Source organism: Siphateles boraxobius, unplaced genomic scaffold (assembly GCF_051911475.1).
Source record: "Siphateles boraxobius isolate OS27281-9 unplaced genomic scaffold, OSU_SipBor_1 7, whole genome shotgun sequence".
Classification (NCBI taxonomy): Eukaryota; Metazoa; Chordata; class Actinopteri; order Cypriniformes; family Leuciscidae; genus Siphateles; species Siphateles boraxobius.
The window spans coordinates 12,071,066-12,215,244 of NW_027509197.1; the positions used below are offsets into that span (position 1 = coordinate 12,071,066).

Below are 144,179 nucleotides of genomic sequence, written 5' to 3' on the forward strand. Positions count from 1 at the left end.
AATTGTCACCACAGATTGAAATTGCATGGTGTTAATGGCATATGGTTTTCACAAAATAACCATATTTTAAATATCGCACATCTATGTAGTAGCTATTTTGGTTTCAGCCTGTGTGATGTTGTTGAACTCATGAAAAGATGAAATGTTGAAAGGATTTTCGAGATAGAGATTTAATATTTCCTGATTATCATTATTATTTTACAAATATCTCATGGTGTTGACAAAATGTCATTCATAAATAAATGTATTTTTCCTTGTGTCGGGACATAGTGTTTCTTTAAGATAAAAAGACAAAAGTGATGCATGTAAATTATATATATTATATATACATAAGTTATGGTCTGACGTCAGGTAGTTAATGATAATGTCATAATTTTGATAAAATAAAGAGAAAATCCAAATAAATCACACATTTATGTTAAGAATATTCCAATTGAATATCAAGCCTTATTTTCAAAAAGATTTGTGGGACTTGTTTTGTCTAGACTTTAACCATTGTTTCTCTTTCTTGATGCACATTTCTCCTCCTCTGGAATTAGACCCTAGAAGTCCTGGAGATATGGAGAACACACAGTCACGCCGCTGGCCCGACAGCGAGCCGATGCCTGCGCTGTAAGGCTCACAGGAGTGTAAACCAGTGCTGACGACAGTATCACTGATACCACAGCCCTGAAAATGTATTCTCCATGAAGGTCATAGGCAGAGTATTAAGATGCCTGGCTCAGCCTTAATAAAGCACAGTTGCATCTGGCCGGTATAAATTCCATTTCCTGTCCTCGTATCAGTCTGATGGTGTTTGCGAACACCGGAGCAGCTGTTTCCCTTCTGGCTGAGGTTCCTTGCCGTACCCACTCTTGACCTAGACATATTGTGCAGGGTGCAGAGGAATGGCCAGCGAGCAAGAACGAATTAGAGCTTGGGAAAGAGAGCGAGATTTCTGGCATAGTTTCATTTCCCTCTCCATTAGGCCTTTTAGGAATACAATATTCTCTTTGTCTCTTGAGGTTGGCCTAAATTCCTAGAGTAGCTGAAGGCTGTTGTGCTTTTTACTTCCTGTGGTCAGGCTAGCTGCCAAGGGTCTTATGATACAGGTTCGCCCAAAGAGTCCCGAGGGTCATGGCCGGCATTGAGCAAAATCTAAGACAGTATTTGGCCAACAACAAGCTGATTTAGATAGTGAGTGAGTAGACAGTAATTTGAAATGGTCTTTAACGCAGAAGAAGAAATAGTAGTATGACTATGAATGTGGCGTCTTATTTTGGAGTGCATGACTTTCAGCATCTAAACCGAGCAAGCTTTCATCACGTCTCGCACTTTCATCAAGGCTGATGTTATTTGTGAGGGAATTTGCGAGCTGATTGCAAAAGAGTCAAGAGGCAAGTTGCCTCATTCACTTAAAATGCAAAGAAACAGGAACAAATTGACCTGTATTCAGAAATCAAGTCTGATCTCATCTAGTTTGTTCTCGGCCGACTCATTCACTCAATCACTTAGTTCACATTTTTTTTCACCTCTCTTTCCTTGATTATTAGAATGGTAATCCCTCCTTTTTCCTGTTTTTGTGTTTTAAGAGGTGTTCCTGTTCTTTGCTCTTCATAAAATGACTAAGATAAGCCCACAATCTCCTTTGTACATTTTAAATGTTGAAGTGATGGCTTCCTCAATTAATTAAGGACGCAATGTGCTGGAAACAGTCAGTGTAACCTCGGCCAATTAATTTAATTAATTTGATTACCAGTTTGATGTATTTCCCCATTGGAAATCTTCGCTGCGTTGGCTCAAGAATAGTCTCTGGAGAAACTAATGTTTTGGCCAAATCACATAATTTTCTTTCCACCAAAGATTTGGAGACTATTTTGCATGCTTTTTTTTCTACACAATTGGACTATTGTAATGCCTTATATTTAGGCATAAGTGAATCCTTGGTCACATGCCTTCAGTATGTGCAAAATGATGCAGCTAGACTTTTAACTAATACCAGGAAATGGGAACTTGTGCCACCTGTATTGGTATCTCTTTATTTGCTCCCTGTAAAATATAGAATCCAATATAAGGTGTTATTTTTTGTTTTAAAACAATGCATAATCAGGCTCCAAGGCATATAAAAGATTTGTTAAATCCCTATAATCTCATGACAGACTATTTGATTGTTGTTGTGGTGTATGATGTTATTTTATGTCTTTAATTATTGCTACAGTTTTATGCTATTTGTACAGAACTTTGGTCCTTTTTATGGTTTTGAAACTTTATAAATACAGTTAAGTTGAATTGAATCAGCAGGGACTAAAGGCCCGTTCACACCAAGGATAATAACTATTACAAAAACTATAAAGTTTTAATAATCGTTCTAATTCCACAGCTATAATGATAATGACACAGAAAAATCGCCATTAGATGGCGATGAAACACTATAGGCTGAAAGCGTAATACGCATGTGCATGACAGCCATCGTCTTCAGAGATTCGTATTTTAGTTGTACACAGAGACAGTTTTCAAAAACTTGCATTTTGAAACCCGTTTTCAAAACTTTGCGTTTTCAGGCACCCAAAACGTTGTTGACGTGTAAACGAACGGTCAAAATGCATAAAATTTTTACGTTTTTAGTTGAAAACTGTGTCGTGTAAACAGCCCCTAAGAGGAGATCTATTACTTAGTTTCTGTTTCATTGTGTTTTTGGTTCTTTCATGTTTGCCCCATCGTTTGACCTAGTTTGTCTGATTATTCATTATGTTCACCTGTTGTCTGTTAATCGTCTCATTAGTTCCCTTTGTTTGTATTGTGCATAAATACCCTGAGTTCTCCCTTTTCCTCTGTTCGTCCTCGTTTAAAGTAGTGTGGTTGTGTTTATCCTGCGTTATTCTCCGAGTTTATCAATAAAGCCTGTTCCCTTTCATTCGGCTTCGTTATGTGCTTATTTATTACAACCAATTCATAACAGGAAGGAACCCTGAGGCCGTTTTCTAAAAACGGATGTCAAAAGAGGCTTCATTACACTGAATAAACCGCTTTTGTGAGAAAACAGCTTATCATTTAATGAATCGACAGCCAATCGGCTAATCTTCAACATGTTTGCTCTTAAACAGTGTTTTGGTTTGCTTTATTTGTAGAGTTTACTCCAAAAAAATGCTGTTTTATAATCGAAGTCACGGAATGCATTACATGTATGATTCAGTTTACGGCACTTCTCATTAATTGTTCATGTCGCACATCTACAGTGTGAATGAAATTTAATGACGTCAAGGCTATAATATGATCCAAGTTAGCCGTTACACTTTCTCCAATGCTAAGACCCACAGATCCTCTCATCTACCAATAATAAGACGATCTCTGATTCATTTCTATGGTATCTATCCGCAAACTGTGATTGTCTGTTGCGGAGCTATGATTGAAATTCAATGACGTCAAGACTGTAATGTGATTGGTTATCAAGGCACACGTGATCCAAGTTAGCCATTAATGGTAGAGCCACTGAGCCTCGAATCTCCCAACGATAAGACGATCTTTGGCGATAGCCTTTGGTTTAGATTTACAGTGCACAGTTTTGTGTAAGATTCAGTCCCCTGTAAGTCCAGTTTGTAAGACCTGATCTAAGGCTTGTTGTGTTATAGCTATATCTTTCTCTTGATAATCAAAGCATTTCTGGGTTTTCTTTATATTAGCACTCTTTCATTTGTTGCACTATGTTAGCAGTTAACACTAGCTTACTTCACTACAATGTAAAAAAATATATTGTTTGAGGTTGTACATTAAACAGACTGTTGTAGTAAGTTTTACAAAAAAATGCTATTTCAGATTTTCTACTTTCTACTATTTAATTCAATGGGCCCTATCACACACCCGGCGCAATGCAGCGCCAAGCACGACGCAAGTGTCTTTTACTAGTTTCAGCCAGACACATTTAGCATTTTCACGTCCTGTGCCATGTTGTTTAAATAGCAAATGCATTTACACCCATGGGCGTGCTGGTCTGAAAACAAGGTATGTTCGGTCGCATTGTTGGCGCGTTGCTATTTTTAGGCAACTGAAATAGACTGTGCCATTGACTTTAGACCAGGTTTCAGTTGGTCAATGGCGCAGTCTATTTCAGTTGGCTCAAAATAGCAACGCGATATTTTTTTTGTTATTTAAAAAACGCGTTAGTAATGTGCGCCTATATGCAGGTCCACACCGTGCGTACACTCTGCTTATTACACACACAGGGATGCGCAGCAGCACATAAACATGGTAAATATTAAAAATAAAAGGATTACAATGTAAAAGATTAATATTGTGTACATAAAGATATGGTGGAATCCGGCTTGTCCTGTCGCGGCGTGAGCGCAACTGGCTGGTAAAAGGGAATGGGAGATGAGACTCTGGTTGGTTTATTTCACGTTATGCCCAAAACACACCCATTACTCATTGAGAGAATAGGGACAACCCTTTTGGACCATGCACCGTGCGCGCCAACCATTTTTCCCCTCGTTAAACTACCAAAAGTGGATTCGGACACGCCCTAAGTGCACTTGCGCCCTGCGCTTTAGACCATGCACTTAGATCGTTAAAATAGGGCCCAATGTGTTATTTGCCGTTTCTTTGTGAATGAAAAATTTACTTGCTAATTATGTGTAAATTAAATTCTTCTACACCAATTTTATTTTCAGTGTATCATAGCAAGTAAAACAAAATAAATGTTTAAATGCATATAATATAAGTTTTATGTTATATACTTTGGTATTTTGAGCTTTACAAGCAAATGGATAGCGTCAAAATAACTTAAAATGTTGGGATCATTTAAGTATTCGCCTCTTAAAACCAGGAAATCCTGAACAGGACAAAGATTTTGATCTTTGTATTTGGGCTGATTGGACATTACTGTCATGATCACAGCATCTCCGCTCCATTCTGCATCACGCACGTCACTAGAGCAACGCTTCGCCAACTGAAGCCTATAGCTAATTGCTTTGTTTTTGCACCCAGTTACTGCTGTCTAGGGAGCATTCTGTCTGCATACTCCTGTACTTGAATCTCACAATTACTGTCAAAAAGGCATTCATTTCCAGAGAGTACATTTTATTAAAAAAAAAAAAAAAAAACGCTTGGAATTTCTTCAGCTGCCAGTGATGGTGTAAATAGTCTGCGTCGACATGTGCTAGTATTTAAATGGTTTTGCATTAGGGAAGTTGAAGTCTATTCCAAAACCACTGAAGTGTCCAAGCGGAGTGATTTTAAAAGGCAAAGCCATTTAGATCTGCTCCTCACAGATACAGAGCTCTTGAGCAACCCTCAGAGAACTTGCAATTTACGCCACTGGAAGATCGCTTACGTTCTTCACACAGCCATTTGGGTGAGAAAATGCAGAAAAGGGATTTTCCACCACATAATTTACAGCCTAGATTACCAACATGTGGTGTTTTGTGGTGCCTCATGATAACGGAATAAATACATATTTAAATAAAAAAATAGGCAAAATAAAAGGGTAAATTCCTTCCACCGGTTTGGCTCAGTTCAAACCGCAGAGAGAACAGGAGATGGAGTCGTTGTGGTAACGGATGGTGTTGACGTGTTTCCGTGCGGGAGCCAGACGGCGCAAGTCTCTGTCGTTCTCACGCACTCTCCGCATTAATCCGCTCTGTTGGAGAGTCTTATCCTGCTTGTTAACAGGGTGTAAATTCAAATCCTCTCTGGTTAAAATGTGCACAGATACACTTCCTGAGCTGGGTTTGGGGGGTTTCTAGCAGGGTGTCCTTAGAAATATAATTGATGGCAATTGCCATCTTGTTATAAACAGTTGCTATGGCAACCTCCTACACAGCATCGTGGGTCAGATCTCTCTGGTCCGATTGGTGGCTGAGAGGGCTAGGAATATTGGCCATCTCCGGTACTCTTCGCAAATACTGTGGTGAGCTCATGTTGGAACATGGTGTGGAAAACAGGAATACAAAATTGTTGGAGTATGAATGCAATTTCAGTGTGTCTGAAGTTTCGGACTAGCAAAGGACACCAAGACAGAGTGTTTGTGCAGCAAAGTATAATTCGTTCCTGCTTACATAAATGCTCAACTGGCTCAAAATCTGAAAAATGTTTATATCCTGGCATATTGAAACGCATTCCTTTCTGCAAAACCAAACAGACAGATCGTTATTGTATTCTGATAACCATTTGCAGTCCATGCCAGTGAAATAAAGCTAAAAATAGGTTGCGGACACAAATATTTTATAAATTAGTGTCACTCTGTTTCATAACAGCACTGGTGGAATTTGGTTGTAATGGGGATTCAACAGGTCTAGTCAATTTAGCTGAGTGTGTTTTAGAGCTCATCTCTCAAAAACCCCTTTCAAAGAGATTAATATACATGTTTGGAGAAGGAAAATGGCCGTTTTATACAATTAGACAGAAGAAGTTAAACACTGTGCGATGTGGGACTGCTCCATCTTCTTGTTGACTCGGAGAGATAAGTGGTGAGAACACGCAGAACCGTGTCCGAGCGAATGTAAACAACATGACACCTAGCACTGCGGCGCTTAGACTCACTGGCGTTCTTTTCTCTCTGGCTCGCTCTCTTTCATACTTACGCCATCCGTCTCTCCTGCTGTTAACGTGCATGTTTCATTTCGCAGGTCTGAGTTGGAAGCATTGCAGCACAGTTTATCCTGGATCCCTGGAGAGGGCCCATATGTTGCTGTGCTACAACTTGCAGGAAAGTTTGCTAAACTTGAGTGTACACGTTTGTGATCCTGTTTTTGTCTGAAAGGTCTTGCAGATTATTCAGAAATAAATCTGCTGTATTGAAGCTCACAGGATGGATAGGAATCCCCGTACGGAGAGTACAGTCACAAATGAAATTTCTTTCATATCTCAGTTGGTTCTCCTAGACTGGGGTGCCCAATCCTGCTCCTGGAGAACTTTCTTCCTGCAAAATTCAGCTCCAACCCCATGATCAAACACAACTGAACCAGCTAATTTAGATCTTCATGAGCAAAGCCACTGGAAGGCAAGCCTCCAACCTTTAGCCAGAAAAAGCATAATGGCTAAAGCTGACTCTCCGGCTTTGTCGATACGCAGGGAAGGAGACCAGAGGCCATTTTTGTATGGATGGAGAAAAGGCTTCACTATGCTGAATAAACTGCTTTTGTGAGGAAAATCTTATCATTTAATCAATGAATCAACAGCCTGTTCGCTAATCTTCAACATGTTTAACACTAAACAATACTTTCATTCGGAACTGTATTTAGATGTTACCTTGATAAAAAAAATTTTTTTTTTAAATGGCACCTATCCTATTATGCTATAAAATAAGTCTCTGATATCACCAGAGTGTGTTTGTGAATTTTTAGCTCAAAATTAAAAATAATAATCCCAAATGCCATAATAGAATATTGCAGGAATTTATCAGGGGTGAAATTTCAGAGGCCCTTGAGGTCAAAGGCAGCTGCCAATACCTCTTTAGGAGATCGAGCTTGGTAATGTAATGAACAGAGCCCACTCGATCAACACAGTCCTCCATAAGTGGCAGGGAGAAGGAGTCTTACCGTCGAGTCAGGTTTTTGAGCTAAAATACAGGGTGAGCTCCATGGGCTTTGACTGGGAAAGGCCAAGCCCTGCTGTAACAAATATTCTACTTATTTTTTCATTAATTCACGTTTCATTGGGTTGAGCCGATATGAATGTTGCTTAATGATAATGCTTTTTAATTAATGAAGGTCAACAAAATATAAAGATTTTAATAAATAAATGTACACTTTCTATGGCTTCCAGATTTCAACAATTAAATTACAATTACATTTTTAGTTACTAAATTCACTGCTAATATGTATGCCCAATAAAGTAGTTTTTTAATGAACAGATTCAAATTAATTTATTTTATTTATAAGTTAATTTATATAGGGACAGTACAAAAAAACATGATTACAGTCGAAAACTGGAAAATATGTATTGCACATCGAGAACATAGCATAAACTAGTTTGCGTCTCGGGTCCCTAGAAAGGCTTTTCTAAAAATTTAAAAAAAACTTCTAATCATAGAATAAAACTAATGGCACTTTTCCACTGCATGGTACGGTACGGTTCGGTTTGGTACGGCACGCTTTGGCGCTTTTCCACTGCATGGTATGGTACGGCTCAGCTCGGTACGGCTCACTTGTGGCGCTTTTCCACTGCATGGTACGGTACGGTTCGGTTTGGTACGGCACGCTTTGGCGCTTTTCCACTGCATGGTATGGTACGGCTCAGCTCGGTACGGCTCACTTGTGGCGCTTTTCCACTGCATGGTACGGTACGGTATGGCTCGCTTCGGCTCGCTTTAAATGGTACCACTCTGTTGAGGTTCCAAGCGTACCGTACCGATACTAAAATGTGACGTGAAAACACTATAGATCACTGATTGGTCAGACAGACAGAATCGTCACTACCAGCGTCATTGTATTTGTAAGACATCAAACCCGCTAGATTTAAATAGCCAGTAACAGCCACCTCTGTAGCACCTGTTTTAAAACTACTTGCTTGACTTGCTTGGAAAAAAAAGCTTCCAAAAAAGATTTGGAATTGTGGTCAGTGGACGAGAAGTGCAGACGTTCCTCTTGTTGGTTGCGGAGGAGCGGATAAACTATAACGATCAATCATAATCCCACCCACTTTGAAGCGGTACTAGCTGCAGTGGAAAAGCAACCGAGCTAAAGCGAACCGAGCCGTGCTGCACCGAGCCGAGTCGTACCACGCAGTGGAAAAGCAAAGCGAGCCGAACCGTACTGAGCCTTACCATGCCGTGGAAAAGCCTCTTAACACAGCATGTCATTCATACACATACAAATACATACCTAAATGACCTACCTATTGTAAGGATGCTTCCAACCCTGGCATGAATAACTAATTAAAAAAAAACATTTATTAAATTTAAATATGCATGCAGTTCTGGTTTATTTTAAACCACCGCTTTACCTTCAATGTAAAAGACTTTATTTCACATAGACTACTGCCTTAAGCTACGTTCACACCGCCAGCGACTTTGTCGCTGTATGTCGCTAGGCTCTGTACTGTGAAGTCGCTTGTGGGCGTTCGTAGTGCTGTCGCTCTAATGTTATTGGTAGACTGCACGTCTGGCCATATCTATACAAAATACCATCACAAGTGATATATACAACTATACAATTTAAATTTGACTAGGAATTAGGCTCAAAAGAAACAGTATATGCTGTTGGGGGAGTGTTTTTATATTACCACAGCAGTGTTCAGTGGCTTAAATAATTTACTAGATTAACGATCGATCAATCAACAAATTAAACTCACTCATACTGTCATAAATTACTAAAACGTCATTCGAATTTGACAAATAATCAATTTTCTTGTCCCTAATAGTCAACACAATGCAGGGGAAACTGTAAAATGAACTGCAGGAGTACTAAACTTGCATCATAAAATTACACCACTCGAACTATAAATGTATGAATTAAACTCACAGAGACTGTCGACAGTTTCTTTTCCATGCATCATTTTATTATATCCATATGTGGTTACAGTCAAATCATATAAAACCGTGAAATCATCCTCGAACTCTTCTGTCTTCCCTGCACTCGAGACGGTGACGTAAGCTCCACTGAAAAGGCTTCTTTCCTATTGGTTTTCGCTCGCGAAAATCGCTTCTCATTTGCATAAAGATGAAATTTCTCAACTTTTGTCGCTTGTCTCTTGTCGCTTGTCACGCCCACATTCTGTCGCCAACGGTCGATGTCGCTCGTGTCGCCGGAAGTCGCCAGCGCTCCATTGAAATGAATGGGATCCTGTCGCTTTGTCGCTGCGTGTCGCTGGCGGTGTGAACGGGGCTTTAATCTCATTTGGCAACATGTTCCAGAGTTGGGAGCCCTTTACAGAAAAGGCTCTTTGCCCTTGTTTAGTTCTATGAATATCAATCCTACAATTCCCACCTGCTGCATGCCCGGATTAACATAGTTTTGTGCCCTAGGGTGACCACAGTTTAAGTCCCCCCCTCCTCACACTTAATGTGTGAACAATTGAAATTCAGTATTTCTATGAAGACAATAGATGTACATGAACTTACAGCTAAAGTAAAGGCTCACCACAAATACTGCAGGGAATTCAATAAATCCGTGACAAGAATAGCGCGCGTAGACGTCTGTGGGATGGAGACGGAGACAAATCACAACCTGCTATGTGCGTCTGAGCAATGAGCGATCTATCGACTATCGTTAGTCGTTACCTAGCAGCGAATGCAAACAAAATGAAAGTGAAACGAAAATACGCAACTCATATTGGCCTATGATTAGGACCGTGGAGCAGCAACAGCGCCCGAACCACTGACAGTAAAATAAAGCCCAGAACTTGCCAGTCGCGGGCCGATCTCGGTCACGATCCAGTTAAGAAATCAGTTGAGATCCAGTTAAGAAATCAACTGAATTCGCCTCAGAATTTTAACATCATTCATCACTACGAGATCCAGCGAGAAACATTCCGATTCCGCGCAGAGTTCTGTTATAAACCATAGATATCAGATCAAACAGCGCTGACGTGGAAACCAGGAGAAACACTTCGCTGCATATGATAGCTTCAGGGCCTGTGCTAGTTAACATTACTTCTGCTCCTGCCGCCGGTTTCTGAATAAAAAAGCTCGCGATTGCGGGTACATTATGAATAGTGGCAATGTGCCGTGATTGTTTTTCTTTTTTAAGTTTTCTCTTAGCGCAACCGCTTAACTGACGCCTGTCCGTTTTGAATTAGTCTGATTGACTAATTGGGCGGCAGTGTGTCACTGTGGAATGGACCAAGATCGGGGGAGGGGTAGGGGGGCACTTACCAAATCGCAATTATATTTCTTTATTTTTAAATGCATAAATATGTATGTATTAAATATGTATGTATCAAATATATAACTATATAATGAATACATATACATTTATAAAATATGACAAATATATTAAAGGTATAGTATTTGTTTTAATGATTTGGTGCCCCCCATTGGCTGGTGGGCACTCGCCCAGTGTCACATATGGATAATCCGGCCCTGACCTGCTGTACTCCTAGTGATTCTACTTGTATCATCCTGTCTCTTTATCAATTTACATAAAACAGATGGTGCCTTATTGTGCAAATATTTGAAAATCAATTTTATATATGACAATTTTTTTCAATTTATAAAACTAAGCATATTTAATTTTTTCAAAATATAGCAGTGATGCCATCGATTTGGCTTTTTATCTAATATTTTTAGAGCCCGATTATACAACATTTCAAGTTTTTTTAATACAGTACGAAATGCGGGACAAAATCATTGCATGCATAAAAAGATGAGCTGTCTTAATTGAGATGTGTTGTCTAAGGCCCTGTCCACACGGACACGGGTATTTTTATAACCGTGACTTTTTTTACGCGGTTCGGCCGTTCGTCCACACGAAAACGCACTGAAACCGAACATTTTTGAAAACCCCTGCCAGGGTGAGGATTTTCAGAAACGCCGGTTACAGTGTTGTCGTGTAGACAGTGAAACCGGGGTTTTTGCCTTGCGACGTCAGAGTGTGCGCCGTTATCAGCTGTGTTTGACATCAGATTTGCGCTTCTGATTGGCCAACGTGGCTTTAGGGTTAAGGTTTATATCACCGCCTGCTGGCGTGGCATGCTCTTGACCGCGCTTGATTGCGTGTTTTTACGTTTTCATGTAGACGGAGACCGAGCATGTGTGGACGGGATTTTTTTTAAAAACGCTGTAGGAAAAACTCCGGTTATAAAAATACCCGTGTCCGTGTGGACATGGCCTAATAAGTTTTAAACAATTTAGGTTAATCCTTACCATTTTTGAAAGCCTTTTTATGTTTATCAAATTTAAGTTGTGAATATAAAACAATACCTAAAAAATTTAACTGATCTACCTCCTCTATTTCTTCATTATGTACCCAAATTGTTACTTTTTCCTTTTGCTTTCTATTAGAAAAGCACATAAAAACATCTAATCTTATATGTGGTTTTATGCACATTATAGTGACCAGTAATCTCCTGCTCTTTTTACCGCTCAGTAAAACACATTCCACAAAAATTGCAGTCCTACTGTGCATTTACTAGCGATATAACACCAAATATAGAACATCGTATACACAAGACGAAAATGCTAATCCACAAGAAATTGTGTGTAACATAAACTGTAATTGACTACAGTGGATGACTGACGTCACTGCCATTACATGATAGGATGATGTGCCTCACATGATACAAGTTAGCGTTACACTTTTTCCAATGATAAGAGCCACAGACCCTCTCATCTCCCTATGATAAGACATGAGCACTTGATAATTACAGACAGGTGTGTTGGATCAGGGTTGGATCTGAACTCTGCAGGTTGGTAGATCTCCTGGAACAGGACTGGGCACCCATGTCCTGGGCCATTAGTTTTCAATCCTGTTCCTGAGGTCACACTGCTCTGCACATTTTGTATATCTCTCTTATCTTACTCGCTTCAGTTCATGGAGCTTTCACCTAACAAGCTGAATATCTGAATCAGGTGTGTTAAATAAGGGAGAAGAACCGCACAAAATGGTGGTTCCCAGGTCTAGGGCTGATAACCACGGTCTCTAATGAGATTAAATGGAGAAGAAGTGGGATTTAAGCACCCACACACTACAAGGTAGTCAGGCTGATTTTGGACCCAGTTCTCCCCTTCTGACGATCATGATTATCTTGACGGTTCTACAGATTACCTTATCAGATTTTCCTGTGTGTTGTGTTAAGAGTGATTGAACCTGCTCGGAAGAACGTCAGGGCCACACCAATCTCAAATGGTAAAATATCCAGCATATTTACATAAAACGACTTTCTAAAGTCACATTTGACTGTGAGAGATTTTGTGAGATTTCCCGTGTTCAGTCTGGATTCTGGTTGTCTGTGAATGAAATTTGTTAGTGTGTGATGTGCTGTCTTGGTTATATGGATATTTTACAAAAAAATGTTAGTGTGGGCCAGTCTTTATGCTTAATTCTTATGCTTTTCAGATGTTTCTCCTGATGAATGGACAACAATGTCAACAAGATGTTGCTGTGATTTAACAATTTAAGTTTTTAAAATGAATCTAAAGATGTCTGATTAAGACCAAATTAAATAAGTGGTTACCCAAATCTCTTACTGTATGTCATTAATATGATATGGTATTTTTTTTTTTTTTATGTAGAAAAATTTGGTGGAATCATTATGCATATAAAGTTATTTTATACCGCTATTGTCTTAACTAAGAAGTAACAAATAGGCAAACTTACCTGATATATATCACTGGTCTCTGTGACCGCATTAATCTCTGTAAATGGTAAAATTGATTTGATACAGTAAAAAAGTGATTCAGACTATTTTAGTCAATCACAAAACTTGTAAAGCACTTTGTTGCTGTCAAGTTGTAAGCATAAAGTATGACGGATGACCTTGGGTCTCGTTTAATGCATTTTGAAGGTGTATAATGTTCACGATTTCTCAGGTCAACAACAGCTTGAAGTTGGTTCCAGTGCACTTTATTTGAATTGTTTTTGTATGTAAAAATGCACTAGACGGACATATTTGGCCATTGTGCAGCCTCTTGCGCATGAGCGCCACATATTTAATACACCATGTCAAGGTAAAAATGTGTTTTGAGACTCTTGAAGACCTAGGTGTACAAGCATTCAAGATTGAATGTGTACAGCTGTTCATCACTGCAGCAAGCTTAAATGTGCTTGAAAACAGATGCCAAACTTGTTTTGCTTGCGCTCAACAGGTACAAACACCAGCGTTGAGGTTGTAGAAAGTGTCTGAATCAGTGGATAAATCCTGATTTTAGAACAGAAAATGAAAGAGAAACATCTGAGCAATACATATTTCCTTGGGCTGTTCTAGAATCTAGAGTGCTACTTGCAGATTTTCTCTGTTAGATCTTCACTCACACACACCGAGCTGTCTGTCCTCTCTCCAGTCATGAATTAAAAGTGTAATGTCTCGCTGTTCAGTATGTCTCCCTAGCAGCTCATAGTCGTGGTTTTTTGTTTCTTATGTTTCAGTATAATGCCCATGTGGCGTACCTCGTGGACTGGATCGTATGGCCCTTCTGTGATGTGAGTAATTACGCCTGAGCTGTGAGAAATGATTATCACCTGGACGCAGATTGCATTTCAGCATCTCGGGTTTCTCGTTTATGAGCAGTTTAACTCCTAATGCCGTTTTTTTCACTATTTGCTCTCTTTCACAGTCTAAAGAATGTCTGAAATCTCGCCCTCTCTTTTTATCAATGCATAGACAGTCTGCTGATCTGTTTTACTGGGTGTTTGGTTACTCTACAAGCCATCCCTAATGCCCTTGAAACATTCCAGGTTTGTAATTTTAAACAAACATTGCTTCGAGAGAGTGAGGGAGAGCAAGAGAGAGGCACAATCCTCTTAGAAAGGGGAGATATATGAGGTTTCCAACAGCAAACACACAAAGTTCTGGAGGCGCTGGGCCCTCACCTCTGCAAGTCTCATTAGGCCTGAAAAATGTCACCCTCATTAAAAATGCAATTAGACTTAATTGAGGTCTAAAGTAAAAATAAACGACAGGGTCATGTTTATTATTTTACCCTCACTTCAGACATTTTTTTTCAGTCCTCACCAATTTTCTCAATTGGATTTTCTTCTTGAGTGTGTTTTCTTTGCCTGAGTGGCCCTCTCATTTTTAGCACTTTACTGAGAGATTGAATTATTCTTTACCAGCCAAATGAGTGATAGCTTCATCATCTGTAATGTTTGAAAACACACACACACACAATTACACACCCCTGCAGTTCCGCCCATTTACAATGTCTTGCTCTAGTTCGAAGTGTGAAAGTTTTTCCAGAAGGTTTTTTCCTCTTCTGCAGGTTTACATTTGGCTTGCTGTTTCAACTTGGCATGTTTTATGCAGATGATTGAATATTGGTCTGCTAATGCGCTCAATTTTTTATGAATTACTTCAGGTTTGAGTTTTGAATTAATTAAGAATTTAAGTAGGGGAAAAATATGAATTAGCATATTTATGCCATCACAAGCTGCTTTTCTAAATAAATAAATGAAAACAATCAATTCACATTTACACTACCGATTAAAAGTTCGGGGCGAGCAAGATATTTTTCTTCTTGGAACAAAATTAATTATTTTATTCAGCAAGGATACATTAAACTGATCAAAAGTGACATTTATAGTGTTACAAAATATTTCTATTGCAAATAAATACTGTTATATTAAACTTTCAATTCACTGAAAAAAATGTCAACATTGGTAATAAGAAATGTTTCTTAAGCATTAAATCAGCATATTAAAAGGATTTCTGAAGGATTATGTGACACAGAAGATTGAAGTAATAATGCTGAAAATTCAGCTTTGACATTACAGGTATAAATTACATTTTAAAATGCATTCAAATAGAAAACACATTATTATAACAATTTTTCACTATATTACTGCTCGTATTATATTTTTTGATCAAATAAATGCAGCATTTGTGAGCATAAGAGACTTCTTTCCAAAAAATTAAAAACTCTTACCGAACTCAAAGTTTTGAACAGTATATGATATATTAAGTATTTTATTGTAAACAGAGAAAATAAGTTTGCTGGGGTTGTGCAACACAATATTATACATACATACATACATACATACATTGCCACACTAGCATTTCTAGCTTTTAGAAATATTGCCAAAACTAAGACTGTAATGAGAGTAAAGTATTTATGTGCGATTAGCGCTTTGTGTTGGTCTTGCCAGGTTGAGTTGTTTTTGTTCTGAAAATGTTGCTTAATGGACATCATAGCAGGCCTCTGGCATTATTCAGGTCATTGGTTCAAGGTTGCTGGTTTGATATTTACATGTTTCTTGTGATGAATTCCCGGTGCTGTTTTTCCATGTTAAAGTTGCCTGAACAATTTCCACCATTGAAAAATAAAGTTTTGATTGAGTCTTTCCCATTGAATAACACTCTCTGCTTCTAAACTATCTGCTTATCTGCCTTCATGCCAAAGAAATAAGTTCTGAGGCTTCTCTGTCCCAAATTCCCCAGCATAGGTTGTGTTCTGGCACAGACACATCTGCCTGCATACCCAGCCATCCCAGGCCCTGCACACAGTCAGGAAAGTACTTTATTCTGCAGTGCTATCAGCACTAGAGGAAGACAGCGGTGAAATTTGCCGTGAATCAGCACTGTGCGTGCTAATGTCTCGGATCCCCTCCCGTCCTCATTTCCTGTCCTGAGAGAACCAGGCCATACTGTGACACTTCACTCCTCTGTAGTCAGCAGACGAGTAGGTCTCTTTCTCTCGCTGTCTCTCTTATCTCTCAGCCCAGTCACAACCTCACACACACACAAATCACTTTGCCCCATTTGAGTTCCCAGGGAAAGGCTAGAAAAGACACACTTGACTTGACAAAGTTGGCTTTTCTAATAGAGACTTTCTGTGCCACCCAGCAGGGAAAATACATTGAAAGCAGTCATCATCAGTTTTTTGTCTTAGTCATAGTTGTTGTCTTCTTTAAAATATAGTGAGTCTTTTTTTTTTTAATATACATATATTTTCACCTCTTTTACTCTAATATTTAATTATAATTATTTTGTTGACAGAAATAATTTGTCATTTTATGTTTTTGAATTTAAAGAAAAAAAATCGATAAACATTTAAATGTATCGTATAAAGCATTTAAAAGATTTATATAAAATGTATAAAACATTTTTTTTAATGAGATTAGTAATAGTATCACAAACTGCTCTGAGACTTGGGTTGAAGATCCAAACGCTGCTTTTATTGGGGGCAATCCAGAATCATAATCCATAAAATAGGAAATAATAAAAAAAATAAAAAAAACAGTGCAGATAATCCAAAAACACAACACGGCAGAAAAACGGAGGAAAACAGGATAATCCAAGAAACCAGGCAGAAGATCAAAAATCATGATGCAAGAAAACCATATAGCGCTCAAAGATGCAGTATTGACCCATACAAGACTTCACAAAAAATTAATGAAAACACAGAGCTTATATTGGCAGAGCTAAACCAGATAATGAGACACAGGTGGAAGTGATCAAATAATAATGAGTCCAGGCAATAGGTTAAAGGAATTGAAGTTCCTGATGGGAAAGCAAGGGATTAGGGAGGAGTGCTGTCTGGTGGCTACCAAAGGCAATCCGGCTGGCAGGCATGACATAGTGTTAGTGTTGTTATTATGATTATTAATATAATGTACTTTAAAGACTGCTTATGACATTGCATTATGTGTAGCATGTTGTTTTGGCAATGTAGGCAAAGTTTTGGCACAAACTTTGAGAACCGTAAATTTCTATTTGTTTAATTAATTATGATGCATCCTTTCTGTATCATCTTTATCAATGAACCCTTGTTTTGTTTTCCAAAACATTTGTTGACAGTATTAACACTGGTTGAAATAGAGTCTATAATGTTACAAGGGAAGTTCCTGAGCCCTTCTGGATGGCCAAGAGCATTCAGTCACATGGAGTTCTCAAGCGTCCATATGTGGTGGACATTTCCCATACAAGCGGACTGGTTTCCTCATCTCACATAATGACCCTTGTTGGCTTTCATAGTCTTTACCCACATGGTCCTCTCAGCACATTTCAAAGCTTGCTGTGTAAACCCTCAACAGGTGATGAGTTAGAGGCAGTAAATGCACTGGGCTGTGACCAGTTTGGACCAGTATGAGTCCAACTGGGCCCATTATCAGTCCTGCTTCACTGAATCGCCAGGAATAACAGAGAAACACTGGTTCAGACTGTGTGCTGGGAAAGGTCAAAGGTCACAATGATGACTCTAAACCTAAACTGTGCTGACACCAGGGAGGTGTGGTAAGACAATCATCCTTCATACCACATACTCATACCCTGGAGAAATTATAAAAACCAATTTTCTTAATCAGAATTTTTGTCAGAATTCCAGTCAAAATATATAAGCGTTCTTAGTCCTGAAAAGTAAATACATTTACCTGAGAAAAAAAAGAAAGAAAAAAATGTCAATGAACCGCTAAACATAAACAGAGAATCTCTCTCAAAGCAATATATTATGCAAATTACGTCAAAACATTTGATAATTTGATAATATTTATGGTTCAGAACAACCATGAAACTACAATGTCATGAACTTCCAGAATCAGATTTGGCATAGCAGATATTTCTGGTCACAACCGGTCAGGGCCGGTGCGTACCTATAGGCGAACTAGGCACCCGCCCAGGGCGGCATCACAGTCAGGGCAGCAGGAGAGATACATTTTTTATTATTTTTTTAAATTTTTTTTACATTCTTTGGAATTATTGCACTTATATCAACAACAATTGTTTCACGCCATTAGTTAGCCTATTCTAAAGTTAAAAACGTACAGGATGTTGATGGGCATGAATTGTTTGGAGCTTACCATTTTGCATAAATGGCCTTAGCACATTGCCATATATGCATAGCGCGCTTTGCGCGTAAGTTTAATCCAACACGATCACATTAACGATAATTAGCTGAGCCAGGAGAAACTGTGCGTCTCTTTAGTTTCATACTGATTACATTGCAGGGCAATATTTGTTTTAAATTTGAATATTTTTTAAAAAAGTAGACATTTCAAGGTTTCTTTAGACGTAGGTGTGCTTAATGCTTGTGTGATAACTATTTGTTGAGTTTAGTTCATTTTTGAGGCATGTTTCAGAAATATTCTATCAGAGATAGAGCTGAAAGCGCACCGTTTATTGTCTTTATTTTACAAAAGCACAATGTTTTGTTGTATTTGTGTACTCTCACAATAACAAGTCGACCATTTATAGTTCATAATGACTTTTCTCCATCTGTATGGCCAAAAATGACAAAGTATTTCAAGTTGCTTCCGCTGTCATGAGGAAAAAAATCCACCAGAACGAACCGACGTGTTCATCCGCCAGAGGGAAAGTGTAGCCAATTATATATATATATATATATCATATGTATATATATATATATATATATATATATATATATATTAAATATATATATTTAAATAAATCTTTTTTTTGTTTTATTTCATCCATGTTGTTTATGAAAAGTGAACAGCATAAGATAGGCTATATCATAAGATGCGCACTATGGTGTAGGTCAGACATGATTTTCGGCCGCTTCATTAAGTTACGTTTTGCACAAAGCCTTCCTTTGAAGTGAACTTATTTTTGTAAAAAATGTATCTTAATTTTAAAGGGATGGTATTGGTATAATAATCCCTTCGGACTGGAAATAGTAGACCATCCAGGTATCTTTGGAACACTCATTTCAACATACTACGATTTGGGCGTACTAATTATATTTTCGAATACTATTTAGGACGGATAGTTTGCGAATTGGGCCTGGGCCTATAAATCGCGCTCCCGGAGGCGGTGTTTATAGATTTTTGGGTTCGTGTTGTCACGTACCCCGGAGGAAAGTCTTGTTGTCCCTTCTCAGCCATTTGTTGTAGTCCTTAAAAAACGATTTCTTTAAAAGCAAATATCTTCCTTTGCTTTGAACTTTGATCGTTGTAACAGATGTTGTTTATGCTCAAACAGCAACATTACACACTAACTAAAGTTAAAAAAGTTAAATCATAATCAACCACCCCTTTAATCAATGTGTTATTACCCAATTGTCTGGATTTAATAAATAAGAAGCAGACCAAGAATGTTGGCTGTGGAATGAATTGAAGTCAAAATTGACACTGGGTTGATGAACATCTTAAACGAATCCCGGTTTGAGCCCAGTGATTGGACAGCATTATATTATCGACAGACGGGAGATTTATCTTAACAAATATGCGCTATAGTTAAAACAATAGGCAAGGTTAAATAAAAATGAACCAGTGATTTCCGGTTATTCTTCTGGCTGTATTCACCAATCACAACAGACTAGCCCGCCTGGCCAATCAGAGCAGAGTACGCTCTCAGAAAGGAGGGGTTTTATAGAGACTGAATCTTTGAACTAACCATTTTCAGACTTTTCGAGAAACGAGGTGATGTGCGATGTATATTATGAGAAAAAGTATTTTTTAACCATGGTACATGTAAACCTATTGTAGGAGACCTCCAAAACTAAATAAGGAACCTTTAATATAGCATAATAGGGGCACTTTAAAGAGGTAAATGAGCCAGGCACCTCAGTTGCTTTGCTGATGTATCGAGAATTAGTCTCTCAACACATTTGAGGCCCTGATATTGAGTCTTGTTGGGAAAAGAATATGACCCAGATGGGTCATTCTATTATCTAATAACACAGTACCTCAGTCTCAGCTGCCCCCAACCTCATCTAAACATCTGCATGTAGCTGCACACAAAATCTGCATAAGCTAATTACAGCTAATCACATGCAGTTGGAGATGGAACTATTGAAAAGACCTTTAAAATATTGCCGCTGTTCTTCCTCCTTGATGTGGTTCATTAAAGAGAAGGTGGGGGGGCTGTGGTGTTTTTGTTGCTCGAAGTGAGAGTGTTTCAATTGTTCTCTCTCTGTGTGTGTGTGTGTGTGTGTGTGCGTGCGTGCGTGCGTGTGTGTGTGTGTGTGTGTGTGTGTGTGTGCCCGTAAATATTTTTAGTTTTAATTGCTGAAAGCAAATTCAGGTTTGAAGATCGCTCCCGGTTTGTCCAGAGTTCACCATGGCAACACCAATCAAATAATAAAAAGTGTATTAATAATCAGCCTCAGCTTCATTGCCATTTTAATAAGCCTCACTTCAATCGCTGAGGAAAGACCCCGGATTGTCTGTAGTACCTGTGACATTTCTCCAAGACATTTCATATAACCTAAGACCTGTGCATTGTTGTGTGGACTTTTTTTTAAATACTGTAACCTCTACCTAGAGACTTGAGCTTTCAAAATAAATATGTTGTTTAAAACAAACAGGTCAAACTAAACCCATAAAGTGTAATACTCCTAACCCAGACAGTACAAATACAGAATTATTCTGTTAAGTATGTTTACTACACACACTTTAAAAGTTTGATTTCAGGTGGGGAAAAAAAACATTGTCTTTTTAAAATATCATGTACATGCTTTAGTCTGACTAAACTCACACCAGTCTTTTATGTTTTTTTTATTTATTTATTATATTTATTTTGGTTAACTCTGACTTACAGACCTTGATAATGTCTATGCAAAAACTTGATTATAACTGGGCAGAGTTGTTTGGTGATATTAAAGGTGCAATGTGTAAACATTTTGAGTATCTATTAACAGAAATGCAATATGACATCCATAACTATGTTTTCAGTGGTGTATAAAGAATTTACTTAATAAACCGTAATGTTTTTATTACCTTAGAATGAGAGATTTATATCTACATAACCGCGGGCACCCCCTTTTATGAAGGTAGACATATTGTGACGTCATGTTTCTACCGTAGCCACGCGAACAAACAGCGCTACAGAGTGCTTTTCCTCACTACCTTGAAAGAGAAGCAGCAGAAAGCTAGACGCTAGCCATAAACCTGGGGTGGTGATGGTGCAGTGGATAAGACACATGCCTTTGGTGTGAGAGACCCGGGTTCGAATCCACTGTGAGACACCATTGTGTCCCTGAGCAAGACACTTAACCCCTGGTTGCTCCAGAGGCGTGCGACCTCTGACATATAGAGCAATTGTAAGTCGCTATGGATAAAAGCGTCAGCTAAATGAATAAATGTAAATAAACAACGTGAGTGGTGACTTTTCCTTTGTCAGTGGTGTAAAATATGTAGTTGGATTGTTTCCTGTAACTTAGTTCTTCTCCCTCGCTGTGTTATGGCTTTGCTATGTGGGGATAAATGTGCCGGTTACGTACGTGAGACAGCTGATTAGTACTCTAGTCATTGACCGTAAAACAGTAACGTTACAGGAATCACCAACCCATCGGTCGCGGTCGACAAGCCGATCTTGGAAGCATTTTAAGTCGATCGCGAAGAGTTTTCAAAATCAGAGAAAAAAAAGCCTATTGTGTGTAGCAAATGGTGTCTAGGGGATGCGGAGGCGCGCGCGCTGTTACAATCATGCCATTTTTGCCGCGCGCACCTTTGGGCTCATGCGGACGCGTCGAGTTTAAACAAGGGCGTTACGCTTTAACCAACTCACCCACTGTAACAGCTCATATTTAGCCAGCTAAACTTTTACTACCCTGTTAGAAAAAATATATAGTTGCATAGTTTCATGTGGTTCTTCTCCCTCGCTGTATTATGGGTTTGCTATGTGGGGGGAAATGTGCTGGTTACGTTTGTGAGACAATCAGCTGATTACTATTATTATATTATATATTAAGACCCTTGATCCTCACCTGACTATGGCTTTGTAAACTTTATCCATGATGTGGTTTATAATGGACTGTGGTACAGAAACAGTGACAATGTTACACACTCTTGGCTTACTCTGGCTTTTCTCGGCTGTCTCAGACAACGATATGTTTGTCCCGTTTTAGCCACCGTAGCTTCTTCGAAAGGGATTGGTGAGCAGTGGGCTGAGCCCTTAGTGCAACTCGCAGCCGAACCACTAGATGTCGCTAAAAATCACACACTGCACCTTTAAGACAATGGAACACACTTACCAGCTGAGACAATGGGAGAATCAGTACCTGTATGGCCAAAGAACCAAAAAAGATCAGAAGACAGAAGACTAACAAAGATTTCTCGTCGATAGATGGTAGTGCTACGTCTAACACCATTGTGGTATTGTACTTAATACGCAAACGTTTGCTAAAGAACTTTTGAATGCACTTTTAATGTTGAAATTGTTATATGAAATTATCCCTAGATTTTGTAATTGTGTGGAGACTGACCTAAATATTGATCATGATTAAAATTTTAATTTAGCACTTGCCTCTATGTTAAGGTTACAAATAGTTAGTGACAAGGTGTAAATACAGGAGGTTCTACTTCTTGGCAGCGACTCAGTGCTAATGAATGCTTAATAGATGCTTTTCCAGTTGCTGAACGGTTTTAAGTTCAGTAAATAGAGTGTTAATGCTAATCACCAGACAGAAGGGGAGGGGGAGGGGGGGGGGTAAAACAGCTCTTTTTTTATTTGGAAATTGCAGGAAAACCGAAAGACCCTGACAGGTTGATTGATCGCCGTTTGAGATTGCTGACAACGGAGAGAAGCAAAAGTTTGCCAAATGTGACCGTTCGTTTGATCCAGGCACCTATTACCATTTGTGTTTCAGGATTATGAGTTTCAAGGACTGCTTTTCAAAGATTTAGCATAGAGCAATGTCTGAGAGGTGAAAATAGATTCCATGTGCTTTCTATTAGGAGGTCATCCAGTTAGAACTACTTTGGCTTGGACAAATTGCAAAACCAAGAAAGATAAGAGATCTTTTCCAAACACTCGAGGACACAGGCGGCTCTGTTTTGTGTTCCTGTGTCCACACTGCAACAGACGAGTGACCCCTCCTTCAAACAAACAGCATCCTTGACCTGCCTGGCAAACATGGCTGAAAATTGGCCTTTTTATGCCCATCTTATCTGATTCCCCATCCCAGCCCACCCTCTGCAGGGCAGCCAAATACACAATGCACACCAATAGTAGCTGGGTACACCAAGCCCTGTAGTCAGCATGAATACAGCCATTGATAACGAAACACAAGCTGATGTTGTTCAATCTCCCCGCCGCACAGAAAAAGGCTCACGGCACACATGTTTGGCAGCCGGTCTTTCGAGTGGCGCATGAAAAACGTCTTTTATTGCTAGCTTTGGCTTTTGTCACAAAATAACGCGCAATATTTCCCCCTATGTGCCTTGGATCAAGATAAGTGTGGCATGAGTGTGCGTTTGTCTCTGCACAAGGACAACAGCCCCATTCTGACACAGTGAGAGATTTGGCTTTCGCCCTCCATGTTGTCTCAGTGGGCCAAGATGTATGTGCCACATAAAATAACACATCAGGGCTGCTATAAAAGACCTCATATCTCTCCATAGACACTAAAACGCAGTCTTGCGAGATGTTTTGGTGTGTGTTTGTGCGTGTGTGTTGGATTTAGGCAGTCGCTAAGCTTCTTAAAGGTGTGTGTTGATTCCCTGGAAGCTCCAGTCTGAGGGAGTGTGTCAACGCTTTAATATTCCAGGGTAATTCTCCTCAAATATCTCCTCTCATTCCCAGCCACTGAAATCCTCTTAACGTTGGAGTCAGAAGCATCTATTCACCACGTTTCCCGTCCTCCTCTCTTTTGTTGTCTCTCTTTCCTCTTCTCCGGAGAAGTAAGAGCTCAAGCAGTGAGTCTTTCTTGTCTAAATTATTTGTTTGTGTCTGTTTACCGAGACGCTCTTCTTTAGCCGCAGATCAATTGTACATCGGTCTGGCTATGTGTTTGAGGGTAAGCTATTTCTCTGTCGCTCTCTGTAAAATCTCAGACAGATCGGCTGAATGTCAAGTGCATATTGATGCAGTGTGGTTTTGTTTGGGTCCAGAACGAGAGCCACCCTGACATTTTCTCTCATGGGACGTTGCTGTCAGTTACGCAGGTGCTCACCTGGTGGTGTCAAATTGGCGGGTCTCCACCATCCAAACCAATTGTCTGACAGTCTGGCACGTTTTTACACACAATCTCAGCTTGATTATTGATAAAACCCACCTCACCGATAGATAGCAAAGCTGAACGGCACATCTGTTGCATATCGGTTCTCTCCAAACTGACAGGAAACAACAGAGTTCTGTCCAATCAACGCTGGAGTCATGTACAGGCGGCTGTGAATAAAATCTGTAATCCCAACAGTCTGTAGTCAGTCTGATTCCTACATACATTTGTTTAAATTTTATGAATTATTTATACATAAACGCTCTGTAAATATGTACATCAATACCCAATGCACGCGCACACATGCACAGCTTGTCAGCATGATAAAATGAGGCTATTCAAAGTGCCCATTTTGCTTGTTTATGGCGGGGTGGGTGCACTCTGCGCTCAGAATGGCACAATAATGACGGTGGCTCTTAAATTATGAAACAAAAGACGGTGTGCATCAATTAACAGCCATTTGCACACACACATAAACAGTCTTGTCAAAGAGAAGGGGTTTGTCTGTTTTTGCCGTTGACGTGTATGTGCGTTAGTTCATTCATGAGTGTTTGTGTATCTTGGCGACTACAGGTGATCTTGAGACAACAGACGACACTCTATCAATTAGTCATGGTAAAGACATCATCCCGGGCTGCTTGACATTAAAATGATCTAGTGTTACAGTACAGGGGTGTGTCTGACTAACAGTCCCCCTCAGTGTTGATGCAGTGGGAGGTGTGTGTGTTGCTTTATCTGCTCACCGTGAGAGTGTGTTTGGAGGGAGGTGGTTCTGATCAATGATAAGGGAAGGTGCTCTGTTTATTATTTTGACCCTGCACCCTGGGTGCTCAGACTAGTAGGGGGCTGTTGAAGTCCCCAAATTGCTTAAACCTGGAAACACAATTGCAGGGACCTTCTTCGCCATATATTGAAATCCATAGTAAAGGAAAGCGTTTCAAATGAGATCTTAATAATGTTTCTGGAGAATGTAAGCAAAGACATTTCAAATGTAAGCAAAAGAAATTGAGCTCATTGAAACGACTCTTATTGTGAGGCAACAACTGTCTCATTTGTTTCAAATTTAATATCAATAACACTTTACAATAACTTTTAATTTGTAACATTAAATGCCAAATATTTTTTATGTTATTTATTAATCTTAATAAGAGGGGCCCAAACTTTTTACCACGAAAGGCCAAAAATCGAGCTTGATTGAAGGTCATGGGCCAAAATTAAGTGTTGCATTATATCCAACTATAGTAGCTATATTAAAATTGACTCTTTAAAATAAAATTCACTTCTCTTCTCTAAACTGCATTTCAATACAAAAAATAAATAAATTGAAGATCTTGCTCTCTTGTGATATAGAATGGCGGCCCCAATCAAAGGTCATCACGGAGCAATTAAAAAATATATAAATATTAATATATATATACTGCATTATTTAAAATGCAATTGACAGTTTAAAATAGTATATTTATAAATGAACATTACTGGATTTATTTAAATGTATTAGTTCATGATATTTAATGCATTAACTACAGTTACCAAATTGAACCTTATTGTATAATGTTACCTTGAATTATCCTGAGGAATTTAAAGAGAAAAGTCTTAGATAAAGGTTATGCTTCAATTAAATACAACTGAGAAGTCCATTAAGTCTTCATAGCAGCCAGTCTGAGCAGTAATATTTTTCTTTCCTGGCAGTCCATTTTAAGTCAATGCTGAAACCCAAAACATCACTTTCCATGTAGACAGTACTGTCAAAACACTGTATTTGGGCATCTGCACCGTTATTTCACACTCTGATAACTCTTTTTAGAAGAGATGCCTGGAGATGCTGTTCCACTGAATTCTGTCTTGATGAGAGTAATGAAGCTCAGAGAGAGAGAAAGATGGGAAGATAGACTGATGTTTGACCCGAAAAGCTTCGGCATGCTATCCAATCAGGACTCATTAAAGCTGATGGAGTTGGAAAGCCACGTGTGTGCATGTGTGCTTTTGAAGTGAGGAGGGGGGGGGGGGGGGGGGGGGGGGGGGGGGGGCGAGCTTGGATCCGGCTGCTGTCATCTTCTTTTGGGTTTTTCCTGACAAAATAAGCCCCCTCCCTCTCCTGCTCTGTTCATAACCCCCCTCCACTTTACAGTGCCCAGTCTCAGACCGCAGTGATTTACCAATGGCCATTTGTCTTTTGTCTGCCTTTTACAGCGCTGTTATAAAACTTGTGGTGTTGCTTATGCCATAAAAGAATAGAGTTAGAGTGTGCAAAGGCGCTTCATTAAATCTATTGTGCCATTTTTAAGAAGCTTGTTCGGACGCTGGGGTAAAAGACAAAGACGGGATGGAATTACTGTCTGCTGTTGGTTTCCTGAGCTCATCAAGCTCTCATTCCCTTTTTCAAATAAATCAGACCTCTTTTCAGTTTGTGTATCAGCTACCTGTCAAGTACCTCCTTCTCTGCTGCCACCTTTCTTATGGAAAACGAGCTTTACTTTCACTTTCCTGACAAACAATACTGGAGTTCTTGCATCTGTGTCTTTGTGTGAAATGTTTCTCTATCTTTTGCTTTTTATTTGAATTTGCAGCAAACACAGCAAGGCTCAAAACCAGGGATTATATTTATTTATGGTTTGCATATTGAAGGGTTGGTGGCTTTGGTCTTATTAAAGGATTAATTCACCAAAATATATAAATATATATTCTTTTTCCTTTTACTCACCTTCATGTCATTCCAGACCTGAATGGCTGAATGACTTTCATCCTTAGAACACAAAAAAATAATGCAGTTGGTTTAAATAGTGCAATTTTTCCATACAGTTATAATGAACTGAAACTTTAAAGCTTCAAAAAGAGCACAAAGCAAAATAAAAGTATATCATAATATGACATGACATGTTCCAAGTCTTCTGAAGTCATATATATGCCGCAGTGAAAGCTAGGGCAGATGTCAAGATTTTCATAAAAAAAAAAAAAAAAAATTATATATATATATTTATATTGATACAAAAATTGAAATAAAATAAAATATTTTATATGTTATAGTCTTTACCTCACACAATCATATGGCTTCAGAAGTCTTGTAATATAATGCACAAGTTGCATGGACCACTTTGATGATGCTTTTTATTCTCATATTTTGGATCACATTTAATTTTTATTACACTGAAAAGAGGAGCACAATATCCAAAAATGTCATACAGGTTTGGATCACACCCCCACCCTCCGTATTTTTGGTTGATTGTTTTTGAAAGCCTAACTGGTTCCCATTCTATGGAAACCACTATCACCCCCAACCCCCCCCCCCCCCCCCCCCAACCAACACACACACACACACACACTTTTCTAAACTAATAGAAGGGCATCAAAGCGTGCATTGAGAACCTCCCCAGGTTCCCTGCTCACCACACTGATTGTTGCCGAATCCATTCACTGAGCCCTCCGTCCACACATCAAAGATCCTTTAGCCAATAATGTGACTATTATGCTCCCTTGCAAAAGAGCACAAAAGCAATGAGGATTTGAATGGAATTATATTGGGATCTGTGTGTGTGTGTGCATGTGTGAGCTTGATTGTGAAACTGTGTGTGTGTGTGTGTGTGTGTGTGTGTGTGTGTGTGTGTGTGTGTGTGTGTGTGTGTGTGTGTGTGTGTGCGTGCATGCGTGCGTGCGTGCGTGCGTGTAATGCGGAGGCTAAATTCTTCACTAATACTCAAATCCTCCCAGGGCTGTTTGAAGAATGACAGGCAAACACTTCTTGGTTGTGGGTAATGATGGTTTGAAGTTAGTTTGAGTATGTGTTTGTGTTCATGGGAAAGTTATTGACTGATTAAATGGGTATGTGAGCAATATTAAATGTATCAGTAAATAGGCTGCACAAAAGATACAGGTTCATTCATGTACAATATGCAATGATATTGGAGCCAGTAGGCAGTGCTCCCGCATGCAGAATGGTTGCACTCTGAGTTTGTATCCTTCCAATCTGTCTCCTCACTCTCCCTCTTGTCTATTCTCTATTCAGAAAGGCAAATAATTCCAAAAAATATAAAAAATAAATATTTTCAGCTGTCTCAGTTTCTACCAACTAACTTTAATTTTGACGGAAAATCACATGGAGCACTTAAATTTTCCATGAAACTAAAGGTTCTTTAGCAATTGTCTTTTCTTCCCTATTGTGAAGAATATAGCCTACACTGACCAACTACTTTATTAGATACACCTGTTTAACTGCTCGTTAACGCAAATATCTAATCAGCCAATCACATGGCAGCAATTGAATGCATTTGGACATGGAAACATGGTCAAGATGATCTGCTGAAGTCAAACTAAGCATCAGAATGGAGAAGAAAGGTGATTCAAGTAACTTCGAACGGCGTGGTAGTTGGTGCCAGATGGGCTGGTATTTCAGAACTGCTGATCTACTGGGATTTTCATGCACAACCATCTCTAGGATTTACTGAGAAAGGTCCAAAAAACAAAAAAATATCCAGTGAGCAGCAGTTCTGTGGGCGAAAATGCCTTTTTGATGCCAGAGGTCAGAGGAGACTGGTCAGACGATTCAAGCTGATAGAAAGGCAACAGTAACTCAAATGACCACTTGTTGCAACCAAGGTGTACAGAAGAGCATCTCTGAACACACGTCGAACCTTGAAGCAGATGGGCTAAAGCAGCAGAAGAAAACACTAGTGCCACTCCTGTCAGCTAAAGACAGGAAACTGAAGCTACCATTCACACAAGCTCACCAAAACTGAGAAATAAAGAAAGATCAGGCAAGAAAACGTTTGCCTGATCTGATGAGTCTTAATTTTTTGCTGCAACATTCAGATAGTAGGGTCAGAATTTGGTGTAAACAACACGAACGCATGGATCCATCCTGCCTTGTGTCAACGGTTCAGGCTGGTGGTGGTGGTGTAATGGTGTGGGGGATGTTTTCTTGGCACACTTTCAGCCTCTTAGTAACAATTAAGCATCGTTTAAATGCCACAGCCAATCTGAGTATTGTCGCTGACCATGTCCATTCCTTTATGACCACAGTGCACCCATCTTCTGATGGATACTTCCAGCAGGATAACGCACCATGTCACAAAGATCAAATCATCTCAAACTGGTTTCTTGAACATGACAATAAGTTCACTATACTCAAATGTCCTCCAAAGTCACCAGATCTCAATCGAATAGATCACCTTTGGGATGTGGTGGAGTATATAAAAAATATATATAAAAAAGAATCGTCAATTTTGATTTCATTGTAACTTTAAAACATCTCTTCTGTTAAAAAGTGCTTCTCTTTACTTAGGCTAGTAAATGACCCAAACTCAAAGCAGAAGCAGAGATGAAGTTTGTGTGGAGAAGCATACTGTGAACCGTGCCACTTTGATTCGCTGTAAACATCAGCCTATAATGAAACGCAGCACATATATTTATTAAATTTTGTGTCATTTGCATTTGAGGTCAGCTGGTTAAAAGTGAAAAATGGCACAGAAAAGTGAATTCAGAGAGAGTTCTAGCATCATTAGTTTGAAAATGCCACTTGGATTCAGTTTTGTGGTTTTGACATTCATGTGTTTTTAAATCTGGCTTTTTAAGTGTCCACTGTATTTCCACCATCACTTATTTTGGCATTATTTGAGCTTCAAACAGGACCCCTCAACTCCTCACTATTACCCAGTATGACTCTAATAATCTCCACAGAGTAATCCAGCACACTCTCCATGAGTCCGACACTGAATGAAGGTCATTTTGATAAATTCTGTTAGTCTAGTTGAAGTCAATAATCAATAGCTCTTCATTTCAGAGAGGCTCTGATTTACTCACTAGGTCACATTAATCACAGTCTGTTTGAATGGATCAAAACCAGAAAAAGAAACAACAATTAATCATATCTAATTAAAAATTAATGCTTGCATTCAATTTTCATCATACCTTCACTTTTTCCACATCTTTTCCTTCCCAGTGTTGTGTGTATGTGTGTGTGTTTGGTTCGTGGGTATTAGAGCAGAGAGTTTTGAGGGGGTAATGGGATAAGGTAAAGCAGGGGGGTTTCTGGGAAAGCAGCAGATGTTGACCCCCTTGTCTCCATCTTAGTTCGCCTGTGTGACGCTTCTCAATCAATTAGCTTGAGTTAATCAGTCACTCATATCAGATGCTCAGTGAACCATCTCACTGACACTCAAATGGCAAATTGAATCTGAGGGCCACGTACACACACACACACACACACATACACACACACTTACCATCACTATCCCGTTTTTTCAGCCTCAAGCCCACACTAACTTCTTTAAATCAATCCTTAAAGTCCAACATCTGAAAGCTATGACGTTTAGATCCTTGAAGTTATTTCACTTATTCGGTTTCTATAAAGATTTACTGAGTCGACCACTCCATTTATCCTAAACAGTATTTCCTGTCTTTATCCATTCGGTGTATGCTCCGGGAGCCATAGCACCCTGCTCAGTTTAAACAATGCTGTTTAGTGATTCATTACTTTTAAGTGCCCTTTTATCATGTATCTTCTGTTGTCTTATTGTCATTGGCAGTCTTTTAAACCCTCAATAGAGATCGCTGTTCCACAGAATGCAGACTGTGACTGTATAAGACTGCTTTGAATTTAATTTAATATGTTTTTTTTATCTGAAATTTTATATATTTGTATTTATAAATATTTAGCAACTTTCACAGCCAGACTTTCTCTACACGTAATGCTTACGGCATGAGTGAAATATGGGGTTTTTAATTTCCAAAAAATGTACAGCAACATTTGGTAGAATCAAAATAATTTATTAGAAAATTGTAATTATTCAATTGATTTTAATTGTGATGTGACTATCAGAATTGACAAAGTGCTTTGTAATCTATCAGATACGCAGTGATGTAAAGCCTGCAGCAACAGGGTAAAACTCCATGTGTTTCAATTACATTTCATTTTACTGCATCTCATAAGACCGGAGAAAAATGACCCAACAAGAGAGATGCAGATGTGTGAATTTTTGTGTTCATTACTCAAATTAATTACCCAAATGGTGACTCGCTTTGATGGCACGCAATGAACACACAGCAGAAATGTCCTCACGGCATCACTCCAACATTCGCTTGACATGCCATTTATTATACAATCACATGATTACTGTCTCAGTTTATACTGCATTGTTTTACGGGTTTACTTTTGATTAATCAAATGTTTACGATCACAAGGCTTCTAACTGGGAAAGTACAAATTTGCAAGCTTGCTGTGCCTTCTCTTCAAATATTAATCTCAAACAGTAACGCACAATCATCAACTCCCCTCATTTATACTCATAACTCAAAGAATATATTACAAAAGTGCTGATATCAAAGCACTCTGTGGTTCCTGCACTGATGTATGTTGTGAAATAAGACTTTGCTATCAAGGCTTTTTCTGCCCAAATAGCTTCATTCTAAATTCCTCCAGCCAATAAAGTCTTTAGAGTCTGATAGGTTCCCCTTCCTCATGAACAGGAACACTAAAGTTCACCAATCAAACAATGAGATGTCTTTGTATTATGGCTCCAGATTGTGTTCCTTGAGGTCTGCTTCTGATAAGACACAGAGAATGGGGGAAAGCCCGAAGACGTTCTTCACTGAGGACAATCCCCTATTTGTCCATCCTGCTGGCTTCTACTGGACTGTGGTATTTACAGTAAACAACTGAATGACCTCAGCACAGAAGGGAATGTTAGTTCAAAACATGTAATTTAAGAGAAACTCAATAGGGGAAAAAACTGTTGGAGGGCCAAACATCTCATTCATGCTGAGTTGTAGATAAGCAGTGGCATAGGAGACTGAGTAGAGTAAGAGGGAGGAGACCTCCGTATTTGATCAGTGTTCCTTCACATTCCCCGGCCTCCAAGCTTGCTTAGATCCCAATCAGCTCCATGGGATTCCACAGACGCCCTTATCAGTGTTAGAAACCCTGACCTCTGACCCCCAGGCTTATCAGTGACCAGTGTTTGAGGTGAAGGGAGAAACCCATCAGCGATTGCACTTACCCCAGGCGTTTCAATTACAGCGTGTGTGTGAGTGAATATGGGTTTCATGGCTCTGAGATACTGCAGTTGTGTAATTAAAGCTAAGATTAAGAGGTATACAACTATTACCTAGAGAGGCACTTTACCTGTTTTTTCTGGTTATTTGACAGCTCATTCAGTCCCTTACAAATAATTGCCTGCAGTGTCATATACGTGAGAGATGGGTATATCCAGTTATAACAAAATTAAATCCCAAATCAAAGAGGAGGAAATTATGTTTACAGATATACGCCAGGCCGCATTTAATACCGTATTCTGGAGGAGGGCATCAGCGCACTGAGGAATAAGCTATTGTGAAGATAATTAGAGACGACTGAATATCATTTGTCATCGTGATTCATCAGGTTTAGATATTATATTGTTATTTAATAAGGACATCTCTCGTTCCTCTGTGGTTTGACTGAAATTCAGCCTGCTGTTGGTTGAAACTGTACTGAAATTACACCGTCCCATCGCTTTTATGCTTTTGATTCTGCATGAACGTACACATTATCATTTAATTTGATGTGAGTGTTTTATCAATAGTCTTTAATTCTCCTGTTTGTTCCCTGATCCTGCCATGCTTTCATCAGTCTCCCTTGGCAGACACCTGCCCCCTCATGGTTCAAAGGTGAACTGCACTGAATCTGAAGACAAACTAAGTTCAAATAAAAGGACGGCTGTGAAGGTCCTCTCTTGGATTTACTGAATTCTGATCAAAATAACTGCATTAATTGCTGGGATTTCTTGAACATTAAACATTATATATACGTTGGGTCAATTACATTCTGCCCATGCTTATAGGTTACAGTATTAGCAAGGACCAACACACACCGCTCCTGCTGGTGAGTAGCTATTTGTTCAGGCTGGTTTAAATGAATGTGAGCGTATGGAGACGAAAAGGCCTTGTGGGAGTTGGGTGGCTTTGTGGATAATGAGAACTACAGTTTCCTCCACCACTATTCTTCTGTATGAACCCCAGGACACAGCTTCAACCTGCAGTGATAATCACGCTGGAGGCGGCCACAGCTGACACACAGCAGTAAATAGGGGAATAAAAGTCCGCTCCTGCAGACACGGGGACCTAAGATCTACAGCGTTCAGATTTAGGTTTACTGCACCCAGCACAACTTCTGTACACTAACAGGCAGATCAGAGAGGATAGATGTGATTAATGGATGTGAATGTTTGTGTGTGTGGGCAGCGGGTGAAACAGAAAAGCAAGATATAACACAAAGAGTCGTCTGAACATGGGGACAGGCAGATGAGCTGTGTGTTTGTCCCCAGTAAATAGGCAAAGCTACAGAGTCTCGGCCGAGCCACATTAGAGAGTTGCCAGTGTATATGTGCTGCTGATATAATAATTTACTGTTCTTCTGTGCAAAGGTGAGTTTGAGTGAGAATATCAATGTGCGTGCGCGGCTGTATTACTCACTTAGGAAGACATGAGCAATGCAAGGTTGTGATTTGTCTTGTTCACTTTGGAACAATATGAGTAAAAGTCTTTATTATACATTTTGCATAAGTGAATAGTAGTGATGCAGCAAACTATTTTTTTTTACTGAGACACTGATACCGAAAATAAAGTTTCCGGTTACACTTTATTTTAGGGTGACGTAGTTACATAGTACTTAAATGAGTACTGAGTAAGATTAATTGACAACATATACTTACTACAGACTTATGGTTAGGGTTAGGGTTTGGTTTAGGGTTAGTTTCTTGTTTATTTTAGTCACCTTAAAATAAAGTGTTACCAAGTTTTGGTTATTAAACATGGGTAGCTGGGTAAACCAATCATAGTAACGCTCTTAGGCAACAAGCTGCCTCTTTACAAATTGCTATTCTAGCATTATGTTTGGTCGAAATAGATGCTGATACAGTCAAAACATGACACCGGAGAAGCGCTAACTAAACTAAATGTCACTGTTTCAGTCAAAGATTTCAGCCCTTGTTGATATGAGTTGTGAGGGACACCACAGACACCATGTTTGCTATTCATCTTCCATGCAAGCACTGGTAGCTTATTTTTGTTGATGCTCGGTTCCATAGTAAACAGATTTGACTCTGGTTTTATCTTAGCCCTGCAGTATCTGTTGTTTACTCCACTTTGGGTGTTTCTCCTTTAGATTTGATATGGGCAGAGAGCTGGTTCCAGCTGTGGTACACTATTTAGCCCCAGGGCTTGCTTACCAAGAGTAATTGGATCTGGGTGTTAATCTATGCAATACGTCTAGAGCAGTTCACTGTCCCACTGACAGTGAGAAACTCATTGGTGCATTTGACTGCTACGTGAGTGTTTTGGCTGGCTTACCAAAGAGCTCCTTAAACTTACAAAGAGTTGAGAATGAAGCAGTAGAAATGCTGACTAATACCAAACTGAGGAACCGCGTAACTCCAGCACTTAAATCCCTTTACTAGCTATCTTATTGACTGATTTCGGGATTGTCATTTTTTAAAAATGTCTTCTTAGTGCTACCCCTACATACATTAGCGATATGATTGTGAAATATACTACAGCTAGATCCCTCAGTTCACCCAAATGATATTTGTCAAACATGGCTGAAGAGCACTTTTTGAAAGTATCTAAAAACAGGCTTGTTTACTATGACACTTAATTATTTTCTTATTTTGAATAAGAAACTGAAATAAGAAACTTAAATAAGAAACTCTTATTTTAAATAAGAAACTTATTTTAAATAAGAAATCTTGTTTTTTCTACAGCTAGATTGCTCAGTTCACCCAAATGATATTTGTCAAACACGGCTGAAGAGCACTTTTTGAAAGTATCTAAAAACAGGCTTGTTTACTATGACACTTAATTATTTTCTTATTTTAAAAATAGCACATATTGCAATGAAATTCGTGATATTCTATAAAAGAAATTTGGTACAGGTCAAATGGACCTAAAGAAAATGTCTTGATATTCGTGAGTTACTCATGTATAATCATTGTGCAAATAAATAAAGCATTTTAGTACTTTTTACTTGCTGGTTGCACCACTTGACAGTTTTGCGTTGTAGAGCATTTCCTTAACCTAATTCTCTTCTCTCTTCATTTATATATATATATATATATATATATATATATATATATATATATATATATATATATATATTGATTAAAAATACATGTTTTGTTCAAGTCAAGCAGACTAACCTTAAAAAAACTTATTTATTTATGACTTGATATTCTTATCATTATGTCATGATATAAGCTGTGTAAACGTGCATGATTAAATGTACAAGAAAAGTAGGTTGTGCTTTTTTTTTACCGCGCATCAAAGTTTTTTTTTGTTTTAGTGCATTTCCTTAATTTAATTCCATTTTTTTATGAAAATGCTTGTTTTGTTTAACCTTACAACTTACAACTTCTTGATATTCATGACTCGATTTTCTTGTAATTTCTGTATATCATGACTTGATAGATTCAAAGTGCAAAGTAGATTCAAAGTGCAAGAAAGGTGCTTTTTACTTGATGGTTACAGCACTTCACAGATTTTTACTTTACCCTTTTTGTTTGTTCCTTTATTCTTTGTTTGTGAACAATATAACGTAATGTACTTATATGTCTTCAATAACTTTCTTCTTGTACTTTCTTCCTTCCAGATGTCTAGGCAACAGTGGTACCTGTAAACAAGCAGATTTTTTGGCTCGAGCAGGACTTAAGCTCGAATGGCGTAAGAAGATGAAGTAGGACCGCAGCGGGGACTTTCCGCCCTGTATGGCCATCATGAACTCACGCACACACACACACTCAACACTTCCCCCGTGAGGCTGAGAGTGTGGATAACCCCACCACCACCACGCACAGAGGCTCCACTGTTCTCCACTGATCTCCTCATGCTCAGCCTGGCATTAGCCAATAAGATGGATGATCACAGGTCTGCTGTGGGTCGAGGTGTGTGTGGACAGCACAGGCCGGCCCTGTCAACACTTTAAAGGGAAGCTGTTATTTCGCCCTGATCCAAGACCAGCCCTCACTATACCCAAACTCTGACCTCATCCGTGATAGGTGACACCACAAGACTGTTCTGAAGACTGTGTAAAAAGAACAACCTTTATCAAGCATTACTGTTGACAGGCCCAAGCCTCCAGGTCAAATAGTGCAGTGGTCTCAAGAGCTGAGAGATGGAGTCTGTACTCTCAGAGAGATAAGAGCACTGCGACCTGATCTATGAATCATCTCGTTGAGTGGTTTGTGATAATGAAAAGAAGTCCATTGTTGTGAAAACAATCATGTTTTCCTCACTTCCTGTTTTCTCTGTGATTCTCAGAATTAACAGCTCAGACATGGCACAGCACATGACTAATCATTTGACTTCAATAAGACATGACCTGAAACTGACAAGGCATCAAATCTAAGAAAAACTTCCCCGTGCTTCCCCAGCTGCCTGCTGTCACAGCGTGTGCAGAGCGTGTGCAGGATGGTTAAAGATGGAGTAGTTTATTTCAGGATCTGCTGGGTAATGCGGTCATCAAAGCCACTATAGTTAGTTGCGAATTGGGGCCCTCACTGACCCAGTGTTGGGTGGATATGAAGAGATCTGTGCACAAGATCATATCTATGAGTTTGGGTTCCTAGCTTTGATGTGCACAGTGTGGTTGGTGAGGTTGATTCTAGCCGTTCTTTCTAAACCCCAACCTCCCGCTGTACTTTAGTGTCTTCATGTGTGTTTTTGAGTGCAGAGGGCCAAATTAAAGGACTCTGGATGGGCAGAGCCAGAGGGACATTGCTCTTCCCAAGATCTGCTTTCTCTTCTCCTTTAGTGGCCCACACATCCTACCACAAACCTCTGCTTTTAGTTCTTATTTTAACTGTGAGTTTGTGTGTGTCATTGTTTTCAACAGTGCATCAGTCACAAGGAAAGAAAAACAGATGTTTTTAGTTGCTGTCAAACATGTGTCGTCATGGAAGATACCATTGGATTGTTCAGTTTCTTATATATTTTTGCTCAGGGTTTGACCCCTATACCCTTGTTGATCTTTCCTTGGCTTGCTGTCAAAAGCATTTGCATTAATTCAATCTCAGCCAAACATTACCATGCACATTGCCTTACCTAATGCATGGCTCACCTCAGCATTTTCACTTTTCTGCTTAAAGTCAACTGGAGGGCATCAAAACTGTTAAGTTTCTAACATCAATCATGCACCAAGGAGTCGAACATAATGGCAGCTTATACATAATGATCATGATTACGACAGTTTCCTTTTGTCGTTCCCTTGCATAATTGCTATATTTGGGTCAATGATGTGACTCAATGTCTTTTTTTCTTCAGTTTTATTCTAGACCAATTTCATGTTCTGTGTTGGTTATGTCATTTTTACATTCCTGTGGGACTTTGTGGGATGATTAAAAATGTCTAGGTGGTGTAACTGTGCAGAGTAAAATAAAACAAAATGATTACTACTTATATATATATATACTTTTTAAAAAAAAAAAATATATATATATATATATATATATATATATAATTTTTTATTATTATAATAATATATATTATTTTTCCCCAAAAAATATATATATAAATAGCACTAATACAAAGATGGTATTGCTAAGAACGTGTGTTTTAAACCAGAATTTTAAAGGATTTTATTATGTTGGACATCATTATCTGTCAGTAACCAATTGTAAGCAGCATATATACATCGTATACCACCTTGAAGAACCTCTCCAAAACCAGCCTGTGGTTTCGCACAGCCACGAGCGTTTGACGAGCCCGTGTGGCTGTGGGCGCTTGTGTTTCCATCGCTCGCCTTTTTATAGCGTAACTGTGGGACTAGTGGCTGGTCTTTAATCAGAGACTGGAGAGGCGGGCCGAGGTGCTGACTGTAATGCGATAGCTGCGCCCGTCCTTAATGCTATTACATCCACATGCTGCTGCCGCGCAAGACTCAGCGCTCAAACGCAGAGACGCGCAGTGCCAAAGAGACAGCGCGTGGAGTATATCTTTCTCAAGACTTCAGTTACGGACCCGCTGCAAGGAGGACCTCATCAGAGCTGCACTTTCCTGACAGTTTTCCGCTGTGGCCAGTGTTTCCCATGCGAGATAGAGCTTTTGGTGGTGGATTCTGTGGGGACGAGACCGGGAAAAAGCTTCATGTCAGTTGGATTTGAAGGCGATTGAAAGCGCCGCTCACCTTACTCACTCACGCGCTGATGTAACGTTATAGCTCGAGGAAATCAAGCCTAATATGTTTTTGGTCTGAACTCTGGGTTTGAAAGAGAAAGTTATTTAGTTTTAAAGTCAGACGCTTTTCGTTGTTGCTGCTTTTGTTTAGGATATAACTGGAAATGTTAAACGGCCAAGTCTGGGTTGAATTTACGCATTCAGCATTTTGAAACATATCGAGAAAGCAGGCGGCAGAAATTGTTATCAGACACAAGACACAAGTGGATAGCCTACACCATCAGTGGACAAGAACATTTTCAAAGAACATCACAAGAACTTGAGCTTTTCCTCTACACGCACTGGGTGAACGTTCACCCAGAAACGATGGATTTATTCACAAAGCTCTGTGGATCTTTACTTGTTTTGTGTGCGGCATTAGTTTATGGAGAGGAGGGTAAGTTTGTGTTGTTTTGTCATTTGTTTATTTGTTTTTATCTGAATCAGTACCTGTTTCCATTTTATGTTTGTGCTATGTGAAATTGCACAAGGCGCGGGGACCATATTATTGAAATATTTCAATTTTTAAGACATTTCGGTCATATTAAATTGTATAGGTCTGTTATAGTGCCTTACAACTGACAAAAAAAGGCAATTATGCCATATTGAACACTTAGCCTATTATTAAATTATTAATATAGAATTAACTTGTTATTATTATTAAAAAGAAATACAGCATCAAATAAGAATACTAAAATTACATGATCAAAACGACGAGCTTCTCGTATGTTAGAGAAGTATGGTGAAAACTCACCGCGTGTGCTGGCAGTCTCTTGCCCGCTAGAGGCGACGCGCGCTCGGGATGAGCTCCGTCAAACGCCGTGCTTCAAACTGGACTCCACCGCACATTTTCCCAGCACTTCTTTGTGTTTTCTAATTAGCTGTGTAATACAATCTATTTGGGTTTATCAAGGATTCAGGGTATTTCGTCCCCCTCAAAAACACACAAGATAAACTCCGGAGTAGGCTAAATTACGCAGCAGATTCTCTTCACAGCACAAACGAGATCCAAAATCAAACAACCTATCAAATAAACCCTTAAACATACAATAGCCTATATGTATATTTTTTTACCTTATAAAGTCGTAATCCATCAAGTACGGTGTCTCTCTAATCATGGTGTTCCCGTGTCATGGTTACTTAGTCTTGACGACTGTATTTGTGCTACCGCGGGCACATGAGGCACCTCCAGCGACTATCATGAAAAATATTAGCGCAAATACAGAATATAATGATAATGTATATTTTAGTATGTAATATGTATGTTTGCTCATGTGTATACTCGATTAAATTTGTGGTTTTCATATTTTAATTGTCTTTATCTGAAATGTTTTTACACTCCTCGCTTGTGCTCAGGTTTTGCATGCCAACTATCTTGAGAGTTTAATTAACATTCTTGACTGATAAAACTCACTTCAATCACCGATACATTGATAAATCTTTCAAATAAACCGCTGAAATCCTGTAACGGTGACATTATTTTCGCTATTGAGCGAAAATCTGGAATAGGCTGCCAACCTCGAAATTTGGGAATTATTTGAATAAACGTGTGTAAATGATAACTTCGCTTTTACGAAGTCAACCCGGTCTCTTGTTTTTGTCTTGGGTGAAAACTAATGCCAAACGGTTTAAAGGGGATTTTTACTGTTGTAGTATTCTACACCTTTTGCTTTCAATATTAGCCTACGTATTACGCGACCATGACTCAAATATTTATATATTTCTCATGGTTTTTGTAACTCTTTTTTTACAGTCTCTATTGCAAATTCTGCATGTTTCTATAAAAATGTACTATAAATATAACAATATGCAGTGGCCAGCATCCTCACAAAATAGTTACTTTTTTCATTAGATTTACTGAGATCTTAACATGACTAAATTGTGAGTAATTTCTCTGTCGGAACACACGAGATAACGTACTTATAAGAGGATTAGTTCACCCAAAATAAATATTGTGTCATCATTTACTCACCCTCATGTTGTTTCAAACTGTCCTCCTTGGAACACAAAAGGAGATGTTAGGTAGAATATTTCTGACTGACAGTCTCAGTCACCATTCACTTCTATTGCATCTTTACTTGATACAATGAGAGTGAATGGAGACTGGCAAACATGTCCTTTTTTGTTTTATGTTAGAAAGCCTGGAGATGAATAAATTAAGACGGAAGTGTAATTTTTAGGCAAGCTGTTCCTTTGAAGTTTTTGTTTGGTAATTTGTTGCTTCCTTTTTACTCTTTTAAAACATTTTTCCTCCAGTAAAGTTTTTTTTTTTTTTGGACAACCGTTAGCTTTATTTTCCAACCAAATGCTGATGACAGTGCTGCCAGACCCAACAGATCTGCGTTAGGATCTGCACCTGATCCAAGAGAGAGCTCTCCACAGGGGTCCTTCTAAAAGACCAGCTATCTCTCCAACACAACAACAGTGCCTTAATTAGTCCTGTTAAGCTTCAGACGGTCTGAATCAGATGGATGAATGGTTTTGAGAGAGGTAGAATGGCTTAACCATCTACTGCTGGGACAGGAAGCTGAAGTGAGCTGGACTCAGCACACGCTAGACGATGGGGGGCTGAAGCCTCTTGTTCTAGTGCGGACAGAATGTAACAAGACAGAGCGACAGAGCTCTAAGTGTCTCATCACTGCGATTAAATATCAGCTATTCATCAGCAGACGTTCACTCAGTGAAAATGAGAGACCGTATTGACTTCCGCCAGTCAGCCGCTGATATTTTCCAGCTCCTCTCCCGTGGCTGCAGAGCAGATGAGCCGTGTGTGGCGGTAGCATGCGGATGCGTGTGAATCTACATGTTTGAGCCTGAAAGACAGCATGTCCGGATGCTATTCCATATTTTCCTGGTGCGCCTACTGGTACGAGCGCAATGAGCATGTTGTTGGCAAAGCCTTGGCCACCTGCGCCTGGAGGCAACGCTGCGATTGATTACATGCTTATGCAGCTGTGCAGACACACCTGACCACCTGCAGAACCTCAACACACTCCAGAGAAACTACAGCTACTGGGGCAAACTCAACGGGTAGTCGCTTTGAAATCGCGGTTTAGCACACATCAGTATCCTGATAGAGACCGCTGAGTGTCATTCTGAATTTCGGAGGGAATATGAGAGCAATTCTCTTCTGGCGCTGGTTGTTTTCCGTGGCGTACAAAGTGAATGGGATCTCTTTAAAGTTTCAATGGATCCCTGCTAAGCCCATTTGTCATGTTCATTTTTTTGCTGTTCAGTGGCCCCGAGCCGATTTCATTTTCCATGTGCACATCTTTGGTTTTATAGGCGATTGGTTCTGAGGTTCACTTTCGAGTCGTTCATCCAGCTCTTAATGTGAGTCACCTGCCTTAAGTCTGTTAGAGCTTCACTTTGTGTGTGTGTGTGTGTGTGTGTGTGTGTGTGTGTGTGTGTGTGTGTGTGTGTGTGTGTGTGTGTGTGTAGCGTTAGGTTTCGTCCAGCAGCAACTCCTCTGAGCCCTTTAGACTGTTGACACTGATGAAAGGCAGATGTGGACTTCTGGCAACCTCTTTGTGTGTGTTTAGGGTACTCAGTGTACCACAATCCTCTGTTCTCTAACATTGAGTTTGATACCAATGGCACAGAGGAGACCAAGGCGATGCATTCCATGTCTTATCTCTTCAGATTGCTTGTATTCTGATGCCCTTCGCAGAGTATGCCACCTCTGGTGAAACATACTGGTAAAGTTTCTTGATCAGCAACCCAGTGAACCACAGCGTCCAAGCAGTAACACGTGCTTCAGTTTGAGTGGGTATCACATTGGTTTTTGCAATTTATAATCAGTTTGAATTGGTAAACGCACAGGATCTCCACCAACAATGGCCATTATGTAAATCACAGTGGTTTGTTGTCATGTCTGCTCACTGCCCTGTTTTCTTCTCTTTTCCGTCTCGTGTAATGGGTAATATTAGCTCTCCCTCAGCAGAAAATGGGCTTGTAAATCAGCTAAAAGAAGGTCAGATATTTGTATTCGCTCCAGCAAATGCGGCGGCACTCGTTCACTCACTCTCGTGTGGCAGGCACTGGAAAAGTGCTGAAACAGTGCTATCGGGATGAAATTCAAAACAAGCAAGAAACCCATAAATAATGCAGCTCCATTCTCATTCCCCCACCCACCTGCTCAGCACCGTTTACAGTTACTTATGGCCCTAAAGCGAGGGGGCCGGCGGCAGGCCTACCCACCGGCAGCCTCCTCAATCCTGCAGGAAGTGAGACGGGGTGAGACGTCTCATATCTGAAGAGAGGAGAGGAGCGGGGTTGTGCGAACTGACAAAGTGCCGACACCGGAAGCCCTGACAGGATGAGATCTGTGGCTGTTGTTGTGTGTACTCAGCAGAACTCCAAGCTGACTGGGGTTGTGCCGAGTAGTGAGCATTTTGGTGCTGAGTCTTATGTTAAGTGAGGATGGAAGATACTATTGATTTGAGCAACAATCAAAGCTATTGATTGGTTCAGCCAAGATTTCATTTTGTCAATCGAAGGAGCTCTGTTAGTAGATTTAGTTTCTATTGAACAGTGGGACGTACTACTGTAGTGTGGGGCGGAATATCAAGGGCTGAGATTTTTTTGGGCGAGGCCGACACTGTGAGCCCAACTTTGGACAGTTTTTCATTTATTTATCCAACTGTTATAGTTCAAATTACAGTGCGCACAGTAATTTTTTGTTTGTTGCGCTGGCTGGTAAGGCAGCTGTCTTGGACCTATACTGACACCTGGTGGCATGGATGTAGGATTTTTTTAGTTGATGATGCATCTTAGAAATACGCTGTTCATAATTATAAGGGATGTCACACTATCAGGTTTTTACCTACATGATTATCATGGCCAAATGAATTAACGATAACGATATATCGTGAGATCTACAGAAATCTTGAAAAAATAAAAAAGAAGTAATTTGTTTTATTACTTCTCGCTTGTGCATGGATTAACAGTATGTGCCTTCTGGCATCGAGTATGAATTTAACAAATAACATGTGAGAGTTTAACACTGTGTACTTTTCATTTTCTGGTTTATGGTTATCGCCATTATATTGCAAAGAGTGAACACAATAACAATTTTTAATTTTTAAATATCATGATTATCATTAATACCGGTAAAACGCAACACTCTTAGTAGTTATAGTTAATTGTGTATTTAAAAATTATTTTAAAATGTCTCATAACCAAGGGTGACATTGGTGGTGGTGGAAGCATGGTGGTCATGTGATCTCAACATGTCTGCCCCACGAGGCGACCTGTTCCATGTAAAATTAAAAAGCTTTTATTAGCTTTTATTATAAATCTAATGCAAGCAGACATCATTTTAAACATAAGTGCTGTTCATTTCTTTATGTGTAAAGCTTTTTGATGAGCAGAGCACTTTTTAAAAGGTATGTGAAAAACCAACAAACTTTTCTATGTTTTCAGCGTAAATAATGTTTCCATTCCCCAAGACACCACCTTCATATGTATTTGTTGCACAGCAAATGTAAATCATCCACAAGAATGGCAAACATAACCAAAGTCACACACACTGGGTGTTGACTTCGGCCCAGTCGCCAGGGCTGCGTACTGCTGGGATAGCATGTGGCAGAGACTGTAGATGGATAGACTATTTTAGCAGTACAGACACTATAATTCATGAGGCCACCACACATAGCAACACAACACTACTGCAGTATTTGTCGCTTTCCCTGCTTGGAGTGGAAATGAATCTCTGCACTGTCAGACCGGTTCTGTTGAGGTCCATTGCTTAGGGAGGAAGAAACCCTTCTAATGAGGCCCGTCAGCCTGTCGACCCTCCTCTTCTTTCTGCAAAGAACACACATACACAGACGAATCGACCCGGAACATATGAGAAACTGATGATGCTGGGATTGTTCTACTGCCGCCCACAAGAAGTGTGTTTGGTGCAAAACTACATATTTCCAAATTCAACTAGTCAGTGGGTTGCCTGAACGACTAGTTGGTTTGTTTCAGATTCGGATGGGATGCATTTACATAAAGACACATTGTTGTGTTGGAAACAGCTGGACAGAGCTCAACAGAACAGGAACAGAACACAGGGTTTTGATCTATTTTTAACTTGACATGCTGACTTAAAAATGCAGTGTGTATGATGGGACACTCAGAAACAGCATGAGATCCGACACAACGACGAAGACGGCCATCTGCATGTGTGTGCATGTGGCGGTGATGCTTTTGTAGGGATTTATTTAAAGACTTCCAGAGATGTAAACTGTTTAACAGCTAAAGCACAGCATGGTAGTTACAGTTAAAAATCTAAAACTATTACAAAAAAATCGGTAAAACTATACGTTTGGGAATTCTGTTGTTAGAGAATTAGTTGAGAAGTCGACCATTGTGACCAATCTCTAATATATAACAGTATATGCAGTATATACAAGTAATATTTTTAATGTTTGGTGGTACATAACTTGATTTATTTTTGTTTCCTGAAGTCTTGTTTTCGGTTGCCAGTACAGACCTTCACACACCTTAGTTGTTGTCATAGCTTTCCAAAATGTCACCACTTAAAATTCTGTTGTGTTGCGATCACCTGATGTCATCGCCCTATTCAATATTCGACGAGGGACCATGTTAGAGCAGAGGTGAGTGGCCTGCTGAGTTTAAGAATTAGGATGCATTTAGTCAGGTTTAGTTGCAGTGTGCTTTGAATGCAGTGTAAATCTGGAAGGTATGAAGAGGTCGCATCCCACCACATCCATCTTGTTTTCCAACGGTGAGAAAGTCGGTGACTGAGTGTGAGAGATCAAGCGTGCAATACAGATGAGGTTTAATTGTTCGCAGAAAGTGCTGTGGAAACCAGCCACAGACCTCAAACTGTCAATCAGAGCTCTCACTTCCTCTGTACTCCTTCCCAGCGTCCCCACTGGGCCACTATGTGTGACGCTAGAACATCAGCTCCGTGCATGCCGGTTGCGGCGTATTTGTTGTGAATTTCAAGTAACGGCAGCAGAGTGCATGCCGTATGTTCCTCCTTGCTCGGTGACTGCTGGTGCACTGCAACCGCTGAGCAGGACCACATGAAATCGCCACCACAGATTCCCACTGAATAGAATGGTTGTTTTTTGCCTGAGTTTCGAGTGACTCACCGTGACTGGTTAAACTACTACTGATTGTCGTACCCTCTTTTGGAATCTTTATATTTAAGAGTTTTAAGACTTACCTTCTTCTGTTGAACCCAGAGAAACCATATTTTGAAGAATGTTTCAAATGCTTTTGTCCGTATAATGAAAGTCAATGGGTCCAAAACATCACTGGACCCCACTGGCTTGCATTGTGTGGACAAAAGCATTTGAAACATTTTTCAAAATATCCTGAAGCAAGTTCTTGAAGCCATCTTGAATCATTCAGTGCCTCCGCACCTTAAAACATTCATACACCGCCTCTCCTCGAACATGTGTGTTCGGTGCATGCTGACAATCGTACCACTCTAGCAGAGGTTAAACAGCTGTGCCTCAATACTACGATCAGAGCAATAATGAATGAGAGCCATATCAATTATTTGAGCTGTGGGAGCCGAGGGCTTGTTCGGGAAGAGAATGGTAAACACAGGCAGGGGAGAGAGCGAATGAGTGCACTATCTATGCGCTTTCTACACAGAAAGACGACTTTGTGGCTGATCACTACACTCCTCACAGCATTGGGTTGACCTTTAACCTTATGCAGACACACTTCCTGTCACTGAATAGTTTGTCCTGTGTGACAGACTGATTGTAATTCTGAAGATACTACTGAAGATTGTATCCTAATGTTTGCAGATTGCTTGTCAGTGATACAGTTGACAACTGGGACAGACACAACAGATTCTTTGATTTACCAGTTTGTGTTTATTCGTATTATACATCAGAATACAGAAACAAAGGCTTTTAGTTAGTAAGTCATGACTGCTTTGCTTATTGAATAGCAGAGTTCAGCCATTTCCTTTGTGTCAATTAAAATCATTAGTGTCATATTGACCCGTGTACTTAATCACTTCAATAACTTGAGAAATGACCATTGAGTAGCATCCAAATTAACTTGTTTTAAGTCCAAAATATGATTTAATAGGATTCAGTGAATATAGATACACTGAAAACGTCTCGGTTACGTATGTAACCCTGGTTCCCTGATAGGGAACGAGACGCTGCGTCAAACGCTGCGGGAACGCCCCTGCGTTGTGCGTCATGAAGCACGTATGGAATCAGCCCAATGGAGAGATGAAACGTCATAGGCGGGTGACGTCATCGACCAGGAAACTATAAAGCACCCCAAAAACACAAGCGCATTAGCTTCTGATAGGCTTGAAGGAAGCGCTAACGGGAGTGCCGGGAGTATGGCGGAGCGACGCAGCGTCTCGTTCCCTATCAGGGAACCAGGGTTACATACGTAACCGAGACGTTCCCTTTCAAGGGAACTTCGAGCTGCGTCAAACGCTGCGGGAACGCGAATACCCACGTCGCCATAGGACCAAATGACCGTCATGTGAGACTAGCGCACAGAGGACGAGAGCACCTGTGCCCCAGGGGTAGAGCTTAAGTCTAGGTCATAGAACTTAATAAAAGTATGCGGTGAAGACCATCCAGCCGCATCACAAACATCACTCAGGGAAACCCCCGACAAAAGAGCTTTAGAAGCAGCCATACTCCTGGTAGAGTGAGCTCGGACAACCAAAGGTGAAGGCTGGCCAGCCGACTCATAAGCAAGTGAGATAGCCTCAACCACCCACTTGCTCATTCTCTGTTTAGACGCCGGACACCCTTTCCTGGGTGGCCCGAAACATACAAAAAGTTGTTCTGATTTCCTCCACAGGGCAGCTCTGTGGACATAAGCGTCTAATGCCCTAACAGGGCAGAGTGAATTAAGTTTCTCCTGGTCCGATGACATAAATGGAGGAGGACAGAAAGCCTGCAGAACCGTAGGTCTAACAATATTAGTAGGAACCTTAGGAACGTAACCTGGTCTAGGATGCAGAAAAGCTTTAACCATGCCAGGTGCAAATTCCAGGCACGAGGGTGAAACCGACAGAGCCTGCAAATCTCCGATTCTTTTTAGTGAAGAGATAGCAAGCAAAAAGATAGTCTTAAAAGTGAGAAACTTCTCGGGAACTTCTTCGATAGGTTCAAAAGGAGCTAGGGAAAGACCTTCTAATACAATGGCCAGATCCCAAGTCGGCACCCTCGTACGAACTGCTGGCCTCAGCCTCAAAGTGCCACGGAGGAAACGAGTTATAAGCGGGTGTCTCCCAAGAGAAACTCCACTGAAAGGGACGTGGTAAGCAGCTAGTGCCGCCACATACACCTTTAGTGTGGAGGGGGATAACCCTGTGGAGAAGCGCTCCTGCAGGAAATCCAGCACTGCACCCACTGGGCAGTTAACTGGGTCCTGCAGGTGTTCTCCACACCAAGAAGTGAAAAGTTTCCACTTCAAGGCATAAAGCTTCCTCGTGGATGGAGCTCTGGAGTTAAGAATGGTCTCAACAACCTCGGTTGAGAGACCGGAGTCTATGAGCTGGGCCCCCTCAGAGGCCAAGCCCACAGTTTCCACAATTCTGGGCGGGGGTGAAGTATCGTGCCCCCCGCCTGGGAGAGTAGATCCCTCCTGACCGGGAGCTCCAAAGGAGAACCGTCCAGGAGAGAAATCAGGTCCGCAAACCATACTCGGGCCGGCCAGAACGGGGCTACTAGTAGTAGACTGACCCCGTCCCGGCGGACCCTCTCCAGAACTCCTGGTAACAGAGCAATCGGGGGAAAGGCGTACAGACGTGACCTCGGCCACGGCTGCACCATAGCATCCAACCCCAGGGGGGCTGGAAGAGTGATGGAGAACCACCGATGACAATGAGTGGTCTCCTTGGAAGCGAATAGGTCCACCTCGGCGCGACCGAAACTCAACCAAAGGAGCTCCACCACCTCGGGGTGGAGTCTCCATTCCCCTGGCCTCGGCCCCTGCCTCGACAGGGAGTCTGCTACCACATTCAAATACCCAGGGAGATACATTGCTCTCAGAGATAGTAGCTTCCCTTGGGACCACAGGAGGATCTGACGGGCCAACTTGTAAAGCCGGCGAGACCGCAGGCCCCCCTGATGATTTATATAAGAGACCACCGACGTGTTGTCTGATTGAACTAACACATGATGGCCTCTCAGGTCTGTTAGGAAGTGTTTCAGAGCCTGAAACACAGCCAACATCTCTAGACAATTTATGTGCCACGAAAGATGATGATCCTGCCACAGACCTTGGGCTGGGCGACCACTCATGACCGCCCCCCACCCTGTGAGGGAAGCATCCGTCGTTAGCGTTATGCGACGACAAAGAGCCCCCAGCACAGGACCTTTGGATAGGAACCAAGTTTCTCTCCACATGACCAGAGCACGAAGGCAGCGCCGCGTGACTTTGAACGTGCGGAGCGGATTTCCCCTCGGGGAGAATCCCTTGGTCCTGAGCCACCACTGTAGCGGTCTCATGTACAACAGGCCGCAAGGTATAACGTTGGACGCTGCTGCCATCAGACCCAACAGTCTCTGAAACTGCTTGACAGTGAGTAGCTGGCCTAGCTTCACTTGTTTCACAGCTGAGAGAATCGAAGCGATGCGGGTCGGAGAGAGTCGCGCCCGCATCGATACCGAATCCCAAACGACACCCAGAAAAGTGGTCTTCTGGGAAGGAGATAATACACTTTTCTTTGCGTTCAGCCTCAACCCCAACTTTCTGATATGAGCGAGGACGACATCTCGATGCCGAACCGCCATCTGCTCGGTCTGAGCTAAAATCAACCAATCGTCGATGTAATTGAGAATACGAATGCCCTGAAGCCTCAGAGGCACTAGTGCTGCATCCATGCATTTCGTGAAAGTGCGGGGAGATAAAGCTAGGCCAAACGGAAGAACCCTGTACTGGTACGCCTCGCCCCCGAAGGCGAACCTCAGGAACTTCCTGTGTTGTGGAAGGATGGACACATGGAAGTATGCGTCCTTCAGATCTATCGTGACAAACCAGTCCTCGGACCTGATTTGAGACACGATCTGCTTGATAGTGAGCATCTTGAATTTTAGCTTCCCTACCGAGCGATTCAATATGCGCAGGTCTAAAATTGGACGCAACCCCCCATCCTTCTTTGTAACGATGAAATATCGGCTGTAATAACCTGACTCCAAACTGGGAGGAGGAACCCGTTCTATAGCCTCTTTTTGAAGGAGCGTTTTCACCTCTTGTTCCAATACCAGAGCCTGCTCGGGGCCCACCACTGTGTGCAGAACCCCTCTGAATTTTGGTGGACGACACCTGAACTGGATAGCATAACCCTTTTCTACTGTCTGCAGGACCCAATGAGATATTTTTGGAAGGCTTTTCCACTCTGCCAGAAATTCTACTAAGGGTACCAGCCTCTCGAGACTGGCCTCTGGTGTAACTTGAGCAGCAGACGCAGCGCCCTGTAACGGCGCACCGGCAGGGAACAACTGGTCTGACCGCTCTGAGACCCTCCTCAGAGGGAGCGAGCGTCCCTCGGGAAAGCGCTCGCTGGGATCGTCTGTGCCCCGGCATAAAGGCGGGGTTGGCAGAACGAGCCCCTGAGGGCACCGAGGAGGAATGGGCACCGTAAAAAGAGGTGAACACCTTTCCGCCTCGGTGGGGACCACCCTCAGCATCCTGAACGGCTTGGCGTCAGGACTTCTTCTTAGCCGAAGCCTTCTTAGCCAATATAACTGTCCTCAGATCAGTTCTACTGGGAGAAGGCTTCGGCTGAGAGTGTCGCGGCTGAGCCCACTGTCCAGCAGGGGGAGCACGAGACGCGACACTCTGCCTCTGCTGCGCTCTATGTGATGAGCTCGAAGACGGCCGGGGCTGCTCCCGCCCAGCAGCCCCAGGGACATGAACTTTAAGGGGAAGAAACTTTTTAAAAGCTGCAGTTTGTTTCTTTTCTTCTTGGAATTTATCGATAACTGAATTCACAGCATCACCAAACAACCCCATGGGAGAAAGAGGAGCATCTAAAAGAAAAGCTTTTTCTCTCTCTTTAATATTAGTCTGATTTAACCACAAATGTCTTTCTGCGGCCACCAGAGCTGCCATAGAACGACCCATTAATTTGGCCGATTCTCTGGTGGCACGCAGGGATAAATCAGCAGCCTGACGCAGTTCGCGAACTACGTCAGTACTGACCTCCTCACTCTCACTCATGTCCCTTAGCAGATCAGCCTGGTATGCCTGCAAGATTGACATAGTATGCAGACATGACGCAGCCTGACCTGCTGCCGAATATGCTTTACCCACCAAAGCCGAAGTGTTTCTTAAAGGCTTGGTGGGTAATGCCGGTGCCTTAAAAGATGATGCTGCTTCGGGGGAGAGATGGCTCGCAAGCGTCTCTTCCACACGAGGCAACGCACCATAACCATGAGCCTTGGCTCCCATAATATTAGCGTATGTTGAAGTCTGGGGACTAAACACTCTATATGACACCGGTTTTCTCCATGATTTCGACACCTCGGTGTGGAGATCATGGAAAAACGGCAGGCACCGGCGTGGAGGCTGCACACGTGACGGCAAAAATCTCTCATCCAACTTTGATTTAGAAACAGACTCCTGTCTAGTCACTGGCCATTCAATATTAAGTTTTTCAACAGCTCTTGTTAACACCTCCATAAGCTCATCACTCTCAGGAGTGTGGGGTGGCGAATCCTCCACATCTCCCTCAACACTAACAACATCAAGTTCCTCAGAACTGGATAGCATTGGTGCCTCAGCCCGAGCGGAAGAAACCGCCGGGACTGAGGCACTGGATCTCACAGGTGAAGGGAGAGATAAGGCAGAGCCCGTCTCAAACCCCGCTGTGAGATCCATCTGCGATCCCCACGATAAGCGCCGCCGCTCTGCCTCGGCAGAAGCGGGACCCGAACCGCGGGGAGCGCGCACCGAACCGCTCTCCTCAAAGAGCGACCGGCGGGAGCGGAGCGTCCTTAACGGCAAACGCTCGCAATGCTCACAGTCTGCTCCCTCGAGAGCAAACTGGGCATGCTGAACTCCCAAACAAACAACACAAAGATCATGTGTATCCCCGCTCGTTAAATAACGCGAGCAGGGAGGAACACACTTTCTAAACTGCTGTTCGTCCGCCATAATCTCTCAATATATATATATATAGGGATAAATTGTTTGTGTGGTGCAGGGTATGTAAGACAGACAATATCACACAGGGACAGATTCACATGTAGCGCGACTGAAAGCACAGAAGCTAATGCGCTTGTGTTTTTGGGGTGCTTTATAGTTTCCTGGTCGATGACGTCACCCGCCTATGACGTTTCATCTCTCCATTGGGCTGATTCCATACGTGCTTCATGACGCACAACGCAGGGGCGTTCCCGCAGCGTTTGACGCAGCTCGAAGTTCCCTTGAAAGGGAACACATTTTCACTGTGCATTTGAAGCATTTGAGTGAAGCTTAATCACATTTTTCAACTTTCATCTCCTCAGAGCCATGTGGTGGGAATTTGGACGCCAGTGACGCAGGCTACATCACAACACCCGGTTACCCGCTGGAGTATCCGCCCCACCAGAACTGCCGATGGGTGATCACCGCACCCGAACCGTCCCAGCGCATCGTTTTAAACTTCAACCCACACTTTGAGCTTGAGAAACTGGACTGCAGGTGAGCTTCATGGCCTATACACAGCCGATTTTTGAATAAGATTAAGAAACTATATATTCATCATAGCCATGTGATGAGGAAAAAGCAGAAACTAAAGAGGTGACATGGCAATCTTGTTCTCTGTCTTTTATATAATGATTTTTTTTTAATTCATACTGCTGATTAATATGAGTCATAACTGTAGTGGTTTCTTTAAAATGAGTTGATTTGGAAAAGACTGCTGATGTTTCTTGCCTAGTGATTATTGGGCCTTCCTGTGATGCCCTGCTGAGTCTGGCTCTAGTCGACATTACACACACTCTCTTCACTTTAATTAAATATCCAATAAACAAAGCTTCGACACACATTTCTGGGAATCATGAAAACGTGAAGGCTTGAGCGTGTGTTTCACCGGCAGCTGTGTCGACTCCTCCCTCTATTGGACAGCAGCAGAAATGCACAGAACGTGGTCAGGATTATCACGGTACATTTGAGTTTTGGTGTATTTTCACAGTTTGGGTGGATTTGTTTTAAAGCATGCTTCGTAAAGTGGGACGAATTTCGGGGGGAATTAACAGCTGCTACTGAAGACTCTGACATTCACAAGTCATGTTTTACAAACCCTTCTCGGCAGAGCCACAAAGCCTGTCACAACCTGCCAATTTCAGCTCTCTCACTCTTCTCACTGAATATTGCCCTTTGTCCTTTTGGCATTTATTATAATTTTGGGCGTATTAATTATACATAGAAGTGTTTTTAAAGAGAGATTTATGGGATGGCTTTTGACATTCCTTTGTTGAAATTGGAGCATTAATTTTTTAGAAGCTTTTGTTGAAAGTGTCTTCACTGAGCACTTCCAGTGAGCACAGCAACAGAGAGAGAGAGAGAGAGAGAGAGAGAGAGAGAGAGAGAGAGAGAGAGAGAGATCAAAAGACAGAGACAGGAAAGTCTGATATGTGTTTCATTCCAGCACTTTGCCTACCCCTTAGTGGTTTGAGAACGGGATAGTAGCCTACTGTTGTTATTTTCGTCTCTCTTTTTCCCTCCACCCCGGCTTGATTGACAGAAGATGCAACACGTTCCATTACATCACACATCCTTTTCCGTGCTTTCCTTCCACAGGGGATTTCTTTGCGCGTCCATTAGTAAACAGAACTCCATATTGAATCAGACACATTGCTACATTTGGAAAAGAGGAAAGTGGACAGTTTCCCAGTAGTTCTCAGGTTAGCACAACCAGATCTAAGACTTAAAACAGACGTCTCTTTTTTAACCTTTCATCTTCACATCCTTCTGCTGCTGCGCTATAAATGTTCAGTCTAGAGTTTTACATCTTTTGAAGAATATGTGCGTGCTATTTGTCTTCACAAAACTAGATGATAAAGTGATGTAGCTGGTTAACAGGGCGTCACTATAGTTATTTTGGATGATTTGTAGCATGTTGCTGTACGGACATACAGTACACGATTCGGTATGGGTTAGGTACAGCAGGGGGGAGTAAACTAAACACAAAATTGCTTATTTTTTCTTTTCTTTTTTTAATTAAAGTGTTTTTTTTTTACAAATGTGTGTATGTGTTTAAATAAACTCTATTAAAATTACAATTTTCTTAAGGATGAAAAAAATCTATCTTAGCTAATGCTCTAAACTATACAGGGAGCCTTTAATTCACCATTACTATAATATTAAAGGTTACAATTAAAGTAACAACAGAGCCCAAATTATTAAATTGATTTGTTATTTATTTTTTGATATAATAATCAACACACAAATAAATAAATAAAACATGTACTGTAAATTGCACATAAGGCAGGTTTTCCATTACCTTCTAAATCTAATTGTAAAGTTAATTTTCTACTCCAATTCATTTTTGAAATATGATCATTTACATAGTGACTGTCATAACTTGTTTTCATGACAAATTTATTTAAACATATGTTAAATAGCCTAATCAAAACATTACTAACAGGTTAAGTAAATATAATGAATAGGCTCCCTAGTGAAAAAAGTATACTTGCAGCCAGACTAATTATCAGTATACTTCAAGTGTGTTGATTAGTTAACTTGAAGTGTGCTATTTTGAAACATCTTATTTTGTACTAAGAATATTTTAGTTGTAATTAAATTGCAGTAAACTTTAAGTGTATTTAGTGTACTAAATTGGACCAACTTCAAGTATACTTTACTAGTAAACTAGTATACTTTAAGTATATGCCTGTGTAGGGACTAATTACATGCTTGATTAGAGAGAGAGAGAGAGAGAGAGAGAGAGAGAGAGAGGATCAGGAAAGGTCCACGAGCTGGGACTCGAACTTGGGTATCCTAAAGCACATGTCGGTGCACTTGCCCACGAGGCTCCAGGGCATATATTTACATATAACAACAACTGAGCATCACAGGTGGACACAAAAACACTTTCGGTGTGAATGACTGTTTATTCATGTGGCACAGCGGTAGCCTATAAAAAATGAACTCTCTAAAATAGCCTTTTGTTTCAATTGTTTTAGGTGAATATCCACTTCATCCAACGCTGTTTGTTCTCTCGATACTGTCTGTTTGTTTTTTCTGATGAGAAATCGCTTCAGATGATTGAGTAAGAGAGTGGTCCGAACGAATGAAATTCCATTCATAACATTTTGCAAACATGGTTGGGCAATTCATTAAAATATTTTTGTAAATAACAAATGAATGGAATCGACAGAAATACGGGATACAACTGCTGAAATATTTGCACGCAAATGTTCTCAGTTCAGTCGGCACTCTCATAATACACAGTGGTACAGCTGTAGGCGACACTGTATGTTTATAAAATATTTAAGCTAATCACCATTCTGACCCTATTCTCAACCTTTATGTGGTACAAATGGTTACAGGGCTTAAGAGAGAAAAAGAAAGGTAAAGTATGGTTATTTAAAGCCTGTGATTCCTGTACTGTAAACAAAGATGGGGGAAGCTCTTGTTATGCCTGATCTGTAGGCCTCGTAAATGCACAAATTATATATCAGCATCTTCTGTTTAACACAAAGCCAGACTTTTCTTGGCTAAAATCATCTCCGTAGCTCTTTTGTTACTTTAAACTCCCTGACTTGTTCCCTGCTGTTTTTCTAGTGATTATTGTTTTTGTCCCTTGGCCAGGCAGATGAATCAAGGACAAAGTTGGGAGTATCAAGTTCTATTGGGGTTCGACACAATCACAATTGTAAATGCTGATTAAACACAAGCACTTCTTTAATAAACAAGTCGTAAAATGATCTATCCATTAACATGCTTAAATACAGTCACCTCTGATTCTTCCATTCGCATTGCAAGAGAAAACTGCCACGTGACGCCATACTGGAGAGGTGTTACAACAAACTCTTTGTGAAGTGGATATGTTGTTCAGTTGCGTCGTCGAGACTTACAGACGGAGGGCAGGGTGGAGTGAGACAGTTCCCCTAGACTAGACTATACAACCATTCAACCCTGCCTTCATACAGCAGGAGCTGACCCGTGAATATAGTTTTGTTCATGTAAACGAATGTATAAAGGATCATTCAGTTATGTTAAATTAGATTTTTGACTTGAATGAAATCAATTAATTTCAATATTACCACATGAGCACATTTTTCAGTCTTTTCTGATGAGAATACCATTCTATAACGGCTCTTGTTTTGGATGTGTGTGGTATGCATCGTAAGCTCTCACCCTTCACACATATTGTGGTATAGACAATGTGGGCAGACTATTTATTTGATCTATGTTGATCCCGAGGTAGTAACAGCTCAGTATCTTTCCACTGGACACAAACTGGCTCCATCAGCAGCTAAGCGCCATACTTAATTTATTTAACCTGAAGCGTTTTCCCTGTCAGATATGATTATGCAGCTCAGGGATCATATCCAGGCATGCCTCTGAGTACTAACTGACAGATGTTTATATGCACACTTGGTGAAAACTGGCTGCACTACATGATTTCTACTTTGACCTCATGAAGTTTAGTCTGCTCGTCTGCCACCACACCCTTGTGTTTCATCTTTCCATTCATTTCTCCTTTAACTCTATCATAACCACCTTTTACATCCATTCTTTCCTCCTTGGTTTATAATTCCTCCTCCTCCACCCATCTGAAAGAGCAGATCATACTTACATGAATTTCCATACTTGTCCAGGCTGGTATATTTTTGGCTTGAAGTTGGTTCACAAGTATTTTTGTTATTCTAGTAAAGCTACTGTAGTTGACTGAGGATTGATTAGCTAGTTAAATATACTGGTCCATATGAAACATAGTGATGATCACTGATGCTAGTCTCTCTCATTCCTTTTCCCCTTCTCTTGATCCCTCTTTTTTCCCATCATACATTGAGTCTGATTAAAATGACTCATCTCCCAAGGCATGGCCAATTCTCAGCATTGCTTTATTCCACATTAGCATCAACTCTCTCTCTCATTACACATAGATGCGGTAAACAGTTTGGATAGTCCAGCCACGCTGTCACTGCAAACGCTTCCTCCACAGCATTTCCAGTTCTCTGTAGAGACTGGAGGAGGAAAAAAATTGTTACAGTATTGTTACTAAAGGAAAGGATGCCACTTTGCAGGCAGCCAGTGTTTAAAGCAACATGGGCCACTCAACTCAAGTTAGCAAGTTGCTAAGCTAGCATTCCAATACAGAGCGAACACATTTTACTTTAAAAAAAAAAGATCAGTGCTTTTAAGAAAAAAATTTGGTAACACTTTATTTTAGTGATCTTACACTTGCATGTTACTGTAGTAATAACAGTGAATTATGCATAATTACATGCAACTAACCCGACCAAACCCTATTTTAACCCTTATAATTATGTTGTTGTTTAATATTACTCAGTACTTAAAATAAAGTGTAACCTTTTTTTATTATTAATTATTATTTATATTATTAATTAATTGATTGTTTTTATTTATAATTAATCATTATTTATTATTATTCATTATATTATTTTACTATTTATTATTATTATTATTATTATCATTATTATTTCTTATTAAAATATTTTTATAGCATTAAATGTATATACATTTAAGTATATTTATATATAAATATTTATATTAATTGTATTGTTTGTTTGTTTATTATTCATTTCTATTTAATGAATTTTAAGTAAATTTCAATATTTATTATTGTTGCAGGGCATTATTGGATTGTCTTTTCTGTTAAGGATACATGCAATGATACCTAGAAATTTGGCTAAAAGAAGATATTTTATAGGGCAACATAATTGTCTTTTTCCCACTCATGAACTGTACTAGTGAGCTGCCTACATAGTCAGCATCTTGAGTGAACTAATCATCCTTTCTACTTTTGAAACATACTTTATGTCTGTTGCTCATCTTTAAAAGTAGTATTGTGTTAATCTCCTGTTGCCAGAAAATGTGATGAAATCCAGAGCTCTCTGAAACATCAGCTGGATAACAAGTACCAGACACAATGCAAAAGAGTAAATTTATCCAGGTTTACATGCAGGTACTGCTCAGAGCTTATACGAAAGACACCGTCTCACTTGTCGTACCAGCTTCATCCTAATTCATCAGATCGCTCCACGCCTCCTTGGCACAGCATCAGATGTGTCCCGCTCCAAAAAAGTATAAATAGATTATTGTGGAATAAATATAATAAGCATGGGTTGATTTATCATGATATATCTGTAATAAAATCTGCAAAGCTGCTCTACTGAATGACATGGGTATTGAAACAGGGCTGAGGAGGTTGAAGTCATGGTTCTCTCTATCCTTTACACTCTCTTTTTCTATCTCTCTCTTTCATCTTTATCTGTTTTTCTTCCCCACACTTTACACTCTATTTTCCTTACTCGGCCACAGTATTCCAGTTTTTGATATCATCTATAATCACCATATTAATGCATAAGGAATGGATATTCCATTCTCCTTCATCCCAGGTATTTTGTTAATTCAGTCGAGCGAATAACATCCCTGAGGCTGTGTGTATAATATATATATATATATATATATATATATATATATATATATATATATATATATATATATATGTACATATACATAAACATATTAGCTTCACACTCTTACTACAGCGAGGTGAGCCAAGACCTTGCGTTTGGTGACGTCTCTGTATTGTCTTCTGTGATAAAGGAGATCCGAACTGACGATCGCTCGAGAGCATTTTTAGACCTCTCAACTCCAGGCACATGCAGAGCAGTGATCACAGACCCCGGGACACCCCGCCGTCTCCAGCTGGGGAACGGAGACAGCTGCCTTTGTTCCTGTAGTAACCTCACGGGGGGACAGTAGTGATACTACAGTATGCTAGCCCTGTGTGAACTCACTAGCCTCTTAATTGCTCGTGACTGACGTGAATGTCTATGAAAGGAACAATTTTACACAGCAGCTTCCCCCTCTGTCTCTCCACGTGGGTCTTTTCCATGATAGATTTGACAAATGGACGCGTCTAACCTCACAGCTAGATTTCCTCTCGAGTGAGGCCAACAGTAGCGGATGATATCATCACTCCGTGCGGCTCCCCAGGGGTCCTTCTGATCAATGCGCGTTTTCCGCTTGTAATGAAGAATCGATGGATGGTGTGAAGCCGGACAGGACTCAAGGGGGTCACACAGGTCTCCCACACATATCACATCATTCTCAGAGTAAAGGCATATCTGTTATGACCATTATAGGGTTTGCTAGGCTTACGTGCCAGAAGGTCTTAGATATGAGAGGGTTAGATTGGTGTGTTTATGCTTGCATTGTACAATATTCCATTAGAACTGTGAGTATAACAGAAGATTCAGTAGCCGTCGTCCCAGATTTCTCTCTGACATTTCAGATTGCAGCACTTCTGGTTCTTCCTTCATACCTTTCCTGGTTTTATGACCAAACAAATGGTTGAAGAGCACGGTCTGGGAATGCTCTCGGACAAGCAGTTAATATTTTAGAGGCACTTTCAGCATTTTAATTCTTCCACTGGGTGAGATTGAGGTTTTTAGACAAAGCCTGTGATTATTCACTTTCAATCAAACGGGAGAGACTTCCTTTCGCTTGGAGTGAATCTTAATCGATTCATCTAGTAAGTAACAAAAAAGTCTGAGATATTTTGATTTTTTTGGTACAAATGTAAACATATGAAATCTTTTAGTTATATTTTATTCTATAGTCGTGGGTTTTGAAAAGGTTGCTGGCCTGTAGCTGTCCAGTATCTGTGTAATACTGTATGTCCAGAATGTGGTTTTTGATGAAAAGCTATTGGATAAAAATCCAGCTAAAATCCAGTGAAGCACTGTTTAATCTAACAAGACAATTATTTAAAACATGCTCAAGCTGAACATTTATAGTTTTCCAACTGATTTTGTCAAGTCCCATCAAGTCCAATTTTGCTATCAACACGGTAGGCCTACCAAACATTGATCATTTTTAATGTAGTTTGGGTCTTAATTCAACCTTTCGTATTTTTTTTTTTTTTAAGGATTATGATACATCACACAACCTGTCCATTTTGGCATTTGTTTAATTATATTAGCTTCTACCAAGTCACAAATGAACTTATGCAAGCAAAATACCATAGAGTTTGATTGGACGCACATCTTTTGAAATCAGCAACAAAACATTTTCTTGTCTTTTGTAAGTTTTTGTTTCATTTTATTATTTATATTTAACTAGGGATATATATACATATCAATTTTAAACAGCGCATGAAAAACAATTCCAGGGAGCAAGTGTTGCATCGTAAAGGTGGGGTATGTGTGATTTCCATTAATGCCTCCAAACTGAATTGAAAAAATGATGACAAAAGAACTTTTAAACATTCATCCTATCATCTGCTGTCAGTCGAGCCAACGTCCGACCCATTTGATCCACTCAAAAAAGAAAAAGATGCACAAATTACCTTCACTTTTACTAAAAACTCGATATATGACTCTCATTTACAGTATGTTGCTGTCAACCACAAAATAGTCTCATTTTACATTGTGTAAGCAAAACTGTGGCTGGATCTGCAGCGGACGTGCTTGATAAGTAATTTCAAGGACCAGGTTGAAATTAAGTGGTGACCGAGCATTTGTAGCTCAAAAGCGCTAGAATAATCTACCTCTACATCTTAGACTGGCTCCTTCTTTAGGTTATTTTAAACGAAACCTGAAATTACATTACTTGAATTAGCGTTTAGTTCAGTAGGCTAATTGGCAAGAGGCTCTTAACAGATATTGTTAGTCATTGTTTATCTGAAAGTACATTTTATTTGTGTAATTTAATTGTGTGAGCACATTGGTCAACATTACGTTGTTTTAATTGTGCTTTATAAAAATTTAAAATAAAAAAAAGATTGGGCTGGTGAAAAAAAGTACTGGCTCATAGAAACAACATGTGAAAGGCAATTAGCATCCGTCTCTGATGGTGGAGGAGGGGTACATCTGCAGATACTTACTCTGCTGTGGTCAAGGCAAACACATTACACACACACGCACACACAAGCTCAGGGTGCCAAAGCCTGTGTTTACCCTAGTTTGCTGGTGCAAAGTAAGAGTGAAAACAAGGCGGATCAAAAGAAAAACAAGAGGAAAAGTGGACAACAGAGAAAACAGAATCAGTCTTTGACACACAAAAATGTGGAGTTTACGTGCTATGAACACCTTTTTCGGCTCAGTCAACAATGGCAGCATTCTCACCCCAAACTGATTCACCATAGTAACAACATTCAGGAATAAGATCCATGAAAATCGTATTACCTTCACATCCACTGCAAATACAAGCCAGTTTGTGTTGTTGTTTGCCGCCCATGTGACTATAATGGTCCCACACAGCATGTGTCCTCAGTGTTAGGTGAATGTTGTTTTTGTAAGAGGTGACTGTGATGAATCAGAAAAAGGGAGAGTAACGTTTAACTCTGTCCTAATTTGAAATGAAAAGCACCTGAAAGTTCACTAAAAAAGAACAGAATAGTGTTTGTGTGGTTGCGTTTTATGTGTCAAGACGTTTATTTGACGGTGATGGTGTGTGTTTAAGGCTGGTTAAAGACAGCTGCTGGCATCTGTCACATGGTTACTCTGTACTTTCATCTCTCTCTCGCTGTCATGTTTTCATCCTTTAACACAGAGTGTCCTGTCATTTTGAGAAGTGAGAGTTGAGGTGGGCACTGAGGAGGGCTGTGCAAATGTTTGATTGGAGATTGTTTGGTGCCTTCAGCTCCTGAGATATCCTCCTTTATTCTTACGTATTCTGTGAACCCCACAACCTGTCAAATAGAAGACAAACATACTTCAGGTTTGAAGGAATTAAGATGTTAGTACACTCGAGACAAACTTTGAAAGCCGAAAGTTGGAAACTTTAAAGAAGTTTATGTCTTTAAGTTTGAATGTTTTTCAGGTTTTATATGTAAATTATGGATCAGGATGGAAGAACATTCAATTTTAGAATTGAATTCAATCAGTTCCACTTTTGTTTAATTCCAAATCCAATTCCAGTTCAGCTTCCTGTAAATTGTGTCCAGTTTAATTCGAATTACAGTATAGCAATTATAGCTACATTACAATTTGAAAGTTTGGGGTCAGTAAGATATTTCGAAAGAAATTAATACTTCTTGTTCAGCAAGGATGCATTAAATTGATCAAAAGTGACAGCAAATCATTTTTAAAAAAATGCTGTTCTTTTGAACATTCTTTTATAAAAATTAAAAAAAAAAAATACCTGGGAAAAAATTCACCGTTTCCACAAAAATGTTAAGCAGCACAGCAGTTTTTAACATTGATAATAAGAAATATTTCTTGGGCTGAAACTCAAGCATATCAGAATGATTTCTGAAGGATCATGATGCTGAAAATTCAGCTTTACTGTACCATCACAGGAATAAATTACGTTCTTAAATAAAAATGATTCTTTCAAATGGTTGTAATATAGTGTTTTACTGTATTTTTATCAAATAAATGCTGCCTTGGTGAGCATAAGAGACTTCTTTACACCAAATTTTTAACGGTAGTGTAAATAAACCCATAAAAAACAAGCACTCAACAAGCAAACAGGGGTGTCTACATCTTTTTTTGACAAAATGACTGTAGTCAATAACCTGTTTGTGTATATTTGTATGCCATTTAAGGAATTTTAGCAGAAACCTGTGAGACTTGAGTAGGTACATCAATGAATCATAACTGAGAACTCCATTAAGCCTCACAAACTATAACAGAGCAATGCATTTGTCCTCTAGGAATACACCACACTGAATAAATATGTCAGAGGCGAGAAAGCATAGTTTCTCCAACTCGAGGGTCATTGATTTCTCTGTCTGTGCACTTGTCTCTTGAGTTGGATCAGTGTTTTAGACAATGACTCTCCAGCGCTGAAGGGTACAGATGTTCGGAGGGTCCAAAGGCTTGTTGAATTGGTGGTTAAATGAGGCGCAGCATGCTGTGTGGAGTCACGCTCTTCTGCTAGTACAGCTACATAAACCTCAGCCTATTAACACTACAGCGCTGTGCTAAGTAGCAGCGCATTTTACTCTCGCTGCCTGCCAGCTGGACCCAGAATCCCTTCTGTCTGTTATATTATTTTTAAAAGAAACTCTTTGATTCACCTTTCAAAAGAGAGCAGATAATACACCTTCTCTTTTGCTGAAAAGCTTTTCAGAGAAAGAATTTATTTAGTAACCAGCCAGAAAGTATAATATGTGAATAATTGACATAGTTTCATATAGTTAATTGAGATCAAACACCTTTTAACTACAATCCCATTGTAATTTTCTCTTCCAAGGCTTTCAGTTTTCAACAAAACAAAGAAAGACCAAACTCTTTATGTAGAGGTGGCAGAACAGTCAGACCTTTAACATACATTGTGTTGCGTTTCTTCTCCATCTGTTGTGTTTACAGTAATACGAAGATCTCGGAACACCTTTCTTTAAGGGACTGCTATTATGGACTGCTCTCAAATTGGGAATGCATTAAATATTGCTACCAATATTAGTGATGTTTTATTTATCGGTATCAATATGGATATTGTATGCCCATTGCATCTATTTTTCTATTTTGATTGCTGTCACTTAAAGCTAATATTGAAAAACACTTCCAATTTACAAAAGCTGATAAATGCAATCTTTTGCAAATCTCAAAGTTAATTTTTTATACTGTACATTATAATGGTGTGATATATACGTTCACTTGTAGCAGTTAAAATGACTGATTTAAGTTTTATGTTTTATTTATTTATTTATTTGGACAAAATAGTATCCATTTTTAATATAGGCCATTTACCATTAATCAGCCATAACCTGGATATAATTATCGTATCAGCCAGTGTTTCTAGCGCACAACTGTCAAACTGGTATCTATTCCCGTTCAAAGAATGACAAAACTTGGATAAACTTTCGTTTTGATGGTTAACCATGCATTCGACCTCTTGAATAAAGGTCTTTGTGTTTGGTTTTCTCCATAGGTATGACTTCATTGAGATCCGCGATGGTAACTCAGACAGCGGGGATCTGTTGGGGAGACACTGCAGCAACATCGCACCCCCTGCGATCATCTCCTCAGGCCCCGTTCTGCACATCAAATTCGTCTCAGACTACGCCCACCAGGGGGCAGGGTTTTCGCTGCGCTATGAAATCTATAAGACAGGTAAGCGTGTGCTATACCCAGCAGGATGTAGTTCATCATAAACAATCTGGTTTCAAAGCCTCCCCTGCTGTTTACGCATCTCTCATTTGTGCTTTAAGCAAGGGTTTTTTGTTTTAGCGCTTGTACTAACACAGCGTTTACAGCGTTGGGTGAGTTCATGTGGGTCCATTGAGCCTGTACAGGAAGCAGGATTTCTGTGTCAATGTAACTGTCTCTCTTAACACGTATCACAAATTCTCCCTTTCACACAGGAAACATGTACTTCACCTCTTCCTTTATCTACCCACCTCTTGCAGCATGGGCTGCTATGTGTCAAATCCCACCTGCCTGAGAAGTGTTGATTGGCTTTTGTCAATCGGAGGGAAGAGTCCCTATTGGTCAGTGTGGTGTCATTGACAGCCCACCAGTTTTATTACTTGGTGGAAAGGTGTAGATTTATTTTTGTAAACTGGAGGGAAATGCTCTGATTGGAGAGTTTAGAATCAGGAAGAAAGGATTACCATTTATGACAAGTTCCAAATGGCTTTTATGGATTGGAGGGAAAGGCTGTGATGGGTTATTGGTTAATGCAGTAGGTTACTATAATCTCCTTTCCTCTGGAATGATTTTATTGCTGGAGGTCACTACCCCTGCAGGGACGGATGGATGGAAAATTCAAAACTGTATGTTACATTTTTAAAATTCTCTAAGAAATTGTGTGTACTTTACAATTAATAAATACAATTTTGTAAACTAGGGTGAAGGTACACTTCATTTCCCAGAATGCATTAACTGTGATGATTTTTTTTAAATTTAAATTCCAATTCAACCTCCTGTGGGGTGTGGGCAATTCAAATTCCCATTCAAGAATTAAAAGGAGGCCAGTTTTTCAATTCTAAATTTTGCACAACTGTGGTAACTAGTAGGTGTTCCCACTGCTGGATGCCTTGATGTTATTAATGGTCTGCGCAATTGGCCATAACTTAACATAACTTATTCTACTGACATTATTACTTATCAAAATAAAATAATCAAATAAGTTTTTGCTGCTGCTAAAAAACAAAAACAGACACATTTTTGAAACCTTTTTGCAGGGAAATCACTTTTTTGCCACTGTATGTGTGAACGCCCTCTGAGCCACCGGGTTTACTGTAGTTGACCCCTGGTGCTTTCTGACACGGTACGATTTCTCTCTCCTTCACGGAGCCTGGTCAACATGCACCGGCACAAATTCAGATCAAGGCGGCTGCTGGCGGCCAAAATAAACAGCGCGGAGACATCCCTTGTTCCTTTTTCAACCTTCTGAAAGCATTCCGGGAATGCCTCTTTAATTGACTCCTGATCTAGCCTCCCCTGAGGCTGGGTGGGTTTGGGGGGCAGCTGGGGTTACTAACACAACATGTGTGATGGTTTCTCCTCTTAGCTCACCACAGTAGTGTACTGGGATATTCATGCAGAACAGCTGTCATGAAGCTGGAGGAAGACATTAGTCGGAAATGACCAGTTAGTAGTGTGCAGTTGGAAGGTCCAGGTCTGGGTTGGAGTGACAGTTGCTTCTGAGGGACTGAAACACAAAATCACATCCTTAATGAGGTCCACCAGGCAGATGACAAGCTAAACTCGCTCATTAGTGTGGACACCCAACGCTGAGAGATATCAGCGAGTGCTTTATCGCGAACAGAGGCCCCACACCTCCCGCTTTACGGAGGAAGTGATGACACAATCCGTTGAGTGTGATCTGATAGTGTGAGAGCTCCATAGCAACCTGGCTAACACAGCGCAGAGGTATGAACAAAGACAGTGATGAACGCTTTAACAACGGCAGGTTGCAGGTTTAATCATAAACAAGCAATAATGATGAGACCCGTTGGCGTGTGGAAGCTAGCAGTTGCCATGGCATTAACAAGATCTCATTATACTCAGAAGATGCGTGTGAAAATGTGTGGGAGTGTGTCTGTGTGGATGTGTGCGTATTCAAAGACAAAGAGATTTTTTTTGGACTGAATTTGAAAAATTAAGTGTGTTTGTATATAACTCAATGACTTGAAGATTCCCATAAACACCTTTATTTGTCATTAATACATATCCTCTGACAATTTGAGGAGTAGTGCTCATAGAGACATCTGATGTGTCTAAAATTGCATTACTGTCTGAGTAGATAGTACATTTGAATTTTAACTTACTTCCCAACCGTTCAAAAAGTACATTCTATATAGTATGAATGAAATTTGGACGTACTACAAACGTCATGTTACTACTGCCAGCGTCAGTTGCATTGTTTCACTTCCCTTCATAAATCCTCTCCCGTGGCCTCATGGGATAGTAAAGTGTTCATCAAATGAGCACTTCAGTATCTCGGCAAAAGTACTAGGTCATCCGGATTCTTTTTGCATACTGTTTTTCGAATAAAAGGGCTGCATCCGAAATCGCATACTCTATTGAGTAGGTACTTATTTTTAATAAGTAATTAATTCACAACCCCTAAAAAAGTGCGTTCTGTATATTATGAATGTGTGTAGTATGAATATAATCTGGACGTACTACATCCGCCATGTTGTCATTATCATGTGACTTACCAGCGTCAGTAACGTCAATTCACTGGCATTCACAAATCCTCTCTAGTGGCCTCATGGGATAGTAAAGTGTCCATCAAATGCACACTTCAGAATCTCACCAGAATTAGTAGGTCATCTGGGTACTTTTTGGCTACTCTTTTATGAGTACTGTGAATTCGGATATACTTATACTGGTCACATACTGTTTTTCGCCTACTAAATAGTCGAGAAGTATGCGATTTCTGGTGCAGCTTACTGTATGTATTTGGGCATACTACTCTGTTGGTATACTGTTTTTTGCATACTATATAGTAGGAGAAGTATTTGATCTTGGATGCAGCGATAATGACTTTAAATCAGTCTCGTTATTTTCTGTTCCTGTTATCCACCATTATTACTTGTATATATGGTGGATAACAGGATCAAAGAAGGAACATTTAGTAAAAGAGAGAGGGAAACATGAAGGAAAATTCAACAAAACAGAAGCAATTGGAACACATCCCAGAATCCCAGAGTGTAAGTGTTGTTTATTTATATTGGTGAAAGTACTGGACGTGTCCTGGCGTGGCCAGGGCAGTTTTCTCTAGCAGTGATAGGGATCTTGGGTATATACACAGCCTGGAGGTGTGTCTGTCGTGCGTTGCACAGCCTGCTGGGAAGAAACACTGCATCAATTCTCCACCTCCTGCTGCACACAGGAAATCAGTATCTTGTCGCCCTTGAGCCGCACAAAACCTACCTGTGCCACTACGCTCTGGCATTTCAGCCCCTGCCCTTGAGAGCAAAATGATGTGTTATTTCTTCAGCTATCTGGAACTTTGGTCTGGAATCCAATCTTGCAGAATTAATGTGCGCAGCAGGGATGGGTCAGGGGAAAACACCCCAAACCAGACACTTGTTTTTAAATGGTCAGCATCAGCCATCTTTATTATGTTAAGTGGTTGCATTCAGAGTGTTAGAAAGCCCAGTGACCTTACATACTGACTTAGATCTGAACCTTGTTCATAATAACTTAGTTTACTCAACCATGCACTTAACCACATGATTCTGTTGCCACAGTTACAATCTAAAAACTCTCAGCCAATCATCTCTTCATCAGTGGAGTTCCAGAATAGCGAATTACAGCTCACTGTACAACTGCGCTATAGCTATAGTGATGCTCGCCTAGTAGTGACTGCATCCCTTCTACTGTCAGAATTAAGAGGGTAATGGATGGAGATACTGCCCTAGAGATGATTTGATGCCCTGGAAACGCTCACCAATCAGATCACAGCAATGAAATGTTTTATTTTGTTGTGATGCAGAAGAAAGAACTTCTTTAAATATCAATCTGTCAGATAAATAAGAGACTGCTGAAAACCCTAAGGAGACCAATGAAATCAAAAAGTACAGTGCAGGATTTGTGTTTTACTTAAAGGGATAGTCATTATACCCCTCGTGCCATTCCATGTGCTTTTATGCTGTTAATGGAACACAAAATTCGAGATTTTATGCTCCACTTTTCCATACAATGGGCAAAATGGCAAAAGTAATGCATAAGATTTGTGCACTATATTTCAAGTTTTCTGAAGCCGTATGATAGATTTGTGAGGAACACATCAAAATATAAGATTACATTTTATTATAAAAGTTTTTAAAAAAATATGCTGTCATGTATGTTTGTATATAAGATTTTTTTTTTTTGGTTGGAATCATTTTTTTAATTTTTTTCAGCAAGGATGTATTAAAGGTGCAGTGTGTGATTTTTAGCGACATCTAGAGGTTCGGCTGCGAGTTGCACTTAGGGCTCAGCCCACCGCTCACCCCAACCTTTCGAAGAAGCTACGGTGTCTAACATGGGACAAACATATTGTCGTCTGAGACAGCAGAGAATAGCCTAGCCAGAGTAAGCCAAGAGTGTGTAACATTGTCACTGTTTCTGTACCACAGTCCATTATAAACCACACCATGGATAAAGTTTACAAAGCCATAGTCAGTTGAGGATCAAGGGTCTTAATATATAATATAATAATAGTAATCAGCTGATTGTCTCACAAACGTAACCAGCACATTTCCCCCCACATAGCAAACCCATAATACAGCGAGGGAGAAGAACCACATGAAACTATATGCAACTATAGATTTTTTCTAACAGGGTAGTAGAAGTTTAGCTGGCTAAATATGAGCTGTTACTGTGGCTGAGCTGGTAAAAGCGTAAAGCCTTGTTTAAACTCGACGCGTTCGGCGTCCGCATGAGCCCAAATGTGCGCGCAGCGAAAATGGCATGATTGCAACAGCGCGCGCGCCTCCACATCCCCATGACACCATTTACAGGAATCACCAACCCGTCGATCGCGATCGACTTAAAATGCTTCCGGGTCGACGGGTTGGTGATTCCTGTAACGTTACTGTTTTACGGTCAGTGACAAGAGTACTAATCAGCTGTCTCACGTACGTAACCGGCACATTTATCCCCACATAGCAAAGCCATAACACAGCGAGGGAGAAGAACTAAGTTACATGAAACAATCCAACTACATATTTTACACCACTGACAAAGGAAAAGTCACTACTCACGGTGTTTATGGCTAGCTTCTAGCTTTCTGCTGCTTCTCTTTCAAGGTAGTGACGAAACGCGCTCTGTAACGCTGTTTGTTCGCGTTCGGCTACGGTAGAAACATGACGTCACAATATGTCGACCTTCATAGAAGGGGGTGCCCGCGGTTATGTAGATATAAATGTCTCCTTCTAAGGTAACAAAAGCATTACGGTTTATTAAGTAAGTTCTTTATACACCACTGAAAACATAGTTATGGATGTCATATTGCATTTCTGTTAATAGATACTCAAAATTTTTACACATTGCACCTTTAAATTTACAGTAAAGACATTTATAATTTAAAATAAATTATGTTCTTTTGAATGTTCTATTCATCAAAGAACCCTAAAAATGTATTACAGTTTCCAGAAAAATATTAAGCAGTTTTCAACATTGATAATAATCAGATATGTTTCTTGAGCTGCAAACCAGCATATTAGAATGATTTCTGAAGGATCATGTGACACTGACACTGTGATTTGCATCATAGGAATTAGTTACATTTTAAAATATACTCAAATAGAAAATGTTTATTTTAAATTACAATATTTCACAATATTACAGTATTACTGTATTTTTGATCACATTCATGCCGCCTTGATGAGAATAAGTCTTCTTTCAAAAACATTACAAAAATCTCAAACCAAACCTTTGAATGGTAGTGTATATTCGCTGTTAAACTACCATTTTACTATAAAAGACTTGCACAAGACATATATAGATTATTTAATGTTTGTTTTTTTTCCTGGTATTTGCCCAACATTGGCATATTCCTCATGAATGTGTAAGGCATTACAGCGTAGATGAAAATCATGCCAGCACACATCATACACACTACTATAATCTCTCTTACACACAGACACACGCCATTCACTCATCCATGACAAACATTCCTATTCTACCCAGCAACGCTCCTTAATAACAGCCCCTCCATTTCCCTCCGGCCACAGACAGACCCAGCCACGCACGTCAATCCCGGCGCTGAGCCTCCAACGCACTGCCCAGACGCGTCTTTCCCCGACTGGATGAGGGGTGGGGGAGAGTTTCCCCATCCTTCTGCAGGCGGGCTGGCTGTTTTTACCATACTCACAAACATGAATTAATGAGAGCCAACAAAAAGGCTTATGGCGTCGGGGTCACTCATGCAAACTGCAGCCCAGTACAGTAGAAGCTCAGCGGGGGTCTGGCATACTGTCTGAGGTGGCGTGAGTATGAGGGGTCAGTGCATGACTGGCAGGGTCTCATATGCTCTGATATACTTACGCACGCACCCGCACACACACACACACACACACACACACACACACACACACAAACACACACACACACACACACACACGCACACGCACACACACACACACACGCACACAGCCTATCTGAGAAACAAGCTGTGGTAAAGCTTATTGCCACCGTTGAAGAGTAAAGGAAGTCTGACAGCGCATCTGACCCAGTAATGGAGCAAACGTGCCAGACTGGAGGCTTACACGCAACCGTATTTATGAGGTATTAGAGTGTCCCGGAGCGGAAGGAAACAAAATGCAATGGAAAAAGGAAAATTCACAAATGGAATATTTTCTTTAAATCTAAAAAAATAAAAAATAATAAATAAATATATATATAGATATATATGGGTATTGTTGTAGAGCTGCTCTTCACCCACACAGACATACTGTTGTAATGAGTTGATACCACTGATCACTGCAGATGAGAGAAACCATAAGGAATGAGAGCTTGTGCTGAAGAGAAATAACATTCAACTCCTGACGTGTGCAAGCAGGTGCTAGTGGAAATGCATGGCCATTTTGCAGAGGATGTGAATCTGACAGATACAGGCCTTGAACAGATGTAGTATGCTGTATTAGTGCAGAAGGGTGTAACATTAACCCTGGCCTGCTGTCTCTTTGGGACCTGTCTCTCTCTCTCAGCTGCTAGGGTGCCAGACAGGCCCTGATTTCCTGTGTGCTGCCCACACTGAGCGTTGCGTGCATGAGCATGCGTGCATGAGCATAGGTCATTCTACACCCTATTTAAGGGGGGCTTCAGGCATCCTCGTCTATCATCTTAACCTCCCTAAAACTCTAGCCTGTTTACCCCTCAGAAATAACAAAAAAGGGAATACACATTTACATTTATGCATTTGGCAGATGCTTTCATCCAAAGCAACTTATATTGCACCCAGGGTATATACAATTTTACCCCATGACCTCGATGGCTCCATGATCAACTTTTTGAGCTAATACACTTAATAAAATAGTCACATTGTGGGATATAAAGCTGAAATTATGAAAAATAAATGTTTATGTGGTATTCGGCTGTCAGGGAGAAAACTGAATGCACTGAAAAAAAGAAATGAAAAATCACACTTAATTCATTAATTAATTTTAATAAATAAATGATTTTAAAAATTAAATATCAAATAATTACTTCAATAAAAATAAATAAAACTTAAATAATTGCAATATCTCAATTTTGTGTTCTAGTAAGCAGGTTTTTTTTTTAGAACAATATATTCTCAAATACGAGAAATCACATTTTTATTTTAGTTTTTACTCTGAGGTGGCTTTAATCAATCCCTCTGTGATCACACACACACACACATATGTATATATATATATATATATATATATATATATATATATATATATATATATACAGTATATATATATATCCACACCACATTTGCTTTTTGGTTATTAAATGTACACTATGTAACTGTTGGCGCTCTAGCCGTTAAGAAATAAAACTGCATTCGTCTTGCGGAAGAACATTGTGAAGAACTTGAGCTACTTCTCTCTGTTTATGTCTATGACGAGTCACACACTGGCCTACTGGGCTACCCCGCAGTGGATGGCGTCCCTCGTGGTCTAAAATAGTCAGAATATAAACTCTTATTATAGGCCTAGCGTAGTGATTTAGAATAAGACGAAAACACGGTTTGGATGATGTACTCATCACTAAATGTTACTGGGGCAAATTTTGGGACGAAAAAAAATGTACCTATAAACTGCAGCATCCTACAGTCTCTGTAGACTCATGTGCATGAGAGCATCTTTGTGAGTGAGAATGTGTGTGAGTCTCAAGGACAGGTCCAAGCCCGTCCACATGGGGTCACTGACCTGTCATTAAGGCCTCAGACATTATACTGCTGTCTCCGGCTCTAGCACTTTAAATAGCTCTCTGTTAATTTTGCAACAGGACTGAAGGAAGATATGTGTATAGGTGATTTGAGGTTATGTGAAACACAGTTGTCACTCCCAGCCTTTGCAGTTGGGCTTCGACTCACGCAGCTGCTCTGCAAGCGCAGAAATAGTTAAAGCGTTTCAGTTATTGAAGAGTTCAGTGTCACAGATCACTGAACGTTTGTTCTCTGATCCGCTGATGTTTTACCCCCACAGCTCCTGTCAACAGATCTCTTTTAAGTACTCTCTTAAGTTCCGCACTAGTATTTTTTAAATAATACAAGTGGCACTTCACGTGCCTCAGAGAACCTTTGAGATTACAGGAAGGATATCATGGGGTTCAATGTGCTTGACTGCATGTGTGTCGAGGTGTGTGCATTAGCATGAGCTCTGAGACTCTGCATCCCTCTGAAGAGGTGACATTGAACGTGAACGTGCAGTGCATCGTGTCAAAGGCTGGTGTGTAGGACATGTGTCACTGCTGAAGGTGAAGCATGACTGTGCATGTGTTAGCATTCAAGAAGCACTGCTAACTCTTGTGATACAAAGCCAAACACTGGCAAGCACAGGCTTAAAATCAGGATGAAACTATATAGGTTTTACTAAACCTATCCCTGTCTTAAAGGGATAGTTCAACCAGAAATGAAAATACCATGATTTACATATTGTTGCAAACTATGATATTCTTTTTACTGTGAAACAAAAAAGGAGATGTTTAGCATAATGTCCAAGCTGCTCTTTTTTTATACAACTAAATAGTTTGGTGATTCATACTCTAAAGCTCCAAAAAGCTCCCCAGAAATAGCTTGGTATGAAAATCTCTGTCACAAAAGGTAAAGACACATTAGTGAAATTTTCCATTGTCCAAAAGGTCAATTTTTAACAGTATAGCGATGCATGAAGCACAGCTCACACAGAAGTCACTTTCAAATATGGCAGATTTCTATCTTTCAATGCCGTGAATCAGCTTGACCAACTTGAACCCGTTGCAAATTCTGTGTGGGAAATAATTTTGCCCTCATGCGGAATTCTCTGAAATGACAAAAAAGTTGGTGAACAACATCAAATATGGCCGCATCTTAAGTCTGACGAACAAAGTTTGGATTGCTGAATAAAAACACATCTAAACAAAAAACAAAAATTTTACCTATAGCTTTAAATAACATATGATCACAGTACATTGTATATTTATATATAAGTCGAAAATATAGTAATGGTATAAATGTTATAAAATATACTATGTTGGGGAGTGGGGAATCTATGAACCTATTTATAAGTCTGTACAAGAACCATCCAAATTAATTGATTCACTAAAATAAATCAGACTTTGAGAGATTGAGAAAGTGTTTTCTTATATAGCACAGACACAACGTTAAACTGCGATGCATATCATACAACATCGTGTCCTAAGATGACCCCTTAACATGCTCTATGCTGCCCCGAGCGCAACCACGTTACTACGTGTCTGTTTCAATGAAATCCCTCCTTTAATAGATGCAAACGTGCAGTATGAGAAACACTGAGCGCTATCTTCGACTGTAGCGGTAAATGAATATTGACAGCAGCTGCAGGGATGGGAAATCATTCTAATTTAGCACTTTTGCAGATGAAGGATTTTTCTGTACAAATTTAAAGCTCCGCTTTGAGAAATTTTCCCGTTTTCGTTCACATCAATATGTTTTTCTCAGAGAGCTAACCGAGTGTGTCTCTTTCCGGATCTGAGATTGACACAAGAAAGCAAGTAATGTGCTTCTGCTGCCTCTACAGAACAAGTCCACTGTCTGACATTTCGGTCAATACAAAACCATCACGTCTCGCACACACACGTAACAGTGTGTTTCAGCTGCTGTCTTCATGTATTTTCTGATTTCTCTTCCTCCAGGCTCCGACTGTTCCCGAAACTTCACCAGTCCGTCAGGTGTGATCGAGTCGCCAGGCTTCCCTGACAAATACCCCCACAATCTAGAGTGCACCTTCATCATCATCGTCCCTCCTCACATGGACGTCACCCTCACCTTCCTGACCTTCGACCTGGAGAACGACCCCTTGCAGGGCTCGGAGGGCGAGTGCAAGTACGACTGGCTGGAGGTGTGGGACGGCCTCCCGCAGGGTGAGTCTAGATGTTGTAATCCCGAAGAATTCTGTTTGGAATTACAGTCGGGGTTTGGATTAGACCGCGGTTTTCCAAAGTCCAGACCACCCGTGACTTTAAGAGGATTGCATTTCCCATTTCCCTCTGACCTGATTGTCTGCTTTGAGATCATTATGTTGTGTGTCTGCCGTGTATAATTTGGTCACTTAATGATTTCTAATCTACATACCGTTCACTATCACACTATATGGGCCATCTGGTTGGTTTATCCACCAGTCTATACAGCTGTTCGCTCTTGCCCTGTGACACGCAACACCCGTACGTTGGCCGCTGCGCTAGAAGCTCTGCCGGTATGAAACTCAGGAGCATTGCTGTCATGCTGTTACTGCGGCTGCCGCTGGAGCTATTTTAGTATAGAGCGTTGGCAGATGAAAGCAGAGCCCAGGGCCTTGCTTTGCCTTATCTGCACCAGGCGGGGCCAAAAAGCCACGGCACCCGTACTCTTCCGCACGGAGGGGTGGAGGAGATGGGGGACGGGGGGTAACAGCAGCCATGGTAACCTTTATCAGGAAAGTGAAAATGGGGCGTGAATAACACTGCAATATGATTTAATCCTTGTCTGGAACAGAGAGCTGTGGAATACACTCTTTTCCCCCAGCTGTCTTATTAATGCTTCAGCCCTGAGACCCCCCTACTGCCCCCACCCTCGCCCTTCTGCTTCTGGGTAAAGCTTCATATTGTAGCATTGTACATGCACATATAATCAGACGCACAATAACTGTAGACCCTAGAACACAACAGTATATGTAAGGTGGTCTATAAACTCTGAGCTGAACAAAAAAAACAGACATATTATTTAAACTGGAATGTGTTTCTATGGTATGGTAGTATTTTGTACTACATAATCCTTATGCATTACTGTTATGAAACTATGGTGGGAAATATGTTTAAGTGAGCAGCAGCATCTTCATTTGCCTTATGAAAAAATATACTTTTATAATATAGTCTGCTTAATATTATAATATTTCCAGTATGTTTCATATATTTTCGCCATGAAAAGAGAAGCCTATTTTTACATTTAATTGATTTTATTTATGAAATTGTGAAAAATATGGTGAAAAAATGCTTAATTGTTCTTAATCATTGTCATTTTCTTATATGTACTAGGCCCTTGTAATTACTGCAAATATAGTGGGAATATGCTTAAATATGCTAAAAATATGCTAATTTTTCATGCATATATATATATATATATATATATATATATATATATACACACACACACACACACACACATACACACGCACACACACACCAACACATACATACATACATTTTTACTACTAAATATTATAATATTTTGAATGTGCTTTTATATTTCCTGTTTTGAAAAAAGAAATCTATTTTTACATTTTCCTGATTTCATTTACATTTACTTTATTTATTTATGAAATATGATTTTTTGGGAGATTGTAAGCAACTTTCAACAAGCAAGATTCACATACACAGATGGAGTCTTGATCAAAGTTATGTACACTAGCCACCTGATTTGATCATCAACACCATCAAAGGCGAGAGAGAGAGTTATTTCAACCTACCGTTCGAAAGCACTTGCAGTATTAAAGCCCTTTCCTCTCCAAAAGAGAAGAAAATCAATGTACTTGATTGATACTAGGCTATTTCACCCATCCGGGACTCTGTGTGTGTGTGTGTGTCAGGGTGGTGGATGGATTCATTACTGTGAGACAGCAGCCTCTCTACAGCATTACAGCCTGACCAAACTAAATCACATACATCTGCTGACAGATAAATGTCCCAGAATTCAGAGAGGTGCTGTTGTATAGGTTGTAGGCACATATAAAGAATAACCAGTCTAGTCTAATGGGTGGCCAGCTGGGCCTAAATAAGACCCATTCACATCCCAGCACTGAGAAACCATTTTTGTGTTTTGCAGTGGGACCTCTGATTGGACGACATTGTGGTACAAAAATCCCCTCTGAAATACAGTCGTCCACTGGTATCCTCTCTTTGTCCTTTCATACGGACATGGCCGTGGCCAAAGATGGATTCTCTGCCCGCTACAACATGACCCTCAAGGAGGTCAATGACAGTATGTGATCTTTTTTTCTTTCTACTTTGAAGAGAGCTTTTGAAATTTGAAAACTTGGTTGGCTAGTAACAAAGAAACTAACTACATTGAAGCTGTTTAAGAGGGCGTCTTTATAAAACTGACTACATATGAGGACATTCTGAGAAAACTCTGTGTTTTCCTCAGATTTCCATTGCAGTAATGCTCTTGGCATGGAGACGGGCAAGATCAGCGATGACCAGATCTCTGCATCGTCCAGCTTCTATGACGGCCGATGGTCTCCAAGACAGGCTCGACTTAACTTCGAAGACAACGCATGGACGCCCAATGAGGACAGCAACAAAGAATACATCCAGGTGAGGTTTCCTGTCTTGCACTCGCTCATTTATGTCTCCTGCACATCCAGGGAGAGATGATACACAGGGCAACTTTTAGAGCAATGTTGCTGGGCAATCTTGCCGAGCGATTGTTGCTTGGGCACTTTCCCATTGAAAATGGGCAATAAATTTCCATCTGGATAATTTAGATCGGTCGTGGGTCCTGTGTCTCCTCTGGTTTCCCCTTGATGGCAACATTGCTCAAAACGTTGCCCTGTATATCATCACCTTAAGGAACAAGTTCCCGTCGCTCTTTTGCAAACTTATTTACAATCTCGAAAAGGCTTGTGAATGGACAGACGGATTTAAGATTTCTGATTCTGGCAGGATGTCGCTTGGGTAAGGTGCTACACCAGGCCTTTAGAATGAGACTGATTACTTTTGGTGTTACTTTAAGTGGTGTGTCGTATTTGTGTCAGGATGCTGCTGAATTGTGGGCTTCTGGTAGAGCTCACAGCTGTTGTGTTGTGTTAACACCTGACATCACTCCCTCGCTCTCAGGGTCCACAGCCCAGACATCCATCTTGACAAACAGCTGTCGTAAATGCCAACATGCCCGAGGAACATACTCCACCTCAGACGCCTCTGCTCTGTTGTGTGTGTGTGTGTTCAGAGTGAGAGGCGTCATTATGTTTTAGATGTGTACATGCATTTTAGATTCGAGTATGATATTCATTAAAATCACCCAGGGTAAATTAACTGATCAAGGTACATTAAAGGAATGCTCTGGGCGTAACACAAGCTATCTGTTGTTGGAAAGCATCTGAGGCATGATGTCCCCCAGTAAGGCACTTGCAAGTTGCAGCTCATTGAGAGGTGCAGGTATGGCGAAGTCTAATTCGCAGCTGGTTCCTTCGAGATTTTCCTTTGAGGTTTTTATAATGGGGTTTTTCAATTTATGTGAAAAATAAAGCCTGTGGTAAAAATATCTTGACGATACTTTAACGTTTTGTTCTACAATGTAAACCACACATTCTCACACTCCAAACTGTCTAAGCTAGTTACTTATTAAAAGCGTACATGACTGCTTGAAAATATGCGTTTTCACTATGGGTGTGTATAATTTACATTGTAGAAATAAAAACGTCAAAGTATAGTCAAGTTATGTTCCCATAGGACAATCTTAAAGGAAGAACCTAGGACTTCTGGGTTCTGATGTCATACTTGCACCACTCTATTGTTAAAAAAAGAAATATAATTGCCACAAAAGGGCCGTACTGTATTTTTTATTTTATTTTTATTTTATTTTATTTTTGTTTTTATTTGGGCACTTGCAGTTTGGGGCTAAATGTTAATGAATATTCTATTCTATTCTATTCTATTCTATTCTATTCTATTCTATTCTATTATATTCTATTATATTATATTAAAAGAGGACTATTGAGATCACTCACTGACCTTGCTTGTGAAAATTTATATTACATTTTTCAGTTCAATATTTTGACCATGTAAAGCTGGTAAAGTCGATAACTTTTGCATGACACTCTTCCAATAATACTTTTTTTTTTTTTTTACTGAGGGACGACATCATTTTATCTTCTGTGGTAATCAACATGATTCCACAGATGCTGATGAGAGAGTTCAACTTGTTTTGAATCCAGAACATCCATTTTCCCATTGTTTCTCTCCCTCTCTTTTTATTACTATTCATCACGGACTCACTTCTCAGACGTGGTAGGCTGCATCTCTCTCTCTCTCTCTCTCTCTCTCTCTCTCTCTCTCTCTCTCTCTCTCTCTCTCTCTCTCTCTCTCTCTCTCTCTCTCTCTCTCTCTCTCTCTCTCTCTCTCTCTCTCTCTCTTGCTCTGGTCTCTGGGCGAATGCAGGGGTTGATGATGCACAGCCTGCTCTGATCGTAACAGCCACTTGATTGATGAGGGTCCTTCCCTAGGAATAAATAGTTAGCAGCAGTCCTGGGTTCTATTGATTTTTTTGTCTAGGTGTGTTTCTCCGTGGCCCTAAGCAGCTTTACAGAAGGCACTATATGTGTGTGAAAGCCACACCTGTCTCACTGACAGATAACAAACGCTGCAGTTTTCCCGCTCATGTTCGGATGACATCCCGCTGAGCAGGGAGAGTCGAGGATCATGGGTAACAGCCCTCCTCTAGGACGGGAGCTGAATGCCTGATTAAAGACTTCACTGCGGTAGAGGCGGACGGGCAGAGATGCGGCTCTCGCACCGCAATCATCACCATCATCATCATCGCTGGGGGGTCCGGAGAGCAAGGGAGGGTGATAATCTGTTTGGAGAGAGGGAGAGTTGAATGAAGGTTGTTAGTATCGATCAGAGCTCAGGTGATTGATCTTAAGGCTCTGATAACACCTTCGCTGCCGCCCATGATCTGCAGGGAGGGGATGCTTCATATTCCCACAGCTCTATCTATCTTTCAGCTCTTCCCTCTATCTCATCCCTCTCTCTGCTTCCTTGCTTATCTCCCTCCCATCACTCTTTCATCATGCCGTTTTTAGCGCGGATTGCTTAGAAAACAAAAGCTGAATTAAAACATTTTGTACAATTTGTCGTTTACAGTACAAATGTACATTTTTATTTCAGATTTTATGTTAAATTATATCATTTAACACACTGACTTTTTTAAAGACACAAAATAAAACTAAATAAACTGAAATTATAAAACACTGGAAAAACTAAAACAGTCTCACAGTTAAAACTAATGACAACTTAATTAAAAGTAGAAACTGAAAAAAAATAAAAATTAAAAACTTTGGCTCATATTTAGGGTTAGGGTTTTGTTAGAGTCTCTTATTCTAAGCTTGAAACTCTTCAAGTGACAAGCGTTTCATCTGTCCACACTAGTCGTGCAACTGCTGAGTGACATGACACAATCCGAACCAATCTGAACGCATAAGAAGCAGGATTTTGGACCAATGAGATCTCACGGTGGGCGGGACTACTTTCAACCCGCAGAAATACAAACAAAATTAATTATTTAAGAGATTTGATTACATTTTCGCATTTTCCTCCTCAGGTGGACCTGCACTTTCTGAAGGTCCTGACGGGCATTGCCACCCAGGGTGCCGTCTCTAAAGAGACACACAAGACCTACTTCGTCACCAGCTTTAAGCTGGAGGTCAGCACTAATGGAGAGGACTGGATGATCTACCGCTACGGCAAGAATCACAAGGTACAATCACGTGGGAATGGCATATTTGAGAATGTGTGAAAGATAAAGCAGTCAGTTGTTCTCTCTCTTCCTGTCCTGGTTATCTATCAGAAATATGTGAAGTACTGTCTCACGCTATGTGTGTGAGACTCAGAGAATGAGAAAAGAACTAAAAAAAGACTAGATGTGATAATATTATTTTGTTTTACCTGTATTCTAACCAGTGTATGGTTGCAGTGGTGGGTTAGCTGAAATGCTGGTGTTCCCCTCAAACTTATTAACTAGCTTAACTCCCAAGACTTCCACAAGAAAGATTATGCTGGTCATGCATAAACCAGCCTGAAGCAGCATTGAAGTTCATGCCAATGTTCTTTAGACAGGACTCCATTACCCAGAAGTCGAGTGAACAGACAGATTTGAAGGCTTGAGTGAAAGGAAAATAGAGAGAGGTCAGAAATACACGAGAGTGTAAAACTAATCATCCCGTGTGGTACATGCCGGTAATCTTAATTTATTAACAACTCCCCTGGAAATCCTGTATGGAGTTCATGTGAAAGCTCTGATGTTAGTGTGATGGTTTTGGAAGAAGCTGTAAAAAACATCAGCTGCCACTGAGAATAACCTACTGGATACAACCCTGGGCACCACCAACTGGCGTTAGGGTCTTTAGTCCTGGACCCCCTGCTGAAATAGCCTCTGGCTTTAATCTTCCCGAAAATCTCTGAGCTCAGTCCTCCCTTAATGTGCTCTGTGTTTTTACGGCTTTGGTTTCAGTTGGGCTAAGCTTTAAGAAGTCTCGCTGTGTCGGAATGGGAGATCCATGCCTTATGGGAGATATGACAGATCAGTGTCCATTTAGAAATTGTACTATTAAATAATGAACTATTTATTCATATGCCTGGAAGAAATGTATTTTTATGTCAGCAGCTATCTAGCAAGATGCCTGTCATGCAGACTGAATGCACTCAGGCTTGGCTTTTTTTAATATCGGCAAATACAAAAATATAGATTAACAGGAAATAGTGTATCGGCCTTGAAATGAAAATGTAAATTTGCAATACTTAAACAGTTTTGCATGCGAGTGTCATGCAAGCGGACTCAGAGTCAGACAGGTTATTATTTTTCAGTGCTGTGTGTTGATCATTAGATTTGATAGCACCACATCAGGCTCTAATCGGTCTCAAATGATGGTGGTGTGTGTGTGTGTGTGTGTGTGTGTGTGTGTGTGTGTGTGTGTGTGTGTGTGTGTGTGTGTGTGTGTGTGTGTGTGTGTGTGTGTGTGTGTGTGTGTGTGTGTGTGTGTGTGTGTGTGTGTGTGTGTGTGTGTGTGTCCCTGGTCCAGAGGACACTGACAGATTGTGTGTGTTTACGGACAAACAGGAAGAGCTGCTGAAGAGATCACTGTAGGCTGGTGGCTGATAGTCTCATTGTAAGTGTGTGTGGTGTAAGTGTGTTATCAGCAGAGCTGGGCTTAATTTCTTCTCAAACCGCTGTGGCGGTTCTTTCTGTTCACTACTAGATTACCTGCAGCACACTCTTTCAGTCACTGCTAAATCAGATCTGATAAGATGATCACACACATACACACACGCGCGAACATAGCTCTGTTCCAAAACTTCCCTGTGTGCTACGTGTATAGGCAGGTACAGTACGAGGCAGCATCGTAACATCACAAAGGACTGATTTGAAACACACTAAACAATTTTTTTTTTTAAATCATGTTGCTAAGCTAACTAATAATACACAAATGAGCTACAGTAATACAGACCATTTTTAATTAGCTTGAACATTTTACATGTATACTTTTCAGTATTTAATTAAATATAAGTTCAGAAAACATTAAAAAGTTTTGGGTCAGTTACTTTTTTTTTTTAAGAAATGAATACTTTTATTCAGCATGGACACATTAAATTGATCAGTAAAGACATCTATAAAGACAGTAAAGAGTGTAATGTTACAAATTACAAAATGTTTCTAATTCAAGTAAACATCGAAGAAACCTAAAAGAAGAGTCAAATCACAGTTTCCACACAAATATTGATAATGAAGACTGATAATGATGAGAAATCTCTCTTAAGCAAATCAGCATATTGGATTGATTTCTGAAGAATCATGTGACCCTGAAACTCGAGTAATGATGCTGAAAATTCAGCTTTGCCATTATAGAAATAATTGACTTTTTGAAATATGTTTAAAAATCTTACCAAATTCATTTCTCTTTCATTGGAAACCTATAGCACAGCACACACAAACACAGAAACACATGCATATATAGCCAATCCCACATTTCCACACATTTCCTCCTGAGACTGTATCTGATAAAGCCATCAATGTAATTACAGAACTATTTTCTCAAACATACTGTTTCAAATTGCAAGGAGGTTGAAAGGTCTCAATCCTATTTCCCACTGGTGGGGAAAATGAGTGTGTCCCTCATGTAAGGTCCCACATATGCTCCTAAGGTCAGCATGGTCGTTTTAAGCAGCCTGGTCATTGACCGAGATCATTATGAAGGTCTAGTAAATTCCTTGCTTATTTAACAATACCATCAAGGGGTTTATATAGGGAGAGAGAGCATATGGTATGTGTGTTAACGTGTAAAATCCTGAAGTGAAGCAGCCGAGAGCGCTGTCATGGGAAATGACATCAACTCGGACTTCAAAACAGCAGACTGACAGATTTGTCCGTCTCTGTGCATTCCTCCGCTTCACATGGAGCATGTGGATAATGGAAGACCGCTGCCAGATCCCAGGAGGAATCCGCTGTTCTTTGGGAGTGTACACTGAGGTTTTAACCTTTAGTGATGTCATAGACTAGAGAATAGATGCTCTTTGAGTCGAGTCGTCTGCATAAAGCACAGGCAGAATGTGTGACGGAAGGTGTTCAGTGAACTGAGGAAACCGTTTCACACATACTCAAAGAAAAATACACAGTCACCTGTCTTTAGTGGGGTCGTGTAAATGTGATTTTCATTCACTGTGACAAATGGTGGTTTTAGAGGAAGCATTTACACCTCTGAGGGTCATAAAATATATCATCTGTTCTTCCAATTACTGTGTGTACTGATTCCAAGTTGACTTAAAGCAGCAGTGTATCATTTCTACACTGCTGGTTACACCAAAATTTAAGCAGAATTGCAAAAATGATGCACGTTTCCAAACAAGTTTCCTAAACACTCATACATTTGCTGATTCCCTTGACAAAAATTCAATTGGTTTTTCCCATTGGCTTTTGGATTACTGCAGTAAATAATCTCTGACCAAAAAAAGTTTATGATTCCTAAACGTTTTGCTCTTGTTTTGAGTTTTGAAGCTTAAATAAGACGTTTCCAAAAGCGAAAGTTAGACTATAAACGAACTTCACCATGTACCTTCCAACAACTCTTTCAGTCTTCATTTAAAGTTGGAAAGTTTGAGTTAGAATAATTGCAAGTGTTTGATTATAAACACAACTTTTGTAGTCCCGTTTAGCCACTTTTTGACAACCACATTTTCTATTTTTTTTTTTTTGTACAAGCTTACAAAATCACGACTGGGTTATTACTAATGTATTTATTTTAATAGAATAAAATATAAAAAATATCTGAAGCTTTTGTTAACCACAGACCTTATGTCAGAAATTTAACCAAAAACCCATTAAAAAAATGATTACGAAAGGATGGAACCATAAGTGCAAGAATGCTTATTTCCTGATTTTCGGACTAGATCAAGATCAGATCAAATGAAAAGGGGTTCTTTACTTACAGTTGTTTGTGTACATGAAGCCGGGATAGGAGAAAGTGTTGTAACAGAAATGCCCAGTGTTTTTTTCTGAAACACAGTTGGAAGGTAAAGTGGGGAGGGAGGGTTTCCACATTCTCTCCAACTCAATCTTACATGCATACTGGGAATTAAGAGGAAAGCAGGAACCAAATACACATTCTACACTTTTCCCCTCTGAACAGGGTTGACTCTATACATTGTAATCCACAAGATGTGCTTCCACACTAAATTTGTTTTTTGGAGGGATTTTAATGTTTTATATTTGCATGTTAAATCACACAAGTTTTTGATTCATGCTTAGTATTCGTCAAATATATCACCAGTATTTAAAATTCATAACCTATCACAAGCCTTTCTAGACAATAAACAACTCCACTCTTATGTCATATAGCAATCAGTGAATGGCACCAACACAGCAAATTTGGCCTCGGGTATCTGAGCCCCTCATTGCTGTGCCACCAAGCAGACTATCAGTCAAAACCATCTATGACAGCAGAGTATATACAGCCAAGGGCCGTCAGGGACCCTGAGCCAGCACACAGGCACACATTCTCATTTAAAGCTCTTTAAACTTTCTAATTCTTGTATAATTATTCTACATGCAGTTTTTCTCATGTTAATCTAGAGACTAGATGGAATATTTGTACTTATAAAAGAATTTGTCACAGGATTTTTTTTCTATCGGTTTCTCCTCCTCTGAGGCTGAACCTGCACTGGCCCGCAGCCAACTGGAGCCCGGCTGCTCTGTCAACATCTTCATCTCGGCCGTGGAGGTGTGGGAGAGAGCAGGAGAAGGGCAAGAGAGAGAGAGAGAGAGAGAGTAATGACTCGAGCAGATCTGTGAACGTTGACCACATTTCCCAGCGGCCACATCAGTCTGAGGGAGAAAGAAAAGTGTGGCAGCGAGCCAATGCAAAGCAGTGAGAGATGGAGAGAATGAAAGACAAAAAGACAGACATGGGGGAAAGATGGACAGGGCGGGGAACGCAGCGCCTCTTTCAGCTCCCGAGACACCAGTGCGGTCGTGTGGCTTTCTGTAACCCAGCCTGAGCAGTCAGGTATTGTGGGAGAGCGTGTCCACTTTTATGCGACCATAAATTCGCTATTATATTAACAGTGACAACATTTCACAGGAGGTGTTTGTGTGTCCTCACACTCCAACCTCTCAGAGGGTTCACTTTGGAAGGTTTTTATTATTTCAGTAGGCTGCCCTTGTGCCAGACATTTGAATAATTCAAACAATTTTTTTAGGAACTACTCAGTAGGAACCTGCCCTGTTGGACCCCACATTTCACCTCATGAATATTCCCGCGAAATATACACGTTTTCCTGCGCTGATGAATTTCTAAGGAGTTCTTTCAATATAACTACTCCTGGACTGTCAGACGTAATTTTTCAATAATTCATATAAGAGTTAATCTACATCCGCCCTCATTGATCGGTCTGTGTGTGTGTGTCTAGACAGACCAGCAGCACTACGGCATATACGCTGTCAACAAATTCCTGTTTTCCCACAGATATATGGCACAATCCTTTTGTGTAAACAGGAAAAACACATACAAGATCATGTGTTTTTGCATGACTTGCATTCAAACATTTTTTTGCATGACTTGCATTCAAACATTTTTTAATTTTTTTATGACTTAATTGTCATTGTTTTGAGGCAGACTTGGTGTTCGTCAAGAACATTGAATCATGGCCACCAGTCGCATGTGAGCTGTAAAAGTGTGAATGAAAATATTAGTATATATATTTATTTAGAGGCTTATTTTCGAAGTGTTGCACGATCATATTAGTAGTCTCTTGCATCTTCATGGTGTATAGTATTACAATAACCATTCCTCTTAGTCTCAGCCTGATTTATTTAGTTATAAGTTGTGCTCCTCATGTTTGGCTAAAGATCCGTGTAACTAACAGGACTGTGCAAAATGAACACGTTTAATTGCGTGGTATATTAATAGAGCAGGGCAGACCAGTTTTTACTGTGAATGTTTGAATATAAAAACAGCTGGTTATATCTTAAGTGAATCAGACAAGGCAAAAGAAATAGATATGTGTGAAAATTTGTAAAATAAGATAATATAAAGGTATGTATTTTCCGTAATATATTTCTTGAAAATCTCTGAATTTGTATCAATGGTTCTTAGATTGGAACAAAATCTGTCGTGTCCTGCTGACATCAGGTTAGTACTCAGGGATATAACATTTAGGAGGAAACACTTTACTCATGTCAGTCATTTTACACATGTGGACACAGAGTCAGAACATAAGAGAGACTGAGCGAGGGAGAGAATGAAATGAGTGCTCACTTTCAAACGAAAACATGGAGGAATCACCCCAACCCTCTTGTAGATGTTAGAGCTCAATATGCTTTGCTGGTTGTTCTTCTATGATCAGTTTCAGATCCATCTTCACGCTTCAAACCACAAGCGTAACACATTCTCTTTAGTTTATTCTTTACTAAAGCTGTGCTTGATCATACATGGGATATGGAGTTTTCCTCTTTTTACGAAAGACTGGCTTTTCCAAAGGAACGATTTTCTGAAACAATCAGCTAAGTACCGTTGCAAAATAACTGTTGATTTTATATTTTATCTACTATATTCACTATATTTTTAAATTAAAATTTCACAACCCCCAGAATATTTTGTTGTAGGAATATCTGAACATGCAATTTATCAACAGAAAGGCAAGACCCTCTGCTTTTAAGCAAAAAAAAATGTTTTTCCTGTTTTATTATAGCTTAATGCATTCTTAATGGGAAGCGCTGTCTCATATATTGATGGAAAATTCCGTAAATGGAGGGGAAAGAGTTCAATATTAAAAGCTCATTCAGTAGTTGTTTAGTTGTTTAGTTAGTTGTTTAGCTATATCGTACTGATACTACAATGTTGTTAGATGCGGAAAACGTGATTTCACCAAGTGCAACATGTTCCTGGATCAACGTCTTTGTTGATCCTGGTACACCATTATAATCTAATAATCATATTTGACGGACAAGTTTAGTGTCTATGTCAAGTGTAGGCTTACAATCCACGGTTAGCTGCTTCTACATCTGTGTTATTCACTTATCAGTTCCCTCTGATTTTAGGGATGAGTTATGGGTATAGGGTTAGGGGAAGGGATAGGGTTTGGATTACATTTTCGGACAGGAATGTTGTTCCAGGATCAACAAAATATGTTGATATAGGAACATGTCTTGTACTTGGCAAAATCATGTTAGATGCTAGGTCTATTGACATGGATCCGTTTGATTGTCTCAGCTTGAGTTTTGTATAAATAACACAGACACTAGTGAGTTTTAGAGAGCGTCTACGCAATAATTAATTCCCTTACCTGTCCAATAACAACAAAAATCAACATGGCCATCACTACTTATATAGGATTTTCTCTGTCATCAAAACTACTCCAACTCGGGTATCAACAGAGGCGGCAGTCGATGAGAGTGTGGATTTTCTATGACGTTTAGTTCTACACTAGATCTTTATTGTCTATGTTTTTAATATTGTGTATATAAAAATTTGGCTAGTTTGATAATGCTTTCATCTGCCAATAAGAGTACTCTCAGCTTTGTTTAACACATTTTACTATGTGTAAATACCCTCTGCCTAATAGTATAGCAGAAAAATGTGAAAAAAAAGTCTGCTTGTGTCTAGCACCAAATATACTCAGAACCGCACTTACATATAAAACATCATCACCTGAGACAGACAACACATACCTGCTACTCCCCACAGACTGCATGCTGGGAAACACTAGCTGCCATGCCGGAGGGAACGTGATATAAGGAACGTACGCAAATGCATGATTCATGAAAGTAATTTAGCATAAACCTTCCGATGACGGCAGTGTCCATTTGTTATGTCTCTGGCTACAGGCATGCCTGCACACACAGAGAGTGCATCAATCAAAGATTACGCTGCATAGTGAGAGAGAAACAACGGAAAAATGACAGTGTGAGGGGGAAAAAATAGAGGGAACGGGTGCGAGGGTGGGCTTGTATCAGGAAACGGCCCGTGACAGCAGGGTTGACAGCAGTTCTCCTATTTCGGTGTGTGGGAGTCTGTCATTACCAGCACCTGTGTGTCTGTCAACACAACACCAGTCAGAGGCCATTGTAGCTCAGGGATGCAAAGAAAACATTAGCAGGTGAGCACGTGTGTGGGGAAAAAGCGAAGGGAACAACAAACGTATAGTTTCATACCGCTAATATATGTTTGGCTAGAAGCAGTATTGGACTCCACCTCCACTATAGATTGACTCCTGCTGTCAGAATCCGAGACTTTGTCATTTCTGTCATTCCTCTCGCTTCCCCTTTTCCTCTGTCTTAGAGGACCAGTGGGAAATCACCATTCTTCAGCTTCATCCCAGCCTGCTCCCTAACATCCTCGCAATAATTGGACTGCTCAATCCTGTTATGCCTTTTAGTTTCTTCTGTGCTTTTTGATCATTTTGGCATCTTCATGGTTAAAACTCTCTTCTTAGTGCTTGGAATTTTATCCATAATGACCAGTGTTCCTTCTGTTCCAAATCCCATGTGATATACATCTGTTCATCTGTAGTCTCACAGCTCTTAGTTTTCTGATGGTTTGGATTAAACAGGTTGGCTAATCAGAAGCCAGAAAAGGGAGCCGTCCAGTCAAAGGACGACAGTAAACTAACATTTTTAAACAAGGCTATATATATATATATATTAACATTTAAGTTTCATATATTAATAAATAATATAATAGTATTTAAATAATACTAAAAAAATAAAACTGCAATGAGTACGGCTCTGGAATATTTCATATTTCACAGGCTTCTTGATCTAGCTGCGTTTGTTTTTTGTTTTTTTCAGAAGTGCTGGGTGTGTGTTAGGTTATGTCAGTGAATCGTGAGAAATAGGACTCTCCCACACACTAAAGAGGTGATATATTACACACTGCTTTCCCCCAGTCGTCACACACACACACACACACACACACACACACACACACACACACACACACACACACACACACACACACACACACACACACATACCACTTGGTACATACTGTGCTGTGTTGAAAAACTTCAGAGGCAGTGAAGCGGAAAGGTCACACACTCCATCATGAGGTCATTAAACAAAAGCAGATTTCTGCAATGCATATCTGCGTCTTCCTACTGACAGCTTTACACACTCATGTTTTCTTCTAAAGCATCTCTCTCTCTCCTCACACACACACTTTTTCCCAAGGATCTATCTATCTATCTATCTATTCCCTGACTTATTGTATTATATTTCAATATTGTGATTGAATCTTTCGCATTGTTAATATTTTATTAGTTTTATAAATATTGCCACATATAAATGTTTGGTAACACTTTATATTACGACCCGCAAACAACTGCGTAAGTAAACCGAATTACTGTGTACGTTTCTGTAATTATAGTGTACTTCCGTGTAGGTATAAGGGAACAATATGTTAAGTTTTGGGTAATAAAGGGGTAACAAGCAGATATACAACCTGCAAAGAACTTCGTAAGTAAACCGAAATTACGGTGTACGTTTCTGTAATTATAGTGTACCTCCGTCTAGGTATAAGGGAACAATATGTTAAGTTTTTGGTAATAAAGGGGTACAACCAGATATACAAGAAAATTATTTATAATGTAATTATTTTAAAACTAACAGGTACCTATTCTGTCAATATATTCCAGGCAAAAATTGTATGTCTGTTGTATATAAAAGTTTTTATCACATTTCTGGTAATATTCTGGTATATATATATATATATATATATATATATATATATATGTAGTATGGCTGTATGTAAGCACAGTATGATAAAAATTTAATTTATTGGCTTTTCTTAATAAACTAGCCAAAAAAAAAATTTTCTGCCATGATTTTAATTTAGAACGTACCATGTATTACTTAGTACTTACCTTGTCACATTGTATTGCAATGACACTTAAATGTCAGGGCAAATATACTGTGTAATTAAAACGTTTTTTTTTGTTTTGTTTAGAGTACCTTTCTCTGTACCTTTCTCTGTAATTACTGTGCAAATAGTGTTGTTTCGTATTGTTACATAGTAAGTAGTGTTTGTTACCCGTTTCCACTGTGTATTTACAGGGTAAGTGTAACTCCTGCGGGCTGTAAATTAAAGTGACGCTTGTTAGCCCCTTGTTCTGTGTAGTTACAGGGTAAGTGTAACTCCTGCGGGCTGTAAATTAAAGTGACGCTTGTTACCCCCTTGTTCTGTGTAGTTACAGGGTAAGTGTAACTACTCCTGCGGGTTGTAAATTAAAGTTGCGCTTGTTACCCCCTTGTTCTGTGTATTTACAGGGTAAGTGTAACTCCTGCGGGCTGTAAATTAAAGTTGCGCTTGTTACCCCCTTGTTCTGTGTATTTACAGGGTAAGTGTAACTCCTGCGGGCTGTAAATTAAAGTTGCACTTGTTACCCCCTTGTTCTGTGTAGTTACAGGGTAAGTGTAACTCCTGCGGGCTGTAAATTAAAGTTGCACTTGTTACCCCCTTGTTCTGTGTAGTTACAGGGTAAGTGTAACTCCTGCGGGCTGTAAATTAAAGTTGCGCTTGTTACCCCCTTGTTCTGTGTAGTTACAGGGTAAGTGTAACTCCTGCGGGCTGTAAATTAAAGTTGCGCTTGTTACCCCCTTGTTCTGTGTAGTTACAGGGTAAGTGTAACTCCTGCGGGCTGTAAATTAAAGTTGCGCTTGTTACCCCCTTGTTCTGTGTAGTTACAGGGTAAGTGTAACTCCTGCGGGCTGTAAATTAAAGTTGCGCTTGTTACCCCCTTGTTCTGTGTAGTTACAGGGTAAGTGTAACTCCTGCGGGCTGTAAATTAAAGTTGCGCTTGTTACCCCCTTGTTCTGTGTAGTTACAGGGTAAGTGTAACTCCTGCGGGTTGTAAATTAAAGTTGCGCTTGTTACCCCCTTGTTCTGTGTATTTACAGGGTAAGTGTAACTCCTGCGGGCTGTAAATTAAAGTTGCGCTTGTTACCCCCTTGTTCTGTGTAGTTACAGGGTAAGTGCAGTAAATAAACAATAAAGGATCCCGTTTAATTTCTGACTTTTTTTACAAAAAAATGTCAAAACACTTTTTCATCTTAATAAAACATTGTCTTTTCTACAGTATACTCAAACAACAAAGTAACACATTATATCCCCCCCTTTTATTTGCTTCTTGCTTTTCTTCTTCTTTCTTTTCTTGCTCTTCTTTTTCTTTTTCTTTTTGTACCCCTTTATTACCCAAAACTTAACATTGTTCCCTTATACCTATACGGAGGTACACTATAATTACAGAAACATACACTGTAATTTTTGGTTTACTTACGAAGTTCTTTGCAGGTTGTATCTGCTTGTTACCCCTTTATTACCCAAAACTTAACATATTGTTCCCTTATACCTTCATGGAAGTACACTATAAGAAACGTACACCGTAATTTCGGTTTACTTACGCAGTTGTTTGCGGGTCGTAATAATAAAAAAGTGTTACCAAATGTTTCATTTACCATAAGATGGCAGGTATATTTGTAGTAATCTGTGAGTTATGATGAAATATGTGAAAAATTTAACAATTGCCCCAGGTCTCCACTGCTTTTAACTAAACATATGCACAATGATTAATGACCGCAGGTCCTCAGTTCATAGTTTCCTACTTTTATTTTATGATATATTGAGGCGATTTACCAAAGGTCGGAAGGTTTTTTTCTTCTCATTTTTCTAACCCGCCTTTAATCTCTTCCTTCACTCTCCGCACAAGCCAGCCTAGGACGGACCTGACCCAGGCCAGCTGGCCCAGATGTCATTGGATCCTGAGATGGGTCAGGTCCTTAGGGTCCAGGCTTTGTTTTTTGTGTGTGCAGTGGAGCAGGAATCGCCCTCTTCTGGTCCTTCTACTCTTTCCTACTTCCTCTCTCTGGAGACAAATAACCTGACAGAGGCTCTCGTCTCTGAGGAAGAAAGAGAGATGGAGATTTGCTATCAGAGCTTGTCATCTTGTCCATCCTCACCATCCCAAGATACAGTGACTGAAGCATATGGCATTTTTCTGTGATACCCTGTGAACTGCCTGCTGAAATACAAATCATCCGACACACTGATGTAAACAATGATAACACCCAAAAACATGTGGTAGCATCTGGTTTTATGTCTTTATGTGACAACATAACTGATTTTTCAAACACCCTCAACATTTTCTCACCCGTGTCTGTGGTCTTTATCTCATTCTGGAGGAAACAGCATTTCAAGAACAGCTTTTTTGAATTTATGATGCTAACATTGGCGTTTGTGTGTGTAGTCATTGGTGTGTGTATTTTGACAGAGATTAAGGTCACAATCTCACTTGACCCCAGTAAAGAAGCTCTTACTGTGTGAGAGTTTGTGCTTGTTTGTTAGGTTAGTTTGTTTTGAATGAGTGGCCTCAGCCAAACCACCTCCGGAATAGTTGTAAATCTCTCTCTCTCTCTCTCTCTCTCTCTCTCTCTCTCTCTCTCTCTCTCTCTCTCTCTCTCTCTCTCTCTCTCTCTCCTCCTTAGGTTTTCCATGCAAACGCGGACCCCTCAGAGGTGGTCCTGAACCGGATCCCTCAGCCCGTCTTAGCGCGGTTTGTCCGCATCCGACCTCAGGCATGGAAGAATGGAATCGCTTTACGCTTCGAACTTTACGGCTGTCAAATCACGGGTCAGTAAAACTCACACCACACAACTTTTAAACACAAGTCTACACACAATCTAAAATGTTTCACCAGCCCTTAAGGTTTGTGGTTGTTAACTTTTAGAATTGACTAAACATTGTTTACACTTTATTAAAATACAGTATATGTTTTATATTTCTTCATTGTTTTTCATACGATTATGCTGTTCGCAATGCTTCATGAGATTGTTGTTTTTTCCCTCACAAAAAATATAGATAGATAGATAGATAGATAGATAGATAGATAGATAGATAGATAGATAGATAGATAGATAGATAGATAGATAGATAGATAGATAGATAGATAGATAGATAGATAGATAGATAGATAGATAGAGTGTCTCGTGAACTTTCATAAGCAGCAGGCCCACAGATACAGGACGTGACAAATATTGTTCCAGACGCCCACTGTGTCCCTTTCAAGTGAACTCAGATGTGTATTTATCAGAGCTCTTTAGGGTCCTGATTGAGTTTGGTTATTTATGGAGATGGGGAGATAGCAGTCACCTAATTCTGTTAGCATGTCCTGCAGCAGAAGAAGGAGGTGAGCTGCTTTTGCACTGATGTTATCAGAGACATCACACTCCATCATTACGCTATTAAACAGTGATTCGCTCCTATTTTCGTCGACACTGAGCAGGACAAATGCGCTTTTAGAGACAGGGTCTTTTTCAACACTGACACAAACGACGTACGGACACGCCACTGGCCTCCATATTAGACTTGCTGCAGTCCCGTGGGGGCCGTTGTCCCTCGGGCATCCAGCCCAGAGCAAGCTGCTCTCAGTGAAGCTTGTCCCTGCCCTTCCTGTCTTTCCCACAAAAGAGTGATGCTGGCTCGCAGGATATTCGGCACTGCCAAGCCTATAAAGATGCCTGTGAAGCCATCGATCACATTCGTGCCGCTAGCCTCGATCTGTGTTTTACTGCTCTTTCTGTCAGGAGTGTGGGTGTACCTCTGGGTGTAATTGAACTGAGATTGTTAGGATGGGCTTGAACCAGATGCCCCAGCCTGTTTTCCTGTTCTTTTGTTCTGTGTTTAAGCCATAGGCCAAAATCAATCATTTATTTCTGGTAGCTTTTGTATTTGTGGCGGTTGAGTTTGAGAATGGCTGTTTTAGGCTGAGTGGGTTAGCTTTTAACTCTGTAGAGGTGAACCTAACAAACCTGGAACACGAAATTCTTCCTGTAATAAATCCTACACACAGACAACCACTCTGTACACCCAAAAAACACACCCGCACATGCTCTGTTTATTTATTATTTACTCCTAAGGCCTCTCTCATGACATAACAACATGAAACATTGATCTTTCCAGCCTTAAAATGTGAATTCCCCTTTGCTTCACCATTACTCATCTTCTTGTCCATCCCCGTTCAGACGCTCCATGCTCCGAGATGCAGGGAATGCTCTCCGGCCTCCTGCCAGACTCTCAAATCTCAGCCTCCTCCATGAGGGACATCCACGGGGCCACAGGTGCCGCCCGGCTGGTGGCCAGCCGCTCAGGGTGGTTCCCCAGTCCTGCGCAGCCAGTGGCCGGTGAAGAATGGCTGCAGGTGGACCTGGGAGTCCCCAAAACCGTACGGGGTATCATCACGCAAGGGGCCCGCGGGGTGGACGGCAGTACCAGCGCTGAGAACCGGGCCTTTGTACGGAAGTATAAACTGTCCCACAGCTTGAATGGAAAAGACTGGAGCTACATCATCGACTCCAAGACCAATTTCCCAAAGGTGAGAACTAAACTGGATTTTTCTGTTTTTCTGGTTGATGAAACTAAGGATGGGAATTTCATTATCATGGGTCAGAAAATGAGCAAATGAGAGCAGGGTCTGATTTACAGTGTTATTTATTTAATTAGTTTTTATTCTTTTATTTTTAATCTGCTTCCAAACTATGGTCTATTAATCAGTTCAGAAAACAGATTAAAGCAGGGTTCCTCGGGGTTCCTGCCCTGCATAGTTTACTTCCAATCCTTGTTTACTGCAATACAAAAATTGCAGATGGGTGAGTTTGATCAGGGTCTGAACTAAATTTCAGGACAGTGGCCCTCCAGAGCCGGATTTGAGGAACCCTGGGTTAAAGAGTTAAAGGGATAGTTAAAGTAAAACATTGTTTTTATCTGTTCCAGTCTGGTTCAGGTTGGTCTAGATCAGGATTGCTGAGTTTAGCTCAAACTCAACCATTTGAGGAACACTGGTCTAGATGGTTGATCAGCTGGGTGAACCTGGGTTTGACCTGGTAGTCCATTTTAGTCAAGAGATGGTTAAATCAGTTAGACTTTATTAGACCCTGGTTTCCCATCTTAACCATTGTATATTCTGCTTTTTCCAGCAGTGGAGAATTTAACTGGAGTTGAATTAGGTTAATTAGTTAATCGTGCTAATTTAAATATTGTGGGTCGTTGAAAAGGCTACAGTAATGAACAGTTCACCATAATCAGATTATTAACAGACCTACTTCATTCTTCCCTGTTCATCTCAGCGACTCAGCATTTCACTTCTAGATTCCCAATCTCCCACTCTGAGAGCAGAATTCAATTAGGCTGCAAGCTTTGATAACATTCCAGTGAAATCATCCACGGTGGTGTTAATTAAAACCTGAGCTGCAGAGCTGCGTCAGAGACTTTCTCAAAAACAGAGAATATCCACTAGCTTTCCTCTCAGTCACACAGCTGTGCTAAAGTGCCTTTGTGATTCTGCTCCACCAGATTTTTGAGGGCAACACACACTACGACACCCCAGAGATCCGTCGCTTCGAGGAGATTGTGGCCCAGTTTATCCGGGTGTATCCTGAGAGGTGGTCGCCCGCCGGCATCGGAATGAGACTGGAGATACTGGGTTGTGACTTGCCAGGTAAGACCCGTGTTTTTATTTTATTGTATTTATTTTTTGTGTGTGTGTGTTGAGGGGGGGTTCTTTCTTTTTTTCGCTTTGTTTGGTCTTGGTTTTCATTCTTTATTCTATGACTTTAGACAAAAGAAAGCAGATTAATAATAATCACGATAACTCTTTAACCGCTGAGTAATAAAGTTCATTAGCCCAGCTGCAGGCTGTTTACATTACCTGTAGCAACTTCACATTAATGAATAATAAAACAAATGATGTGCGGTCACAGGTGTGTGCATTTATTGGCTATTGGCAGCAACTTCAACGTGGTTTATCTATCCAGATTTGTAAAGTCAGAATTATCAGTTTTAACTCAAAATAAACACACCGCCTCCAGCTACAGCAGTAGAGAGAAAACCACTCTGTCCCGATGTCCTTCATATATCCTCCTCCTGAATCTTTTACCTGTCACAGCGTGACGATCAGCCAAAAGGACACACGACTGCTCCCTCTGGACCTGGCCTGGGCTTTATAAAGCAGCAGGCCGAGGGGCAGTAATCGACGGGCTGTCTTCATGGCTCTGTGTCTCCAGGATTGCCGGGGGCGAAGGAGCATTAGAGGAGTTGCTAGAAAGGATGATGTGGGTGGAGGCCAGGGGAAGCCTCAGGGCTGAGTGCCCAGGTTTATTAGCATGGCAAGACTGCAGGAGGAAGAAGGGATGATGAAAAGTCAGACAGAGAGCCGGTGCATGCTAAGGGTTAGTTGGTGGCACTTTGCAGGCAGAAGATGAGATTCGGGCTGAAAGCTTCATGTGTCATCGGCGGCGCATGGTGCGATACTGGCACAGGTTTACAGAGGCTATGGGCCATAAATGAATGAGAGCGAAAGATCAAGAGAGAGAAAGAGACGATAATCAAAGCGGAAGAAAGAAATGAGGGATGGATCAAAGCCAGTGAGTTAATGAGTGACGAAAAATTGACTTTTTCACATTGTGTTTGTGTACACGTGGTTATGTTTGCGTGAGGGAATGCGATGACAGTGCGGCGAGGCTCCGCAGTGCACAACTGCGCACCAGATGTTCGAGACACAGGGGGTTCAATCTACCCCACTCACTGTTGAAACTGCAGCCCCAGATCCTAATCTCCACAGTAAATCTAATCACATACAGATCCCGAGACACACAAACACACTTGAGTTATATACACCTGCATGTGATTCAGAATTTTGTGTATTTTCCTTTAGTATTATCTTTGTTTCCGCCCATACGCACAACATTATGGCTGTTTCGTTTCCTACCATCTGTTAAGCACATCCACAGTCATCCATACCAGTACCGGTCCTCAAATGAGCTGTTTGACAACAAAAAAAAACATAAAGACCTGCGGTTTGAGTGTTTTGTTTTGACATTTTTTACACTATGACTTTGGACATGTCACAAAGCAGATTAATTATAATCATGATAATCAATTCATCCGGTGAGTAATAAAGTTCATTAGCCTAGCTGTAGGCTGTTTACATTGCCTGCAGCAACTTTATATGCAAATGATGTGCGGTCACAGGTGTGTGTATTCATTAGATATTGGCAGCAACTTCAATGTGGCTCATCCTGTTAGATTTTACAGTCAGAATTTAATTGAAAATAATAAACACACCGCCCCCAGCTACAGCAGTGTTACATATACTTACATGTGACTTTGATTTGTGTGTATTTTCCTTTTGTACTTTCTTCGTTTCCGTCCATAAGCCCCAACATTATGGCTGTTTCGTTTCCTACCATCTGTTAAGCACCTCCACGGTGATCACCAGTACCGGTCCTCAAAGGAGCTGTTTGACAACAAAAAACATACAGACCTACGGTTTGAGTGAGATTGTCCTAATTCGGTGCTCCAAAGCAAACTGCACTTTTGTAAATTGTGGTTGTTTGCAGCTGTGGAGCGAGGGTGAGTGACTCAGGGGCCGGGGCTGCTGTTGTTCTGATTTTGAGCGGCCGTGGGGATTCGCGGAAAGAGAGAGACGTTAAATATTCACAGGGCTACATCAGTCTCACTTCACTGCACAGAGATGTTTACGCCAATCACACACATCTGCCACCGCGTTCATATTCGTCTACTGACTGAACACACACATGCACGCATTTCATTTCATATAAAGAGAGATTATTAGAAGTTATTATTACATACTTTGGAATACTTGATTCTGATTGGTTGATTGTGACATTCTGTGGTCAAGTATTTTTATATAATGACTGGATTGCTGTAATTGACTATTGTCCCCAGGAAGCAGTTTCTCTCATATCATTCCACAGTCTCTTTCTTCTCACAAGCTAAAGTCATTTAGACTCAAATTAATATTACTGTCCATTTATTTGGTAAGGAGCCTTGTCATAAGTATGATAATGTAAAGTCATATACCCTGTGTCTTAGTTCTGATCACTTGGGGCTATTTGATTATAGTGAAAAGCTGACTATAAATATATATTACATACATATATCATACTACTTCTGTACTGTACAATCCCACACAAACCAAGGTCATACATTCCTGGAGTTATTCTGAACTGTGACTAAGCTACGAGTTTGTCCCCAAATCCCATCACTCTCCCAGAGGAAGAAAATTTGGAGTGAGGGACACAAGGAGAGAAATAATGAATTGATGAATAAATAAACAGAGGCGTGGCAGACAGACCTTGTGTGAGCAAGACCGTGAAAGACACACAGAGGGACTTTAGATATTTCAATCAGGCACCCTTGTCTATTATTCATTACTGGACTCAACGTCAAGCCAAAGGTTCCTTCTCTGGGAGAGAGAGAGAGAGAGAGAGAGAGAGAGAGAGAGAGAGAGAGAGAGAGAGAGAGAGAGAGAGAGAGAGAGAGAGAGAGAGAGAGAGAGAGAGGTAGAAAGAGTGAGGACAGTGACCTCTGCTGGGTGCAGTGCATCTCAAAATTGAAGAAGCTGGAGGGAGACTCCTTCAACACAGCATGCAACCCTTTGAGAATAGGCTCAGCTAAACTTCTCTCCCGCTCAGGCTGACTGAAGATGCTGAGATTCAGGAGCACAGGGTTACTGCAGTTCACAGCAGACATAGGGACTTCCAACAACAGCTGTGAATGGAACGGCTACAGTGACTGGAGGGCTAACTGCCTTAGCCAAGAAGTACAAAAATCACCAATTATGTATGAAAATATATCAGAGTACAAATATATCAAAAAATGTGTTATAAAATCGCAAGTGAAGGGTTGGGGGGGGGTTATATATTCATTACCGTTCAAAAGTTTTGGGTCTGTGTTTTTTCATGTTTTTGAAAAAAGTATCTTATGTTCACTACATTCTTTTAATCAAAAACAGTAATATTGTGAAATATTATTACCCAAATCGCCAAATATGATTACATTGTAAAACAAAATGTATTCCTGTGATGGTCTTCATTGTCACATGTTCCTTCAGAAATCATTAATATGTTGATTTGCTGCTCTAGAAACATTTCTTATTATTATCAATGTTGAAAACAGTTGTGTACAACTTTTTTTCAGGATTCTTTAATGATACGACAGTTTAAAAGAACAGCATTTATTTGATATAGAATCTGTCAGAATGTGCAGTACTCAATGATCACTCTCAGATGTGCGGGCAGGGCCTGTGGCTGTCCGTCAAGGGAACAGTGGGTGTGGTTTAGGACACAGCGTTCCACTTCCACTCTTCGTTCCTTGCCGGGGCAGCTGGACATGTGATGAAAAATTGTTTCCTGTTCTTATCATCTTTGACAAGGAGAGTGTAATCATTTCTCTCTGGCTCGACCTCATTCTCTCGCCAAAACCGAGGGTCTCCCTCACCATCTTTCCCTACTAATTCTCTATCAGGATGGATGCATGTGAGCTGAAGGACAACCGCTCCCCTGATCTAGTTGAATTGGCGCTTTGAAGTTCTCATCCACATGTTTCTGTTTAGGGTAGTCCCCCTACACAACCCGTGTTTGCACACAGGCATTTACCCACAAAGCCCACATGTCATTCTTCATATCCTCCCAGTGTAAATATTTAGGTTGATCTCCACTCATCCCCTCCTCTTTTTCCATACTACACATCTTCCCTGCTCTTTATTGTAAAATAATGCCTACTTCAGTCTTTGTACGGTACAGCTCTCCTACTGGAAACTGAATGAAAATTCTGTCAAAGCCTGTATGACCTTCTTTCTTCTGCAGAACACAAATGAAGATATTTCGAAGAACATTTCAGCTGCATGTTCTTGTCCAAGCAATGACAGTCAATGGAGTCCAAAACAATACTGGATCCCTTTGAATTCATTGTACGGACAAAAAACATAATACTAAATGATACCACGACTTCCAATTATTGGTGTTTTACATGATTAATAACACAACTGCTATATGGATATTGAATGAGCCAAGCAATGTGAAGTTTTGTGATTGGTTATATGGTGTTAAATAACCCGCCATAGCATTCTTGCCATGGCTAAGTGCATAAACTTAAGTGTATAAACGTAAAAACTGTTTTGAAGAGATTTGAAATGTTTGTGATAAGCATTCACTTTCTATCAAGCCAGTTGAAGATTGTTTTTTGAAATCGCCGTTGTTGTTTTTGAAGCAGGGTTCTCGGAGGACATCTGATGTGAATATGAACACTTTCACCCTGAATATTTCTAGGCATGTGGAGCATATTAGATATCTATCTCTTGGAGATGATTTGTTGGTTTAACTGAGCTCGTGATGAAAGTCCTTATCAGAGGCCAAGCACAGGCCTGTCTGAACTACAGAATGTATCTGTGCATTTGTATTTGGGGAATTTACCAACTGAGATTTAACACGATAAACCTTCTGTTACTTTCTGTGTTCAAAAGACACAGAGACAAAAGCTTTAATTAGTTCAGTGCCGCTGGAAAATGGCTTTGTTTTTGAATTCTGGAGGCCAAAAGCCTAGTCTTTCAAGTTGGAAATGTTTAATTAGTTTGCCTATGAATAAGCATCAGTGATTAAGTATGCGTTTTTGTGTGTGTGTGTGTGTGTGTGTGTGTGTGTGTGTGTGTGTGTGTGTGTGTGTGTGTTTGTGTGTGTGTGTGTGTGTGTGTGTGTGTGTGTGTGTGTGTGTGTGTGTGTGTGTGTGTGTGTGTGTGTGTGTGTGTGTGTGTGTGTGTGTGTGTGTGTGTGTGTGTGTGTGTGCATGTTTGGAGCATGCTTACTATTTCGTTTAATGTGGTTGTGCACATGAACAATTTGTTATAATTCGCCACATCAACTTTGATGATCACTTTCACAGTTGCTGATCCGGTCTGACTCCTGTTCTTTGTTTGTTACTCCACACAATCTCCCAAACACACATCAGTCTTTGTTTTTCCTTGTTATGCAGTCTCTGCTCAAGATCTCAGTCAGGCGCTGAAGTACAGCCTGCCAGGGGCACATTTACTCCAAGGCTTTCTATGTAATTGAACTTTTTTTCCATCTTGCTATGAAAACGCTGAGTCAGAGATTGCCGAGGCTCAGCGGGGCCCATGAGGCTGGAAACATGGCTAACTTCGCTCTGTGCCCTGAATGCAGAGGTTAAAAACAAGGTAATCCTTCAGGGTGAGGAGGAGTGACCCCAAAACTAGCCCTTGCTTGTAAATATCTGGTCTGTCTTTGAGACTTGTAAACATTTCGTGGCCTTAATGTGTTATCAGGCTGTGGAGGAAATCTCAGGCAACGCCCAGAGAGTTCTGGGATCCAGATCAATTGGCTGAATCAATAGAGCTTTAGAGCATATTGGAAATCTATTGCCGTGTCTTGCTCTGATCCATAGCTGGAGCTTCAGGTATAGGGAGGAATTAGCAGCATATTTCACATAGGGTATATAGAACTCACATTAAGGGAAAAATCTGGTCCCTCCGTTTAAAATAATTGTAAATAATGTTGAATTTTGTTGAACATTAGCTAATTGACAGGTAAATGAAAAGACTTGTTGAATGAACCAATGATACAATGATGAACCACTTATGTTCATGTTGGCTCATTTTGACCTCCCTGTTAACACCTTTAACAGAAACATATACACCACCATTTTAAAAAAAAAAAATTTGAAGAAATTAATACTTTTACTCGGCAAGAATGCATTAAAATGATAAAAAGCGATTAAAAGTTTGAAATTTTATATAATTCATTTCAACTATATATATATATATATATATATATATATATATATATATATATATATATATATATATTATCATGGTTTTCACAAAAATAACTGTTTTCAACATTAATAATGTTTCTTGAGCAGCAAATAAGCATACCAGAATGATTTCTGAAGGATCATGTGACACTGACTGGAGTAATGATGCTGAACATTCAGCTTTGCCATCATAGAAATAAAGTAATCTTTACCATTTATTAAAATATATAAAAAAGTAATTTTAAATTGTAATACTATTTCACAATATTACTGTTTAACTGTATTTTTGATCAAATAAATTCAGCCTTAAAAAACATAATAAAAAAAAACATTACAAACATTATTACTGAACAGTATTGCACATTAGACTGGACAGGAGTGTGTCCTACTTTATGTATGTGAGGCTAAAGAAAGAAAGGTGTGTTACCTGACAGAGAGTTCTCAGTTCCCAGGAGGTTAATTGCATTTGTAAAGGGCAGAAAATTAATAGAGTTTAATGTCAGAAGCCGCCAGCTGGTGCATCCCTTTCATGTACGCACCCGCTTATAGAAATTAATAACATATTAATATTACAGTAGGCCTCTCCTTTTCATGTTGTGCTAAAGTGTCTACATGATTAGTGTTACGCCACTCACGTATTTGCCAATTAAGCAGGGAATTGTTTAGAGTAATGACATTAATGACTTTAAGAGCTGACAATCATTACTCATTTACGCCTCGTTGTCTCTAAATCTTCCTTCGCTTGATCCCCCGCAGGGAACGAAGAGAGATGCAACGGCTGATTTAACATTTTCCGTCATAACAAATTATCACCACAGAAACCACGTAAGAGCGCTTTTGCAATTATTTGGTTGCTGTCTGGCTTGTGTCATTTTGGCCAAAACTAACGTCACTTTAGGCGAGAGACGTGGAGAGAAAGAAGAGAAATAAAGGTAAAGAAGTCAACTACTGTATAAAAATGAAAGCGAGCGAGAGACAGGAGAGGAGGGAATGTCTTTGGCAGTCTTGTGTTGTGACTCATGGAAAATAGCTGTGGCAGCAGTGGTTTCACTTTTAAATGCATTGTGGGTAACTGGTACAGTATCTGCAGTTGTCTGAGGTGGAATGGCAGTGGTGATGAAGCTATCATCTAGAAAATATTTTCTCTCTCTCGCTCTCTCTCTCTCTCTCTCTCTCTCTCTCTCTATTAGAACACTTCACAGTAAATAGCTCTCAGATGCTTAGAATTTTTTTTTCTAGTTGTGGTTTTCTAATATTTCTCTTATTGTAAACGCACAATGTGTGCATGTGGTGCATGTGCACATTTTTAATTGACTCGATCTGGTTTACAAGTGTCTGGTGGCTGTGGCCACTTTTTGGGGGACAGATGTTGGTGTGCATGCATGCCTGTGTGCGATCATGTGTGATTATTCTGTCATTTCTTATTTGAGGAGTGTTTGCCAGACACTGTGTGTGTGTCTAAGTTGGGGAGACTTCTGTATTCATCAGCACTGATACAATGATCTTCTTTAGAGGATATAAAATGTGCCTCGCACGTTTTTTTCTCAGTCTCAGGCCTATTACTAAAATGTGTTGTTTTTTACTTAATTTTAGAATCTACCACAGTTCCTGACACTGTTACGCCTACCCTTCCCCGTCAGGACGAGACAAGTACCGCCCACAGGACACCAGGTAATCAAACAGAGCACCTTACTAACAGAAAATATTACTATAGTGCACGAGATCAGATCTCGCTGTAGAGTGAATATCAATATATCCAATCAATTTAATATATATTAAAAAATACTTGGCTGAGATGTAATAGGAAAATCTAGTGGAGCATGTCTCATTAATGAATGTTTATAGAAGCAATTTTAGTATATCACACATGCACTTTTATTTACAGTGTGCTATGTAATTGCAGCTTTGCTTTTCCCAGAGCTCTAATAACAGATTGCCGCCCCTCCATTTCTACACACTTATGTGTTGATGAGTAGAGGCTCGCAGCATGAACTCTAACATTATGCTAACTAGCATAGCAGCATGCCTTTGGATGGATGGCTTATGGAGGCTCGCTAAATGCTGAGGCAAAGCGCTCCATATAGATGAGGCTGTACTGGAGTCTGTCAGTGTCTGCATGTTAACAAAGCAGCAGCACCAGCAACAGGGCCAGTCTGTCCACATACAGTGAGGCTGAAATCTGTGCACATACATTACAGTCAAACAAGAATCTGTCACGTACAGTGAGACAGCAATCTCTTATGTAGAATGAAACCGGAAACTGCAATGTACAGTGAGACATGAATCTATCTAGAGAAGCAAGAATATTTGCACATTCAGTGAAATGGCAATATTTCATGTACAATGTGCAGTGAGACAGAAATCTGTGCACATACAAGGAAACTGGAATCTTTAATGTACATTAGAAACTGGAAATAAATACAGTGAGACAGGAATCTATGAATGTAAAAGAGATAAATCTGTTCTCATATATAAATATAAAATATCCATGAAGAAAATGCAAGTTATTTATGTATATATATATGTGTGTGTGTTATGGGAGAGCCTACAACAGGTCATGGAAAATGAGTATGGTTTGCTCTTTCTCTCTTCCCAGCTCCCACCACTCTGTCATCTCTGGGTGGTCTGTGTGACTTTGAGCAGAGTATGTGTGGATGGACCCACGATCCCATGTCTGATCTGAAGTGGTCTCTGTACAGTTCCTCTAGTCCTAGTCTGGACCTGACACTGGGATCTGACAGTAAGTGCATCTTAATAAAAGATAGTACATACTAATCTCTTCAAACATAAACAAAAACATTGGGAATGTTGGTATAGCATTTGGAATATCAGGAACTTTGAGAAGAGAATGTGCTTGATTAATAAGAATTGTTAGGAAAATAAACAGGGACGGCAGAAGATGGTCAGTACTGCACAAAATACATTTTTTGACCTTCTTTTGCCCTTGTCCTCTTTATGAATCCACACACTCACACACATGCGCTCACCTCTTATTTTCCATCCATCCGTCTCATTACTGGTGTGTAATTAATGTGATGGTTGAAATCTGGGAATAGTATCTGTCCATCCTCTTTCTTCCTCTGGGAGTGTGTTCATCGCTTCACATCCCTGAGCTTACCTGACCTTTTTCAACCCTACGTGAAAAAAAGATGAGTGCTTCACTAATTCTGCATTCACGAACACATACACACACACACACACACACACGCACGCACACATACACAGTTCTCCATGTCCTCACTGATTTCCTGGAGCACTGTGCCTTGTGAGGTTGTTAAAACAAATCCGCACTGTTTTCCATATGTCAAGTTTTAAAGAGAGATCCAGCAGTAAAGAGGAAAGAATTCTGTCCTGTTTTAACCATTCCCAAACCATGTGCACCCCCAATCCTAAAACTTTCGCCTCTCTCTCTCTCTCTCTTTAACATGTCACATCACATTCCTCACCTTCTCCCAACAAACTGTGTAGATCCCCTAACACAAAACTTCTTGAAACTCAAACTCGATTTCACACGAAGTTGGTTTCCAAAATGCACATTGTATTCTTAGTATTGTTGCATGTAGTGCTTTAGTACTGTAGCTAGAGTCTTTCCGATCAAAGGGTCAAGGTTTGGCTGGTAAGCTTGTAGGTGATGTAAGTACATCATCTGGGGCCAAAAAGCACGTTTCTCCATTGACTGCCGGATTTGAGTAGATGTTTTAAACGGAAGCCTGTTTCGTCTCAGTAAAGGAAAGAATTAAAAAAATAAAAATAGATATGAAGTCACATTAAGAAATATAAAATCGCAATTACAAGATAAAAAGTCACAAAGTTCAAGGTGGAAACGGACTTCTATAGTTATGTCAGTGATGTTTTTGCATATGGAGTATGTTTCTGGCTTCCCAGCATCCCTGGACAAGAGCTGCTCAACTCATTCACTTTGTAGCACAGCTCACTCCCATAAAACGATCCAACATCACGGTAAGCTGTGTAGATCCCATGGCTCCTGGAACAGCACTCTGAGCATTCCAGAGTGTTCATACCCCAGTGTTTTAACCACGAAACGGAAAAACAGAGGGCCAGAAAGGGTTTATGCGCAGTCAGCCTAATTAACTCTAGGTGTAGAAGGTTCCACTTAAAAACAATAATCCCAGAAGTACCCTTCCCTGCCCTCTGGTTACCTCACAGGCACATCAACCTAAGCCAAATAGTGTCTATGCTACGGTGAACTTTTTACGGTGAAGGGTAATTAATTTTCCTATATGTACTGTATGGCCAAGATCAAACGGAAGAAGTTCTTTTGCTTTAATTAAAGGCATAATCTATTTAGGCATCTCATAAAGGAACACCAGCGACTGCCTGATCTAATCTCTGATTTCAGTGCTGTATTTTCAATAAGTTTGGGATGAGAAATGTGTCAAAGTAGGGTGAACGGAAATGACTATGCCATTTCTCTAAACATAAGTGTAGGTGGGAGCATTCGAATTATAGCTGAGGCAGCATGGGTAATGATGATAATTTCTGGTGCCACGCTGTCCAGTCAGATCACTCACAGAGTGTTTCCCAACCTTCTTTCTGATTGTTGTTTTCCGCTCTTCTGTCCTCTCCCATTCATTTTTTTCTGCTTTACTGAGACGTCCACAGTGGGATCTGACAGACATTGCGTTGTAAGGAGTCTTTCCTCTTAAAAGGGGGGAGGGGGGTGCTTTTATGTCTGAGCTGATTTTCTGCTGCCCTCCGGTTCAATTATTTATTACTTGGCAACATAAAAAACATACCAGATTGTTTAGTGCAATGTTACGGCGAGAAAGAAACAGAAAAAGGGAAAATTTTTAATTTGGCTTACTAAGTATCATTAAGTAGGCAAGTAGGACATGTTCCTGGATCTACATCCTGGTTGGTGTAGGGTTAAATATTTGGTTTAGGGGTAATGATTAGGGTTGGGAAGTTGTTGGAACATGTTTCTTTAAAAAGAATGTTGTTCTAGGACCAACAAATGATGTCATCAGCACTTGTTTCTGTCTCTCTACAGATTTTGGGAATTTCCTGTACGTGGAGGTGAGTCCTAAGTCAGAGCCGCAGCGTGCACGGTTAATGAGTCCATCGGTGGGACCCGAGCGCCGTGCCGTCTGTCTGCTCTTCTACTACCAGCTTCAGGGTGAAGGTCAGGACAGTCTGCGTGTGCTGCTCCGGGACGATGACCAGGAGGAGACGCTGCTCTGGGCACTGAAAGGAGACCAGGGGCCCATATGGAGGGAAGGCCGCACCATCCTGCCTCAGTCCCCTAAAGAATATCAGGTGCACAGATACTCATTCAATAGAAATCCGGGATGTATAGAATGATAAACATTGACTCGAGAGTAAAAAAGGAAGTAAATTGACACCAGTAACACAGTGCTAATCGAAACGCACAGTCTTTAATTCTTTTTCTTTTCTGTTTAATTTGCAAGGTTGTCATCGAGGGCTTCTTCGAGCGAGGCAGTCGAGGGCACATCTGGGTTGACAACATCCATATGAGCTCCAGCATCGAGCTTGAGCAGTGTACACGTAAGTATCAACATCTGGGTCTTTCTTTGTCTTGCTTTATTTCTCTCTTTCAGCCATCACCTACCAAATTTGTCACCAGGGACCTAAATGAACTCATGCCAAGCACCAGATGCAAGTAAAATTGGCTTTGACGAGTAAACAAAGGGGGATTATCATTAAATTAAAATGGAAATTAAATTAAATTTAAAATAATTAAATTGCATTTGTCATTTATATATTTTTAAATACATATTTTTTATTGGAAAAAAGCAGCAAAATTGTTTCCGGGCTGGTAGGAAATATTTATATATTTTAAGAATAATTGTATACATTTTCTAAATTTGCATTGGCAGATGTGACAACTTCATTTTGGACCCTGCCTGTCACCAAACAATCCATTCTGACCGCAATACTGTTGCTTTCCATGCACACCCTACTCTTCCCATTCAAGCCCAAGAAAAAATTAATCACATAGAAAGTGTTTTTCAAGTGCTCGGCTCACACAAAACGCTGAAAACTAGGCCACACTCGCCCTGTGGGCTCTGATCTCAATCTATGTTTCATTAGTTTCTTTTCCTTCTTCTCTCTTATTTGTAAACAGAGCTTTTCCACAGCCATATCAGGGAATAACCAGTCAGGCCTGCTCTCTACGGTGTAGCTTTTCACAAACACAGAACAGACATTAATGTCGAACAAAGCACTTCGCTACACGGCCAGTCACTCACAATGCTGTGAAGGTTATTTACTGAGCAAAAACATTGCTTTTCCTCTGAGGACATATTATATTTAAACAATGATCAGCAAAAATAGGATTAGTTATGAATCAAGATATTGATGTGAGCGGTCATTCGGTTGCTCATGTGCACAGACCCCCGGCTTTGGGACTTCTCTTATTAATTAAAGTTGTTCGATGTGCATGCGCCAGCCCCTGCGTCGCTGCCAAATCAGTCCCCTGCCTCTCTGCAGAGTTCCCTTTTAAAGCGACTGCATTCCAAACATTCTGAACCTGCATTCTGTTTCTCTGGCAGTCTGAGTGTGTGCGCGGCACAGTTTGCCAAATGACACACAGCCTAATCCTATTCTCCTCCCTTCTTCAATCTTTCTGTCTTATTTCTTCTCCTTAACCTGTGTTTGTGATTTCAGACCCCTCTCCAAAAATGTCTTTATGATGAGCTAAAGTGTTCCTGGGGAGTTCTGTTAATAATTTAACATTTGTAGTTAAAGGGGCTGTAGGAATTTGAATGAATATCAAGCAGGAAATGCCCCTACCTGACAGACATCACTCAAACAGGTGTACTGAGATATTAGGATATATTTAGCCAATCAGAAGGGTGGAATTCACAGAACATAAGAATTTATTCTGTCAAAGAATAAGAAATCTAGAGAATTTCACTCGTATAATATTAATCACACTGCACTGTTGTTGTTTATGTGAATACATTTTATTTGTGCCATTTTATTCTTTTCTAATTCATATTTTTTTCTTGTTGCAGAACCCTTCGCTGCATCCCCCCCTGAAATGACTGGTGAGTTTATGGCATATTGTCATTTCCTGTGCCAATGTTTGTGCTTTCTGCTTGTTGCCTAGCAGCTTGCATCACCTAAAGGGCTTTTGATAATCATTGTATTTCTGGTTAAGCTTCACACCAGCAGCGCACAGGGATTCTGTACAGTCTGTTTCCAATCCCACAACAAAGTTTAAATGAGTCAGATTCAACATCGATTTTATGTTTTTAGTTGTTCGTTCAGTGACTTTGGTGTCTTGATGCCAAACCATTGCCGTCATCATGGTTATTGTCCTCACCATCATTATTGTCATACGGACATTTGGAGCATGGGCTGAATCCCAGCATGCATCTGTAGCCTCACATCATGTGCTGTGTTACTGTATATGGTGTCGTTATCATGCTAAACATCATCAGATGTGGCCTTCAGTTGGTCTATTACCCCTCGTATGTCACCCCTTAACATTTTAATAAGAACATTTCTCACCAAATTCTTCCTAAACCAAATTATATAAGCCAATGCTGTGCACATAAATATCTCTGTAACCGTAATGTACCTTAAAATTTGTCTCATTAGTATAAAATAATATATATAATAGTATATAATAATAAAAGCAGTAGTATATAATAATTAGTATTATTGTTATGTATAATTAGTATTATTGTATGTATTGTATAATAAATAATTAGTATTATTGATGTTATTATTATTATTCATTTATTATTATTAGGAAATTATAATATAAATATTATTTACTAATAGTAGTAGTAGTGGTAGTAGTAAATAATAGTAAATCCTAATGATGAAAAAAATTGTTTTTGCACCTTAAATACAAAAAAATAAATGGCTATTCAACGTGCTTCACAAGCCAGAATGTAAAATTAAAATAATAGACACATCATTTTCCTAAAGGACTTTTAAGAAACATCTGAGACAAAGTTGATAGAAATTATCACAGTGAACTCTTTCAGAACTATTTCACTCTCTGGAGCAATGTAAGAGCAATATCTGAGCAGTAACATTTTCTTCTGGGGTGACACTCACGAATTTACTACTAGTTCATTGAGAACAGCTAAGCACTGTAATGTTGATGGTACACCTTATCCTTGTGTGAGCATTGTTCTGTGTGTGTGTGTGTGTGTGTGTGTGTGTGTGTGTGTGTGTGTGTGTGTGTGTGTGTGTGTGTGTGTGTGTGTGTGTGTGTGTGTGTGTGTGTGTGCGTGCGTGCGTGTGTGTGTGTGTGTGTGTGTGTGTGTGTGTGTGTGTGTGTGTGTGTGTGTGTGTGTGTGTGTGTGTGTGTGTGTGTGTGTGTGTGTGTGTGTTACTGTGCTGCTATGGATGTCATATGTTTATTCCCCAACAGCTGCATGATTGCGGTCAATCAGATTCAGCTGCAGTGGAATAATATTCATACACTCCATTTTAAATGATTGTGGAGCACACAAGTCCACTAATATCCTATTCCTTTAGTAACTAACTCCCTTTTTCTTAATTGAAGGGGAAATGATTCCCAGTGTAAGTAGATTCGTTTTCCCATAGCAGTCAAAATTCCTAGATTACATGCGTTTATGCATAGACGAGAGTAAGAAGACATGGAGGGAATAGAAAGCGAGATTGGTGGAGGTGTGTGTGTGTGTGTGTGTGTGTGTGTGTGTGTGTGTGTGTGTGTGTGTGTGTGTGTGTGTGTGTGTGTGTGTGTGTGTGTGTGTGTGTGTGTGTGTGTGTTTGTGTGTGTGTGTGTGTGTGTGTGTGCATACACATGTGGTGGGTGAGCAGTTTTCATGCACTGCTGGGTTGGGTTCATGGAAGACTTTGGCTTGAGGCAGATGAAGCTGGCACAGATCCATGCATGCAAAAAAACTAAACTTTTCCCCTAGAAAGAAGAACTACAGAGCGCACACACACACACACACACACACACATAATCGCCAAAATACAGCATCACGGCTGAGACAAGGTGCTGACATCAGCCGGTGTTTTATGACACAATATGCTTTTATGACCTTCACATTTGGTTGCATAAGAAATTAGCACAGATTCCACAATGCATCAGCAAATTTCAAGTGAACTATCTGCGATGTGTCATCTGTTCAGACCCCATGAAACACATGTCTGCATTCATAATGTGATTTAGAAGGACAAACTCTATCTGAACAGTTATCGAGTCCCTGCAAAGGGGCCGATGACAGGCGTTGACGTGCATGTGCATTTGCGTGTCTGTGTTTGTTTTGTTTGTATGCAGCACCAAATCAGAGCAAAATCATTCACATACAATCCAAGATGGCTTGAAGCTATGCAGTCTGCATGCCTCTCTACCCCAAGCCAATTCTTCTGTGTCTCTCCACCAGGGGGAGCCTCACCTGGCTGGAGCGACCCCACTGTGGACACGACAGTGTCCCTGCAGCCCATGCCCACCTACTGGTATTATGTAATAGCAGGAGGTGGCGCCATTTTCCTCCTGGGCTGCGTCACATTGGTCATGGTGCTGTGTTGCCATCGCTACCACCTGGCGGCCAAGAAGAGCCAGCACTCTGTGTCCTACCAGAGCACGTACACGGGACAGTATGCAGGCGGTGGCCACGGGGGTCTCGCCAGACCTGGGGTGGAGCCGATGCTAACGATTAGGTTAGAGAAGCAAGAGCCCTGCTCACAGTGCTGAGACGACACCGACGAATCAATTAATCCCACTATTTCACAGGGACACCTGCATGGTGCCCCCTTAAAGTCGAGGATGAGGCGAAGAAGATGTGGACAGATATAAGCACCAGAGTTGTTGACTCTTTTGTGGAGCTCTAGTGCTGGAAAGGAGGAGATCTGCTGGTCCCAAGGGACATCTAGCCAAAATCCTGACTGGCAGAGACCCCCTTTCCCCCTTCACTCTTTAGCTGTGTGTGTGGATGGGAACCTTACTATGAAAGCTCTAATCTCCTGTTCATGACCAATCCTATTGTACAGTCAAAAGAACTCGCCAGCATTGCCAAAATCAGAGGAGAGTCTGCGAACAGCGACGGGAGTGAGGCATCAGAACAAAAAGGAAAACCGGCAAACATTTCCTTGCATGTGTGCCGCATCTCATGTGCACATGGGAACACTTGAGGCTCTAGGAGTTTGACAAGAAGCTTCAAAGGGACACAAGCATGAATGTCAAACACTCTGGGACAAATGTTCTTGATGGAGAATCAGGATATGTGTGGAAGGCTTAGGTACCACGTAATGTACTGAATTTTAAAACTCCTGGTACCTTATTTGACTATTGAATGAAGCTTCTTAAAAGCATTTTGAAGAATGTTTGTTCTTTTTCAGAGAGTTCATTTTGAGTATCTGTCAATATGTGTCTATATATAAACTCTTATTTTCTGAAAGTCACTGGGGCTTTGGCACTTACAGTACGTCTGAAGAGATACAGTATGTTTTCCGCCTATATGCAAAGGTCACATGACCCCGCCTTAGCCAGCCTACTCCTCTGATTGGCTGACTGACTGATACAACATTGGCCTTAACACACTTCAGTGGCATTGGGCTAGTTTAAGCCGATCACTGTTCTCATATATTATTTAATCCTTTCGTATTCATGCTCAGCCGAGATCAACCTAAGTGTATATGCAGCTAACTGATGCACTGACTTTATTTTTGTAGCTAACGCTAAAGCAGTGTGTGTATTTGTGTGCTGTTCCCCCCCGAAATTTTAATTATACATAGTCTTGGAAAAGAACAGAACCGGAGAGCTTTGTAAATCTGCCAAATGTTAGACAGTGCAGGAGTGCTTCGCTAGCTGATTTTGCTTTCAGGGAACGAGTTGGCACGTTAGCATGTTAGCGGAAGCCCATCTCCAAGTCCACCTTTTAAAGTGTCACTCAATACACCTGCTGATGTCTTACTGAATCACTAAACAACCTCTTATCTGTATTTTTGGATGGCTTTTGCCATCTTATCAGTTGAGTTAGACAGCAGACAGGGAAAAAAAAACAATTAGCATTTTGTTTTATTAGCATTATTTGCATATGACAATCTTGCTACAGATTTTTTTCTTTAATGTATCAAAACATGCTATATATGCAGGAGATTGTTTTAAAATGCACTTCAAATGTGTGCTGCGAATATTCGCTTCATCTCTTTCGTGTGCTACTTGAAACGTAGCTGTATACCTCTGGAAACAAAACATGCTATATTCTGAGATGTTCTGTCCAAATACATAGTGTTTAGTGTTTTCTTCTGCACCAAACAAACACAGAAAAATCAGAGCTCAGGAAGGAAATTCCCCGACAAAACATTTTCCTCTTTACACATAAAGAGTGAGGCTTCATCTATTACTGAAAGCATCTGTCAGGCAGCCACGTCAGATTTTGGCTTCATCTAAAGCAACTGGGATGAAAGGAGAAAGTAAATCCTGATATCTTGTTATGTCCTCCATCTGGCAATAGGTGAAAATAATCCCCCATTACGGACAGGCTGGCCCTTTTCTCGCCCGTTTATCTACTCTTCACGAAAGAATGTGTGGGGAGATGGAAGGCGAGATCTAAGAAAAGCCTGCTTTAAATATAGACCTTCTCTGCAGAATCCAGGGTCTGAAGGGGTTTGTTTGAAACACAAAAGCACATGAAAGATCCTTGCAGACAGCCATAAAGACCATCTGACCCAGAAGGCACATTGTTGGAGTATTGTCTCCTCTCTTCCCACCTAATCCTCTATACAGTAGAGTGTGTTCTGGGGAGATGGGACACACGGTAGCTTGCGAGACGTCAGTTCAGTTCAGTTTTGAGTCATGTGGTCTCCGCTACGCCGCCATATTGTGAAAGCTCTCACTTATTTAAGGCAGAATCTGCGATATGCAACACGTTTCTCTGAGTTTCTGTGGCCCACCCGCCCCAATTGAATGTCTAACAATACTTAGGTCAAAATTGTCTTGTCTCGTCTTGAGCAATTATACCGTTTGATTCCTTACATTTGACACGTGTTCTGGTTTGTTTTTAACAAGATACATTTTTCTGTCATGGATGTTTCATATGCCTGTATGATTATATATCAAACTTTTAACCCAGACTAAACAATCGTGATTCTGTATGTTGTTTTGTGGTCTGAATGTATGAATTAATTTAATTTAATTTTCATTTTTTCTCTTTACTATTTATTTTGAGTTGCTTAAAAATTACCTGTCAGCTGATATAATATGCTCTTTAACAGCTCTCATAATATGTTTTTAAATCTACTGTGGCTTTTTTTTTTGAGGGTTTCTTTGAACCATTTCATATTTCTAATTAGGTAATGGACCACCTTACATTTTAAACCTGTCGTAAGCATTCTTGCTTGGAGTATTTTTTTTATTTTTTTGCCGTCTCTCAAAAGATATTAATGAGCAAAAGCACTCAGAGGGGGCCCATATGATGCCAAGTGTCTGTGTCTGATAGTACCTGCACAAAACAGCATATGCTCTCAACCCTCCTCAGAGACGGAGACAGGAAAAGGCGGTCGACGTCTAAAGTGTCCGTCTGGAGAAAATTAATTTTAATGTAAAAAAAGAAAGAAATCCAGGTTGTATACTCTATATGTTTGCTCGAAAACAGGTCAACTATTCCACCTACAAATCTTGAACTTGATTAAATCAGTTCGGTCTATTGAAGTATTTACTCATGTTTGCTGAACATTAATTTTTTATGTTCATTATGTCGACATTATGCTTAATTTGCATCATTTTCTGATAGGTTTGTGGTTGTGTGCACTTTTTTGTCCTTTGTGAATGTGGGGCTTTAACCCTGCCATCTATATAAGCTTTTTCTTTTCTCTCTACAACGCAGCATTTTCGGCCTGTTTAAATACATACAGTATGAGGTATATTTTAGCCTGTTGAATTTCGTGGTCTTGGAAATGTTGTATGGAATGTTACAATAAAGTGATATTTTTCTACAAACTGCAGCTAAAGTGGTTTGTGCTCTTTTTTTATGGGTATCCGATGATGTATAACAGACGCTGCAGCTGTTTGTACCCAAGTCTGTGTGCTCATCAGTGTACAGTTATTACTATTTATGTTGGCCATTTTGTGCTCATACATTGCACTGCTGTTACTTGCTCATGGAACAACAATGCACACGTTGTTTTCTTGGAATGTACCAAAAGAGCTTGTTTTCATGTAGCCTCTTTTCAATTTGACATTGGGTGTTTCATTTTGGTTGTGTTTGTCTTCCAAACAGAGCGAAGACCTGAAGACCTTGGAAATAATCGTCTATTCAATGGCAGAGAGCGCACTGGTCAAGGTAAATCTATTCATCAACCTTCAAGCATAGACTGGTGTATTTTAATAATAAACACAAATGGTGTCTTGGACTAGAGACAGAAAGTATCTACACAAGTACGGATGTGAATGCCTGGCCAATGCAATTAAAAATTAAACGTTTTATCACAGATATGAATAACAATATTAAGCAGCACAGCTGTTTTCAACATAAGAAAAATCCTGTAAGAAATGTTTCTTGAGCAGCAAATCAGTTCCTTAGAATAATTTCTGAAGGATCATCATGATTTATCAAGTTTTTTTTCTTTTGTCAAATCAACTCAGATAATTAATGTGGTTCAGGTAACATAATATTTTGAGTTTCTGTTGATTAATCCAATATCCTTCATTGTATTAACTCAAAATTTTAAGGTAACCAGGTCACTTACTTTAAGTTAAACCAACAATATTTTTTTACAATGTATGACACTGAAGACTGGAGTAATGATGCTGAAAATTCAGCTTTGCATTCACAGGAATAAATTACATTTTAAAATATATTTAAATAGAAAACGGTTATTTTAAATTGTAATAATATTCCACAATATTACTGGTTTTTTTTATTAAATAAATACAACCTTGGTGAGCAAAAGAGATGAACATTAAAAGTACCACCCCCACTTTTTTTAATTGTAGAAAACAAGTCTTATTCAACACAGTTTCGCTACTCCAGTGAATGTTACCAATTTTAAGTATGTTTGGATATTTGTTTCTGGAAAACAAGGAAAAGTACTGAGTAAATGATGTTTTGCAGTGAATTGCATGTAAAGTCAGTTGCATTTATATCAGCCCTTACTGTTTATTTTTATCCAAAAACTATTTAGGTCACATTGATACTTGCGAAATGTATTAACTGATAAACATTCTATTCCTGTTCCCAGGTTTCCATTTCCCTGCCTGGACCACGCCCAACCCCTCACAAGAACCTCCGGTGACACGGTACTCCGAGAAAGACAACGCCTGGCTGTACACCCTTGATCCCATCCTGGTCACCATCATCGTCATGAGTTCCCTGGGCGTTCTGATGGGGGCGGTGTGTGCCGGTCTCCTGCTCTACTGCACCTGCTCCTACAACGGCCTGTCATCCCGCAGCACCACCACACTGGAGAACTACAACTTCGAGCTGTACGACGGCATCAAGCACAAGGTCAAGATCAACCAGCAGCGCTGCTGTTCTGAGGCCTGAAGGGAGTCGATCGGGAGAGACGCTCCGTCCGCTCGTGAACTGGTGCCGGCCTGATCCAAAACTGTGAATGGACCTCACGCCGCTAATATAGGGCTGATCTCTGACCGGGGATTGTGGAAGGATCACTGGAAGCGTAGAGGCTTCCTGTGGACAGCTCAGCGGGAGTGAAACATGATCAAAACATATCAACCTAATGACTTTACCCCTTCAAAAATTAAAAAGAACTTTAAAGAAATGTATATTGCTATAGATTTGTAAAGAAAAAATCAATCTAATAATGCTTAATGGAAGCTAGAAGAGAGAGAGAGGCACTAGGACTAGAAGGCAGATTGCTTGTGAAATCTTGGCCTCTAGTGAACGCTGTGGCCTAGAATATTGTGGACATTTGCTTTAGTTTAGACTCGTGTCTTTTTGCTGACTTGCTTAAGTTCCCATCCCGTCTTTTGCCACTTTCTACAACCGTTTTGAAGTGTCAACGCCTCTTATGAATGTTTTATACATAAGTTCAGTCTGTCTGTAGCGTAATGTTTTTGTTGTGGCCATTAGAGAATGAGGAAAGAAAATGCTGTATTACATTCAGAAAAAAATCCTTTTAGATTGAAGTATTAGGATTGTCTTTTGAGTCTCTTTTTTCTCCTTTCTTTTTAGTTGTTGTTGCTTTTTACTGTTTGATTTCTAAGCATAGCGTTAAAGACTCTATGCTGACAATTTCAAACTAATTTATCGCAACCAATGGATTGCTAAGGATTCAGAGCCACTGAGCTAAAGAGTGTTAAGAGAGTGGAAAGAGAGTGAGAGCATCTTCTGTTCTCTCATACTCTCTGTACCCTATTCTTGAAGGAACAAAGACTCAAGCTGGCACAGCGACTTTTGTGAAGGAGCTGGAAAATCCTCAAGCCACTTTCATGTACAAGCAATCCAGCCTTAAGCAAACTGTTTTGGAGGAGAGCCATTTTGAAACACCAGTCCTTGGGTTTAAAGCCACTGGGGCCTCGGAGGAGTCAGGCCTTGCGCTTGCTTTCTTTCATTTCATCTGTCTGTTTACTCCATTGCTTATTTTGGGCTGCTGAAAATGAAGGCTAACAAAACCAGGTTTGGTGTAAGCCTGGGAGAAGGGTGAGAATTTCACAGAACATTTCACCTAGAGGTGAAGAGAGTGGTAGAACGAGTATGCACATGGGGAAATGTGTGTAAAATTCTTTGACTGTACCTGGACTGGCCTCTCGCTCCCCAGAGCCACGCTGGGAGTTCTGTTGACTTGTGGTTCAGGGGGGGAGAGGGGCCTTGTCTTATTAGGGAGTGCGGAAATCAGCCGGAGACATGGATTGTTCAGTTGTTGGGGGAGAGAGCGATGGAAAGGGAGAGATTGTGTGTATTCAGCTCGGTTTTCATTGGACTCTGTTGACTCTTTTCCAAGTGCCTTGGAGCTCTTGCCTGTTTTGGCTTTGCTGCAGAGCTGTGATAGTATTACCTCGTCTGTCTGGGACAGGAGGCCAACACCAAAAGACATGGAGATCCCGGCACTGGTCAGAACATTCAAAAATTCTTGTTTGTAGACTTTGTACAGAAAAAAAAGTTCTTTTTTTATTGTTATTATTATTATTTAATAAAGTATGATTAACGATACTTGTGGCTTGTGTGAACTTTATTTTCATAGAGGTCTATCTGTCTGTCAATCATCAATCCATTTATCTGTCTGTTTGTCTCTATCTATCTATCTATCTATCTATCTATCTATCTATCTATCTGTCTGTCTGGTTGTCTGATCTATCTGTCTCTCTGTCTGTCTGTCTATCATCAATCCATTTATCTATCTATCTATCTATCTATCTATCTATCTATCTATCTATCTATCTATCTATCTATCTATCTATATATATATATATATATATTTATGTCTGTCTGTCAGTTTATCTTTCTGTCGGTCTATCATCAATCCATTTATCTGTCTGTCTATCTATCTGTTTGTCTATTTGTCTGAAAGCATATCTGTCTGTCTGTACATCTGTCCATCCATCTGTCTGTCTGTCCCTATCTCTATCTATCTGTATATTTCTCCCTATCTATCAGTCTAATGTCTGTCTATCATCAATACGTTTATCTGTGTTTGTCTGTCTATCTATATATATATATATATCTCTAGCTGTCTATCTGTCTATTAGCCTGTCTGTTTATATGTTCATCTATCTACCTGTCTGACATCTGTCTATCCACCCATCTCTTCATCAGTCTGTGCATCTATCATCTTTATCATATCATATTATATTTATCTACACACACTTTTCTCTTTACTCCAGCTCTACTGAGTTTCACTGCACATCGATCCTGCAGGAAAAACTCAAAACACTGGTGGGATAAATTTCACATCAAGTCCATTTAAGTTCAGCTCATCTCAGACAATCCATTGAAATCTGTTTGCAGTCTTAATTCAGCGCCTGACCTTGCTGTGCAACTGTGCTGAGGGGAGACAGAGGAGAGGTGAGCGCCACGTCTCCAAAACACTGTCAGTTTATAGACAGCCTTCTGACTAGACCACACACAATCCAATCGAACGCGTAACCTCCATACATGGACAGAGATTCAGAAATAACAGCTCTCGATGACTCATTAAATGTAACACTGTGATCTGGTCTTTCACTTCAAACATAAACATAGCAAATAATGAACACAGAAGTAGAGAAACAGCATCCCACCACATGAATGAGATATTCAGTTATGCATACATTAAAAACTCTCATTTTAGTGCAGCTTTCTGTGCATCACAGAACAGCTGCGGTCTCCATCTCTGTCTCAACCCAGATCCCTGCCGATACAAGGGCACATTTGTTTGTTTCCTGTTTGTTGTTGACTTAACTAATGATCCATGAGCATAATTATTTTGTTCTGGATCCTGACAGCCCCCAACCAAATAATATCATGAAGCTTCAGTTATGTGGCTCATTCAGGAACGTGTTGTCATGTGGATGCCTGCCGTCCTTCCTCATTAACAGCAATGCCACGTTTGAGAAATGCAAGTCACCATTCATCAAGGAAGAGCGAGGGGCAAAGAATGGAGCAGGGGAATTTGTCAGTGTGATCAGGGCTGAAGTCTTTGCTGACTCAGTCTTGTAGATTCTCTGAAAATACGTGATGTTTCGGCTTGTTTGGTTGAGAAGGCCTTGAATTAGACTCCAAGCATTAGTGTTACTCGTTGGGATTGTTTCTATCTGCTATTTCTTGTGATGGTCTTTGTAATGACCCAAGATGTCTTGTGCCAATACTCTCATTACAGCTCACACTGGGCTCTGTTTAAACAACCCCACTAAGATCAATGAAATACATTAAAAATTTAATGGTTCAATAAAATAGCAGAGAATAGAATAAATTATCTATAAATGATCTAATATACTTTGTAGCTCTGGGCATTGAAGGCAATTTTTAATTACAAAGGGGGTGTGTTGGGCGGTCTAGCTTTCTTTCTGGTCTGTGTTGTATATGTCTGACTCTGGGATTTTCTAAATGATTTTGCTTATATTCCGATGATTTTGCCATAACCGCAACTCATGTTAATTTGTTCTTGTTCCTGGCCCAGCATGTAATGTTAAAGGGGACCTATTATGCAAAATTTACCTTTACATGGTGTGTGTAAACAACCAGCCTATAATGGTAAAAAACTTCACAGACACATTCTGGGGACACCAGAGACGTGTGTTGCATCTTGTAATAATGTGGCATAATAGGAACCCTTCAAAGATCAATATACTCTCAACAAGACTTAAACATCTTTGCTGTCATAAGAGATGTTTATCTTTTTTTATTATAATAGGTCCAATCATTTCATTGCCTTCTTGCTAAAAGTAAAGTTTCATAGTAAAGCTCTTATGAGTCTGAGAAGCTGCTGAATGTTTTACTATACAGTAGACAAACTGGGATGTGTAGAGAGCTGTCATGAGCGTTTGAATCAGATTCAAACATCTTCCCAGTGGCAGATGGCTGGAGACGGCCTGAGCCGCCAGTGACAAGAGACCTGCAAAGGGGACAGATGCTCTGTGTGTACAGTATGTGAAAATGACATGGTTCATCACCAAAACTGTATAATTGTCATGTCTCTCATTTTACTCCACAGTCTCTTTCACCCAACATAAATGTTTAAAATCAAATCAGTATTTAATGTCCATTTTGAGTTACATAATTGGTAAACCACATCAAAGTGAAATAGAGAGCAGTTAGCCAGTCATTAATGTGAAATCAATGCAAGCTACGCTTTATGTTGGGATTTGATACTGATTTGTAAATGAATATTATTTCTTTATATACTGTATACGTATGTAAAATAAATAAATCAGTTCCCTTTCGAGGGCGCTGTCTGTGCGAACTGTGAACAATTGCCCATGAGAACGCTCCGCTCCCGCCTTGGTCTGTTCGATGATTCAGGCCAGGCACGCGCTCCCCATGGATCAGGTCCCGCGTCTGTCGAGGCAGCGCGGCGCTTGCATTCATGGGGATCGCAAAGGGATCTGGCTGAGGATGTTGAGACGGCTTCGGCCCTTTCTCAACATTCATCGGCCAGTTCCCATGGTCTCGCTCGCGAGGTGGAAGCCCGCCCAGCGGCTTCTTCCGCCCGGGAGAGGGACCCGATGTTCGAGCTATCTGGTTCTGAGGGATCAGATAGTTTGAACATCGAGGCAGGTGGATGTGAAACTCCATCATCACATTCACCTGCCTTTGAGGAGTTGCTGGAGGTTGTGACCCGGGCTGTGGGTAAAAAAACTTCTCCTCCTGCTCTCTAGCCCCAATGTCGATATATATTCGAACGTAATGGGGTAGAGGGAGAGGGGCTATGGGACGATGCCTCGGGTCGAAGAGAATTTTGCAACCCATCTCTCGCCCGGTGCTGCATCGTCCCTGAGGGCTCCGACGCTTCCCTCCAAGCCCTGCCGTACCACCTCGGCGCTTGTTGTGAAGGGATATATGGCGTCAGGTCGGGCTGGTGCGTGCCTGCACACTATGGGGCTTCTGCAGGCGTACCAGGCCGACCTCCTTAAGGAGGTGGACAACAGTGGGGAGGTCTCGTTCGACGACATCAGAGAAATGCGTCGATCGGTCGACCTGTCTCTCCGTGCTACCAAAGAGACGGCCTGCGCCATTGGCCGATCTATGGCAGCACTGGTAGCCACGGAGAGACACCTGTGGCTGAATCTGTCGGGCATCAGGGAGAAGGACAGGGCTTTCCTCCTCGATGCCCCGATTTCGTCTTCTGGCCTCTTCGGCGATGCAGTCGATACTGTCGTCGAGAGGTTTCAGGAGACAAAACGACAGTCAGCCGCACTCAAGCATTTCCTCCCCCGCCGTCGTTCCAAGTCTCATGGGTCTGCTGCCAGGGGGCAGTCCCATGAGGCCAGCGCCAGCTCCTCACACCAGCAGCAGCAGAAAGAGAGTTTGCTTCTCGTGCTCCCCCAAAAAAAGCCTGGAGCCAGGGGCAACACTCTCAGTCAAAGTCTTCCAGACCAAGGGCAGATCTGAGGACCGTCATCCAGGCTAGGAAGGCTTCAACAAAGAGGCCCTGACGTGTTGCGCAGACCTCTGAGGGCGGTTCCCCCCGTGATCGAGCAACAACATCTCGCTGCTTCGCGGAGCCCTCAGGAAATCGATGTGTGCTTCCCGCCGCTACGTGCGCTTCGGGACACATCGGTTTTCTACGAACGCAAATCGCAGTGTCCGCCCGAAAACTTTGCGGCCCTGTCGACTGCGTTCCCTCTCACGAGGCCAGCAGAAAAATTATTATGTCGGTTAGTTCCTGCCAATCAAGTGCTTCAGGTCACCGATATCTCAAACACAACACCCGAGGTCAGTCTCGAGAGGCTGATCCCCCTAGTAGATTATCTAGATGCCTGGAAGGGTCTTCAAAATATATCTCAGTGGAAAAGGGGTACAGAATTCAGTTTGAATATCGTCCAGCCAGATTCAGTGGGGTGGTTCACACACTGGTCAGTCCAGGACAGAGTCAGGTTATGGAGCAAGAAGTTCATTCCCTCTTGGCAAAGGAGGCCATAGAACAGGTGCCTCCCCAAGAAAGGGAAGCCGGGTTCTACAGTCAGTACTTCATAGTTCCCAAAAAGGATGGAGGGTTACGACCTATAATAGATCCAAGGGTATTGAACCGGTCTCTGAGGAGATACAGGTTCAAAATGCTGACTATACCTCTTATCGTGAGTCAGATCAGGTCCGAGGACTGGTTTGTCACAATAGATCTGAAAGATGCTTACTTCCACATTTCCATCCTTCCCCAACACAGGAAGTTCCTAAGATTCGCTTTCGGGGGAAAAGCGTATCAATACAGAGTTCTTCCGTTTGGCCTAGCACTGTCGCCTCGCACCTTCACAAAATGCATGGATGCTGCCCTTGCCCCTCTGAGGCTTCAAGGCATTCGCATCCTCAATTTTATCGACGACTGGCTCATTTTGGCACAGTCAAGGGAGACGGCGGTTCAACATCGAGATGTTGTTCTAAGCCATCTAAGGTGCTTAGGGTTAAGACTCAATGTCAAGAAAAGTTCTTTAATTCCTCTACAGAGAACCACTTTCCTGGGGGTAGTGTGGGATTCTGTCACGATGCGGGCACAGATGTCTCCTGCTCGTGTAGACACCATCTTGAACACAGTCACGAGTCTCAAATTAGACCACACCATCACTGTCAAACACTTCCAGAGGGTGCTGGGCCTTATGGCAGCGGCATCCAACGTAATTCCTTTTGGTCTGCTGTACATGAGGGCCCTACAGTGGTGGCTCAGAACCAGAGGGTTTTCCCCAAGGGGCAACCCTTTTCGCACGATCAAGGTAACGCGCAGATGCCTTCGTTCTTTGGTCATGTGGAAGAAACCAGAGTTCCTGTCACTAGGCCCTGTGTTGGGGGCACCATGTCAGAGAAGAATTCTGACCACGGATGCATCCCTCACAGGCTGGGGTGTGGTTATGGAAGGCCGCTACACCAGGGGTACTTGGAGGGACCATCACCTTTCATGGCACATCAATTGCCTGGAGATGATGGCAGTATTTCTGGCCCTCAGACATTTCCTTCCGGGCCTCAGAGGCCATCATGTTCTAGTGCGAACAGACAATACGTCGGTGGTTTCATATATAAATCGACAGGGGGGCCTTAGATCGCGCCCTCTGTGCAGACTGGCGCATCAGGTCCTCCTGTGGTCCCAGGGAAAACTTCTTTCACTCAGAGCCATGTGAGGGGGGACCAACTCTTAAATGCCGGTCTCTCAACTGAGGTTGTCGAGACCATTCTAAACTCTAGAGCCCCCTCCACGAGGAAACTGTATGCATTAAAATGGAATATTTTCACTTTATGGTGCAGAGAACATCAGGTGGACCCAGTTAACTGCCCTGTGGCTTCAGTGCTGGAGTTCCTCCAGAGTCGTTTCTCTGATGGGCTCTCCCCGTCCACGCTTAAGGTCTATGTGGCGGCCTTAGGTGCCTTCCACACGCCTTTAGGGGTGGGCACACTTTGGGGAGACACCCACTTATAGTACGTTTCCTTCGTGGAGTTAGGAGGATGAGGTCTGTCATCCAGTCCAGGGTCCCCACGTGGTACCTGGCAGTGGTTCTTGAGGGGTTATCCCTGGCACCCTCCGAACCTTTGGATGAGGTGACTGAGAAATGTATGTCTTTCAAGGTAGCGTTCCTGCTCACCATTACGTCCCTAAAGAGAGTCGGGGACCTTCAGGCTCTATCTGTCGCTCCTTCTTGCCTCGAGTTTGCCCCCGGCAGGGTAAAGGCCATTCTCCACCCTAGACCTGGCCATGTGCCTAAGGTGCCGTCAAATGTGGCACGGTCTTTAATTCTCCAGGCCTTCCATCCTCCACCGCATGTGTCGGATGAGCAAGCAAAGTTACATCTGCTGTGCCCGATCCGAGCCCTAGAGATCTATGTGCAAAGAACTTAGGGATGGAGGAAATCAGACCAGCTACTTGTGTGCTTTGGGTCCCCTAGGAAGGGGTCACCTGCTTCAAAACAAACTATTACCAGATGGATAGTGGAAACAATCTCTTCAGCTTACGAGGTGCGTAATTTGCCTTCACCTCTGGCGCTTAAAGCCCACTCCACTAGAGGAGTGGCTTCCTCTAAGGCTCTGCTAGCAGGAGTTTCCCTCCAAGAGGTCTGCGATGCTGCAGGCTGGGCTTCCCCTCACACTTTTATAAAACACTACAGTTTGGATCTGCCCTCTACACCGGGTTCAAGGGTTCTCTCGTCTTGAGTGTGCCAGTTTGCTTCACACCAGGGCGTATTCTGTCAGTGTGGCGCAGTGGGCATTTCGTTCCCCAATGTGTCGATTCTCGACGCAGCGCGAGTTCCCTCGAAAGGGAACGTCTCGGGTTACGACTGTAACCCTCGTTCCCTGAGAAGGGAACGAGACGCTGCGTCCCTCGGCCACACTTCTAGCACTCCTGAGTAAGGCTTGCTTCGACCAATCAAAAGCTGGCATTGTTATGATCCGGTTCCCTTTTATAGCTTCCGCTCACCGTCACATGCGACGTCACGGCTGACGTCATGACGCAACACCAATCAAGATTGGACTAGTTCCATACAGGCTTCAGACCCGTCACGCTGAAGGCGTTCCCCAATGTGTCGATTCTCGACGCAGCGTCTTGTTCCCTTCTCAGGGAACGAAGGTTACAGTCGTAACCCGAGACGTTTTATTTCAACTTAAAATAAAATAAAAATGTTTAACTGCTGAATTTATTTACTATAAAATATTACCAATAATCCTACAAGTGACATCCACTAATTAGAGAAGCATTTGTTACCATGAAAATGGGTTTTGGCAGGACAGCAAAAGCTAGCAAAGTAGTGTCAGCTTACATAGCTAATTACCTGCCTAATTTTAGTTTATATAAGTTGTTAGACTGTTTTCTGGTATAAATACTGTAAGTTATGTCATGAAACTCTATATGGCACAGAGTGATAAGTCCTTAATTCAATCTGCTTGCAATCGTATCAATCTCTAAACGGCACAGCTGATTTGTTTTTGCTGTATCATTAGCCAATGAGCTCGCGTGCTCAACCTTCAAATGAAGGTCAACATTTTCTGAGAGGACCGTCTACTAAGGTAGGAACAGGCCAACTATGGCACATGAAGTGACTAATAACAGTTTGTTTTGTTCAAAGTCGTGTTTACAGAGAGGAAAACATTGTTGCAATAACCTGCATGCAATCATAAATCATTCATTCAGGATCGGCATCAAATTTAAAGCAAATAATGGAGCAACAATCTGCGTTAAAAACACTTAAATTAGTTGAAAATGCCCGTAAAGTTCTCAGAATGTGCTAAAACTAAACTAATAAGCACAGATTATTTAAATGACGTGTATTTCGTCAGCTGCCATTCAAACACTTTACGAGTACACATCTGTTTGGAGCTCTTCTCTTCATTTTTTATTGCCTTCAAGCAATTCGGGGGATCTGAATTCAATACTTAATCTGCTGGCTTTAATGTCAGCTTCAGTGCTTTCATGTTTACTTGCATATGCCGCAGATATTTCCTTTTTGGTGAGGTACTTCACTTCATCTTCCATCATACATGTGAGAGGAAATACAGCTAATGAAATGGGATCTCTTGGGAATCCTTTCATATGTTGGCAAAGGGTCAAACTTACAAATTTTCCACATCATGTAGGTAAACATCTGACAACACAGACACACAGTGAGAAACATTTTCTATATTTAAATTGTCTTACTGAAAATCAAAATAAAGTAAGAAAAAATAAAGAACATTCCTCTTTATTTTTTATTTATTTTATTTTTTGGTTTTAAAAGTAAATAAGTCTGACTCTCATTGTCTGTCTCCACACTGAATTCATTTGTAATGGAAAATGTGATGGCAAAGAACATGGACCGTATAATTTTTTTGTGAAGAGATCCCACACCTGCTTTCAGATCTTCTATTTTATCATGTTCCAAGACCAAAAAGTTCCAGAGGGAGGGTGTCTTTGAGTTCATTTTGTGAGCATGTGCTTGTTTATTACCAGCTGAGAGCGGCTATTATTATTCTACCCTGAAGAACTGTTTAGCTTCAGCTAATGTAAATATCTACCTAACAACAGATTTACCGTCATGTTAAACAAAATGAAGCAACAACCTGTCATTTTTACCCTCCTAATGCACCCCCCTCCCCTTTTAGGGAGATTGTCAATGCGAAGTGCCCACCAACCGCTCCCTTCAAATGGGCATGTGGAGAAGGACCTATGCTATTTTCCATTAAGGTTGTTTAAACACCATAAGTGGCATGTTTGGGTTGATGAAAGCTGGTGTTGGCCTCGTCTCGATGTGCTGTCTGCCGCCGTTGAGGTATTTGGCAACAGCGTGCAAACTGCTGCTGAGATCAGACGGGCCTTTGCATGTCTCACGTTTCCCTTCGTGCCGCAATTATGTTTCAGATAGCCAAGGTGAAATCAACACCAGCCGTCATATTTTTTTCTGTAGTTTCACATCTCTGGGTTATTATTCCCCTATATGCAAATGAGGAGATGTGGGAGAGGGTGAAAGCAGGTTAAAAATGGCCAGTCATACGACTGTCAGAAAATTAGAGATGTCTTTTGCAGGCTGTTCGCAGTCAGTCTTTCTCCTGCCGCACTCCGATAGCCTCTGACTCATCTGCCTCCAGCAAAATCAAATTACATTTCTGTAAAAAGGCTTTCTCTCTCGCTTTCCACACAGTGATTGTTTTGAAAATAATTATTCGGGATGTTTTGATCGCTTAATATTGTTGGGATAAAGTTGGACGTTCAGTTGTCGTGAGGGAATGGACTTTATGAAATATGATTATATTGATGCTGTAAAAATGCCTGCATCGATAATGACGTTATAAATCATCTTTGGTGCTTATTATCTATTCAGACGATAATCAAATTCACGTCTCACTGGGAGAAATGATAAGGTTTTTGTGAGGGTATATATGTGAGTGTGTGAATAAGAGAGTGAAAGACAGAGAAAAGGGCTGCTGGATCAGTTTTGTAATTGCAGCATCAATTATGTGATGTTTTATTTTGTTAGTGTTACCTTGAGATAGTTGGATTAGAAATCAAAGGATGTCGAAAGGAATATAATACAGAGTGGCTGAAAATTAGACAAATATTCGACTCAGCAAAGTGAGATTGCCAATTATTTCCTAAAAAGAAGCAAAAGAGAAATTGTCATTTGAAATGCAAACGTTTGACAGATGAAACATAAAGAGAAAAGATCCTCTAAAGCAGTGAATGCTGTGTGTTTTTGTGTGAAGTGTATTGTAACCAAGCGAGAGACTTTGCTTTTTTGACAGACTTTGCTATTTCGTAGTTGGGATAGAAACAATGGAATTCTGAGATGTACTCAATAGTATATCAAAACTGAGTGCTGGGTGATGATTGGTAATATCTAGAAAATGAATTTTGATGCTAAGATGGTGTTCAAATGTAATTTTTATTTTCATTACAACACATTGTAATAATATGTCAGGTTGTAACAAGGTCTGCATCCAAAAAACAGTGAGGTTTAAGTACATTAAGGGATAATGTACATCCAGCCGGTGGTTCTCTCAAAATAACCCCCGACAGGATGATTGACGCGAAGCTTATTATCCCGCTTTATTACACGGCTACGTAGCTTGCCACATAAGTAAATAATTAGACACGAAATATTGATCTGAGTTGAAATATTTTATTAGGTCTTTAAACACAAAGCTTCCGCGGAGAGAGCAGCTTCACTGAATTTTGAGCAGAGACACCATCTAAAGATCATTAAATTTGGCCAAAAATAAAGGTACTTCTCAAAAATTGCTACTTTTAATACATACCATGCAACTCAAATTCATGTCAAGGTATTTAAATAATAGGCTATTTGGCGGTTCAAAGAATACCATGGTACCAACAAGCAAAAAACATGGTTCTGATTGTATATATTCATGTACCATATGACATTTAGGCCCCAAGGAGCTTACATTGTAATTTTTGGTACTGTCATTTTTAGTCAACTGCTTGTTTAGTTTCTTTTTCATGGACTTTTAGTTTGCTTATCATTATGTCTTGTTGTCTTTGTTAACATTTTCTGCCACTTGTTTGTTACCATGGATATTCATTTAATTATCACAGCTGTTTGTATTTGAGTTTGTTATCATTGTATACTTAAGTTCCTGGTTTTCCTCATTAGTCCTCAATATTGTTGGATATTTTCTCATTAAAACCCATTCATTTTGGATTTCTTGACTCATCTTTGGAATGTAAAAACTGTGTCAGAATAACAGATCACAAAATGGATTATGCCAGAGCCCGTGCCCTAACGTCTTATCTGGTGTGTGAGCCGGCCATCGAGCATGACTGAGTTTGAGGCTATAGAGTAGTTCCCTGCCCATTATGTCACGATTTAGCCATATGTTTGTTTAGTTTCACACCATTTGTTTGTTACCATGGATATTCATTAAATCATCACAGCTGTTCATATTTGAGTTCGTTATCATTGTATGCTTAAGTTCCTATTTCCTCAGTTTATTGTTGGTTAATGTTTGTGTGTAGACACGATGTATGTTGCGTTGGATTATCTGAGTTTATTTTCTAATTAACCTATTCATTTTGGATTTCTTGACTCATCTTCTGTTTGGAATTTAAAAACTGAGAGGTAGTGCTGTGTGCTGTCACATGTTTGGATTGTCTTGTTTAGAAAATGCCTTTACCCGAGTCATTCACATAATCTACAAGTTTTACTTATCTTGATAAAGGTACCTAAGACCTTCTTCCTCGCAAACGATAGGATGCATTTCAGGCTAGTTTTCAATGGATTGTAGGTAAATATTCCCTTTTGTTCAGCGTTGTATGTGTTATAGGTTTGTCTGTGCATGCATTAACTTCCCAATGATTCAGATTGAATCGCAAACAGATTTAGATCATTTTATTGAATAGAACCGACTCAAACGTGTGAAACGTTCATCAGGCAGCCATTTCACAGGATTTAAATAGCTGACAGAAAATATGGACTTGACACTACATGATAGCTGAAAAATTGTGTGAGGAAAAACAACGAAAATGTAGTTCAAAGGGTGATGGGGACAATAGACAGGTTTTTTAAGCTAATTAAAATAACAATTAAATGACTTATCTTAATTGAAACCCTAATGTTACTCCCATTAAAAAAAACATTTTAAAATTTCTTTCCCCAAAAGGTCCACTTGTCTGCATTTGCTCGTTCTAAGACTGTCAGTCAGAATCAGAAGCTGTGTCCCAATTCAGAGTCTACATTATTTGGGTGTTCACAACCTGTGAACGAACAGGGTCAGCCCATTCTCATCCCTAGGCGTCATGAAACTGACGCCTTGGGAGTCATTTTGACCATGCTTCAATATTCGACGCTTTAGGCACCCTTTAGCGTCAGTTACATGACGCGATCCTAGGGCGTCATCTTACTGACGCTTTACCTTTAACGTCAGTTAGATGACGCTATCTAATCCTAACCCTACCCCAGACCTAAACCTACCCGCGTCATCTAACTGACGCTTAGGTAAAGCGTCAGTAAGATGACGCCCTAGGATCGCGTCATGTAACTGACGCTAAAGGGTGCCTAAAGCGTCGAATATTGAAGCATGGTCAAAATTGTCATTTTAGTGACGCCTTGGGGTGAGAATGCGTTGACAGGGTTCACAACCTGTCTAAATGCTCCCTTTGGTCCAATTATTTACAACAAAAAAATAAAACTATCTATTAAATAGCATCTTGGTAAGATTTGTGAACTTGTAGAATTGTATCGTTAGATATTAGAATAAGTTGAAGCCCATAGTATGCATTATATAAGTGCTTTTAAATGTATTGTTATTGCTGTACAGTGCTGCCAGTTCTTTAGTTCTGCTAATGACACACATTTCTGTTCACAGGGTTGTTTACAGAATTTTAAAAAGTGTTTTACAGTGTTATAAAGCCACCAGATTTTTGGCCCTGTGTATGTATGAAAACAGCTGCAAAAGGTTCAACTGAGTTTGAATATCTACTTATTGTCCCTCACAGTGCAGGTACACACACACACACACACACACACACACACAAACACACACACACACACCCATCCCTCACCCAGCACTTTCCCCACCTTTTAATGGGCTTATTTTTAACATTCCACTGCTTCAGCAAGGCCATGGGAACACAAGAGGAAAACATTACCATTACCCAGAGGGCAGCTTAGCCAGCTCCAGTGGGTATCGAGGGGTATCATTACTTTCCCTCTCAGGTTCATTCAGTGAGTAAGCACTGCTAGACATGTTTAATCAATCATAGCCTATCAGAGCCCTTCATTTAGCCCCTGTGAATGTGTGTATGCAGGTGGTGTGTGTTACATGAGTTCCAGTATGCAAAGTAAAGACGCTTGTGTGTGTGTGTGTGTGTGTGTGTGTGTGTGTGTGTGTGTGTGTGTGTGTGTGTGTGTGTGTGTGTGTGTGTGTGTGTGTGTGTGTGTGTGTGTGTGTGTGTGTGTGTGTGTGTGTGTGTGCGCGCTCTGTGGTCTTTCCATCTCTACCTCCGTCTCTGTGGTGGTGTCTCAGCCAGGGAATAGAGCGCTGCATGGTCCTATAAACTGCAGAATAACAACCCCCTCAGGAGGAGGAATTACTGATGGCCCCAGCTGCTCAGGCTACAGCCCACACACACATACGCAGACAGAGGTATGCACCATAAACACTAACCCATGAACCTTTGATAGTGTTTACCATCATGCATTTAAAGTACATGACGTGCAGTGACCCCCAAAAACTATTTGGACACTTATGCCACAATCAAAATGTATAAATGTCATTGTATTGTAATATTGTATAAAAAGCTATAGCATTAAAAATCTAAAGCAAATATTTTTTTTTTTGCAATGTTTGCTTTAGTGGATATATGAAGTCAGTTCTCACAGTTGACACAGATGTCCAATCAAAGTAAGTGTAGTTTTACATCACATGACAACATTATCCACTAACAAGTGTCCAAATACTTTTACTACAGTATATGTACCTTTTTTCTGTTACATTTAGAACCTCTTTGGGATCCTCTTAGGGTCCCTGATACTAGTTTTAGCTAAAGACACAACATTTTGTGCATTCTTTTTGAAAGGCCATAGGTGTTCAAATACTTTTTTGGGTCCACTGCATATTCTCCAGTGGCTTCATTACCTAGTACACGGTTAAATTTGACACATCTTGCACTCAACAGGTGTGATTTCCTGTTGATTCGCCGAATACACCGTCTTCGCCTTACCACAGGTGAATTCACACACCAAACACTTATCAGCAAAGGGAGAGACAGACAGAGAAAGGTGTTTTCACACACATGTGCTTTAACACCTATCCAATTTGTGTTCAGTGTTCAAAGAGTTCAGTGTGGCATATAAAATGTCCTCAGCTTTTTCACTACAGGCCATGACCCGTCTCATTTCTTCTCTCCTATTCTTACAGGATGTCAGTCTGTATGCACGTGTGTGTTTTAGAGGGCTTTTTTTCACCATGGGATGAGCTGACTCTCTCAGTCTTTGGTAACATGGCTGTGAAGTCTGGCCGATTGTTTCGAGACATAATTCATTTCCTCCTCCATTAATTTCCTCTGAGTTGTTCAAAGAGTGTATGCCAGCAGCACACACAGCCTTGGGGCGAACACACACATTGATGCTCCTCTCTACTACACACAAACTTTCTCAGACATCTCCACCTATACAGACCTGCTGTTACCGTAACCATTAATTTACATGCTGTGTAGGAGGAAGATGTGTGTTACAGAACACTATAGCCATGTATGTTAGCTGAAACAGACCTGTAAAACAAAGGTATTATTAAACTCTAGCAGATGTGCACCTCGATCTTCCCTCTCGTGTTTTCCGGTGTGAGAGAGCAGCAGGCAGTAACAGGTTGTTTTTCTACCTGAATTTGTTTTTGTTTCAGATGTTCACTCCATAGAGAGATCCAGGTGGCTCCACTGCTAATTAAACTCCTGGGCATTCAGTAAGGTAAGAGCAGATGCCAGCAACTGGTCTGTGAAAGCCATCTTCAGTGGCTCCGAAAGAAATAAAGGTGATTTATCGGACACATTTCGCACAGATGTGATTTTCCATTAAAAACTATAGTACAAGAACGAACATGTGGAAATGTGGATATCTTGGACTGCTGGAATTTTTAGATATCGTTTAGCATTTTCCTTAGCAACAGGACTGAAACATGGTTGCTAGAGTTTCTAGCTGACGTCTTGCTGGTAACAGGCCATTACCAACTTATTTGTTTTCCGTTAACATGCCCATTCATCTCAATGGCAGTTGCTTGACGTAGCACATGCAACACCAGACATACGCAACCTGGATGCTGCCATCTTTATTTTGTGACCACTCATTTTGTGAGCCAGAGCTATGAATGCCATGTGACTGATCACTTTGGAACCACTGGAAAATAACATCAGCCATAACCACAAATAATGCTGATCGGCTGAGAGCACCACAAAAATACGTGAAGTCCAAATCACTCTATGTCCTGTCTTGCCTGCACTCGAGACTGGTGATGTGTGACTTTCACTGACAGTCTTCACTCCTATTGGTTGTCACTCCCAAAAATCATCCTTTGTTTGAATTAAGTTAATTTCTCAACATTGCCGTGTCACTGGACATGACTTCACCCTGTTGCCAAGGGTCGCTGCCGCTTGTGTGGCTAAAAGTTACCAGCTCTCCATTTAAAATCAATGAGATCATGTCGCTTTGTTGGGGATTCTTAATAAAGACGAGAAGAAAGCAACCATCCACAACCCACTAGAACAGGGGTAGTCAAGTACGGTCCTATACAGCCGCTGTCCTGTGGAATTTAGCTTCAACCCTAATCAAACACACCTGAACAAGGAATCCAATGTCTTCAGGATAGATAAGGCTATGGGCAGGTGAGGTTTTTTTCAGGGTGGAGCAAAATTCTGCAGGATAGCCGCTCTCTATAGGAACGAACTTGCCTAGCCCTGCCCTAGAATCATGGCAATGAGTTTTGCGTAGGCAAGCACCACTCATCGTTTCTTCAAATAATGTAGGGTGACCATACGTCCTCTTTTTCCCGGACGTGTCCTCTTTTTGGACCTAAAAAAAAGCGTCTGGCCGGGATTTCTGGATCGCCCAAAATGTTTCGGTATTTTGTTTTTGCTTTCTACAGTCGCCATTCATTGTGTGCGTTTTTGCATTGCTTTAGGTCCCGCCTTCTCGCACTCCACCATTGGTCGGTCTGTCATATACGTAACGCAAACATTGGTCAAACTGCATCTCAATCATTACCCTCAGCACCATGGCAACAGCCAAGAGACAGAACAGCGCTACTTGTCAACAGTGGCACATGGCTCCTGAACTGCGTAAAAAAAAAAAAAAATGTTAATTCACAGATGATTTACCGAGAAAATTCCTGTTTTTTTTGTCTCGGTCGGGATCCGGGTGAAGCAGAATGCATGACCTGCAAAGCTGGTATGTACATGTCAGTGTCAAATAAAGGTGCCAGCGACCTAGAAGCCCACATAAGGAAAGTATACAAGAGAACATCAGGAGGACTGAAATTATTCTTTACTGACATTGTGTGGGTTTTTTTATGGCAACTGATTTTTTTATTTTATTTTAACTTATGGCCATGAAAAGAAACAGTGTCATGTAAAAGTTGTTAATAAAAAACATTTTTTTTTTATTTGTTTGTTATTATTCTATTGTTGCGGGGGGAAATTTGAATGGAAATGATTTATTATGTTATGTATTAAAGTTCAATAACATAGTTGCAAGGTTGTGAATGCATTTGTCAATTATTTGTTGATGCATTCACTACACTACTTTTCTGAAGTATGACTCTGGAACATGACTACAATATGATGATCACCCTAGATAAAGTACATATTTGGCTATACTGTGTATAATGAACAGTTAATAGTCAATATATGTTGAATGGAGAATCCTTGTAAGTATCCAGAAAAAAAAATACATCAGTTGTGGTTTATGTAGGGGAAAGGACCAACTGAAGGGTTTTGAGGAGGCTTAAGACATTTGATAGAGTGTGGCTCTATTAAATGACTTCAGCCTCCTCAAAACCCTTCAGTTGGTTCTTGAGTGATTAAAGCTGCTTTTAATATGTGTTTGATCCCATCCAAGCGTGTGAGGTAACTTATGACATTTTGACTGTAAACACTCAAGTCTCGCTTCCTTGAATAACTTCAGAGAATGGCTCCATCCTGCCTGGCAACAGTGCCAGACAGACCATAGAAATGGATTTTATCTTCTAAATCAAACCGCTCTTTTGACCCAGACAGCCAGACAAGAGGATCAAACCTCACAATCTGGCTGGTCATTATGAGTAACAAGAGATTAAAATCAAAACAGCAGCTGTCAAACAGCAAACCGTCACCACAGACAGAGGTCAGTCTCTGTTAAAACATTAAATTAAATTATATTGCTTATAAATGTAGAACAGAATATAGTAAACAAACAAAATAATCCATGAGAAAAAATAAATTGAGTGGAAAGTACAGACATTCTGAACAGTCTGTCCGTTATCTTATTTTTTTTATACATTTAAAGGTACAATATGTAAGATTTTTGTATAAAAATATCCAAAAACCACTTGCACAGTGTTATATATTTCGTTTAATTGTGTACACATTATTTAAAATGTTTCCAAGAATTAGTGAATTCAGAGAAATTAACAATTTTAAATAGTGCCCGTCCCTTGTCGCCCGTCAATGACGTATTATCTGAGTTATCCCTGGTTTTCACTTGTACTGCCATAGTAAACATGGCTACAGACGTGGATAACTGTGTAATGTCTAGCGGCGCGCTGTTGTTGTTTCTTTCAAACGATATGGACCGTGGTAAGCAGACTTTGGGACAAAATGAGAAATAAAATGAGGATCAGTATCTGCGTGGTGTTTTCGAGATGTTGAGAGACCAAGTAAAACAGTGCTGCATTACCAAACAATTTTAATTTAATTCGTCAAATAAACTGACCTGTATGAGTAGTAATTCAGAACTTGCGGGTAGTTCGGTAGAGTGAAATGTCCTCATTTCTTTATATCCACCGCGACTCACGTGTGTGGCTGATATCTGTCTCTCATTAGCAATCGCGCCCTGCTTCATACCACAGTCATGTTAAAAAAATATTAATGTATTTACTAATTCATAAACATTAATTTATGGCCAGCAGCCATATCACCCTGTAGCCTAAGACAGTGGTTGCCCACTGAAGCTATGCAGGGCTGAGCCTTGTTAGTACCTGGATGGGAGACCTCCTGAGAAAACCAGGTTGCTGCTGGAAGAGGTGTTTGTGAGGCCAGTAGGGGGTGCTCACCCTGTGCTCTGTGTGGGTCCTAACACCCCAGTGTAGTGACGGGGACACTATACTGTCAAAGAGCACCATCCTTCTTCCTAACTCTCTGTGGTCATTAATAATCCCAGGATGTCCTTCAAAAAAGAGTAGGGGTGTAATTCTGGCATCCTGGCCAAATTAGCCCCTTGGCCTCTGTCCATCATGGCCTCCTAATCATCCCATATACTGATTGGCTTCATCACTCTGTCTCCTCTCCACCAGTAAGCTGGTGTGTGGTGGGCGTTGTGGCGCAATATGGCTGCCCTCCAGGTGGATGCTGCACATTGGTGGTGGTTGAGGAGATTCCTCCCCTTCTATGTAAAGTGCTTTGAGTACCCAGAAAAGCACTATATAAATGTAACAAATTATTATTATTATTATTATTTCTTCATAAACATTATTAAATCCATCGGCATGACTACAAGTTCCATGATTCCACGCTCATTCACTGCGTCATCAATCTACGGCTTTGTTATTGTTTTGAAGAGGTTAGCGAACCCTAGTGGTGAAAAAATATATAATATAAGTGTAACCCTTTCACACGTAAGTTTAAAATATTCTAACTGACCCCCCAGCGTGAGTTTTTCAAGGGGACCGTTATTTAGAACTTGTCACTTTAATGTTTCCATGACGCGTCATTGCTTGTCACGTGACACAGCACAACCACAACACAGCACTGAATGAATGATGATCTGCTTTTATGTAATTTTTCCTTTTTTATTAAAAATTTTCACAAATGTATTAGCTATAGCATGAAACACTGATATTCCGATTGTCAAATGTGTGCAAGTGGATGTTTTGTTGTTTAAACACCTTTATAACGATCGCGTTAGTTGAGCTCTATGCGCGATGGGCGGCGCCATGTTAGTTTGTTTCACAGTTCAGAGAATCGGATCTGTTGGATTTACAACAGGTCAATTCCTCCACTTCTCACGAAATACATGAAAGTAAGTGGCCTGTGAACTTGGAGAAGAATAGGGTAAAAAGTAAAGCTACTTACACAATGTGTATCTGATATGAATAAAACGCGTCGTCTTATTATAATGGAAAGGATTATTATTGCCGCTTCCATAGACATCACTGTGTATTTTACAAACTCAAAATCATTGTTTTGCTAGTACTTATGTGTATTTAAATCCCTGAAACCTAAAAAAACCTTATGTGGTTGAAAACACTCAATAGTTGTGATATATGGCAGCACTGAGTGCGTCTGTCTCTGGCTCGGCGCCAGTCAAAGCGCGAAAGCACATTTGAATTTAGCAGTTGATCACATGATGCACTGACCGTTCTAATCACACTGGTGATCGTACGCTCCAGGGACCAGCCAAGACTGATCACACCGGTGTGATCGTACGTGCCAAAGGGTTAAAATTATGAGTATTATCTTTGTTTTACAACTTAGAGTTAATTTAGTCATGATGGAACAAAACTTAATCACCGCATAAATGGGGAGAGGTGGCATAGGGTTGGGTTCCCCTCAGCTAAAATCGCAAGGGCCCCACTAAATACTGTAGGCCCCTAAATTATTACCACATCTCGCCCTGCTAGCCACGGTCCTGACCACCTTATATACTGTTGGTCCTCCGCATGCTTGCGAAACAACACCATCCCACCAAGGCATGAACTCTACAAGACCTCTAAAGTTGTCCAATGCCATCTGGCACCAAGATGTTAGCAGCAGATCCTTCAGTAGGTTGCGAGTTAGTGCCTCTGTGGATCGAACTTGTTGGTACAGCACATCCCAGAAATGCTCAATTGGACTGAGATAAAGGGGATTTGTAGGCCTTGAACTATTTATAATGTTCCTCAAACCATTCCTGAACATTGTGTGCAGTGTGGCAGGGTGCATTATCCTGCTGAAAGAGGCCACTTCCACCTGGGAATACAACAGTCATAAAGGAGTGTACCTGGTCTGCAACTGTCTTCATGTAGATAACATGTCCAATTGACGTCCACATGAATGGGTTCTGCAGGGTTTCCCAGCATGACATTTACCCAGAGCATCACACTCCATCCACCGGCTTGTAGTCGTCCCATAGTGAATCATGATGCCCTCACTTCCCCAGGTACAGTTTACACTTACATGGCCGTCCACATGATGTAAAAGAAAACAGGACTCATCAGACCGGACAACATTCTTCCACTGCTCTAAGGTCCAGATCCGACGCTTGCCCATTATAGGAGCTTTCAATGGTGGACAGGGGTGATCATAGGCACTCTGATTGGTCTGTGGCTATGGAGCCTCATATGCAGCAGAGTCTGCTATATCCATCCATCTTCTGTTGGATCAGACCATACGGAATAGCTTTGTTGCTCTCATGCATCGATGAGCCTTGGGCCCCCAACATCCTGTCGCTAGTTTGTGATTTTTCCCTCCCCGGACCACTATCTGTAAATTCTCACCACTACTGGACGGGAGCAACCCACAACTACTCAACTACACACCTACTCTGACCCAGGCGCCTTGCCATAACCATTTGGCCGTTGTCAAAGTCGCTCAGATCTTTATTCCTGCCCATTTCTCCCGCATCTAACATGCTGATTACGAGAACTGATTGTTTGCTTACCTTCTAATCTACCCAGACCTTAATATGTGTCCTTGTTAGGAGATGATCAACAATATTCACTTCACCTGTAACTGGTCATAATGTTTTGGCTCATCACTGTATAAATTATTAAATACAGTATAGGCTATTATAAGGTATTTTAATAGAAACTGTCATGCATTTTAGTAAAGGACTAGGTCAAATAGGCTGTGCAGGACAGTATAACATTAGAAGAATAACATGGCTAATAGTGGCTTGTTAGCTCTCCACTGAGATGAGTCGGGGCTGCCCACATGTGGCTCCATTAAACTGTCTCAACAATAAGGACAAAACATCTAATAAACAGTGGCACCTTAGTGAGCATCTAGAGCCAGCGATTTCACATTCTCTCACTGTGTGCCCAGTGATGGCTACTCTAAATCAGTTCAATTAAATGAATAGAAAGCTATATTGATATGATAACAGTACAGTATGTATGCAATGTTTGCATCTTATTTATCCTTATTGTACTGTAGGCATTTTATTTAACGCTCTGTGGAGTGGGCCTTTTCATATGATATTTTAAAAGCCTATGACTCGGAATGCAGGTGGTTTCTTTTATTTAAAAGAGATGTTTGGGTAATTTTTTTTTAGCAATCATGACATTGTTAGTTTATAAAATAATGGAGAAAAGCATTGGACTCTCCCATATATCCAACTTCACCATTTTATTGGCCTGCAAAAAATGATGAATTGCACCATGCAAATAGTTTTTTGGATGTGCCCCATGTGCTTTATCTTTAAGGATTATTTAAAAGTTATTCACACTGCTCTTAGGCCTCTGTCATCATAGATCAGAGAGGGTCAGTACTGACTTTTGCCACACATAAGTAACCCCCCAAAAATTATCATTAGCATAGTGGCTGTAGAGTGAGAATCCTCAAAATGCTGGATTAGATAGAGGGCTTCTAATTGTGATTTTAGGCCTGTCTGTTGCTGACGGCAACTGCCCCCTGTGAAATGTCTGCTGGAGGTGAGAGGAACATCTTTGACAATAGGTGGGAAAATAAAAGGAAACCATAATTGTTCTAGTGCAAAATAAATAACTAAATAAATCAATGTGGTAAACCTTCCAGTTGACCAGATGGTGACCACGTGAAATCTTCACATTCTACAGCACAAGGTATGTCTGGGAAAGTGGAGTGTGTCCCTGTTAGAAACCTTTCGAATTGATTTATCCTCTGACGGTCCTGTTTTGTGCCATAACCAACACTTTATGTCAGAATGTCATACAGGTCTGTGTTGTGTGAAATATACATCAAGCAAAATAGGGAGATTTTTGTGCAATAGCATCCCTGTAAGGATTTTTTTACAGGTGAAAATGTAGCATTGCAGGAGGACAGGTCTTAAGAACTAACACTCTTTACAACCCCCACACACATAGACACGAAAATACCAGCAGAGGACAAAAGGTTGGGCATACAGCTGGATATGAACGATAAAGTGTTCTCTTACCTTCTTTCGTCCATTCTTAATCCGGCCTGAATTGACTGTTAGATGAGGGCGGTGTGGTGTCTGACCAATCCAATGATTGGGTGAGATACAGGTACAGAGTGTGAATGGACATTTAACTGTACTAACGGCTCTGTTGGTAGTGATAGCATGATAATAATAATAATAATAGTGATAATGGTGAGATGACAATGATGGTGATGGTAATGGTGGCAGTAAATATAATGATGTGGTCCTGATGATGGTGAGATGACAATAATGATAATAATGATGATGATGATGATGATCATGATGTAATAATAAAGCTGATGGTGAGAGGACAATGATGGTAAATGATGATAATGATATAATGATGAAGATGGTGAAATGGCAAGAATGATAGGTATGTAATGATGACAATAATTATGATGCTGGTAGCAGTGATGGTGATGTAATGATGATGATGTTGGTAATTATGATGATGTTATGATGGTGATACGACAACAATGTGATGTAGTGATGGTAATGATAAGGATGATTCTAAATGCTAATGCTATCAATGATGATGATGTAAGGATGAAGATGATGGTGAGATTACAATGATAGTGATGGTAATGATGAGGATGATATTATGATGAAGATGGTGATATGACAATAATAATATTGACTTTAATGATGACAATGATTATGATGCTGGTAGCAGTGATGGTGATGTAATGATGACGATGATGGTAATGATGAGGATTATGCTAAATGCTAATGCTATTAACAATGATAGTGATGGTAATGATGAAAATGATGATGATGTAGCAATGATAATGATGTAATGATGAAGATGATGATAATTATGATAATGAGATGACGAAAATAGTTTGTAATTATGACAATGATGATGTAACAATGATTTTGATGTTATGAAGATGTCGATTATGGTAATTAAGATGATGATGATGCTAAATGCTAATGCTATCAACACTGATGATTATGATGTAATGATGAAGATGATGGTGAGATGACAAAATTTGTTTTTTATGATGAGGATGATGTTAACGATGATGATGATGATGATGGTAACAATGATGGTGATGTTATGAAGATGATGGTAATTAAGATGATGGTGGTGATATGACAATGATAGTGGTGGTGATTATGAGGATGGTGATAATGAAAATGATGATGCTGATGATGTTAATAATGATGGTGATTTAATGATAAAGAAAAGGATGATGATGATAAGCAATTATAACAGGGATGATGAAGACAAGTATGACAACATTGTGATGATGGTGCTAGTGATGTTGGTGTGATGTACTGCTGAAGTGCTGCAGAAAGAAGAGTATTACATACAAAATTTACAACTACTCTATTGATGGCATTGATGCCTGTAGGTGCGCACATGACTGTGAGAGCATATATTTCTAGTTCTATTGTCAGTCCTGTGCAATGAGACTCATTATGAACATAAATATTAGTTCCCTTCAGCCCTTCTGCCAAGCACAACAAGCCCAAGTTTATTTCTCCTTACGATTCATTCTTTCACGTTCTCTGTAATAGCCATCTCATTCACAGCACATTTCATCAATATCCTTATAATACAATGATCTAATATCAATCTGCATGACTCGGTTTTAAATTTAGACTGGGAACATAATGACTTTCTGTATGTGCATATAGGCATGTGATATTTTATTTTTATTACATCAAATAAAATTAAGATTCTCATTCCCAATGTATTGTTTCTTCCTCAATCTCACAGACTTCCTCTCGCTTTCTCTGATGGATTTGAACAATTTCTTTGGCATTTCTAATATGTGGCTGCTCTATCCCATCGCGCCGTGTGCTCTACACTAAATCCACATGGCGTCTGACTTATTAGCCTCTTTGGTTTCTTATGAGCTCTACATTTCACTGCAGCTCACCGTCGGCACATTTATTAAGGGTCTACGCAGCGCGCTGGCACCGCATGCCACTGAGTGGGAGGAAGGATTAACTGCAATTGAGCTACAGGTCTTAATTTGAGGGTGGACTATCTTTATGTTCACCCAGCGTGCACGCCTGAGAACACGAATGTGTCATTGTATGTGTGGAAAGCAGAGAACGAGACCCTGAAGCGTCATCCCTGTTTAGTTGTCCATTAGCGAGGGCAAATCCGCATGTAGCCCGCTGTAATGGCAACCGACTCGCAAATTGATGAAACAGAGCAGTTGCTTTTTAAATATTTATATGTGCAAGCCAAAGAGGGCTGGTACATGTCTGTGGTAAATAAAAGGGCAGAGAGAGAGGAGACGGCAGACTTTTCTCAGGCCGGGCAGGATGGCGGGAATAATTCACCGTTCCGGCATGTCAGTTCTTCAGCTCTGTCGCTTCCAGCGTCTCCGCCCCCCTTTCTCCTCACTCCTTACATGGTGAGCTCTCTCAAAGGGATTTTCATGTTCATGGAAGCGCTGCTATGGATGCCTGGAACAAAAGATAAAGGATCACCTCCTCTTCATAAAACAGATTTTCAAGACTTTTGAGGAAGCCAACAGAGGGACTTTTTCATATGTGTTTTGTTTAGTGCGGCCTAGTTCACAGTTCCCAAAGACACACCCTGCACATAAGGCCAGAAAGAAAGCCCCAGCTGCTCTCTCTGTCTCTCTCTCTCCTTTCCTCTCCTTCTTGTCCTTCCCAGCCTGCCAACGCACCTGCCCTTTTCATACCATCCGCTAACCACCATTCTTTGAAGCTGGCCTGATCAAAAAAGGGTCCTGCCTTACATTAAAAGCACAGTTCTGACAGAATGCTTTGTGGTCTTTCCATGTGCCTGTCTTTGAACAGTGATTTGACCAACTGACTTGACAGGACTTGTGCTGCCAGAAGACATGTTTGTGATTTTGAGGTAATTTGTTCCCCATGGAGAATCGCTAAGGCCAATGGACATACTTTTTCAAAAGAACGATGTTCAAGAAAATGCCTCCAGCATTTCGGCCCTTTGTTAGGCGTATTATGTCCACTAGGATGTGCCAGACTGGACATAATAGGACCCGCACAGGGGGATCTGCTTTTCTCCTGGTCAGACTGGATCTAATGGAGGTGTTTCACAAGCTTGCAGATGGTCAGGGTGAGATTAGGGACAGACCAGAGGTGAATAGGATTGGAGTATCTACACTCCTGGAAAATGAGAAGGATTTTGGCTCATGTGTTGGGATCATATTGAATTTTCTAGCACTGCATAGAGGGATTTAAGAGGATTGTTTCTCACTGGAGTATAAAACTGTTGTCAAGGAATGTGTGATTTTTCCTAAAGACATTTTTTTCTGATCACTACAAACACCCCCCATGATAGTTCTGACCACACGACATCCTGTTTATCATACAATATGCAAAACAAACATGTCACCCTCGAGGGACTTGACTAATTGTTTGGATGGTGTTCATGTGTGAAACTCAACTTCTTTCCACGTCTGGCAGCTCTGCAAAACACTCAACTGGGACTCTGCAGTCAAGCTCCACAGAAACCACCAATGAAAATAAGCACACTCCCATACTTCCTCCAACAACTGCATTCAGCATAACACTGCGACACCAGGATGCAAATGCTTAATCTGCTATAGTCGTTTTCTACATTTAAACAAAAAGTTTAGATCAGAATAATATAATTGTGTGCTTAAAAATTGACAGCGCTTTGGATTATTGATAAAGCCTATTATGCTTGAGCTAGTTTTATGGTAGTACTCTGTCAAAAGTGATCAGTTGATTTAACTTGTGTAATTGAAAATTTAAGTTATGTGGAATTGTCAAGTTTTCAATTACATGAAGTTTATTTACTTAATAATTTTAAGGCAACAGGTTTCCTCACTTTTTTGAGTTAAGTCAACTGATCACTTTTTACAGTGGGTCAATGACATGAGTGATTGTGACAGGCAATAAGATTCGTTGTGACATTGTTACAGACAGTCAAATATAACTAGTTAACCTGTATGATGATAATGTTTCTGAATTCAAATTTATTTTTTAATGTTTTTAGAGGCATAAAGTAAAAAAGGGTTTTGATAGCATAATAAAAAAGAAAACGTCATTACATTTCTGAAATGTAGAATTCTAATGAATGAGAAATGCGATACTAATAAATAAATAATTTATAAAAAAAAATTTAAAAAGTAGTTTAAACATTTTAAAAATCTTTAAAAAAAACATTAATGATTACAATACAAAAACTCTGTAAAGAAAATACTTAATACTTAATAAGTATTCAAGTTTACAAAACCATATGAAACCAACATGATGCAAATATTTCATTTACAACTTGGGTACATACATTTTAATCTAGATGTTTCCTTTTCTTTATCTTGGAAGATCATTTATTTATCTTTTCTGTATCACTCATACAGTATATTTCATTTGCAACAGCTAAACATAGACTTATTTTTCCTCATGCACTTCCTGCACATCCTATAGGAGAAGCATATAATCATGTTCTACAGAACTGTGAAGAATTGTGTCTTGTAAAAGTGTATGGCCTGCTTGAACTGTTTATTTGTATGTAACCCTTACATGACGTTTTGCACAAAAAATGTCTCTCTTAGCAAAAATCCTGCTTTTCTTTTCACGATCAATTCAGAGAAATTTCACCGACAGTCTACGTACAAGTGAGACGGGTCAATAAGCGCGTCCATGGGGGCTTATCTAATTTAAAATTAATCATAGTTTTTGACTACATGCTGTGCACCTGAGGAAAAATTAGAGATATAGAGGTTAGAGATCTGCCTTCCTCACTGCAGTCAGGTAGCTTTATTATGGAATATGGATATTGTTAAAGCCGGTTAATCCTTGCCTGAGGAAAGCCAAGCAGACAGAAGGGATTGTTCTCAGTCTGTCATATTCCTCTCAGCCTTCTTTCATTTTTAGTGCACTTAAATCTCATTTGTGGCCGAGCATGGTCTCAGCTTTTTTATAAGTAACCCTGGCCGCGGGTGACACCGAGCATAATATCACCTGTAAAACTTATTTTGGTCTCAAGACGAAGACTTCTCTCTTTCATTCAGTTATATTACACTAAAATCTCTGGGAGGATGAAACACTATGTCGCCACCAAAAAGCACCACAAAAAGGGCTTATGTAAACTTCCAGCAAAAACTTATGGGTCATATTAT

The 144,179-nt window shown here is 40.4% G+C and overlaps 1 protein-coding gene across 2 annotated transcripts; it reads left to right on the plus strand.

The window, feature by feature from the left end:
* The first annotated feature begins 38,162 nt into the window (after window positions 1-38,162).
* nrp2b (neuropilin 2b) lies at window positions 38,163-117,328 on the plus strand. Of its 2 annotated transcripts, XM_077216352.1 has the most exons (17): window positions 38,163-39,032; window positions 52,105-52,279; window positions 63,659-63,840; window positions 74,014-74,241; window positions 76,178-76,333; window positions 76,499-76,668; window positions 79,676-79,831; window positions 92,102-92,246; window positions 93,638-93,987; window positions 94,965-95,109; window positions 102,834-102,911; window positions 103,837-103,980; window positions 106,252-106,517; window positions 106,670-106,766; window positions 108,239-108,271; window positions 114,437-114,499; window positions 115,398-117,328. In XM_077216352.1, the coding sequence occupies exons 1-17, from the start codon at window positions 38,963-38,965 to the stop codon at window positions 115,700-115,702; spliced, it is 2,763 nt and encodes a 920-aa protein (XP_077072467.1). In that variant the 5' UTR covers window positions 38,163-38,962; the 3' UTR covers window positions 115,703-117,328. The 2 variants fall into 2 exon arrangements, with proteins under 2 accessions (XP_077072467.1, XP_077072468.1); XM_077216353.1 differs by lacking the exons at window positions 114,437-114,499; window positions 115,398-117,328 and adding an exon at window positions 110,600-114,161 and having other exon boundaries at window positions 38,352-39,032.
* The last annotated feature ends 26,851 nt before the right edge of the window (window positions 117,329-144,179 follow it).

Excerpts from the sequence above, each read along its gene's own strand:
- nrp2b (XM_077216352.1), top strand. The coding sequence starts at position 38,963 with ATGGATTTATTCACAAAGCTCTGTGGATCTTTACTTGTTTTGTGTGCG. Across the intron at positions 108,272-114,436 it reads ATCCCCCCCTGAAATGACTG|AGCGAAGACCTGAAGACCTT; the intron begins GTGAGTTTATGG and ends TCTTCCAAACAG. Across the intron at positions 114,500-115,397 it reads CAGAGAGCGCACTGGTCAAG|GTTTCCATTTCCCTGCCTGG; the intron begins GTAAATCTATTC and ends TCCTGTTCCCAG.